We start from the raw sequence: 144,179 nt of genomic DNA on the forward strand, positions 1-144,179 counted from the left end.
TAAGGCCAGTTGCGTAGCTGTTTCGGCGGCTGTTATCCCTACTGACTGGAAAAAACTGTTAAAATCGTTGGCAACCTCTTCCTGGTTTTTGCTGTATATTGGGGTTGTTTTGTCTCTAGACGGAATGCGGCTATGAATTACTTTCCAAAGTGACCCAGGTTTGTCTTTATGTGTATTAACTTCAGTGCGGACGTAGTCTTTCTCTGCGACTTTTAAGGTGGATTTGATTGATTTTTGGACTGTTTTAAAGTTCTTCCAGTCCTCCATTTCTCGTGTCTGTTTGTATCGACGATGTAGCTGGTCTCTGTAGATCATTTGTTTTTTGATGTCAGCAGTAACAAATGGACAGGATCGACGTCGAATCTTGACCTCTTTAATTGGAGCATGGACAGCCAAAGTAGTAGAGAGGACATCATTAAGTTTTCTGAGTTTTGAATTGACATTGGAATCGAAAAAGATAGAAATGAGTTCTTGTGATCTTGTACCAAGATGGGTAATGAACTTTGAACTATCATAGCTTTTATAGCTTCGCGTCAGGATGCTCTGTACTGATGGCTTAGGAAGTTTCATGTTTAACGCGGTGTATACTGGTAGGTGGTCGCTTATGAGTGTGTCCATAACACCACTTTGATGGACAAGGTTGGGTGATGAAGTTATGATTACGTCGATTAGTGATTCACAAGTGTTTGTGATCCTGGTTGGTGAAGTGATCAATTGCTTTAAGTTCATCTCGTACATGAAGTTTTCCAATGCTGTGGTCTCAGCGGTGACCTTCATGGTGTTGCAATTGAGGTCTCCCAAAATAAATATGGGTTTGTCCTGCATGGCGGCTTGCATATAACTTGCTTTTAGGTTGTTTTCTAGGCAGGACGGCGGGCAGTCTGGTGGTCTATATGATACACAGAGCAGGATAGATCTTAACTTTTTAGTCTGAAGTTTGAGCCAAAGCTGCTGGAAGTAATCGGTGGAAACTGATGATATTTCCTTCAGTACGGTGACCTTAATATCACTCCGAATGTACGCAGCTACCCCTCCTCCTCTTTTGTGGAGGCGGTCTTGGCGATAAATTTTATAGCCCTCCAAGTTGATCTCGACATTTGGTATGGTTGTATTTAACCAAGTCTCTGATAATGTTATTGCCTCAATCCTTGTCTTTGAAACAAATTCGGCGAATTGGATCCAATGGGAGGTATTTCGTAGAGACCTTATATTTAAGTGTACCAGACGGAAATGCCTTCCATAGGAACTGGTCAAAATCTTCATTTGCCTGCTGGTGTTTACATTTTAGCTGACAAAGGATATCCCTGCATTTATCCTTTTCTCACGCCCTATAGACAGGTTGGTGGTGATTTGAGGAAACAATTGTTCAACAGAGAGTTTTCAAAATGTCGAATACGCATCGAACATTGCATCAGAAGAGTTAAAGAATACGGAGCCGTACACCATATTTGGCGTCATGAGCGTTGGATGTTTCCAATTGTCAATGAACTTTGTGCTTTTTTGGCCCAAAGACATATTGAACTCTCCCAAAACTTTTAATACCGTTACTGCAATGCATTAGTTTACAGAATAGTTCACAACTGAATTAACGTTAAATAATTTCCTGATTTGACAAATTTAAGTTGTCATTATTGTCATCATACATTTTGCATGTTAAAATGGAGTTATACGTTTGAGTAGTTTATGCAGCACTTTTGAACTGTACTTTTGCTTCAGTTAGTATTAAGGTAACGTAACTATGCTTCACTCAAAATTTATAACCTGGGGCCGGTTGCATCAGGCCCGTTTAGCTTAAATAGTTGTTGAAAATAGAAGAGTCTATCGTTTTATTCAACAAGCAAACTAAATGTTTTTAACCTTAACACAAGGATATTGTTTACAAGTACATATTCAGTGCATAATATTTAAGTGCACTCATTCAGGAGAGAGATTTAAGAGTGTTTTTTAATTTTGAATTATCGACATTTTATAAGCTAAACGGGCTTGATACAACCGGCTCCCGAGTCTATTAAATTGAAACTGTGTGATATGTTATAATCATAGAATAAATAAAACGATAAATAAAATTACATGTTCAACTGTCTCTGATCAGTTCATTCATCAGGTCCATTGTTTGTTGCATCTTTTGAGAAAGAACTGGCAATTCTCTAGTCAGAAACGTGTTAAGCGCCTTAGTATTTTCACGAGCTATGGCGTGGTAAGGACGCCTTTGTCCTCCAGCAACCGGGTAGGGAATACCAATTTGCTGTGCCGGTGGCAGCATTTCGGCCTGCTGTGCTTGATAATTTCGCGGCGCTCGACCTGCAGCTTGCTGTTGGTGACCATGGAGTGCTGCTGGTGCTTGACGTTGGCCTTGACCTGCAGCTTGCTGTTGGTGACCATGGTGTGCTACTGGTGCTTGACGTTGGCCTTGACCTGCAGCTTGCTGTTGGTGACCATGGTGTACTGCTGGTACTTGACGTGAGGCTTGACCTGGAACTTGCTGACCATGGTGTGCTTCTGGTACTTCTCCTTGGGCATGTGCTTCACGTGGAGCTGGCTGAATTGGCGCCTCATCATGATTTTGGATAGGATCGATAGGTTCACCATTCCTTAAATTTATTTCGTACAAGCCATTACCCTGCATTGCATCAAATCCTCCTTCGTGGTTTCGGACATAATTCATCCCTATTTCTTCACCATGCGCTTCGATGCGATTATTTATCGCGGCTTGTGCTGCATCTCGATCAAAGGCATTTTATGGATTAGCATATCTCATCTCATTCATCCGCTCCAAAAGTCCACTTAATAATCATCAGGAAAGTAATTATATGTTAAGACTGAAGTTAAAACCTCAAAAACATGAATTTTTGTGTAACAAATCATAGTATTATTACTTGTTTTGTTCTCGTGCAATAAACTCGCGAACTCTTCGACGTGTGGCGGCTCGTTGTCCAGCATACATTTCTTGCACAGGTGCAGGAATATAGTCGAAGCGTTCATCTCGAACAACATCATTGATTATAATATCCCACAATGGGCCATTTCTGCTATAATGTTAATGGATAACTTCCCTTTCTAGCCCACCAATTCTTTGAATCTGTCGTCGTGGAGGCATTTATTGACAATTTAAAAATACGTTTATTTTACAAACACGTTTACAAACACGTTTATTGACAATTGCATGACAAATCAGCCTGGCATTCAATTATAAATAGTGTTAATGTGTTATACAGCGATAAATACTTCTATAGGGCCAGTTGTAAATAAGCTTCTGTATAGTTAGTAGGGTTAACCATAGATACGTGGTAACGTCAAAAATAGTGGTTTGACAACAAGAAGAACTATGAGGATAGTAATTTGATATGCCAAAGGCATTCAAAGTTAAATAATCTTTAACTCTTATATATAATATATATAATTCTTTACTTGTTTTCAAAAAAAACACGTATTTATAAATTGGCTATACATGTATAATTATACTGATGTCCATGCTTTAACAGCTGTGCTTATTTTGATTTGATCACATAACAAAAGCCAACCTCTGGGGAATGAGGATTTTACAATTCTTTTGTCGCGTTAATGATATTAATGATATTAATGAAGCTATTCGTTCGTAGTCGTGCTACGGTGAAAGTTATCTATTACCCGAAAATGATATTTATTAACAATATTTAAATGTGCATCTCAATCACTATGACCTTCGACATGTCCCCATTCTCTACAAAGCATTTAGCATTTCACTGAGTTGCATTAAATCCCCACGGGCTAAAACTCGTGCACACTGTAGTGTCCAGGACTTTGGGGGAGCTGGGGGAGTTAAGATGGCGTCTGTTGTAACTCGCATAACGTGTATTTACTAAGCCAATAAAAGGCCGTTTGTTGAAGTATTTCACACACGGCATTTAAATTTTAACAATGAGTGATTACAATAGTTTTCGTTTTTTTTGGGACACCCTGTACAGTACATATACAAATTTGCATATGTTTTGCATAGATTAATTAGCTTTTTTGCTGCAGAATTTTTTTGCAGGAAACGGCACGCGTCAGCAAAAGCTCGCAAAATGTCACCGCACACTGCGGGGAGTTGCGTAAGGTAATGTTCACAATGACTTTTAGTACAGCAGATAGCTCTCGTGTGCGGCAGGTTTATTGGATAAAACCTACCCTTTTTCTTTCTTTCCGCCATGAGTAACATACCATCCGGTTCCTGATATCACGATCTTGTACTTGATAGTGCACGACCTTACCATAAGGCTAACTGGCGATTGTTGGAAGCCTACAAAAACTTATTCGCCATAACCTTACTATGTAATATTAATAAAGAAAATTTCCATCTAAAACGAGATTCGAACATCGGACTACCGACACATGAGAGCAACATCTTGACCATTAGACTACAATTTCTTGTGCTCGAAGGCTATGTTTATTTAATTTACTATATCCTTCTCACAAAGTTCATAGTGAGAAATGGTTATGATATGATTCGAACCATCGATTCGCCACGTGGGAGACCATAGTTTTCACCACTAGACTACAAGAACTTGAACAAAAAGGCTATGGGTATTTAATTTTCTTTATCCTCTTCACAAAGTTCATAATGAAAAACGGTCATCGTACTATTCGAACCATCGATTTACCACTTAGGAGGCCATTGTCTCCGCTACTAGACTACAAGATCTTCTGCTGAAAGCCTTTGGGTATTTAATTTACTTTATCTTTCTCACGAAGTTCAAAATGAAAAGACGGTTATGGTAAGATTCGAACCATCGATTTACCAATTGGGAGACCATTGTCTTCACCACTAGATTACGATATCATGTGCTGAACGGCTATGAATAATTTGATTTACTTGAACCTTTTCACGAAGTTCATAAGGAAACACCGTTATGGTAAGATTCGAACCACCGATTTACCACTTGGGAGACCATTGTCTTCACTACTAGACTGCAAGATCTTCTGCTTGAAGGTTTTGGTTATTTAATTTACTTTATCTTATTCACGAAGATCTTATTCACGAAGTTCATAATGAAAAAACGGTTATGGTAAGATTCGAACCATAGATTTACCACTTGGGAGACCATTGTCTTCACCACTAGACTACGAGATCATGTGCTCAACGGCCATGATTACTTGATTTACTTTAACCTTTTCACGAAGTTAATAATGAAAAAACGGTTATGGTAAGATTCGAACGATCAATTTACCATTTGGGAGACCCCATTGTCTCCACCACTAGACTACGAGATCATGTGCTGAACGGCTATGATTAATTGATTTACTTTAACCTTTTCACGAAGTTCATAATGAAAAACGGTTATCGCAAGATTCGAACCATCGATTTCCCACTAGGGGGACCATTGTTTTCACTACTAGACTACAAAATCATGTGCTGAACGGCTATGATTATTTAATTTACTTTATTTTTTCGCGAAAATCATAATGAAATAACGGCTATGGTAACATTCTAACCATCAATTTACCATTTGGGAGACCACTGGCTTCGCCACTAGACTACGAGATCATGTGCTGAACGGCTATGATTATTTAATTTACTTTATTTTTTTCACGAAGTTCATAATGAAAAACGGGTTATGGTAAGATTCGAACCATCGATTTACCACTAGGGAGACCATATTTTCACTACTAGACTACAAGATCATGTGCTGAGCGGTTATGATTGTTTGATTTACTTTATCTTTTTCGCGAAAATCTTATTGAAAAAACGGTTATGGTAACATTCTAACCATCAATTTACCATTTGGGGGACGATTGTCTTCACCACTAGACTACAAGATCATGTGCTGAAGGGCTATGATTGTTTAATTAACTTTAACCTTTTCACGAAGGACATAATGAAAAATGGTTATGGTAAGATTCGGACCATCGATTTACCACTAGGGAGACCATTGTTTTCACCACTAGACTACAAGATCTTGCGCTTGACGGCTATGAATATTTAAGTTACTTTATCTTTTTCACAAAGTTCATAATGAAAAAACGGTTATGGTAAGATTCGAATAATCGATTTACCACTTGGGAGACCATTGTCTTCATCACTAGACGACAAGATCATGTGTTGAACGGGTGTGATTATTTGACTTACTTTAACCTTTTCACAAAGTTCATAATGAAAAAAGCGGTTATGGTAAGATTCGAAACATCAATTTACCACTTGGGAGATCACTGTCTTTACCACTAGACTACGATATCATGTGCTGAACGGCTATGATTATTTAATTTATTTTATTTTTTCACGAAGTTCGTAATGAAAAAACGGTTATGGTAAGATTGAAAACATCGATTTACCATATGGGAGACCATTGTCTTCACCACTAGATTACGAGATCATGTGCTGAACGACTATGATTATTTGATTTACTTTAATCTTTTCAGGAAGTTTATAATGAAAAACCGTTACAGTAAGATTCGAACTAACGATTTACCAATTGGGAGACAATTGACTTCACCACTAGACTACGAGATCATGTGCTGAACGGTTATGATTAATTGATTTACTTTAACCTTTTCACGAAGTTGACCATGAGAAACGGTTATGGTAAGATTCGAACCATCGATTTACCACTAGGGGGACCAATGTCTCCGCCACTAGACTACAAGATTTTCTGCTAAAAGGCTTTGGGTTTTTAATTAACTCTATCTTTTTCACGAAGTTCATAATGAAAGAAACGGTTATGGTAAGATTCGAACCATCGATATACCAATTGGGAGACCATTGTTTTCACTACTAGACTACAAGATCATGTGCTGAACGGTTATGATTGTTTGATTTACTTTATCTTTTTCGCAAAAATCTTATTGAAAAAACGGTTATGGTAACATTCTAACCATCAATTTACCATTTGGGGGACGATTGTCTTCACCACTAGACTACAAGATCATGTGCTGAAGGGCTATGATTGTTTAATTAACTTTAACCTTTTCACGATAATGGTTATAATGAAAAATGGTTATGGTAAGATTCGGACCATCGATTTACCACTAGGGAGACCATTGTTTTCACCACTAGACTACAAGATCTTGTGCTTGACGGCTATGAATATTTAAGTTACTTTATCTTTTTCACAAAGTTCATAATGAAAAAACGGTTATGGTAAGATTCGAACAATCGATTAACCACTTGGGAGACCATTGTCTTCATCACTAGACGACAAGATCATGTGTTGAACGGTTGTGATTATTTGACTTACTTTAACCTTTTCACAAAGTTCATAATGAAAAAAGCGGTTATGGTAAGATTCGAAACATCAATTTACCACTTGGGAGAACACTGTCTTTACCACAAGACTACGATATCATGTGCTGAACGGCCTTGATTATTTAATTTATTTTATTTTTTCACGAAGTTCATAATGAAAAAACGGTTATGGTAAGATTGAAAACATCGATTTACCATATGGGAGACCATTGTCTTCACCACTAGATTACGAGATCATGTGCTGAACGACTATGGTTATTTGATTTACTTTAATCTTTTGAGGAAGTTTATAATGAAAAACCGTTACAGTAAGATTCGAACTAACGATTTACCAATTGGGAGACAATTGTCTTCACCACTAGACTACGAGATCATGTGCTGAACGGTTATGATTAATTGATTTACTTTAACCTTTTCACGAAGTTGACCATGAGAAACGGTTACGGTAAGATTCGCACCATCGATTTACCACTAGGGGGACCATTGTCTCCGCCACTAGACTACAAGATTTTCTGCTAAAAGGCTTTGGGTTTTTAATTAACTTTATCTTTTTCACGAAGTTCATAATGAAAGAAACGGTTATGGTAAGATTCGAACCATCGATATACCAATTGGGAGACCATTGTTTTCACCATTAGACTACGAGATCATGTGCTGAACGGTTGTGATTAATTGATTTACTTTAACCTTTTCACGAAGTTAACCATGAAAAACGGTTATGGTAAGATTCGAACTATCGATTTACCTATTGGGAGAATATTGTCTTCACCACTAGACTACAAGATATTCTGTTGAAAGGCTTCGGTAATTTAATTTTATTTTATCTTATTCACCAAGCTGATAATGAAAAAACGGTTGTGGTAAGATTCGAACCATCGATTTGCCACTTTGGAGCCCATTGTCTTCACCACTAGACTACGAAATGATGTGCTGAACGGCTATGATTTTCTAATTTACTTCATCTTTTTCTTTTATGTAAGCTTCCAACAATCGCCAGTTAGCCTTGTGGTAAAGTCGTGCATCTAGTACAAGATCGTGTTATCAGGAACTGGATGGTACGTTTCTAATGGCGCAAAGAAAGAAAAAGGGTAGGTATGTTGTTCGGGTTTATATTCGGGTAATCTTTGGAAATCAAAGTTAATCTTTAAGGAAATCAGGAGGTGAATGAGGGTATATGAGTAAAAAAAGACTTAGTAATTGGGCTGCCTCGGCTCCCGGGAGCAGGGGAAAGGTATAGGTTAGAAAACAGTATATAAAACGTTTAAGTCTTTTTGTGCTCATTTAAACCTCTTTACCTTTATTTATACTCCTATTTACTCCTATCTATCCCTACACTTTCCTATCCTCAGATATCCCTAGCTATCCCCTTACACAATTAAATGTTTGAAGAAAGCTTGCATTGAAAGTCAGGAAAAACGGGGGAAAGACAACCCCCCTCAGTCTTCTCCTCGCGAAAGGCGAGGGTATATTCGCCATCTCGCTCTACTCCTCTCACACTCACAAATTCTCGCCTTATTACCTTTGTTGTTCTTTTTCGGTTTGTCCAGGGCTTGAACCATCGCCTGTATACTTGGCAGGTCACCGTCTTCACCACTACACCATTATTTTACTTAATCCTTTTTGGAAGGATCTTTCACTGGCGTAGCCAGCATCGATAATTGGGGGGGGGTCCATATTCATATATTCATGTAAACAGACTGTAAAGACAATTGATTTGAAAAGAAATTAATCCTGCGTATCACGAATATATGAATATGGACCCCCCCAATTATCGTTCTGGCTACGCCGCTGGGATCTTTGACGAGACTTGATACCTTTTGGTAGGATCTCAAATGAAATAACATTTAAACTGATGAGTTCACTGTTATGTTCATGATATATTTTCTCAAATCTCAGTATCTCACACACTGTATCTTATTGATAATTTGTAACGTAATATTAACAATTTGTTTGTGGCCAAAATATCACATACAGTTATGCAGTGCCTTAAAGAACTATCTTTCCATAAGTTAGTTATATGCGGCCCAAGTGAAGCTAATGGTTAGGATGCGATTGTTTTGTATTTTTAATTAGTGAAATCAAAGTAAAGTAAAAGAATTGACAATGCATTTCAATATAGGTTTTAAGAGAAAAGTTAATGAACAGATATTGACTATTTAAAAGTTCTTCGAAGAAACGATTAGGTCAAATAAAGAACAATAGCTTATCGACAAACGATGACTATACGAGTTATATAGAATTAGCCGAATTCATATACACGAGAAACTCATCAAAGACGGGAAACTCATCGAAGACGGGAAACTCTTCTGATGTGAACCTCACAGACGGGTTTCTCGTCCGAATTTTCCCGTCTAAATTAATAGACGGGTAAGTTAGACAGGAATCCCGTTTGGAAGAGAGACTCGTCTTAAATTCGCATTTAGACGGATCAGTAAATCAGACGAGTTTCAGAAATATCAGGTGCCCGCTAGGCATTAAACTTGCATTGCTTGAGTCGAGCGAGGGCTATGACAAAAAAGACGCTTACTCAGGCGTGTGTTTGGGCTTGCCATAGGCATAGTTGTTCAGCTATGCAACGGAACGGGCGTTAAAATGAGGAGAGCATTCGATAAATTTAATTGCGCTGTGAAGTTAGTCTTGTTGCACAGTGGAGTTAGTCTTGTTCAGATATTCGTAGCACGTCATGTACACAGTTCATTCACAACGTGGTTGTATTGTTTTCAATTGATAGTACTGTAGTGAGAACTCGTGAGATTGATTTGAGATTGTATTCAGTTTGATCAGAGAATTCATAGCGATATTAAGCAACTTTGGTTCAACATGAAATTGAAAAGCATGAGAGCAACAGAACAGCCCGTTTCGAAAACGTTCGGCATCTTTTAGTGTAGGGCTACTGTGCTCGGCGTGTGCAGTTGTATGTAAGGTGAGCGTTAAGGTAAATATGGCACTTGGAAGCCATATTTAATTTCGAAATATCTTGAATTTTTATCGTCTTTTGTCCACAACAAAACGATGAACGTCATGAACGAATGCACTCAGCAATGCAGCATGCACGTTAGCTTAGCAACCACGCCTGCGTAGCTCGTGGCTTGCAGGTCAGCGCACCTTATCGCACCTTGCGGGTCGCGAAATTCTCGACCATAAAAATATTAAGAACGCTTCCCATTTTAAGAACTCGCTTGCGCATCGCGCAATGCGAGTTAATTATTAATATTATCGTAAAGATTACAAATTACCCGAACCATGCATCACACCTATAAACTCTCCATATCCTAACTCACATTCAGACGGGTTTCTACGGCTATAAATTTTCCAGTCTCAGTAAGATAAGTATTCATCATCATCATCATCTTGTCCTTTTCCCTTTAAGGGAAATTGGGCCTTCCGTTTTTTCTCTCCAAGTGTCCCAGTTTTTGCTTCCGTCCATCCATTGAATCCAAGATCACCTCTTTCCTTCTCAACAGTTCTTCTCCATGTTTCTTTGGGTCTGCCTCTCTTACGTCTTCCTTCAGGCGTCCAGGTTAGAGCTATTCTAGGGTTCTCATTTGCCTTCATTCTTAGTATATGCCCAATCATTTTCCAGCGTCTTCGCTTTATCTGATGAGAGATCTCCTCCATATTTGTCTTTGATCTTATCTCTTCGTTTGATACTTTCATGGGCCAGTAGATTTTTAAAATACGTCGGAGGCTCGTGTGGAGGAAGACATTGAGCTTGTTCTCATCGCTTTTGATCATTCGCCAAGTTTCACAACCATAGAGTAAGACAGCCAGTACATTAGATCTAAAAATCCTCAACTTGGTGTTTATGCTGAGTTGACTGTTCTTCCAGATGTTCTTTAAGTTGCAGTTTGTGCTTTTCCCAGCCTGGCGCTTATATCTTCACCTGCACCACCAGTTGCTGTGACTGTGGCACCAAGATAAACAAATTTCTCAACTTCTTCAATGTCACTTCCTTCCAGATGGATCTTCTTCCCGTTTGTGTTAAGATTTTCAAGCTTCGTTTGCATGTCCACTATCCTGCTTGCAACCAGAGCCACATCATCAGCAAAGTCTAAATCCTCTAACTTGTTCGTGAATTATTGCCATCTTATTCCAGTTTGCCTTCCTTCAAGAGTCCTTCTCATATATAACCCAATCAATCACTAGTAGAAAGAGAAATCCAGACATGTAACAGCCCTGTTTCACCCCTGTCCTTACATCAAACCAGGCATAACTTCCAGAACTATCTACAACAGCACATTTGCTCTGATCATAAATTGCCTTTACCATCGTGATCAATTTTGAAGGAATACCACACTCTCCCATTATTCCCCACAAAATACCTCTGTCAATGCTATCAAACGCTTCCTCAAAATCCACAAAACAAACATACAGGTTGGCATTCCATTCAATTACTTGTTCAATGATGTTTCTCAGAATGAATATCTGTTCAACTGTTCCTCTTCCTCTCCTAAACCCTGCCTGTTCTTGTCTAAGCCTGGTGTCAACAGCGTCCCTAATTCTTGTGATAATCACTTCGCCTAATACTTTTGCGGCCACAGGAAGCAGTGTTATTCCTCTCCAATTTCCACATTCCATAAGATTTCCCTTCTTGGGAAGGCGAATGATCAACCCACATCTCCAGTCATTAGGTACTCTTTCACTTTCCCAGATCTTCGACAACAATTCGTACAACGCAGCTACTGTAGTTTCAATATCTGCCTTCATCAGTTCTGTTGTCACACCATCAACACCACCAGCCTTTCCGTTCTTTAATTGCTGTATAGCTTTCCTAATTTCTGCATGTGTAGCGGGACCTGTTTCAATTTCTAATGTTTCATAAGCAACACTCTCCACTTCCGATCGTGTGGGGGGAGGTCTATTCAGGACTTCAGCAAAATGTTCCTTCCACCTTTTCCTTACCTCTTCCTCTTTTGTTAGTAGGATGCCTTCTTTACTCCTTACTGAGTCTGTTCTTCTGTTTGGTTTGTTGCAAAGTTGTCTTGTAGCATCAAACACCGCCTTCATATTGCCTGTTTTGGCGGCTGCTTTCTCTGCATCACTAGCAATCTGGTCAATCCAATTTCTCTTGTCTCTCCTAAGTTGCTTTTTTACGTCCTTGTCTTTAGCTTGGTATTCTTCTCTGTATGCTGCTTTTAGTCTCTCTGACCTGGTTGAATCCACTTTAGCTTTACAAGATCTTCTTTCATCAATTTTCTTCCAACTTGTAGCGCTTATCCAGGGCTTACTCTGTTTTTTCCTGTATCCTAAGACCTCCTGAGCTGTTTTCTTGTAACTATCCTTTATATTAGTCCATCGAGTCTCTACATCTTGTTCGTTAACTTCTGTGCTTTCATCAGCTAAACAGCTAAATCTGTTCCTCAACTGAATTTGAAACTGCTGTCTTACTTCCGGTATAATCAGTTTGGCTGTGTCATATCTCCTGGAATTCCTTACATTCCTAACTATCCAGCGCAAACAAAGTCGTACAGTTGTGATAACTAGGTTGTCATCGCTTCCACAGTCTGCCCCTCTATAAGATCTCGTATCCCTCACTGATCTCTTGAACTTGCCATTCATTGTCACATGATCGATTTGATTTCTAGTCTTCCCATTAGGAGCAGTCCAAGTGTATTTGTGGATGTTCTTGTGTGGGAACATTGTTGACACAATAGCTAGGTTGTTAGCTGCACAAAAGGAAACAAAACGAACACCATTTTCTGACCGCTCATCTCCAAGCCCATGTCGCCCCACCACACCATCTTCCCCTTCCTGCTTGGCCCCGATCTTAGCGTTCCAGTCGCCCATCATCATAATCATGTCATGCCTTGGAGTCTCGTCAGTGACCTTCTGTAACATATCGTAAAAGCTATCCTTTGTCTCTTCGTCTGCCTCATTTGTTGGTGCATATACTTGAACCACTGTCGTTTTGATGTATCTTGAAGTGAATCGTGCAGTCATAATTCTATCACTAACTGGCATCCAGCTCTCTAAGCAACCAGCCGTTTCTTTTGTCATCACAAGTGCAACGCCACTTTGGTGTATGTTATCATCTCTTCCCGAATACAGAATAGTTTCGCCAGTCTGTGTCTTGAGCCGTCCAGAGCCAGACCATCGGCATTCACTAATGCCCAGGATATCCAAGTTGTACCTTTGCATCTCCTTAACTACTTGGGCTGTTTTTTCCCACGCTGTACATTGTCCTAACATTCCAGTTTCCTATACGGAGAATCTTTTTGGGGTTAGCAAATGACTTGATCAGAGTACAGGCTTCCTTTCGGATTGGGCGTGTATCCGTCATACTACCATCATCCCATTTGATGTATTCATCTTCTGGAGTTTGGCAAGTCGTTGTACTACTCCCGAGATAACACTCATTGAGTAAAAAATTTAAGGTTTCCGTAATCCGGGTTTTTTTACGAGAAAGGGTGATTGGCCCCAAGCTCAACCTACTATACCGGTAGGAACGGTGGGTTACTCTCTGTCTGGGCTCTACCTCTTGACCAATCTGGCAAGGTTGAACCTGCCAGAGACCAAGGTCCCAGCCGGCATAGCTCTAAAGGTCACTGAGCCTCGCAAGCTTCACCACCACGTCAAGGTGATAACCCATGGTGAAGAAGATAAGTATTCGGCTGTTCTTAATTCTTGTACTTTGCTGTGACTTCACTTCATTAAAAATACAAAACAATTGCACCGTAACCATTAGCTTCACTTTGCCCGCAAATAACCAACTTATGTAAAGACAGTGCTTTAAAGCACTTCATATCTGCCTGTGATATGTTACAAGCTACGAGTAAGATGGTAATGTCTGTAAAGATACAGTGTGTGAGATTTAAGAAAATAAATCATGAACGTTACAGTGAACTCATCAGTTTAAATTGTTATTTCATTTGAGATCCTACCAAAAGGTATTAAGTCTCGTCAAAGATTTTTCCAAAAAAAAATTAAGTAAAATAAAAAAGTGTAGGCTTTCACCACAAGAACTGGTGGTGTAGTGGTGAAGACGGTAATCTGCCAAGTATACAGTCGATGGTTCAAGCCCTGGATAAACCAAAAAAGAACAACAAGGTAAAAAGATGAGAATTTGTGAGTGTGAGAGGAGTAGAGCGAGAGGGCGAATATGCCCTCGCCTTTGGCGAGGAGTAGACTGAGGGGGGTTGTCTTTCCCCCGTCTTTCCTGACTTTCAATGCAAGCTTTCTTCAAACATTTCATTGTGTAAGGGGATAGTTAGGGATATCTAAGAATAGGAAAGGGTAGGGATAGATAGGAGTAAATAGGAGTATAAATAGGGGTAAAGAGGTTTAAATGAGTGCAAAAAGACTTAAACGTTTTATATACTGCTTTCTCACCTATACCTTTCCCCCTCCCTGCTCCCGGGAGCCGAGGCAGCCCAATTACTAAGTCTTTTTGTACTCATATACCCCTCATTCACTCTACTTATCCCCTGATTTCCCTAAAGATTAACTTTGATTTCCAAAGATTAACCGAGTATAAACCCGAACAACATACCAACCTGTTCCTGGTACCGCGATCTTGTACTTGATATTGCACGACTTTACCACAAGGCTAGCTGGCGATTGTTGGAAATCTACACAAACTTATTCGCCATAACCTTACCATGTAATATTAATAAAGAAAATTTCCATCTAAAACGAGATTCGAACATTTTGACCATTGGACTACAATTTCTTGTGCTGAAATTATCCTTTTCACGAAGTTCATGATGAGAAATGGTTATGATAGGATTCGAACCATCGATTCACCACTTGGGAGACCATAGTCTTCACCACTAGACTACAAGAACTTGGGCAGGAAGGCTATTGTTATTTAATTTTCTATATCCTTTTCACGAAGTTCATAATGAAAAACGGTCATCGTAGTATTCGAACCATCGATTTACCACTTAGGAAGCCATTGTCTCCGCCACTAGCCTACAAGATCTTCTGCTGAAAGGTTTGGGTATTTAATTTACTTTATCTTTTTCACGAAGTTCATAATGAAAAAACGGTTATGGTAAGATTCGAACCATCGATTTACCAATTGGGAGACGATTGTCTTCACCACTAGACTACGAGATCATGTGCTGAACGGCTATGATTAATTTGATTTACTTTAACCTTTTCACGAAGTTCATAATGAAAAAACGGTTAGGGTAAGATTCGATCCACCGATTTACCACTGGGGAGACCAGTGTGTTCACCACTAGACTACGAGATCATGTGCTGAATGATTATGATTAATTGATTTACTTTAACCTTTTCACGAGGTTCATAATGAAAAACGGTTATGGTAAGACTCGGAACATCGATTTACCAATTGGGAGGCCATTGTCTTCACCACTAGACTACAAGATCATGTGCTTTACTTTAACCTTTTAACGAAGTTCATAATGAAAAAACGGTTATGGTAAGATTCGAACCATTGATTTACCAGTTTTATTTTAGAACGTTTAATCGTTTATGATTTAAAGAATTGCTGCACACTTTAGTATGGTGTAGTTATTGAACACAAAGTTAGTAGCTGTTTGGCGTTGCTGGAAATCCCAATATTAAGGTAGAGAATGTATAAACATTATACTGATCGACACCAGTGAGTCATAAAATTATACTGGAGTAAAAGCAAAGTGTAGTTGCTGCAGGCATTATTTTAATCCAATAAACCTGCCGCACACGAGAGCTATCTGCTGTACTAAAAGTCATTGTGAACATTACCTTACGCAACTCCCCGCAGTGTGCGGTGACATTTTGCGAGCTTTGCGCGTGCCGTTTCCTGCAAGAAAATTCTGCAGCAAAAAAGCTAATTAATCTATGCAAAACATATGCAAATTTGTATATGTACAGGGTGTCCCAAAAAAAACGAAAACTATTTAAATCACTCATTGTTAAAATTTGAATGCCGTGTTCACGAATTTCAGCCCGTGGGGATTTAATGCAACTTATAAAATGCTAGAGAAAGGGGACATGTCGAAGGTCATGGTCCTTGAGATTAACATTTAAAGATGATGTAAAGTCCGTTCTGCGCATATATACCGCGCATAACATTGTTTGTTTACGTTTGTTATGTAATCTTTACTTGACGTACGGGTCGTATTAATTTTCTTAGTTTCTTCTCGTTTTCGCTCAACCAGCTGTGATGAATATGCTTATTTTATATTACATTTTGAAGAAAATATTATTATATTTTGAAGAAGAAATAAACCGTTTTGTAAATAAACCGTTACTTAAAACTTTATATATTTGTAATTGTAGGACAAGCGAGAAAGTAGCGTCTGTAGCGACGATAAATAGCCTCGCCATCTCGGGTCCTCATTCGACAAATAAATTCTTGAAGCATTCCTCTATGCATAATATTGCTTTTTTCTAGCAGCCTTATCTTCATCACTCGCAATTCGAGGCTCTTAGCCTTGCGATATAAAATAAAATAATTGTGCTCCCGAACTGTCCGTTTGTAATACAACGCGCTAATATCGCATATCATTAACATTCGAAAAGTTGCTCCCCCACTGATGGAATGTGTTGCTGCGCGGAATCTATGCGCAGAACGGACTTTACCTCATCTTTAAATAATGTTATCCATATTTGTAAATTTGTAAATATTGTTAATAAATATCATTTTTGCGAACAAGCAAATTTGACTGCATCATATGCATGGCTAAAAATGCTTATTGAAACCCCGATTTTTACACTTGTGGGCCTAACAGAATGCTTAGGCATTCAAACTCTAACAATGGCATTGTTATGAGTGATTTCAATAGTTTTCGGGGTTTTTTTGGGACACCCTGTATACTTATTACCTTGTTTTAGCGAAAATTTGCTCTCATTATGCGCACACGTGGGAGAATTATGCACTGGTGCGCAAAATGATTTAAAATCAACTTGCCTTGCGAAATTGCAATGACAAGATATTGGTTAGGTGAAAATGCGGATGAGGATGCGGAGAGGATCGACGGAACGGAACGGGATTCAAATGCGGAAAGGATATAGGGTTAAAATGTGGAACGGATATGGAGTTAATGCAGGACGGATATGGGGTTAGAATGCGGAACGGATATGGATAATATGCGGGAAGGATATGGAGCTGCGTTTTACATTGAACATATAGACACGATCTTTTTTTATTTTTCTAAAAATGTGACACCAAAAATAAAAGAAAAGTCCTAAAGAGTGAAATGGAAAGCATAACAGCCCTGCTTTGTACCAGACATAGGCCAATTACCACCAGCACTTGCACCACATCTATTGCCTGAGCACATGACATATTTGAAGCAGTTTGGTATGCGGTTTAAACATTATTAGGATTGACTAATTCCCCTGGAATATCAATATTTTTTGTTGTGTTTTGTTTCGAATTTGCCACATGATGAGTAGTGTTTCGTGTATACCAATTTGCATTTCAACTATACATGATGGCATTAATTTTATTGTAAAATACTTGGAGTAAAGTGCAAAAGCGCATAACCTACTTTGCACGTTCGTTATGCTGGTCGAGGCCGTCAAATTGTTCCTCGTTGTTATAGCAGTCGACAGCTGGGACATTCTCAAGCTCAGTGTATGCGGCGGAGGCGCGACCTGTGGGCAAGCTGGGACCCACTGGAATCCATCTGAACAGAATAGCCTTAATTCTAGTGTGTGCGTCTTTGAGCCGTAAATTTTTAGTCATGTGTGCCTGGCTTAATAAGTGTTAGTGCGTGTATCATAGTTTCGTGTGTTTTTTCGCTCCGAACAAGGACTGTTTAACAAGTAGTGACTTATTTCCGTCTCGATTGGCATTGATTAGCTATTTTCAATCTAGTTTGACATGTCGTATTTATTAAAGGAAGATTAATTTATTTTCGTCTGTTCGTATTCTTGTCTTTGATTTGAAGGGATACTGAGAGTCTTTAAAAAGACGGAAATGAAACGCAAACTGAAGTTCTATGCGATATTCTTTGCTTGTTTTTACGATCCCTTTGCAAGTGAGTCATGACAGTTTTGAAATGGGTACCTGAACAAACCCTCCTGGTTTTCCGGACAAGACTGTCATCTCTTCGCTGGCCTTTGGTGGGGAGGTTTCTCGTAGTGGAGTATCTTCTATTTGTTCTTTTGTTTCAGCAAAAAATAAGAATGCGATGAGGCATTTGATGCCATGGTACTTCAAGTAGCTTCGGAACAACGACCACCAATGAAATGGGTGGACTGTATGGGTAACCTCATCAACGTCGGCGAGGGGAGGACAGAAAATGCCCGTTTAGCTCCCGTCATAGATAAAGGTACGCAGGGAAGGACAGTGGGTCAGGTCGAGGATTTGTTTTTTCGGTATCCTGACCCTTTTCGACCAGGCGAGCTACATAGGAATGTTGCGTATACTGGGAGACCATCACGAAAGAGCAGCCTTCGACCATTCATTTGGATGTTTTACATTGGATACGAGACAAGGTACCCGTTTTTGAGTTTAGTCAACTTTATGAAGGGTCTTATAAGGGCATGTCCTACGATTCTGATCGTCCGACACGTAGAATTTTTCGGAATAATCAATCTTGCAAGCTTTTTGTTTCGTTTGTTACGTTATTAGATAGGGTGAGGGCCGGCGCCGTTTCATTGTTGGGGAGAGTTGGAGAAGTAGAGCCCCCACATATTGTTCATCCTCTCACGGTCGAACCAATGAAGCCACGCCTCTGTTATGATGCTCGTTATCTGAATTTATGGATGAAAGAGAAGCCCTTCACGGTGTTTGATGATAAATTTTGCCAATTTCTTCTGTGTTGTTTCGTATTTTCTCTAAAAACAGTCCGTGCCTTAACAGTTCAATTCCCGTCTCTGTAACACAACCGGTTAGCGCGTTCGGCTGGTTGATAGCTCGAATCCATCGGCAGTACGCGGTTTCCGAAATATGCGTCAAATCAATCTCTGGAAAAATATTGTCCATTGTAAACAAATGTTTCTAATTCATCCAGGGACGCGGTTTCCATTTTATGCGTCCTGTAATCGAATGTAAACAAATTTTTCAAAAAACGTATTTTGTATGTATTTTTTTCACGCCGATTGTTAAATACGTAATGGTTAAAACTATTTAAGTCTTTGTGAATTTTACAATTATTCAACAACGTTCTCTTTCAATTTGGAAGGACAATAAGGGCTTGGACAGGAATCGAACACGTGACCTCTCGCACCCCAAAGCGAGAATCATTCCTTTAGACCAGCAAGCCACGCCTGGTCGAAACCGTTCATGAACTTTCAGTGTTTAGAAAAATTCTGCCATAGCGTGAAATGAAAAACCAAGTTTAAAAAACTTCCGTTAACAGGTGGGCCAAAAATAACCATATACGTATTAAAATGAGGTTATAGAGAACAGAGATCCTAAAGAGAGGTCCCTGTATACGTAACAGTGGAGGATTTCGTTCTAGAGCAACCAGCATGTTTGGCTCAGCAGAAGAAATTTTATTGCTTTGAAAGAAATATGAAACTGCTTTGAGAGAAATTGAAAGAAAACGTTGTTAAACGAACAGATGGGGCTTGCTTTCTGTCTCGAAAGAAACAAGCCCCATCCGTTCGTTTAACAACGTTTTATTTCAATTTTGAAGGAAAATCAGGGCTTGCAGAGGAACTGAACCCGTTGTCTCTCGCATCCAAAGCGAGAATGATACCAAAACTGGCAAGCCATGCCTGGGCGAAATAATTCATTAACTTTCAATCAGCATGTTTGTTTTTTATTTCTAGTAACCGAATGAAAATGCCTATAAATTTTGACTACTTCAGGTAAAAAGGGTGCGATGCTAAAAATGCTATTTATTCTATTACTTGAAGTATTGAAAATTTAGATCAGTAATCTATTTCGATTGGCTGTGCCTGAAAAATGCAAAATCACCCGTAAAACCACTCTTCCACGGTAAAGAAAGTCTTTCTGCGAAATGTTGCGGGATAACAAGACTCGTAGTCGGCAGGATTGGAACCTGCGCGGGAATATCCCAACAGATTTCAAGTCTGTCGCCTTAACCACTCGGCCACGACTACATATTGCATAACGAGTTGCTTCCTTCGCGTTACCCTTGATAGCTTGGAAATTACCTATTTATTTTACGTCTTGCGCACAGTAATACAGAGTTACTCTGGGCTTCGTAAGCCTACCTAACTTATTTTTTTTCGCTAACCGAGTTTAGCAAATGTGAAATATTAGGACTAAGAGATAAAAAAAAGGTCTCGTGCAAGTCACGTTGACGATTGGCGGGAAATCCGTTTATCATATTTTAATTGATTATATTGTAGAAATTTGTCAGAACTTTCACAGCGTGTGTAAGCAAGATCAGTCATGGAACATTCTTATATTAGACGCAGATCCAAGATAGCAACGCAACTGTAATAAGTGCATGGCTGCTAATTACTAGGTCCAAGTTTAAGTGAAAATTGTGAAGAGCCCCGTCAGAGATTCGAACGCCAGACCCCCGGTTTACTAGACCAGTGCTCTTACCACTTATAGCTAAGGAGGCAGACGTAAAAAATGCTGGTTCACATTGCTGATATAATTACATTGAAGCAAAATCCTCAAACTATATTTTTATATGGCTGATACTTGCATCAAGTTGCGTGAGAGAGTACAAAAAATGTTCGAACGGGAGCACGTACCACTTATTTTTCAGGAGACACGACCCTTTGAAGTGGAAGGGGACCACGGGGCTTTGACAAGAATCGAACCCGTGACCTCTCGCACCCATAGCAAGAATCATATATGATATATACCTCTAGACCAGCAAGCCACGCCAGGGCAAAATCGTTCATTAATTTTCAGTATTTAATTAAAAGAAATTCAGCCATCGAATTAAATGAAAAACTAAAGTTTAAAAAACTTGTGTTAACTGGCGCGCTAAAAATATCCAATATACCTATTAAAATTGAGGCTATAAAGAACAGAGATCCTAAATAGAGGGGATTTCGCGTTCTCGTCCAATCAACATGTTTTTTTTCCTATTCGGTAACGGAATCAAAATGCGTAAATTTTGACTCATTCATGTAAAAAGGGTAAAATATTAAAAATTCAATACATGGAGTATTAAAAATTTAGATCAATTAGTTTGATTTGCTGTGTTTGCCTGCATGAAAAACGCGAACAAATATGGCTATTAGTTGAAGTTAATGAGTTCACGGCAACCAGGTATATAATCCATCGTAATTATCCTTACTCTGGTTTTAATAAATGAAAGTAACACCACACAAAGAATAACTTTAACGACCCAACGTTTCGACACTCCGGTTTTTTTATAACAAAAATTATGGAAGTAGCTATTATTTACAATATATTTACACATAAAAAAGTTAAGCTATTATGTACAGTTAAAGTTAAGTCAAATCTAAGTTTAAAATCTTATTGCACTACTACAACGATACTCATATTAAAATATTACACATGAAATTATTTACTGTTATTCAATAAAACTACTGTTACTAGTAAAGAAATTTAATATATTACTTAAATGTAATATGGTATTTTATAAAATGTTTAGTACTGTTGATCGAGTGTTAGACGCTGAATTAGAGATTTTTTGTGCAATTAAATACAAATTTGATGAAAAATGTATATGAGCCCCATATAAAACTGTCATTTCACCCTAAAAGAAAACCTTGCATTAAATTACATTACAGAGTGTATTCATTTATATATCTCCTCTTTCATGAGCGGACAAGCCACTCAAAAGAGGTACTGGTAAAAGGCGGAATCCACCTTACACAGCAGCAGAACTGCATCAACATAAATGCATACATGTCTTGAATATTGTCTTTGCAATTCTCATTGATGGGCAACACAAGATGTGCTGCCCAAGTGAGCTGATGGTTAAAGGTAGTCTAAGAAGCTGTAAAACAGCAATGCCAGGGCCAATATTAAAACAATAAACTGCAATGTCACTTAATTCATAATTTGCCAAACACAATTTCTAATCAAATTAACATGGTTACCTTTAAATGTGACAGTAATTTGACTCTAATGTTTCATGCTCTTTTTATATACCTTTATTGTTTATGTTGTCCAATGAAAAGGAAAGACCAAAGCTATTACATATCTAAGAGCATGTGTGCTCAAAAATCAATATATTATACTATATAGCTGTGAGACCTGAGAGGTAATAGGTTCTATGTATGAAGCCAATATATGTAACTAACACTTTATGTGCAACCTGATTACCTGAATGATCTATTGGTCAAAGGTATAAATAATCTTTTGTGAATTGGTGTTTTGAAAACCATAAGTAAATTACTATTAGTGCTCCAAAATATATAATTTTATATTATTAACTGAACACAATTTTTAGTGGCTTCTCAGTTGAAATTGAATTTTTGATATGAATTATTCAATAGTTTTACAAATTCATGCAAGATCAAACAAGGAGACTGCTTACAATCAAAATATCATTTTTTACAGAATATAAACAGTATATAAGCTGCCTAAGTTTCATATAAGCATAAGGGCCATTTATACGAGCGAAAATAAGACAAGGCTCCAGAGTTGTTTGCCCTAAATAAGCCGCACTCGAAATTCTCATATGAACCATTAAACAATGGTGTCCAACATCGACGTTCTGCCGTATCTATATGCAATGTCCCTAAAGGCTAAATCCCGCCAATGTCATGGCGATTCTTCGGGGATTTACAATTAAAAGTAGTGCAGGCAAATGCTATCTTTTATGTAGTGATGAAATTTGAAATATCTACATTTTGTGCAATTGTGCGCGATTGTACTTTGGATTTGAGTAAAATACAGAGTATTTGCGCGCCACATCTCCCGCTAACAACAAGCTCAAAAACATACCTTAAACGTCTGGCAATACTGGCCAAAGTCAACTGCAATAAGCCATGAGTGAACGTCCTCCACTGTGAACATTTTTTCTCAGTTCAGCGGAATTATAGAGCAAAGAAATATTTGAATATACCAAGACACAAAGACAAGCTTTTACCGCACGTTGAAGCTCACGGTGATTTGAAACTGACAATGAAATTGGAGTCATTTGAATCGTTGTGCCAAAGGAAACGCAAAACATGATTGGCTCATTATAATTAATAATACCCGTCCGCTTGTATTAGCATTCATTTCCAAAGGAACGCAAAACATGATTGGCTCGATCATTATATTATATATATATATTTATATATATATATATATATATATATGACATACGACATGTAAAAGGACGAACGACATGGAAAAGGACGAATATATATATACGACATGTAAAAGGACGAAACTCCGCATTGTCAATAACAACTCAAGCAAAATCACAGTCGTTCCCAACTTGGCCTTGTAGCTCAGACGGTAGAGCATCGTTCTAGAAATGCGAAGGTCGCGGGTTCGATTCCCACCGCGGTCAAGTAGAATTTTCTGCTTGCCCGGTTGGTCATACTTGTGTAGAAGAACAAACACATCTTACATATATATATCCACAAGTGAAACATGGCTCAATTAAGAGCAAAAAAGCACAAATATATATATATATCAACATTTGCAGAAGTAACTGCATAACGACATGTAAAAGGACGAAACTCCGCATTGTCAATAACAACTCAAGCAAAATCACAGTCGTTCCCAACTTGGCCTTGTAGCTCAGACGGTAGAGCATCGTTCTAGAAATGCGAAGGTCGCGGGTTCGATTCCCACCGCGGTCAAGTAGAATTTTCTGCTTGCCCGGTTGGTCATACTTGTGTAGAAGAACAAACACATCTTACATATATATATCCACAAGTGAAACATGGCTCAATTAAGAGCAAAAAAGCACAAATATATATATATCAACATTTGCAGAAGTAACTGCATAACGACATGTAAAAGGACGAAACTCCGCATTGTCAATAACAACTCAAGCAAAATCACAGTCGTTCCCAACTTGGCCTTGTAGCTCAGACGGTAGAGCATCGTTCTAGAAATGCGAAGGTCGCGGGTTCGATTCCCACCGCGGTCAAGTAGAATTTTCTGCTTGCCCGGTTGGTCATACTTGTGTAGAAGAACAAACACATCTTACATATATATATCCACAAGTGAAACATGGCTCAATTAAGAGCAAAAAAGCACAAATATATATATATATCAACATTTGCAGAAGTAACTGCATAACGACATGTAAAGGACGGACGAAAACTCCCGCATTGTCAATAACAACTCAAGCAAAATCACAGTCGTTCCAACTTGGCCTTGTAGCTCAGACGGTAGAGCATCGTTCTAGAAATGCGAAAGGTCGCGGGTTCGATTCCCACCGCGGTCAAGTAGAATTTTCTGCTTGCCCGTTGGTCATACTTGTGTAGAAGAACAAACACATCTTACATATATATATCCACAAGTGAAACATGGCTCAATTAAGAGCAAAAAACAAATATATATATATATAATATATATATATAATATATATATTAATATATATATATATACATATAATATATATATATATTAATATAATATAATATATATATATATATATATATTGTATATATTTAATTTGTGGTATGATGTGATATTAATGTATGAACCAATAATGCTCTTGGCCTTGTTGGCTTAATTAGCCTTCAAAACAAGTCCCAAATACTGGAAAGATATATGTCGCCGGCATAGTTTCGTAGTAAGTTTACTCTTTTTTTTGAGTAAAGAATACGTATTTTTTTTAGTAACTGATACACGTGGTATTACTCAAAATTTTGAGTAAATTTTACTCATTGTACATAACTCATGATTTGAGTAAATGCTGCGTTTTTTCAGGAAAAGAGTAACACTTTACATTTACTCAAATTTGTGAGTATTTAAATCTCCTGCGTAAGCTTGAGTAAATTTTACTCATCAATTTACTCATAGTTGAGCAAATAGTGCGCAGAAATTGGAGTAATAGTTAACACTTTACTCAACATTTTGAGTTTTCGTTTACTGGCAAGAGAGAGTAAAGTTTCTCTTTACCGAATGAGGAGTAAAATTTACTCAAATTATTGAGTAATCGGTGCAATTACTCAAAAATTAAGTAATATTTACTCAAATGAGAAAATGTATTTTTTGCAGTACCTGTGAAACCACTCACACAGTTCACTGCAACGAAAGTAATTATAAAAACTGAGTCATTTATACATACAAAAAAATTTCTGAGTTTCATGAAATATTGGGGGAACCCAAAATTCGTAGTCGGCAGGATTTGAACCTGCGCGGGAATATCCCAACAGATTTCTAGTCTGTCGCCTTAACCACTCGGCCACGACTACATACTGCATGATGGGTTGCTTCTTTGGCATTCGTATTGGAACTTAACCAGTTAAATTACGTCTTGGGCACAATAAAATCTGGTGACTCTGGACTTCGTAGTCCTGCCTAGCTTCTCAGTTTATGTGCTAACCGTATTTAGGATTCGTGAAATAGTAAAATTAAGAAATAAATAAAAGTCTCGTGCAAGTCACGCTGATGATTGGCGGAAGATCAGTTTATCATATTTTAGTAGGAAAGGATCAGATTCCCTCATTATCGACGTTAAGTTGTTATTTGAAATATTCTCTCATGAATCGTATATTAATTCTTTTTGTTGCTTTCAAATTAGAATTTATATAAAATGAGCTAGCTGTAGAAGAAAGTTCATCATACACTAGATCCTGGTTTAAGTGAAAATTGTCAAGAGCCTCTTCAGAGATTCGAACTCTGGACACCTGGTTTACTAGACCACTGCTCTTACCACTGAGCTAAGGAGGCAGACGTAAAAATTCAGGTTCATATTGCTGATATAATTACATTGATGCAAAATCCTCAAACTATATTTTTATAAGGATGTTAATTCCATTAATTTGCGTGAGAGAGAACAAAAAATCTTCGACAGCATAATTTTCAGAACTCAAAACTCATTGAACTGGAAGGGCACAACAAGGCTTGCACGGGAATCGAACTCGTGACCTTTCGCACTCGATGCGAAAATCATACCAGCAAGCTACGCTTTCATTCAAGACCAATTAGCATGTTTGCTTAATATTCGGTAACGGGTTGAAAATGCATAAATTTTGACTACTTCAGGTAAAAAGGATATATTACTAAAAATTCTATACATCAAGTATTAAAAATTTAGATCAATTAGTTTCATTTGCTGTGCCTGCATGAAAAATGCAAAAAAATATGTCTATTAGTTTCAAACGAAATTCCACCTCTTTTCCACCTGTGAAACCACTCACACAATTCACTGCAACGAAAGTAATTCTCAAAACTGAGTCATTTACATACAAAATAAATTCTGAGTTTTATGAAATATTGGGGGAACCCAAAATTCGTAGTCGACCGGATTTGAACCTGCGCGGGAATATCCCAACAGATTTCGAGTCTGTCGCCTTAACCACTCGGCCACGACTACATACTGCATGATGGGTTGCTTCTTTGGCATTCCTATTGGAACTTAACCAGTTATATTACGTCTTGGGCATAATAAAATCTAGTGACTCTGGACTTCGTAGTCCTGCCTAGCTTCTCAGTTTATGTGCTAACCGTATTTAGGATTGGTGAAATAGTAAAATTAAGAAATAAATAAAAGTCTCGTGCAAGTCACGATGATGATTGGCGGAAGTTCAATTTATCATATTTTATTAGGAAAGGCTCAGATTCCTTCATTATCGACGTTAAGTTGTTATTTGAAATATATTCTCTAATGTATCGTATGTTAATGCTTTTTGTTGCTTTCAAATTAGAATTTATATAAAATGAGCTAGCTGTAGAAGAAAGTTCATTATACACTAGATCCTGGTTTAAGTGGAAATTGTCAAGAGCCTCTTCAAAGATTCAAACTCTGGACCCCTGGTTTACTAAGCCAGTGCTCTTACCACTGAGCTAAGGAGGCAGACGTAAAGAATGCTGGTTCACATTGCTGATATAATTATATCGATGAAAAATCCTCAAATTATATTTTTATATGGCTGTTAATTCCATTAAGTTAAGTGAGAGAGTACAAAAAATGTTCGACAGCAAAATTTTTAGAACACAAAACCCATTGAAGCGGAAGGGGACAACAAGGCTTGCACGGGAATCGAACCCGTGACCTTATGCACCCGATGCGAAAATCATACCTCCAGACCATCAAGCCACGCCTGGACGAACTAGTTTATCAACTTTCAGTATTTAAAAAAATGAAAAACTAAAATTTGTGCTAACTGGCTCACAAAAAAATATCCCATATATCTAATAAAAGTGAGGTTATAAAGAATAGAATAGAGGTCCCTGTAACAATGGGGGATTTCGTTGAAGACCAATCAGCAGGTTTGTTTAAATACTCGGTAACGGGATCAAAATGCGGAAATTTCGACTACTTCAGGTAAAAGGGGTACATTACTAAAAATTCTATATATGAAGTATTAAGAAGTTAGATCAATTAGTTTGATTTGCTGTGCCTGAATGAAAAACGGAAACAAATATGTTTTATAGTTGCAAACGAAATTCCATATCTTTTCCACCTGTGAAACCACTCAAACAGTTCACTGCAACGAAAGTAATTATCAAAACTGAGTCATTTACATACAAAATAAATTCTGAGTTTTAAGGAATATTGGGGAACCCAAAATTCGCAGTCGGCAAGATTTGAACCTGCGGCGGAATATTGCAACAGATTTCTAGTCTGTCGCCTTAACCACTCGACCACGACTTTGGCATTCGTATTGGAACTTAACGAGTTATATTACGTCTTATGCACAGTAATATATAGTGACTGTGGACTTCGTAGTCCTGCTTAGCTTGACAGTTTATGTGCTAACCGTATTTAGGATTGGTGAAATAGTAAAATTAAGAAATAAATAAAAGTCTCGTGCAAGTCACGGTGATGATTGGCGGAAGTTCAGTTTATCATATTTTATTAGGAAAGGCTCAGATTCTTTCATTATCGACGTTAAGTTGTTATTTGAAATATATTCTCTAATGTATCGTATGTTAATGCTTTTTGTTGCTTTCAAATTAGAATTTATATAAAATGAGCTAGCTGTAGAAGAAAGTTCATTATACACTAGATCCTGGTTTAAGTGGAATTTGTCAAGAGCCTCTTTAGAGATTCGAACTCTGGACGCCTTGTTTACTAGACGAGTGCTCTTACCACTGAGCTAAGGAGGCAGACGTAAAGAATGCTGGTTCACATTGCTGATATAATTATATCGATGAAAAATCCTCAAATTATATTTTTATATGGCTGTTAATTCCATTAAGTTAAGTGAGAGAGTACAAAAAATGTTCGACAGCAAAATTTTTAGAACACAAAACCCATTGAAGCGGAAGGGGACAACAAGGCTTGCACGGGAATCGAACCCGTGACCTTATGCACCCGATGCAAAAATCATACCTCCAGACCAGCAAGCCACGCCTGGACGAACTAGTTTATCAACTTTCAGTATTTAAAAAAATGAAAAACTAAAATTTCTGCTAACTGGCTCACTAAAAAAATATCCCATCTATCTAATAAAAGTGAGGTTATAAAGAATAGAATAGAGGTCCCTGTAACAATTGGGGATTTCGTTGAAGACCAATCAGCAGATTTGTTTAAATACTCAATAACGGGATCAAAATGCGGAAATTTCGACTACTTCAGGTAAAAGGGGTACATTACTAAAAATTCTATACATGAAGTATTAAGAAGTTAGATCAATTAGTTTGATTTGCTGTGCCTGCATGAAAAACGGAAACAAATATGTTTTATACTTGCAAACGAAATTCCATATCTTTTCCACCTGTGAAACCACTCACACAGCTCACTGCAACGAAAGTAATTATCAAAACTGAGTCATTTACATACAAAATAAATTCTGAGTTTTGTGAAATATTGGGGAACCCAAAATTCGCAGTCGGCAGGATTTGAACCTGCGGCGGAATATTGCAACAGATTTCTAGTCTGTCGCCTTAACCACTCGACCACGACTTTGGGATTCGTATTGGAACTTAACGTGTTATATTACGTCTTGGGCACAGTAATATATAGTGACTCTGGACTTCGTAGTCCTGCCTAGCTTCACAGTTTTTGTGCTAACCGTACTTAGGATTGGTGAAATAGTAAAATTAAGAAATAAATAAAAATCTCGTGCAAGTCACGGTGATGATTGGCGGAAGTTCAGTTTATCATATTTTATTAGGAAAGGCTCAGATTCCTTCATTATCGACGTTAAGTTGTTATTTGAAATATATTCTCTAATGTATCGTATGTTAATGCTTTTTGTTGCTTTCAAATTAGAATTTATATAAAATGAGCTAGCTGTAGAAGAAAGTTCATTATACACTAGATCCTGGTTTAAGTGGACTTTGTCAAGAGCCTCTTCACAGATTCGAACCCTGGACCCCTGGTCTACTAGACCAGTGCTCTTACCACTGAGCTAAGGAGGCACACGTAAAGAATGCTTTGAAGCGAAAGGGGACAACAGGGCTTGCACGGGAATCGAACGCGTGACCTCTCCCACCCGAAGCGAGAATCATGCCTCTAGACCAGCAAGCCACGCCTGGACAAAATAGTTCATTTATTTTCAGTATTTAAAAAAAATCCTCCATCGCGTTAAATGAAAAACTAAACTTTAGGAAACTTCTGTTACCTGGTGCACTAAAAATATCCCATATATCTATTAAAAGTGAAGTTTTAAAGAATATTGATTCTAAATAGAGGTCCCTGTAATAATGGGGGATTTCGTTGAAGACCAATCAGCAGGTTTGCTTAATATTCGGTAACGGGTTCAAAATGCGTAAATTTTGACTACTTCAGGTAAAAGGGATATTTTACGAAAACTTCCATACATCATGCAAGTATTAAAAATTTAGATCAATTAGTTTGATTTGCTGTGCCTGCAAAAAAAAAACGGAAACAAATATGTCTATTAGTTTCAAACAAAATTCCACCTCTTTTCCACCTGTGTAACCACTCACACAATTCACTGCAACGAAAGTAATTATCAAAACTGAGTCATTTACATACAAAATAAATTCTGAGTATTATGAAATATTGGGGAAACCCAAAATTCGTAGTCGGCAGGATTTGAACCTGCGCGGGAATATCCCAACAGATTTCTAGTCTGTCGCCTTAACCACTCGGCCACGACTACATACTGCATGATGGGTTGCTTCTTTGGCATTCGTATTGGAACTTAACGAGTTATATTACGTCTTGGGCACAGTAATATATAGTGATTCTGGACTTCGTAGTCCTGCCTAGCTTCTCAGTTTATGTGCTAACCGTATTTAGGATTGGTGAAATAGTAAAATTGAGAAATAAATAAAAGTGTCGTGCAAGTCACGGTGATGATTGGCGGAAGTTCAGTTTATCATATTTTATTAGGAAAGGCTCAGATTCCTTCATTATCGACGTTAAGTTGTTATTTGAAATATATTCTCTAATGTATCGTATGTTAATGCTTTTTGTTGCTTTCAAATTAGAATTTATATAAAATGAGCTAGCTGTAGAAGAAAGTTCATTATACACTAGATCCTGGTTTAAGTGTAAATTTTCAAGAGCCTCTTCAGAGATTCGAACTCTGGACCCCTGGTTTACTAGACCAGTGCTCTTACCACTGAGCTAAGGAGGCAGACGTAAAGAATGCTGGTTCACATTGCTGATATAATTATATCGATGAAAAATCCTCAAATTATATTTTTATATGGCTGTTAATTCCATTAAGTTAAGTGAGAGAGTACAAAAAATGTTCGACAGCAAAATTTTTAGAACACAAAACCCATTGAAGCGGAAGGGGACAACAAGGCTTGCACGGGAATCGAACCCATGACCTTTTGCACCCTATGCGAAAATCGTAACAGCAAGCTACGCTTTCATTCAAGACCAATTAGCAGGTTTGCTTAATATTCGGTAACCGGTTGAAAATGCATAAATTTTGACTACTTCAGGTAAAAAGGATATATTACTAAAAATTCTATGGATGAAGAATTAAAAATTTAGATTAATTAGTTTGATTTGCTGTGCCTGCATGAAAAATGCAAAAAAATATGTCTATTAGTTTCAAACGAAATTTCACCTCTTTTTCACCTGTGAAACCACTCACACAGCTCACTGGAACGAAAGTAGTCATGAAAACTGAGTTCTTTAAATACAAAATAAATGCTGAGTTTTATGAAATATTGGGGGAGCCCAAAATTCGTAGTCGGCAGGATTTGAACCTGCACGGGAATATCCCAACAGATTTCTAGTCTGTCGCCTTAACCACTCGGCCACGACTACATGATGGGTTGCTTCTTTGGCATTCGTATTGGAACTTAACGAGTTATATTACGTCTTGGGCACAGTAATATATAGTGACTCTGGACTTCGTAGTCCTGCCTAGCTTCTCAGTTTATGTGCTAACCGTTTTTAGGATTGGTGAAATAGTAAAATTAGGAAATAAATAAAAGTCTCGTGCAAGTTACGATGATGATTGGCGGAAGTTCAGTTTATCATATTTTATTAGGAAAGGCTCAGATTCCTTCATTATCGACGTTAAGTTGTTATTTGAAATATATTCTCTAATGTATCGTATGTTAATGCTTTTTGTTGCTTTCAAATTAGAATTTATATAAAATGAGCTAGCTGAAGAAGAAAGTTCATTATACACTAGATCCTGGTTTAAGTGGAAATTGTCAAGAGCCTCTTCAGAGATTCGAACTCTGGACCCCTGGTTTGCTAGACCAGTGCTCTTACCATTGAGCTAAGGAGGCAGACGTAAAGAATACAGGTTCACATTGCTGATATAATTATATCGATGAAAAATCCTCAATTTATATTTTTATATGGCTGTTAATTCCATTAAGTTAAGTGAGAGAGTGCAAAAAATGTTCGACAGCAAAATTTTTAGAACACAAAACCCATTGAAGCGGAAGGGGACAACAAGGCTTGCACGGGAATCGAACCAGTGACCTTTTGCACCCTATGCGAAAATCATACCAGCAAGCTACGCTTTCATTCCAGACCAATTAGCAGGTTTGCTTAATATTCGGTAACGGGTTGAAAATGCATAAATTTTGACTACTTCAGGTAAAAAGGATATATTACTAAAAATTCTATGGATGAAGAATTAAAAATTTAGATCAATTAGTTTGATTTTCTGTGCCTGCATGAAAAATGCAAAAAAATATGTCTATTAGTTTCAAACGAAATTTCACCTCTTTTTCACCTGTGAAACCACTCACACAGCTCACTGGAATGAAAGTAATCATCAAAACTGAGTTCTTTACATACAAAATAAATGCTGAGTTTTATGGAATATTGGGGGAGCCCAAAATTCGTAGTCGGCAGGATTTGAACCTGCGCGGGAATATCCCAACAGATTTCTAGTCTGTCGCCTTAACCACTCGGCTACGACTACATGATGGGTTGCTTCTTTGGCATTCGTATTCGAACTTAACGAGTTATATTACGTCTTGGGCACAGTAATATATAGTGACTCTGGACTTCGTAGTCCTGCCTAGCTTCTCAGTTTATGTGCTAACCGTATTTAGGATTGGTGAATTAGTAAAATTAAGAAATAAATAAAAGTCTCGCGCAAGTCACGGTGATGATTGGCGGAAGTTCAGTTTATCATATTTTATTAGGAAAGGCTCAGATTCCTTCATTATCGACGTTAAGTTGTTATTTGAAATATATTCTCTAATGTATCGTATGTTAATGCTTTTTGTTGCTTTGAAATTAGAATTTATATAAAATGAGCTAGCTGTAGAAGAAAGTTCAATATACACTAGGTCCTGCTTTAAGTGGAAATTGTCAAGAGCCTCTTCAGAGATTCGAACTCTGGACCCCTGGTTTACTAGACCAGTGCTCTTACCACTGAGCTAAGGAGGCAGACGTAAAGAATGCTGGTTGACATTGCTGATATAATTATATCGATGAAAAATCCTCAAATTATATTTTTATATGGCTGTTAATTCCATTAAGTTAAGTGAGAGAGTACAAAAAATGTTCGACAGCAATATTTTTAGAACACAAAACCCATTGAAGCGGAAGGGGACAACAAGGCTTGCACGGGAATCGAACCCGTGACCTTTTGCACCCGATGCGAAAATCATACGAGCAAGCTACGCTTTCATTCAAGACCAATTAGCAGGTTTGCTTAATATTCGGTAACGGGTTGAAAATGCATAAATTTTGACTACTTCAGGTAAAAAGGATATATTATTAAAATTCTATGGATGAAGAATTAAAAATTTATATCAATTAGTTTGATTTGCTGTACGTGCCTGCATGAAAAATGGAAAAAAATATGTCTATTAGTTTCAAACGAAATTTCACCTCTTTTTCACCTGTGAAACCACTCACACAGCTCACTGGAACGAAAGTAATCATCAAAACTGAGTTCTTTACATACAAAATAAATGTGAGTTTTATGAATATTGGGGGAGCCCAAAATTCGTAGTCGGCAGGATTGAACCTGCGCGGGAATATCCCAACAGATTTCTAGTCTGTCGCCTTAACCACTCGGCCACACGACTACATGATGGGTTGCTTCTTTGGCATTCGTATTGGAACTTAACGAGTTATATTACGTCTTGGGCACAGTAATATATAGTGACTCTGGACTTCGTAGTCCTGCCTAGCTTCTCAGTTTATGTGCTAACCGTATTTAGGATTGGTGAAATAGTAAAATTAAGAAATAAATAAAAGACTCGTGCAAGTCACGGTGATGATTGGCGGAAGTTCAGTTTATCATATTTTATTAGGAAAGGCTCAGATTCCTTCATTATCGACGTTAAGTTGTTATTTGAAATATATTCTCTAATGTATCGTATGTTAACGCTTTTTGTTGCTTTGAATTGGAAGTTAGAATTTATATAAAGTGAGCTATAGCTGTAGAAGAAAGTTCATTATACACTAGATCCTGGTTTAAGCGGAAATTGTCAAGAGCCTCTTCAGAGATTCGAACTCTGGACCCCTGGTTTACTTGACCAGTGCTCGTACCACTGAGCTAAGGTGGCAGACGTAAAGAATGCTGGTTCACATTGCTGATATAATTATATCGATGAAAAATCCTCAAATTATATTTTTATATGGCTGTTAATTCCATTAAGTTAAGTGAGAGAGTACAAAAAATGTTCGACAGGAAAATTTTTAGAACACAAAACCCATTGAAGCGGAAGGGGACAACAAGGCTTGCACGGGAATCGAACCCATGACCTTTTGCACCCGATGCGAAAATCATACCAGCAAGCTACGCTTTCATTCAAGACCAATTAGCAGGTTTGCTTAATATTCGGTAACTGGTTGAAAATGCATAAAATTTGACTACTTCAGGTAAAAAGGATATATTATTAAAAATTCTATGCATGAAGAATTAAAAATTTAGATCAATTAGTTTGATTTGCTGTGCCTGCATGAAAAATGCAAAAAAAATATGTCTATTAGTTTCAAACGAAATTTCACCTCTTTTTCACCTGTGAAACCACTCACACAGCTCACTGGAACGAAAGTAATCATCAAAACTGAGTTCTTTACATACAAAAAAAATGGTGAGTTTTATGGAATATTGGGGCAGCCCAGAATTCATAGTCGGCAGGATTTGAACCTGCGCGGGAATATCCCAACAGATTTCTAGTCTGTCGCCTTAACCACTCAGCCACGACTACATAATGGGTTGCTTCTTTGGCATTCGTATTGGAACTTAACGAGTTATATTACGTCTTGGGCACAGTAATAGTGACTCTGGACTTCGTAGTCCTGCCTAGCTTCTCAGTTTATGTGCTAACCGTATTTAGGATTGGTGAAATAGTAAAATTAAGAAATAAATTAAAGTCTCGTGCAAGTCACGGTGATGATTGGCGGAAGTTCAGTTTATCATATCTTATTAGGAAAGGCTCAGATTCCTTCATTATCGACGTTAGGTTGTTATTTGAAATATATTCTCTAATGTATCGTATGTTAATGCTTTTTGTTGCTTTCGAATTAGAATTTATATAAAATGAGCTAGCTGTATAAGAAAGTTCATTATACACTAGATCCTGGTTTAAGTGGAAATTGTCAAGAGCCTCTTCAGAGATTCGAACTCTGGACCCCTGGTTTACAAGACCAGTGCTCTTACCACTGAGCTAAGGACGCAGACGTAAAGAATGCTGGTTCACATTGCTGATATAATTATATCGATGAAAAATCCTCAAATTATATTTTTATATGGCTGTTAATTCCATTAAGTTAAGTGAGAGAGTACAAAAAATGTTCGACAGCAAAATTTTTAGAACACAAAACCCATCGAAGCGGAAGGGGACAACAAGGCTTGCACGGGAATCGAACCCGTGACCTTTTGCACCCGATGCGAAAATCATACGAGCAAGCTACGCTTTCATTCAAGACCAATTAGCAGGTTTGCTTAATATTCGGTAACGGGTTGAAAATGCATAAATTTTGACTATTTCAGGTAAAAAGGATATATTATTAAAAATTCTATGGATGAAGAATTAAAAATTTAGATCAATTAGTTTGATTTGCTGTGCCTGCATGAAAAATGCAAAAAATATGTCTATTAGTTTCAAACGAAATTTCACCTCTTTTTCACCTGTGAAACCACTCACACAGCTCACTGGAACAGGGGCGCCGGAATATCGATAATAACGGGGGCAGATATTCATATAGTCGTGTTCGCAGATCGTTAAAACAATCAATTTCAAAAGGAGTTAATAATGCAGAACACGAATATATGAATATCTGCCCCCGTTATTATCGATATTCCGGCGCCCCTGCACTGGAACAAAAGTAATCATCAAAACTGAGTTCTTTACATACAAAATAAATGGTGAGTTTTATGAAATATTGGGGGAGCCCAAAATTCGTAGTCGGCAGGATTTGAACCTGCGCGGGAATATCCCAACAGATTTCTAATCTGTCGCCTTAACCACTCGGCCACGACTACATGATGGGTTGCTTCTTTGGCATTCGTATTGGAACTTAACGAGTTATATTACGTCTTGGGCACAGTAATATATAGTGACTCTGGACTTCGTAGTCCTGCCTAGCTTCTCAGTTTATGTGCTAACCGTATTTAGGATTGGTGAAATAGTAAAATTAAGATATAAATTAAAGTCTCGTGCAAGTCACGGTGATGATTGGCGGAAGTTCAGTTTATCATATTTTATTAGGAAAGGCTCAGATTCCTTCATTATCGACGTTAAGTTGTTATTTGAAATATATTCTCTAATGTATCGTATGTTAATGCTTTTTGTTGCTTTCGAATTAGAATTTATATAAAAATGAGCTAGCTGTAGAAAAAGTTCATTATACACTAGATCCTGGTTTAAGTGGAAATTGTCAAGAGCCTCTTCAGAGATTCGAACTCTGGACCCCTGGTTTACTAGACCAGTGCTCTTACCACTGAGCTAAGGACGCAGACGTAAAGAATGCTGGTTCACATTGCTGATATAATTATATCGATGAAAAATCCTCAAATTATATTTTTATATGGCTGTTAGTTCCATTAAGTTAAGTGAGAGAGTACAAAAAATGTTCGACAGCAAAATTTTTAGAACACAAAACCCATTGAAGCGGAAGGGGACAACAAGGCTTGCACGGGAATCGAACCCGTGACCTTTTGCACCCGATGCGAAAATCATACGAGCAAGCTACGCTTTCATTCAAGACCAATTAGCAGGTTTGCTTAATATTCGGTAACGGGTTGAAAATGCATAAATTTTGACTATTTTAGGTAAAAAGGATATATTATTAAAAATTCTATGGATGAAGAATAAAAAATTTAGATCAATTAGTTTGATTTCTGTGCCTGCATGAAAAATGCAAAAAAATATGTCTATTAGTTTCAAACGAAATTTCACCTCTTTTTCACCTGTGAAACCACTCACACAGCTCACTGGAACGAAAGTAATCATCAAAACTGAGTTCTTTACATAAAAAATAAATGGTGAGTTTTATGAAATATTGGAGGAGCCCAAAATTCGTAGTCGGCAGGATTTGAACCTGCGCGAGAATATCCCAACAGATTTCTAGTCTGTCGCCTTAACCACTCGGCCACGACTACATGATGGGTTGCTTTTTTGGCATTCGTATTGGAACTTAACGAGTTATATTACGTCTTGGGCACAGTAATATATAGTGACTCTGGACTTCGTAGTCCTGCCTAGCTTCTCAGTTTATGTGCTAACCGTATTTAGGATTGGTGAAATAGTAAAATTAAGAAATAAATTAAAGTCTCGTGCAAGTCACGGTGATGACTGGCGGAAGTTCAGTTTATCATATTTTATTAGGAAAGGCTCAGATTTCTTCATTATCGACGTTAAGTTGTTATTTGAAATATATTCTCTAATGTATCGTATGTTAATGCTTTTTGTTGCTTTCGAATTAGAAATATAAAATGAGCTAGCTGTAGAAGAAAGTTCATTATACACTAGATCCTGGTTTAAGTGGAAATTGTCAAGAGCCTCTTCAGAGATTCGAACTCTGGACCCCTGGTTTACTAGACCAGTGCTCTTACCACTGAGCTAAGGAGGCAGACGTAAAGAATGCTGGTTCACATTGCTGATATAATTATATCGATGAAAAATCCTCAAATTATATTTTTATATGGCTGTTAATTCCATTAAGTTAAGTGAGAGAGTACAAAAAATGTTCGACAGCAAAATTTTTAGAACACAAAACCCATTGAAGCGGAAGGGGACAACAAGGCTTGCACGGGAATCGAACCGGTGACCTTTTGCACCCGATGCGAAAATCATACGAGCAAGCTACGCTTTCATTCAAGACCAATTAGCAGGTTTCTTAATATTCGGTAACGGGTTGAAAATGCATAAATTTTGACTACTTCAGGTAAAAAGGATATATTATTAAAAATTATATGGATGAAGAATTAAAAATTTAGATCAATTAGTTTGATTTGCTGTGCCTGCATGAAAAATGCAAAAAAATATGTCTATTAGTTTCAAACGAAATTTCACCTCTTTTTCACCTGTGAAACCACTCACACAGCTCACTGGAACGAAAGTAATCATCAAAACTGAGTTCTTTACATACAATAAAAATGGTGAGTTTTATGGAATATTGGGGCAGCCCAGAATTCGTAGTCGGCAGGATTTGAACCTGCGCGGGAATATCCCAACAGATTTCTAGTCTGTCGCCTTAACCACTCGGCTACGACTACATGATGGGTTGCTTCTTTGGCATTCGTATTCGAACTTAACGAGTTATATTACGTCTTGGGCACAGTAATATATAGTGACTCTGGACTTCGTAGTCCTGCCTAGCTTCTCAGTTTATGTGCTAACCGTATTTAGGATTGGTGAAATAGTAAAATTAAGAAATAAATTAAAGTCTCGTGCAAGTCACGGTGATGATTGGCGGAAGTTCAGTTTATCATATCTTATTAGGAAAGGCTCAGATTCCTTCATTATCGACGTTAGGTTGTTGTTTGAAATATATTCTCTAATGTATCGTATGTTAATGCTTTTTGTTGCTTTCGAATTAGAATTTATATAAAATGAGCTAGCTGTATAAGAAAGTTCATTATACGCTGGGTCCTGGTTTAAGTGGAAATTGTCAAGAGCCTCTTCAGAGATTCGAACTCTGGACCCCTGGTTTACTAGACCAGTGCTCTTACCACTGAGCTAAGGACGCAGACGTAACGAATGCTGGTTCACATTGCTGATATAATTATATCGATGAAAAATCCTCAAATTATATTTTTATATGGCTGTTAATTCCATTAAGTTAAGTGAGAGAGTACAAAAAATGTTCGACAGCAAAATTTTTAGAACACAAAACCCATCGAAGCGGAAGGGGACAACAAGGCTTGCACGGGAATCGAACCCGTGACCTTTTGCACCCGATGCGAAAATCATACGAGCAAGCTACGCTTTCATTCAAGACCAATTAGCAGGTTTGCTTAATATTCGGTAACGGGTTGAAAATGCATAAATTTTGACTATTTCAGGTAAAAAGGATATATTATTAAAAATTCTATGGATGAAGAATTAAAAATTTAGATCAATTAGTTTGATTTGCTGTGCCTGCATGAAAAATGCAAAAAAATATGTCTATTAGTTTCAAACGAAATTTCACCTCTTTTTCACCTGTGAAACCACTCACACAGCTCACTGGAACAAAAGTAATCATCAAAACTGAGTTCTTTACATACAAAATAAATGGTGAGTTTTATGAAATATTGGGGGAGCCCAAAATTCGTAGTCGGCAGGATTTGAACCTGCGCGGGAATATCCCAACAGATTTCTAGTCTGTCGCCTTAACCACTCGGCCACGACTACATGATGGGTTGCTTCTTTGGCATTCGTATTGGAACTTAACGAGTTATATTACGTCTTGGGCACAGTATATAGTGACTCTGGACTTCGTAGTCCTGCCTAGCTTCTCAGTTTATGTGCTAACCGTATTTAGGATTGGTGAAATAGTAAAATTAAGAAATAAATTAAAGTCTCGTGCAAGTCACGGTGATGATTGGCGGAAGTTCAGTTTATCATATTTTATTAGGAAAGGCTCAGATTTCTTCATTATCGACGTTAAGTTGTTATTTGAAATATATTCTCTAATGTATCGTATGTTAATGCTTTTGTTGCTTTCGAATTAGAATTTATATAAAATGAGCTAGCTGTAGAAGAAAGTTCATTATACACTAGATCCTGGTTTAAGTGGAAATTGTCAAGAGCCTCTTCAGAGATTCGAACTCTGGACCCCTGGTTTACTAGACCAGTGCTCTTACCACTGAGCTAAGGAGGCAGACGTAAGAATGCTGGTTCACATTGCTGATAATTATATCGATGAAAAATCCTCAAATTATATTTATATGGCTGTTAATTCCATTAAGTTAAGTGAGAGAGTACAAAAATGTTCGACAGCAAAATTTTTAGAACACAAAACCCATTGAAGCGGAAGGGGACAACAAGGCTTGCACGGAATCGAACCCGTGACCTTTTGCACCCGATGCGAAAATCAACGAGCAAGCACGCTTTATTCAAGACAAATTAGCAGGTTGCTTAATATTCGGTAACGGGTTGAAAATGCATAAATTTTGACTATTTCAGGTAAAAAGGATATATTATTAAAAATTCTATGGATGAAGAATTAAAAATTTAGATCAATTAGTTTGATTTGCTGTGCCTGCATGAAAAATGCAAAAAAATATGTCTATTAGTTTCAAACGAAATTTCACCTCTTTTCACCTGTGAAACCACTCACACAGCTCACTGGAACGAAAGTAATCATCAAAACTGAGTTCTTTACATACAAAATAAATGGTGAGTTTTATGAAATATTGGGGGAGCCCAAAATTCGCAGTCGGCAGGATTGAACCTGCGCGAGAATATCCCAACAGATTTCTAGTCTGTCGCCTTAACCACTCGGCCACGACTACATGATGGGTTGCTTCTTGGCATTCGTATTGGAACTTAACGAGTTATATTACGTCTTGGCACAGTAAATATAGTGACTCTGGACTTCGTAGTCCTTCCTAGCTTCTCAGTTTATGTGCTAACCGTATTTAGGATTGGTGAAATAGTAAAATTAAGAAATAAATTAAAGTCTCGTGCAAGTCACGGTGATGATTGGCGGAAGTTCAGTTTATCATATTTTATTAGGAAAGGCTCAGATTTCTTCATTATCGACGTTAAGTTGTTATTTGAAATATATTCTCTAATGTATCGTATGTTAATGCTTTTTGTTGCTTTCGAATTAGAATTTATATAAAATGAGCTAGCTGTAGAAGAAAGTTCATTATACACTAGATCCTGGTTTAAGTGGAAATTGTCAAGAGCCTCTTCAGAGATTCGAACTCTGGACCCCTGGTTTACTAGACCAGTGCTCTTACCACTGAGCTAAGGAGGCAGACGTAAAGAATGCTGGTTCACATTGCTGATATAATTATATCGATGAAAAATCCTCAAATTATATTTTATATGGCTGTTAATTCCATTAAGTTAAGTGAGAGAGTACAAAAAATGTTCGACAGCAAAATTTTTAGAACACAAAACCCATTGAAGCGGAAGGGGACAACAAGGCTTGCACGGGAATCGAACCCGTGACCTTTTGCACCCGATGCGAAAATCATACGAGCAAGCTACGCTTTCATTCAAGACCAATTAGCAGGTTTGCTTAATATTCGGTAACGGGTTGAAAATGCATAAATTTTGACTACTTCAGGTAAAAAGGATATATTATTAAAAATTATATGGATGAAGAATTAAAAATTTAGATCAATTAGTTTGATTTGCTGTGCCTGCATGAAAAATGCAAAAAATTATGTCTATTAGTTTCAAACGAAATTTCACCTCTTTTTCACCTGTGAAACCACTCACACAGCTCACTGGAACGAAAGTAATCATCAAAACTGAGTTCTTTACATACAAAATAAATGCTGAGTTTTATGGAATATTGGGGCAGCCCAGAATTCGTAGTCGGCAGGATATGAACCTGCGCGGGAATATCCCAACAAATTTCTAGTCTGTCGCCTTAACCACTCGGCCACGACTACATGATGGGTTGCTTCTTTGGCATTCGTATTGGAACTTAACGAGTTATATTACGTCTTGGGCACAGTAATATATATTATTATTATTATTATTATTATTATTATTATACATAAAACATACTCCCAATAGGGCTTTTCAGTATGTACTAACAAGGCTAAAAATAGGTATATTTCTATCTACAATTACGTTATTGACTATGCTATGTTTATAAAATATGTTTACAATTAAGAGAAATCCTAGTTATATAGTTATACTAAGATTTTAATACTTTAACTAAGATAGGTTTCCGTTAACGTTATTTGTTAACATATTTTTCTTTAAGTGCTTCTTAAATGTTTTAAAAGGTAGTTTTTTAAAATCTTTATCTAAAATGTTCCAGATTTTTATTGCTCTATAGCAAAAACTTCTTTGACCTGATGTTGTTTTGCATGGGGGAATGTCAAGGTCGTCTTTATTCCGGGTGTTCTTGTTGTGAACTGCATTTCGTTTTAAAAACTGGTCACATAAGTACGGCGGTGCAAGTTCGTTCATGCATTTATAAGCCATTAGTGTATCTCTGTACTGTAAATGTTCCTTGACTGGGAGCCAACCGATCGCCTGTAGTACTGGTGTTATGTGGTCGTATTTCCTTGTATTTGTTATGATCCTACAAGCAAAATTTTGTACTTTTTCGAGTTTTTTTATGTTTGTTGCCGATGTATTCGACCACACCGTAGAGCAGTAATACAATCTGCTCATCACTAGGGCATTGACAATCGTGTGGAGGGTTTCGCTATCGAAGCTGTCCTTTACTCTATTTATTTGGTACAGTTTTGCCATTGAAGATGATATGACGTGTCGTATATGATGATCATAACTTAAATAACTGTCCATGAATAGCCCTAGGTCTTTGGCGTAAGAGGAAGGTGTGATCTCTTTTCCTAGGAACGAGATAACCAGTCCTTCAGTAAGGTTTCCGATTAACTGTCGAGTGCCTATTAGCATTAATTTTGTCTTTTCAGGGTTAATTAACAGCTTATTTGCGAAACACCATGTTGCAATCCTCTTAAGATCCTCTTCTATGTTACTTTTTGCATCGATTATATTCGTGATTGGAAAGGACATGAATATTTTCGAATCATCCACAAATGATTCTAACTTAGCTGTTTTTGGTGCTGTTGGAAGGTCGTTTATATAGATGCAAAATAACAGAGGTGACAATATTGCCCCTTGTGGGACGCCATGAGTGATTGAAAGAGTTTCTGATACTGAGAGCCAATGCGTACGTATTGCTTTCTGTCTGAAAGGTAGCTTCTAAACCAATTTAGAGCCTTACGAGATACTCCAATATTGCTTAGTTTTTGAAGCAATATTGTGTGGTCGATGCTATCGAAGGCTTTGGACAGATCTAACAGAATAAGGGCAGATAGCTCTTTGTTATCCATTGCGTTCAGGAAAAAATCGTTTACTAATATATTGAGGGTTTCCGTTGAATGGTACTTTCTGTTTCCACTCTGGTGTGCCGTAAGGTGGCCGGTCCGGTTTAAAAAACTCGTGAATTGATTTAAGGCCGCTTTCTCACATACCTTCGAGATTACATTGAGCATTGAGAGGGGACGGTTGTTGGAGGCTATTTCGTGATCCCCTTCTTTTAATATTGGTATGATTTCTGCTATTTTCCAGGCTTCTGGAAACGTATTAGTTGTAAATGAACTGTTGATGATATCCGTCAGGGGGCCTAAGATTACTTGGAGGCAGTCTTTAATAGTTCTCATACTGATTTTGTCGGGACCTGGTGATTTATTTGATGGCATAGATGTTAGTATGCGTTCAATTTCCGCACAGGTAACAGGTATGAAGTGGAATGACTCTTCGATCGGACATTGTAGGTTCTTGATTTCACAGGCAGACATGGAAGATATATTGATGTTATTATCTAAGGCCAGTTGCGTAGCTGTTTCGGCGGCTGTTATCCCTACTGACTGGAAAAAACTGTTAAAATCGTTGGCAACCTCTTCCTGGTTTTTGCTGTATATTGGGGTTGTTTTGTCTCTAGACGGAATGCGGCTATGAATTACTTTCCAAAGTGACCCAGGTTTGTCTTTATGTGTATTAACTTCAGTGCGGACGTAGTCTTTCTCTGCGACTTTTAAGGTGGATTTGATTGATTTTTGGACTGTTTTAAAGTTCTTCCAGTCCTCCATTTCTCGTGTCTGTTTGTATCGACGATGTAGCTGGTCTCTGTAGATCATTTGTTTTTTGATGTCAGCAGTAACAAATGGACAGGATCGACGTCGAATCTTGACCTCTTTAATTGGAGCATGGACAGCCAAAGTAGTAGAGAGGACATCATTAAGTTTTCTGAGTTTTGAATTGACATTGGAATCGAAAAAGATAGAAATGAGTTCTTGTGATCTTGTACCAAGATGGGTAATGAACTTTGAACTATCATAGCTTTTATAGCTTCGCGTCAGGATGCTCTGTACTGATGGCTTAGGAAGTTTCATGTTTAACGCGGTGTATACTGGTAGGTGGTCGCTTATGAGTGTGTCCATAACACCACTTTGATGGACAAGGTTGGGTGATGAAGTTATGATTACGTCGATTAGTGATTCACAAGTGTTTGTGATCCTGGTTGGTGAAGTGATCAATTGCTTTAAGTTCATCTCGTACATGAAGTTTTCCAATGCTGTGGTCTCAGCGGTGACCTTCATGGTGTTGCAATTGAGGTCTCCCAAAATAAATATGGGTTTGTCCTGCATGGCGGCTTGCATATAACTTGCTTTTAGGTTGTTTTCTAGGCAGGACGGCGGGCAGTCTGGTGGTCTATATGATACACAGAGCAGGATAGATCTTAACTTTTTAGTCTGAAGTTTGAGCCAAAGCTGCTGGAAGTAATCGGTGGAAACTGATGATATTTCCTTCAGTACGGTGACCTTAATATCACTCCGAATGTACGCAGCTACCCCTCCTCCTCTTTTGTGGAGGCGGTCTTGGCGATAATTTTATAGCCCTCCAAGTTGATCTCGGCATTTGGTATGGTTGTGTTTAACCAAGTCTCTGATAATGTTATTGCCTCAATCCTTGTCTTTGAAACAAATTCGGCGAATTGGATCCAATGGGAGGTATTTCGTAGAGACCTTATATTTAAGTGTACCAGACGGAAATGGGGGGACTTTGAAATGTTATAATTTTGCGGAGTGTCCCGTTCTATACTAAGGTCTTTCAGGGTCGAGTGTTCATTCCAAGACCTGCCTTCAGTGGTAGGAATGTCGATCATATTGGGATTTCGTAAAAGCTTGTTTTGCTTGGTATTTCGTTTGTTAATTAATTTAACATTGTGATTCGTAATCCTCACAGGTATCGGATAGACTTTATCAGGATTTCGTGAGGGATCGACGTGGCATGCATCGTTATCTAGACCCATGTTCCATTCTGGTCTACAGTACGATTGATGGGTTGGTAGGCTTGGCGGAAGTATTGTTTGTAAATGGGTGATTGGGGACGTTGGCTCAGAGTTGACTGCTGTGGGTGGTGTACATGGAAAGGCGGGAATTGGTTCTGGCCCAATGACTGGTAGGTAAGTGGTTTGTTTAGGCAATGTGATTGGTACGATGGTAACTTCCTTAGGTGTTTTACCTGATATGGTGGTGGGCTGTTTACACGTGTCCGATATTTGGCCGGTGTATGGTTTGTCAATCTCCGGTGAAAAGGAGGCCTGTTTCTGCGATCAGATTTCCGGCGGTTAGCGCTGTTATTAGTGTTGGCTTTTGGTGGGAAAGTCCGCCGGTTGTCCTGTCTACTCGAGCCAAAGGAGGACTTTTGGGATTTTGGGTTTTTTGTAGAAATGTGGGGCCGATTGGTTTGAGTGTAGTTACTGGATACTTTGGTTTCTTTTGGATATGTGTTCTTATGTATATCTCTGTGTTTCGCTTTATATGAACGTAGCTGTTCGTTCAGATGGTAGTGGGTGTATTCTTTGCTTTGTTGTTGTCTATATGACCTGATTTGCATCTTTTGATCTTTAATCGCTCGAGTATTGCCTTTGTTTTTATATGAAAGAGGGGTGGTTCTTTGTGCATATGGTCGTTATCATTAGCCTGTTTGACATTTGGGATTTGTGGGGGCGGTAATTGCCGGATTTTCCTCGGCCTCGTTAGGCTTGCAAGTTGAGGGTATCGTATCTTCGAGTAATATGATGTTAGGAATTTGATCTTTATCCGGATTTAGCTGTCGTTCGCCTGTTCCTTTATTGACCATACGTTTGATTTCAATTAGGTCTCTTTCCATCTGTTTTATTTTTCCTGTTTCCTTTGAGAATTCTTGCATTTGCAATTCAAATTTGTTAATGTTGTGGCCAGGGAATGAACGACCTTCTTGTACGTTTGCTAAAGATTGTAGGGCATCGGTTTTTGATTGTAATATCTCGATATCGAGTCTAATACCGTCGAGATCAGTTGTGATTTGAGTACATGAACACTGATCAGAAAGTTTTTTGGGTGGCTCGCTACTTGCTCCGCTCTCGTCATTCAAGCGTGGTAGGCCAAGGCCAAGCGTTGCTTCGCCCATTAGGATGTTACAAAACTGTTTTTTGATTCTATTGGCTTCTCTGCCACTGAGTTGGAGCTTCTTCTGTTTTCTCCACCACATTATTGTCGTTTGGCCATTGCTGTAGGATTTTCGCTCGTCTCCCGGTGATTTCCAAGTACCGTTAAGATCAATATTCAAATCTACAAATCGTTTGAGAGATTCGAAATCTCCTGACCAGGAGAGTTTCAAGTGGGAGTTTAGTTGACCACAAATGACGTTGTTATCGTTGTTTGATTGTGTAGAATCGATATCTCCATCCGATGGTTGGGAATTACTGTTGGCATTCGAGTTAATCGAAGAGCGCAAAATCTCCTGGCACTCCGCCATGTCGAATGAGAAATAGTGACTCTGGACTTCGTAGTCCTGCCTAGCTTCTCAGTTTATGTGCTAACCGTATTTAGGATTGGTGAAATAGTAAAATTAAGAAATAAATAAAAGTCTCGTGCAAGTCACGGTGATGATTGGCGGAAGTTCAGTTTATCATATTTTATTAGGAAAGGCTCAGATTCCTTCATTATCGACGTTAAGTTGTTATTTGAAATATATTCTCTAATGTATCGTATGTTAATGCTTTTTGTTGCTTTCTAATTAGAATTTATATAAAATGAGCTAGCTGTAGAAGAAAGTTCATTATACACTAGATCCTGGTTTAAGTGGAAATTGTCAAGAGCCTCTTCAGAGATTCGAACTCTGGACCCCTGGTTTACTAGACCAGTGCTCTTACCACTGAGCTAAGGAGGCAGACGTAAAGAATGCTGGTTCACATTGCTGATATAATTATATCGATGAAAAATCCTCAAATTATATTTTTATATAGCTGTTAATTCCATTAAGTTAAGTGAGAGAGTACAAAAAATGTTCGACAGCAAAATTTTTAGAACACAAAACCCATTGAAGCGGAAGGGGACAACAAGGCTTGCACGGGAATCGAACACGTGACCTTTTGCACCCGATGCGAAAATCATACGAGCAAGCTACGCTTTCATTCAAGACCAATTAGCAGGTTTGCTTAATATTCGGTAACGGGTTGAAAATGCATAAATTTTGACTATTTCAGGTAAAAAGGATATATTATTAAGAATTCTATGGATGAAGATTTAAAAATTTAGATCAATTAGTTTGATTTGCTGTGCCTGCATGAAAAATGCAAAAAAATATGTCTATTAGTTTCAAACGAAATTTCACCTCTTTTTCACCTGTGTAACCACTCACACAGCTCACTGGAACGAAAGTAATCATCAAAACTGAGTTCTTTACATACAAAATAAATGGTGAGTTTTATGAAATATTGGGGGAGCCCAAAATTCGTAGTCGGCAGGATTTGAACCTGCGCGGGAATATCCCAACAGATTTCTAGTCTGTCGCCTTAACCACTCAGCCACGACTACATGAAGGGTTGCTTCTTTGGCATTCGTATTGGAACTTAACGAGTTATATTACGTCTTGGGCACAGTAATATATAGTGACTCTGGACTTCGTAGTCCTGCCTAGCTTCTCAGTTTATGTGCTAACCGTATTTAGGATTGGTGAAATAGTAAAATTAAGAAAAATTAAAGTCTCGTGCAAGTCACGGTGATGATTGGCGGAAGTTCAGTTTATCATTTTATTAGGAAAGGCTCAGATTCCTTCATTATCGACGTTAAGTTGTTATTTGAAATATATTCTCTAATGTATCGTATGTTAATGCTTTTTGTTGCTTTCGAATTAGAATTTATATAAAATGAGCTAGCTGTAGAAGAAAGTTCATTATACACTAGATCCTGGTTTAAGTGGAAATTGTCAAGAGCCTCTTCAGAGATTCGAACTCTGGACCCCTGGTTTACTAGACCAGTGCTCTTACCACTGAGCTAAGGAGGCAGACGTAAAGAATGCTCGTTCACATTGCTGATATAATTATATCGATGAAAAATCCTCAAATTATATTTTTATATGGCTGTTAATTCCATTAAGTTAAGTGAGAGAGTACAAAAAATGTTCGACAGCAAAATTTTTAGAACACAAAACTTATTGAAGCGGAAGGGGACGACAAGGCTTGCACGGAAATCGAACCCGTGACCTTTTGCACCCGATGCGAAAATCATACGAGCAAGCTACGCTTTCATTCAAGACCAATTAGCAGGTTTGCTTAATATTCGGTAACGGGTTGAAAATGCATAAATTTTGACTATTTCAGGTAAAAAGGATATATATTAAAAATTCTATGGATGAAGAATTAAAAATTTAGATCAATTAGTTTGATTTGCTGTGCCTGCATGAAAAATGCAAAAATATGTCTATTAGTTTCAAACGAAATTTCACCTCTTTTTCACCTGTGAAACCACTCACACAGCTCACTGGAACGAAAGTAATCCTCAAAACTGAGTTCTTTACATACAAAATAAATGGTGAGTTTTATGAAATATTGGGGGAGCCCAAAATTCGTAGTCGGCAGGATTTGAACCTGCGCGGGAATATCCCAACAGATTTCTAGTCTGTCGCCTTAACCACTCGGCCACGACTACATGATCGGTTGCTTCTTTGGCATTCGTATTGGACTTAACGAGTTATATTACGTCTTGGGCACAGTAATATATAGTGACTCTGGACTTCGTAGTCCTGCCTAGCTTCTCAGTTTATGTGCTAACCGTATTTAGGATTGGTGAAATAGTAAAATTAAGAAATAAATTAAAGTCTCGTGCAAGTCACGGTGATGATTGGCGGAAGTTCAGTTTATCATATTTTATTAGGAAAGGCTCAGATTCCTTCATTATCGACGTTAAGTTGTTATTTGAAATATATTCTCTAATGTATCGTATGTTAATGCTTTTTGTTGCTTTCGAATTAGAATTTATATAAAATGAGCTAGCTGTAGAAGAAAGTTCATTATACACTAGATCCTGGTTTAAGTGGAAATTGTCAAGAGCCTCTTCAGAGATTCGAACTCTGGACCCCTGGTTTACTAGACCAGTGCTCTTACCACTGAGCTAAGGAGGCAGACGTAAAGAATGCTGGTTCACATTGCTGATATAATTATATCGATGAAAATCCTCAAATTATATTTTTATATAGCTGTTAATTCCATTAAGTTAAGTGAGAGAGTACAAAAAATGTTCGACAGCAAATTTTTAGAACACAAAACCCATTGAAGCGGAAGGGGACAACAAGGCTTGCACGGGAATCGAACACGTGACCTTTTGCACCCGATGCGAAAATCATACGAGCAAGCTACGCTTTCATTCAAGACCAATTAGCAGGTTTGCTTAATATTCGGTAACGGGTTGAAAATGCATAAATTTTGACTATTTCAGGTAAAAAGGATATATTATTAAGAATTCTATGGATGAAGATTAAAAATTTAGATCAATTAGTTTGATTTGCTGTGCCTGCATGAAAAATGCAAAAAAATATGTCTATTAGTTTCAAACGAAATTTCACCTCTTTTTCACCTGTGAAACCACTCACACAGCTCACTGGAACGAAAGTAATCATCAAAACTGAGTTCTTTACATACAAAATAAATGGTGAGTTTTATGAAATTTGGGGGAGCCCAAAATTCGTAGTCGGCAGGATTTGAACCTGCGCGGGAATATCCCAACAGATTTCTAGTCTGTCGCCTTAACCACTCAGCCACGACTACATGAAAGGTTGCTTCTTTGGCATTCGTATTGGAACTTAACGAGTTATATTACGTCTTGGGCACAGTAATATATAGTGACTCTGGACTTCGTAGTCCTGCCTAGCTTCTCAGTTTATGTGCTAACCGTATTTAGGATTGGTGAAATAGTAAAATTAAGAAATAAATTAAAGTCTCGTGCAAGTCACGGTGATGATTGGCGGAAGTTCAGTTTATCATATTTTATTAGGAAAGGCTCAGATTCCTTCATTATCGACGTTAAGTTGGTTATTTTGAAATATATTCTCTAATGTATCGTTGTTAATGCTTTTTGTTGCTTTCGAATTAGAATTTATATAAAATGAGCTAGCTGTATAAGAAAGTTCATTATACGCTGGGTCCTGGTTTAAGTGGAAATTGTCAAGAGCCTCTTCAGAGATTCGAACTCTGGACCCCTGGTTACTAGACCAGTGCTCTACCACTGAGCTAAGGACGCAGACGTAACGAATGCTGGTTCACATTGCTGATATAATTATATCGATGAAAAATCCTCAAATTATTTTTATATGGCTGTTAATTCCATTAAGTTAAGTGAGAGAGTACAAAAAATGTTCGACAGCAAAATTTTAGAACAAAACCCATCGAAGCGGAAGGGGACAACAAGGCTTGCACGGGAATCGAACCCGTGACCTTTTGCACCCGATGCGAAAATCATACGAGCAAGCTACGCTTTCATTCAAGACCAATTAGCAGGTTTGCTTAATATTCGGTAACGGGTTGAAAATGCATAAATTTTGACTATTTCAGGTAAAAAGGATATATTATTAAAAATTCTATGGATGAAGAATTAAAAATTTAGATCAATTAGTTTGATTTGCTGTGCCTGCATGAAAAATGCAAAAAAATATGTCTATTAGTTTCAAACGAAATTTCACCTCTTTTTCACCTGTGAAACCACTCACACAGCTCACTGGAACAAAAGTAATCATCAAAACTGAGTTCTTTACATACAAAATAAATGGTGAGTTTTATGAATATTGGGGGAGCCCAAAATTCGTAGTCGGCGAGGATTTGAACCTGCGCGGGAATATCCCAACAGATTTCTAGTCTGTCGCCTTAACCACTCGGCCACGACTACATGATGGGTTGCTTCTTTGGCATTCGTATTGGAACTTAACGAGTTTATTACGTCTTGGGCACAGTAATATATAGTGACTCTGGACTTCGTAGTCCTGCCTAGCTTCTCAGTTTATGTGCTACCGTATTTAGGATTGGTGAAATAGTAAAATTAAGAAAATAAATAAAGTCTCGTGCAAGTCACGGTGGATGATTGGCGGAAGTTCAGTTTATCATATTTTATTAGGAAAGGCTCAGATTCTTCATTATCGACGTTAAGTTGTTATTTGAAATATATTCTCTAATGTATCGTATGTTAATGCTTTTTGTTGCTTTCGAATTAGAATTTATATAAAATGAGCTAGCTGTAGAAGAAAGTTCATTATACACTAGATCCTGGTTTAAGTGGAAATTGTCAAGAGCCTCTTCAGAGATTCGAACTCTGGACCCCTGGTTTACTAGACCAGTGCTCTTACCACTGAGCTAAGGAGGCAGACGTAAAGAATGCTGGTTCACATTGCTGATATAATTATATCGATGAAAAATCCTCAAATTATATTTTTATATGGCTGTTAATTCCATTAAGTTAAGTGAGAGAGTACAAAAAATGTTCGACAGCAAAATTTTTAGAACACAAAACCCATTGAAGCGGAAGGGGACAACAAGGCTTGCACGGGAATCGAACCCGTGACCTTTTGCACCCGATGCGAAAATCATACGAGCAAGCTACGCTTTCATTCAAGACCAATTAGCAGGTTTGCTTAATATTCGGTAACGGGTTGAAAATGCATAAATTTTGACTATTTCAGGTAAAAAGGATATATTATTAAAAATTCTATGGATGAAGAATTAAAAATTTAGATCAATTAGTTTGATTTGCTGTGCCTGCATGAAAAATGCAAAAAAATATGTCTATTAGTTTCAAACGAAATTTCACCTCTTTTTCACCTGTGAAACCACTCACACAGCTCACTGGAACGAAAGTAATCATCAAAACTGAGTTCTTTACATACAAAATAAATGCTGAGTTTTATGAAATATTGGGGAGCCCAAAATTCGTAGTCGGCAGGATTTGAACCTGCGCGGGAATATCCCAACAGATTTCTAGTCTGTCGCCTTAACCACTCGGCCACGACTACATGATGGGTTGCTTCTTTGGCATTCGTATTGGAACTTAACGAGTTATATTACGTCTTGGGCACAGTAATATATAGTGACTCTGGACTTCGTAGTCCTGCCTAGCTTTTCAGTTTATGTGCTAACCGTATTTAGGATTGGTGAAATAGTAAAATTAAGAAATAAATAAAGTCTCGTGCAAGTCACGGTGATGATTGGCGGAAGTTCAGTTTATCATATTTTATTAGGAAAGGCTCAGATTCCTTCATTATCGACGTTAAGTTGTTATTTGAAATATATTCTCTAATGTATCGTATGTTAATGCTTTTTGTTGCTTTCAAATTAGAATTTATATAAAATGAGCTAGCTGTAGAAAAAAGTTCATTATACACTAGATCCTGGTTGAAGTGGAAATTGTCAAGAGCCTCTTCAGAGATTCGAACTCTGGACCCCTGGTTTACTAGACCAGTGCTCTTACCACTGAGCTAAGGAGGTAGACGTAAAGAATGCTGGTTCACATTGCTGATATAATTATATCGATGAAAAATCCTCAAATTATATTTTTATATGGCTGTTAATTCCATTAAGTTAAGTGAGAGAGTACAAAAATGTTCGACAGCAAAATTTTTAGAACACAAAACCCATTGAAGCGGAAGGGGACAACAAGGCTTGCACGGGAATCGAACCCGTGACCTTTTGCACCCGATGCGAAAGTCATACCAGCAAGCTACGCTTTCATTCAAGACCAATTAGCAGGTTTGCTTAATATTCGGTGACTGGTTGAAAATGCATAAATTTTGACTACTTCAGGTAAAAAGGATATATTATTAAAAATTCTATGGATGAAGAATTAAAAATTTAGATCAATTAGTTTGATTTGCTGTGCCTGCATGAAAAATGCAAAAAAATATGTCTATTAGTTTCAAACGAAATTTCACCTCTTTTTCACCTGTGAAACCACTCACACAGCTCACTGGAACGAAAGTAATCATCAAAACTGAGTTCTTTACATACAAAATAAATGGTGAGTTTTATGAAATATTGGGGGAGCCCAAAATTCGTAGTCGGCAGGATTTGAACCTGCGCGGGAATATCCCAACAGATTTCTAGTCTGTCGCCTTAACCACTCGGCCACGACTACATGATGGGTTGCTTCTTTGGCATTCGTATTGGAACTTAACGAGTTATATTACGTCTTGGGCACAGTAATATATAGTGACTCTGGACTTCGTAGTCCTGCCTAGCTTCTCAGTTTATGTGCTAACCGTATTTAGGATTGGTGAAATAGTAAAATTAAGAAATAAATTAAAGTCTCGTGCAAGTCACGGTGATGATTGGCGGAAGTTCAGTTTATCATATTTTATTAGGAAAGGCTCAGATTCCTTCATTATCGACGTTAAGTTGTTATTTGAAATATATTCTCTAATGTATCGTATGTTAATGCTTTTTGTTGCTTTCGAATTAGAATTTATATAAAATGAGCTAGCTGTATAAGAAAGTTCATTATACACTAGATCCTGGTTTAAGTGGAAATTGTCAAGAGCCTCTTCAGAGATTCGAACTCTGGACCCCTGGTTTACTAGACCAGTGCTCTTACCACTGAGCTAAGGAGGCAGACGTAAAGAATGCTGGTTCACATTGCTGATATAATTATATCGATGAAAAATCCTCAAATTATATTTTTATATGGCTGTTAATTCCATTAAGTTAAGTGAGAGAGTACAAAAAATGTTCGACAGCAAAATTTTTAGAACACAAAACCCATTGAAGCGGAAGGGGACAACAAGGCTTGCACGGGAATCGAACCCGTGACCTTTTGCACCCGATGCGAAAATCATACGAGCAAGCTACGCTTTCATTCAAGACCAATTAGCAGGTTTGCTTAATATTCGGTAACGGGTTGAAAATGCATAAATTTTGACTATTTCAGGTAAAAAGGATATATTATTAAAAATTCTATGGATGAAGAATTAAAAATTTAGATCAATTAGTTTGATTTGCTGTGCCTGCATGAAAAATGCAAAAAATATGTCTATTAGTTTCAAACGAAATTTCACCTCTTTTTCACCTGTGAAACAACTCACACAGCTCACTGGAACGAAAGTAATCCTCAAAACTGAGTTCTTTACATACAAAATAAATGGTGAGTTTTATGAAATATTGGGGGAGCCCAAAATTCGTAGTCGGCAGGATTTGAACCTGCGCGGGAATATCCCAACAGATTTCTAGTTTGTCGCCTTAACCACTCGGCCACGACTACATGATGGGTTGCTTCTTTGCATTCGTATTGGAACTTAACGAGTTATATTACGTCTTGGGCACAGTAATATATAGTGACTCTGGACTTCGTAGTCCTGCCTAGCTTCTCAGTTTATGTGCTAACCGTATTTAGGATTGGTGAAATAGTAAAATTAAGAAATAAATTAAAGTCTCGTGCAAGTCACGGTGATGATTGGCGGAAGTTCAGTTTATCATATTTTATTAGGAAAGGCTCAGATTCCTTCATTATCGACGTTAAGTTGTTATTTGAAATAAATTCTCTAATGTATCGTATGTTAATGCTTTTTGTTGCATTCAAATTAGAATTTATATAAAATGAGCTAGCTGTAGAAGAAAGTTCATTATACACTAGATCCTGGTTTAAGTGGAAATTGTCAAGAGCCTCTTCAGAGATTCGAACTCCGGACCCCTGGTTTACTAGACCAGTGCTCTTACCACTGAGCTAAGGAGGCAGACGTAAAGATTGCTGGTTCACATTGCTGATATAATTATATCGATGAAAAATCCTCAAATTATATTTTTATATGGCTGTTAATTCCATTAAGTTAAGTGAGAGAGTACAAAAAATGTTCGACAGCAATATTTTTAGAACACAAAACCCATTGAAGCGGAAGGGGACAACAAGGCTTGCAAGGGAATCGAACCCGTGACCTTTTGCACCCGATGCGAAAATCATACGAGCAAGCTACGCTTTCATTCAAAACCAATTAGCAGGTTTGCTTAATATTCGGTAACGGGTTGAAAATGCATAAATGTTGACTACTTCAGGTAAAAAGGATATATTATTAAAAATTCTATGGATGAGGAATTAAAAATTTAGATCAATTAGTTTGATTTGCTGTGCCTGCATGAAAAATGCAAAAAAATATGTCTATTAGTTTCAAACGAAATTTCACCTCTTTTTCACCTGTGAAACCACTCACACAGCTCACTGGAACGAAAGTAATCATCAAAACTGAGTTGTTTACATACAAAATAAATGCTGAGTTTTATGAAATATTGGGGGAGCCCAAAATTCGTAGTCGGCAGGATTTGAACCTGCGCGGGAATATCCCAACAGATTTCTAGTCTGTCGCCTTAACCACTCGGCCACGACTACATGATGGGTTGCTTCTTTGCATTCGTATTGGAACTTAACGATTTTTATTAAGTCTTAGGCACAGTAATATATAGTGACTCTGGACTTCGTAGTCCGGCCTAGCTCTCAGTTTATGTGCTAACCGTATTTAGGATTGGTGAAATAGTAAAATTAAGAAATAAATAAAAGTCTCGTGCAAGTCACGGTGGTGATTGGCGGAAGTTCAGTTTATCATATTTTATTAGGAAAGGCTCAGATTCATTCATTATCGACGTTAAGTTGTTATTTGAAATATATTCTCTAATGTATCGTATGTTAATGCTTTTTGTTGCTTTCAAATTAGAATTTATATAAAATGAGCTAGCTGTAGAAGAAAGTTCATTATACACTAGATCCTGGTTTAAGTGGAAATTGTCAAGAGCCTCTTCAGAGATTCGAACTCTGGACCCCTGGTTTACTAGACCAGTGCTCTTACCACTGAGCTAAGGAGGCAGACGTAAAGAATGCTGGTTCACATTGCTGATATAATTATATCGATGAAAAATCCTCAAATTATATTTTTATATGGCTGTTAATTCCATTAAGTTAAGTGAGAGAGTACACAAAATGTTCGACAGCAAAATTTTTAGAACACAAAACCCATTGAAGCGGAAGGGGACAACAAGGCTTGCACGGGAATCGAACCCGTGACCTTTTGCACCCGGGGCCGGTTGTTCAAAAGCCGGTTAACGCTAACCCAGGGTTAAATTTGCTTAACCCTGGGTTAAATTTTAACTCTGGGTTACTTTGCGTTGTTCAAAACTAGGTTATCTTTAACCCTAGGTTAAAGGAAGGGTTAACTTTAACCCTCCTCGCTAGATGGGTTAACTTACTTAACCCTAGGTTAACGTATCAAGTTCGCAAATAAAACATGGCAGGCTTTCCTTTTAATTTGTTTCGAATAAATCATCCTCGTCGGGAAAGACGATATCGTCCACGTGGCATAAATATTGACGGCCTTTACGACGATGAGCTAAGGGCAAGGTATAGGTTTGGCAGAAACACAATAAATTACATTACAAACCTTCTGCATGAAGATTTAATTCGCAATACGCAGCGAGGCCATGCACTTGAGCCACAACAACAAGTCCTAATTGCCTTAGATTTTATGCCTCCGGCAGTTTCCTACAAGTTGTTGGAGATAGTTTCGGTGTTGACAAATCAACGGTGTCTCGAACGGTCAGAGATGTATCTTTGGCACTGAATAGAAGACGAAATGATTTCATAAAATGGCCGTCTTCAATAAACGAAATCGAGAAAGTAAAGAACCACTTTTTTGCACAAGCTGGCTTTCCGTCTGTGATTGGTTGTGTTGACTGTACACACATCAGAATTCAGGCGCCACATCATAACGAGAATAATTACGTGAACCGGAAGCGCTATCACTCTATCAACGTACAGGGCATTTGTGATCATGAAGGTACATACTGATACTGTATCATAATTATATATAATCGCACTGCTATTACTTGTACTGGGCGTCCCAAAAGATTAGTCCAGTTTAATTAATAACTTTTTGAATCAGTAAAGCCATTACACCACACGTTTAAATGTACTACATTTTTAATATACTCCTCTGATAGGACGGTTTACAAACATTGTGGCTCGATGGCCTGGCAGCACCCATGATAGCCACATTTTCCACACATCTCAAATATGCCAGCAGCTTGAGAACAACCACAACCACTTGGAGCAAGGAATTTTGCTTGGTGACAGTGGCTATGCACTGAAGCCATACCTTATGACACCATATCATGAGCCAGCCACAGCAAATCAAAGGGGGTTTAACCGAGCCCATAGGAGGACCCGGGTCATAATTGAACAAGTATTTGGTAGATGGAAAAGACGATTCCATCTTCTGCACTCAGAAGTGAGAATGCACCCGGAAAAGGTTTGCCAGCTTATTGGTGCATGCGCAATATTGCATAATATTGCAATTGCATTTAATGAGCCAATGGATGATGATGATGATGAAGATGATGAACTGGAAGTACAGGAATATCAAGGGCATGAAACAGGCCATCTTATCAGAGACCATATAGCAAACACTTTTTTTTAAACAGCTATTAATTGGCATGAATTTGTGTATATTAAACCACAGGCTATTATGGTAAGTTGATTGATGTGTTCAAGCTTGTAAATGACTGAGTGTACACTCTACTTTTTCCACATACCCATTTAATTAATATTAAATATTATCATATCAAATATTATAATTTAATATACAGTGTCAATAAAGTATGAGTTATAAATTATATTGCAAATATGTAATTGTGATTAGTTTATGAATAGTTTATGAATGCTATAAATAAAATAAATATATAACATTAATATAAATACTTTACACACAAAATTATATACAGCTAAATGAAATTTATATTAATAAGTTTTTCCTTTAACGTTGGAGGAATAAAGAATGATAAGTACTTGAGAGTGTGTATTTACAATCATGAACATGAAATTTGTTGCACAAGGCAATCTGCCTGCTTTTAATGTGTAAATGCCTAATACCTTACAACCCCTATTACCACTTGCATGCATAGAATTTGAGGTTCTGAAAGTCCAACCATAATTAAGCTGTATAGAAATAATTAAGTTATCAAAGGAATGAATAGACACAGTACCCTTCAAAGCTTCAGCATACTATTTTGTGCCTCTCTTAAAGCCTGGTTTTTTAGTTTTAGGTTTTCCTTCTTCAATATTAAAACTTCTTTCTGGTGTTGTAGAACTTCAGCTTGCAGCTTTAAAACCTCTTGGTTTGTTATTCTCCTTTTTCGTTCTGTTTTGCTTGGTGGAGGGAGGGCGGGGATAAGGGTGGTGGGCACAGGTAAACAATTAGGAGTAAAGACTTCTTCCTTATTGAAAGATGGTGGTATCGGACGCTGTTTTTCACGATCATAATTATCTTCATCTGAATCATCTGAGTCGAGTTGTCCTACTTCTGTTAATTCTTGAAGGATACCGTCTCTAAGTGCGGGCGTGCTACAACCCTCCAAGGATTGTCTATCCTGTCCGTCTGAAAAATGAAGAGACATAAAATACCCAAATAATAAAACATAATACATATACAATAAACAAAATATATGCTTTAAAAAAAGGCGAAACTGCAAAATGCAAAGTGTTGACACAAGCATTTATGTATAGCAGAGTCTTGGCAAAGTTAGAATTTCAACTAGAAGAGAAAAACTTATCTTAGTTTAGGAAGCCGTTTTCACTAATGGAGTTGAACAAATATTAATAGTTGAAAACTTGGCAATTTCTTTGCAAACATGGCCGCGTTCGTGCAAATATGATGATATGAAATGAATATATGATTACAATTTAATTAAGCGTTGCGCTCTGGAAACTAATTTAGAGACTTGCCCAAACTTGTACCACAGTTCAGCGCAACAAATGCAATCACTTCCCACCGGTACCTGTTTCAAAGCCGCTTAATCCGGTAAAAAGAGGAGTATCTTCAAATATTTTGATTATCCTCTCTTGCGCTGCAGTGGGTTCTTTAGGTGGAGGACCACCTCCAGTTTTTCGCATCTGCCTATTCACATCGGCAAACGTTTTCTTAGCGGAGCTGGTCAGGTTCTTCCACTTCTCTTTAATTTCGCTTGTTGTGCGGTTTGCCACCCCTATCGCGTTTATTTCTTTTGTGATATTCTCCCAAATTTTATTTTTTTTCTGATTCGTTACCGCATTGGTTAGTTTTGACTGGATTAGTCCTAAATTTTCTTGCACTCTGCTGGTCAAAGTGTCTATTTCGGTCACCGTAAAGTTGAGCTTTCTTCTTTTCTTTTGTCTCCCTCCTTCAACGTCCGCCATTTTGCAAGAATTCGCGCGCTTTTTAACCTAAGGTTAACTGCCTTAACCCTGGGTTAGTTAACCGCAACTTTCACACTGCTTTGAACAACGGAATTTTAACCTGGGGTTAGCTAACCTTGGGTTAAGGATTTTAACCCAGGTTTAACGCTAACCCTGGGTTAAATTTAACCCGCTTTTGAACAACCGGCCCCCGATGCGAAAATCATACCAGCAAGCTACGCTTTCATTCAAGACCAATTAGCAGGTTTGCTTAATATTCGGTAACGGGTTGAAAATGCATAAATTTTGACTATTTCAGGTAAAAAGGATATATTATTAAAAATTCTATGGATGAAGAATTAAAAATTTAGATCAATTAGTTTGATTTGCTGTGCCTGCATGAAAAATGCAAAAAAATATGTCTATTAGTTTCAAACGAAATTTCACCTCTTTTTCACCTGTGAAACCACTCACACAGCTCACTGGAACGAAAGTAATCCTCAAAACTGAGTTCTTTACATACAAAATAAATGGTGAGTTTTATGAAATATTGGGGGAGCCCAAAATTCGTAGTCGGCAGGATTTGAACCTGCGCGGGAATATCCCAACAGATTTCTAGTCTGTCGCCTTAACCACTCGGCCACGACTACATGATGGGTTGCTTCCTTGGCATTCGTATTGGAACTTAACGAGTTATATTACGTCTTGGGCACAGTAATATATAGTGACTCTGGACTTCGTAGTCCTGCCTAGCTTCTCAGTTTATGTGCTAACCGTATTTAGGATTGGTGAAATAGTAAAATTAAGAAATAAATTAAAGTCTCGTGCAAGTCACGGTGATGATTGGCGGAAGTTCAGTTTATCATATTTTATTAGGAAAGGCTCAGATTCCTTCATTATCGACGTTAAGTTGTTATTTGAAATAAATTCTCTAATGTATCGTATGTTAATGCTTTTTGTTGCTTTCGAATTAGAATTTATATAAAATGAGCTACAATCAGTGACAAAACTCTCCGGACATTTCACTGAAATTTTCAATATGAACCCCCCTTGTACCCCCCGCCCCCTTTCAATGTTGAATATAAAAATATGGCTTAATATATTACTTACTGTCGCTCCAAAGGCTTTCTACAGAAACAAATTTGCCTTTAGCCAACATTGAAGAGGGGGACGGGGGAGAAGCCACTGTTTTTAATGAGCTGTCCAAAAAATGAACGAAAATATGTAAGTGTCCGGAAAGGTTTTGTCAGTGATTGTCTGGGTATTATTCGTCGCAATTGCCGTGGTTGAATTATTAATAATGTTAACGATTTTTTATGAAAATGCATTTCTATGTATTACATTACTTTTTCTTTCCTCTGCTGTTGTTAAATCATTCTTAATGAGATTGAATAATGCATTACGTCATAATAGGAAAGGTGATAATTTATGCGTCAAGCATGCAACGTACCTATATATATAAATCGCATGCTCTAATATTATTTTGACGCATGATTTCATGTAAACAATATATTATATGGATTCCAGTTCAACTGCTGATGCCGGTCTCAACAACAGAGACGTGCGAAGAGTTTATCTGCTAACATATAGTCAGGCTAACAAAAAGAAGTTTCCCACCAGAGCGTCTTTTGCAGAAGCGGTTATTGCAGCCTTTTCCAATGTTAATAACACGATTTGCAATGGTGCTGTTCACTAGAATATCACCGCATCACCGGCGGAATTCACTATCACATGTGTGTTAAACTAAAGAATTGCCAACGCTGGCTACCAGCAAAGAAATTTCTTGCAGATTCGTATGGCATATCGGTTCATTTCTCAGATCTTCATACCAATTATTATACCGCTTGGCAGTACGTGACAAAAGAAGACCAAAGTGCAGAGCAAAGTGAGGGCCATCCCGACTTGAATTACAGCAACGGGCCGAAAACTATGATGCTCATCTCGCTACAAGAGCATTGCGTAGTAAACGTAACACACAAGAGATGGAGATTTCGACAGGCATGATGATGAAGGTTGTATTTCCGAACACGACATGCCCACGACGACTGATTCGCGCTGCGAAGGCAAACCTGCAAAGGCTAAGAGGCGCAAACGCTTGAGTGCATTCGAGTTCTCGCAAATTATTGTGGAGAAAGGACTTAAAAACCGAACAGATGTTTTGGCCTTTGCTCATATGCAAAAGAACGAAGGAAAGACCGACATTGCGGAGTTTGTCGTGAACCGTGGAGCAAAGGTCGTCAACGACGCTATACAAACAGCATGGGAAATGGAAGGTGCTAAGGCTTCACAGGAACGCATGACTAGGTCACGCATGGAAATTCTGCACGAAGCACGGCGGAGACATGCAAATGTGTACCAACCTCTCAGTGGCACAACTTTGCTTTAGAATTGCTTCAAAACAATGGTATCCCGCACGAGTCGTTTGGAAATGCAGTGGGAGAGCTTTTGCGTAAAGGGCGAGGCAAATATAGGAATGTAATGCTCACAGGACCTGCAAATTGTGGTAAAACTTTCCTATTGAATCCCCTTAACAACATTTACAAAACTTTTACAAATCCTGCTTCTACAAGTTTTGCGTGGGTTGGGGCTGAGCAAGCTGAAGTGCTATTTTTAAACGACTTCAGATGGTCGGCCCAAATTATTGCATGGCATGATTTTCTTTTGCTGCTCGAGGGACAATTAGTACACCTACCAGCGCCAAAGAGTCATTTTGCAAGGGATATTACTTTTGACCGGGACACACCTATCTTTGCCACAAGCAAACATCAACTGGTTTACGTGAAGAATGGAGCAATTGATGAGCGGGAAACAGAGATGATGTCGGTGAGGTGGAAAGTTTTCAACTTTAATCGACAAGTGCCAGAATCAAAACAAAAGGACATTGCACCCTGTCCCGCGTGTTTTGCCCGATTGGTTTGTGCATGTTTCGATTAAACACTAGAAGCGAACAGATAAATGGCGTATTTTGTGCAAATTATCAATTGATGTGATATTAACAGTTTTATTAGAAAAAATGTTATAGATTTATTCAGATTTGTACATGCTGCCACATGCTCCACACGCTACCAGTAGCAGTAAGTAAAGTAAATATATATGCATATATCTTTATGTATTCTTTGTGTGGTAGCATGTGGTGGCATGTGGTAGCGTGTTGTAATTGCGCTGCATATTAAATAGGTTTACGTGTTTCGTTTTTTGGAAGCTAAAATACTATTTATTGTGCATAATTATTATCCAAAGAGAAGAGAAACGTGCACGCACGAAGTTGTAGTTAATAAGTATTTTCATAGAGCGACTGTATTAATATAATCAATCTTTTCGTTATAAAGTCAATAAATTACCAATTTATTTTAATATTTTGTACGATGACCTTTGCCACTCAGAACTAATTTAATCCTTCTTGGCATACTCGCTATGGTTTTGTCAATGTAATCTATTGGCAACGACCAAATATTTCGCTTTACCCTCGCAACAAATTCGTCCCATGTTTCGCGTGTTATGTTCTTCTCTTTCACTTCTCTCTCCAGACGTTTCCGTAAGACGTTGAATACATTTTCTATCGGATTCAGATCAGGTGATCTTGCGGGAATTACTTGCATTTTTGCTTTTATAGACCGCAAAGCTTTTTTTGCTTTCACAGACGTCTGACATGGACAATTGTCCATTAAAAATATTTTTTTACCATTCCCTTCAAAAAAATTACGAAAGTATCTACGTATAAAGGAAGCAAAATAGTCTCCTGTCATCTTTTTGTACTCCTCAGCGCAAATAACTCCTTTCCCGTATGCTATTGCTACTATTAAATGTAATCTTTTTCCCCCGGCCAAATCCTTGCTTCCTTTCGTGGTAAATATCAATCCCTCGTTTCTCTTTCTCCAAACACGGTTTTTGGCTTTTAAAGCATCACTCATCGGATTTCTTTATATATAAACGATACACCATCCAAGTAAAAAGCAACATCCTTCGTCCAGTATTCACAACTTTTCGCTTTCACTTCTCTACCGAATTTTCTTCGTTGCTTGAAATCTTTTGTCGTCATAACACCTTTTTTTCGACTTGGGTAGAACCCATAACCAAGTTTCTTAATACATCTTACAAACGTTCTATAGCTTGCAGATTTTAATGCAACACCACTGTTTTGTACGACTTCTTTTATCGTAAAATTTGGATCTACGGCCCTCAATTTCTTTAATGAAAGCACGAGATTCCGTTTATCACGTGCATTGAGCAGTTCAGGCCGTCCACCTTTTGATTTCTTTTCTTGCTTTTTATAAATTCGATTGTTGCTTAGTTCCTCGTTTTTAACAATATCAAATACAGTTGACTTTGAAAGTTTTGTTTTTAAAGCAATCTTACGGTATGAGAAATGCATTTCGCGTCTCATTAATAAAGCTAAAGCTCGTTCATGTGGCTTCACTTTCCTCTGCGATGGCATTTTCATTAAGTTAATGCAATTAATAATACATCTTTATGACGTCATTTAATTAGCATTGCTCTGGTAATATAGAATAAATGATTTCATTATACCTGCAAAAAAGTTTTGATGATTATTATTGTTGTTTAATCGAGCGCAACTGGAACTTAGGTTGCAATCACTGACAAAACCTTTCCGGACACTTACATATTTTCGTTCATTTTTTGGACAGCTCATTAAAAACAGTGGCTTCTCCCCCGTCCCCCTCTTCAATGTTGGCTAAAGGCAAATTTGTTTCTGTAGAAAGCCTTTGGAGCGACAGTAAGTAATATATTAAGCCATATTTTTTATATTCAACATTGAAAGGGGGCGGGGGGGTACAAGGGGGGTTCATATTGAAAATTTCAGTGAAATGTCCGGAGAGTTTTGTCACTGATTGTCTGTGCAACCTAAGTTCCAGTTGCGCTCGATTAAACAACAATAATAATCATCAAAACTTTTTTGCAGGTATAATGAAATCATTTATTCTATATTACCAGAGCAATGCTAATTAAATGACGTCATAAAGATGTATTATTAATTGCATTAACTTAATGAAAATGCCATCGCAGAGGAAAGTGAAGCCACATGAACGAGCTTTAGCTTTATTAATGAGACGCGAAATGCATTTCTCATACCGTAAGATTGCTTTAAAAACAAAACTTTCAAAGTCAACTGTATTTGATATTGTTAAAAACGAGGAACTAAGCAACAATCGAATTTATAAAAAGCAAGAAAAGAAATCAAAAGGTGGACGGCCTGAACTGCTCAATGCACGTGATAAACGGAATCTCGTGCTTTCATTAAAGAAATTGAGGGCCGTAGATCCAAATTTTACGATAAAAGAAGTCGTACAAAACAGTGGTGTTGCATTAAAATCTGCAAGCTATAGAACGTTTGTAAGATGTATTAAGAAACTTGGTTATGGGTTCTACCCAAGTCGAAAAAAAGGTGTTATGACGACAAAAGATTTCAAGCAACGAAGAAAATTCGGTAGAGAAGTGAAAGCGAAAAGTTGTGAATACTGGACGAAGGATGTTGCTTTTTACTTGGATGGTGTATCGTTTATATATAAAAGAAATCCGATGAGTGATGCTTTAAAAGCCAAAAACCGTGTTTGGAGAAAGAGAAACGAGGGATTGATATTTACCACGAAAGGAAGCAAGGATTTGGCCGGGGGAAAAAGATTACATTTAATAGTAGCAATAGCATACGGGAAAGGAGTTATTTGCGCTGAGGAGTACAAAAAGATGACAGGAGACTATTTTGCTTCCTTTATACGTAGATACTTTCGTAATTTTTTTGAAGGGAATGGTAAAAAAATATTTTTAATGGACAATTGTCCATGTCAGACGTCTGTGAAAGCAAAAAAAGCTTTGCGGTCTATAAAAGCAAAAATGCAAGTAATTCCCGCAAGATCACCTGATCTGAATCCGATAGAAAATGTATTCAACGTCTTACGGAAACGTCTGGAGAGAGAAGTGAAAGAGAAGAACATAACACGCGAAACATGGGACGAATTTGTTGCGAGGGTAAAGCGAAATATTTGGTCGTTGCCAATAGATTACATTGACAAAACCATAGCGAGTATGCCAAGAAGGATTAAATTAGTTCTGAGTGGCAAAGGTCATCGTACAAAATATTAAAATAAACAGTTGGTAATTTATTGACTTTATAACGAAAAGATTGATTATATTAATACAGTCGCTCTATGAAAATACTTATTAACTACAACTTCGTGCGTGCACGTTTCTCTTCTCTTTGGATAATAATTATGCACAATTAAATAGTATTTTAGCTTCCAAAAAACGAAACACGTAAACCTATTTAATATGCAGCGCAATTACAACACGCTACCACATGCCACCACATGCTACCACACAAAGAATACATAAAGATATATGCATATATATTTACTTTACTTACTGCTACTGGTAGCGTGTGGAGCATGTGGCAGCATGTACAAATCTGAATAAATCTATAACATTTTTCTAATAAAACTGTTAATATCACATCAATTGATAATTTGCACAAAATACGCCATTTATCTGTTCGCTTCTAGTGTTTAATCGAAACATGCACAAACCAATCGGGCAAAACACGCGGGACAGGGTGCAATGTCCTTTTGTTTTGATTCTGGCACTTGTCGATTAAAGTTGAAAACTTTCCACCTCACCGACATCATCTCTGTTTCCCGCTCATCAATTGCTCCATTCTTCACGTAAACCAGTTGATGTTTGCTTGTGGCAAAGATAGGTGTGTCCCGGTCAAAAGTAATATCCCTTGCAAAATGACTCTTTGGCGCTGGTAGGTGTACTAATTGTCCCTCGAGCAGCAAAAGAAAATCATGCCATGCAATAATTTGGGCCGACCATCTGAAGTCGTTTAAAAATAGCACTTCAGCTTGCTCAGCCCCAACCCACGCAAAACTTGTAGAAGCAGGATTTGTAAAAGTTTTGTAAATGTTGTTAAGGGGATTCAAAAGGAAAGTTTTACCACAATTTGCAGGTCCTGTGAGCATTACATTCCTATATTTGCCTCGCCCTTTACGCAAAAGCTCTCCCACTGCATTTCCAAACGACTCGTGCGGGATACCATTGTTTTGAAGCAATTCTAAAGCAAAGTTGTGCCACTGAGAGGTTGGTACACATTTGCATGTCTCCTGCCGTGCTTCGTGCAGAATTTCCATGCGTGACCTAGTCATGCGTTCCTGTGAAGCCTTAGCACCTTCCATTTCCCATGCTGTTTGTATAGCGTCGTTGACGACCTTTGCTCCACGGTTCACGACAAACTCCGCAATGTCGGTCTTTCCTTCGTTCTTTTGCATATGAGCAAAGGCCAAAACATCTGTTCGGTTTTTAAGTCCTTTCTCCACAATAATTTGCGAGAACTCGAATGCACTCAAGCGTTTGCGCCTCTTAGCCTTTGCAGGTTTGCCTTCGCAGCGCGAATCAGTCGTCGTGGGCATGTCGTGTTCGGAAATACAACCTTCATCATCATGCCTGTCGAAATCTCCCATCTCTTGTGTGTTACGTTTACTACGCAATGCTCTTGTAGCGAGATGAGCATTCATAGTTTTCGGCCCGTTGCTGTATTCAAGTCGGGATGGCCCTCACTTTGCTCTGCACTTTGGTCTTCTTTTGTCACGTACTGCCAAGCGGTATAATAATTGGTATGAAGATCTGAGAAATGAACCGATATGCCATACGAATCTGCAAGAAATTTCTTTGCTGGTAGCCAGCGTTGGCAATTCTTTAGTTTAACACACATGTGATAGTGAATTCCGCCGGTGATGCGGTGATATTCTAGTGAACAGCACCATTGCAAAATCGTGTTATTAACATTGGAAAAGGCTGCAATAACCGCTTCTGCAAAAGACGCTCTGGTGGGAAACTTCTTTTTGTTAGCCTGACTATATGTTAGCAGAATAAACTCTTCGCACGTCTCTGTTGTTGAGACCGGCATCAGCAGTTGAACTGGAATCCATATAATATATTGTTTACATGAAATCATGCGTCAAAATAATATTAGAGCATGCGATTATTATTATATAGGTACGTTGCATGCTTGACGCATAAATTATCACCTTTCCTATTATGACGTAATGCATTATTCAATCTCATTAAGAATGATTTAACAACAGCAGAGGAAAGAAAAAGTAATGTAATACATAGAAATGCATTTTCATAAAAAATCGTTAACATTATTAATAATTCAACCACGGCAATTGCGACGAATAATACCCAGACAATCACTGACAAAACCTTTCCGGACACTTACATATTTTCGTTCATTTTTTGGACAGCTCATTAAAAACAGTGGCTTCTCCCCCGTCCCCCTCTTCAATGTTGGCTAAAGGCAAATTTGTTTCTGTAGAAAGCCTTTGGAGCGACAGTAAGTAATATATTAAGCCATATTTTTTATATTCAACATTGAAAGGGGGCGGGGGGGTACAAGGGGGGTTCATATTGAAAATTTCAGTGAAATGTCCGGAGAGTTTTGTCACTGATTGTCTGGGTATTATTCGTCGCAATTGCCGTGGTTGAATTATTAATAATGTTAACGATTTTTTATGAAAATGCATTTCTATGTATTACATTACTTTTTCTTTCCTCTGCTGTTGTTAAATCATTCTTAATGAGATTGAATAATGCATTACGTCATAATAGGAAAGGTGATAATTTATGCGTCAAGCATGCAACGTACCTATATAATAATAATCGCATGCTCTAATATTATTTTGACGCATGATTTCATGTAAACAATATATTATATGGATTCCAGTTCAACTGCTGATGCCGGTCTCAACAACAGAGACGTGCGAAGAGTTTATCTGCTAACATATAGTCAGGCTAACAAAAAGAAGTTTCCCACCAGAGCGTCTTTTGCAGAAGCGGTTATTGCAGCCTTTTCCAATGTTAATAACACGATTTTGCAATGGTGCTGTTCACTAGAATATCACCGCATCACCGGCGGAATTCACTATCACATGTGTGTTAAACTAAAGAATTGCCAACGCTGGCTACCAGCAAAGAAATTTCTTGCAGATTCGTATGGCATATCGGTTCATTTCTCAGATCTTCATACCAATTATTATACCGCTTGGCAGTACGTGACAAAAGAAGACCAAAGTGCAGAGCAAAGTGAGGGCCATCCCGACTTGAATTACAGCAACGGGCCGAAAACTATGAATGCTCATCTCGCTACAAGAGCATTGCGTAGTAAACGTAACACACAAGAGATGGGAGATTTCGACAGGCATGATGATGAAGGTTGTATTTCCGAACACGACATGCCCACGACGACTGATTCGCGCTGCGAAGGCAAACCTGCAAAGGCTAAGAGGCGCAAACGCTTGAGTGCATTCGAGTTCTCGCAAATTATTGTGGAGAAAGGACTTAAAAACCGAACAGATGTTTTGGCCTTTGCTCATATGCAAAAGAACGAAGGAAAGACCGACATTGCGGAGTTTGTCGTGAACCGTGGAGCAAAGGTCGTCAACGACGCTATACAAACAGCATGGGAAATGGAAGGTGCTAAGGCTTCACAGGAACGCATGACTAGGTCACGCATGGAAATTCTGCACGAAGCACGGCAGGAGACATGCAAATGTGTACCAACCTCTCAGTGGCACAACTTTGCTTTAGAATTGCTTCAAAACAATGGTATCCCGCACGAGTCGTTTGGAAATGCAGTGGGAGAGCTTTTGCGTAAAGGGCGAGGCAAATATAGGAATGTAATGCTCACAGGACCTGCAAATTGTGGTAAAACTTTCCTATTGAATCCCCTTAACAACATTTACAAAACTTTTACAAATCCTGCTTCTACAAGTTTTGCTTGGGTTGGGGCTGAGCAAGCTGAAGTGCTATTTTTAAACGACTTCAATGGTCGGCCCAAATTATTGCATGGCATGATTTTCTTTTGCTGCTCGAGGGACAATTAGTACACCTACCAGCGCCAAAGAGTCATTTTGCAAGGGATATTACTTTTGACCGGGACACACCTATCTTTGCCACAAGCAAACATCAACTGGTTTACGTGAAGAATGGAGCAATTGATGAGCGGGAAACAGAGATGATGTCGGTGAGGTGGAAAGTTTTCAACTTTAATCGACAAGTGCCAGAATCAAAACAAAAGGACATTGCACCCTGTCCCGCGTGTTTTGCCCGATTGGTTTGTGCATGTTTCGATTAAACACTAGAAGCGAACAGATAAATGGCGTATTTTGTGCAAATTATCAATTGATGTGATATTAACAGTTTTATTAGAAAAAATGTTATAGATTTATTCAGATTTGTACATGCTGCCACATGCTCCACACGCTACCAGTAGCAGTAAGTAAAGTAAATATATATGCATATATCTTTATGTATTCTTTGTGTGGTAGCATGTGGTGGCATGTGGTAGCGTGTTGTAATTGCGCTGCATATTAAATAGGTTTACGTGTTTCGTTTTTTGGAAGCTAAAATACTATTTAATTGTGCATAATTATTATCCAAAGAGAAGAGAAACGTGCACGCACGAAGTTGTAGTTAATAAGTATTTTCATAGAGCGACTGTATTAATATAATCAATCTTTTCGTTATAAAGTCAATAAATTACCAACTGTTTATTTTAATATTTTGTACGATGACCTTTGCCACTCAGAACTAATTTAATCCTTCTTGGCATACTCGCTATGGTTTTGTCAATGTAATCTATTGGCAACGACCAAATATTTCGCTTTACCCTCGCAACAAATTCGTCCCATGTTTCGCGTGTTATGTTCTTCTCTTTCACTTCTCTCTCCAGACGTTTCCGTAAGACGTTGAATACATTTTCTATCGGATTCAGATCAGGTGATCTTGCGGGAATTACTTGCATTTTTGCTTTTATAGACCGCAAAGCTTTTTTTGCTTTCACAGACGTCTGACATGGACAATTGTCCATTAAAAATATTTTTTTACCATTCCCTTCAAAAAAATTACGAAAGTATCTACGTATAAAGGAAGCAAAATAGTCTCCTGTCATCTTTTTGTACTCCTCAGCGCAAATAACTCCTTTCCCGTATGCTATTGCTACTATTAAATGTAATCTTTTTCCCCCGGCCAAATCCTTGCTTCCTTTCGTGGTAAATATCAATCCCTCGTTTCTCTTTCTCCAAACACGGTTTTTGGCTTTTAAAGCATCACTCATCGGATTTCTTTTATATATAAACGATACACCATCCAAGTAAAAAGCAACATCCTTCGTCCAGTATTCACAACTTTTCGCTTTCACTTCTCTACCGAATTTTCTTCGTTGCTTGAAATCTTTTGTCGTCATAACACCTTTTTTTCGACTTGGGTAGAACCCATAACCAAGTTTCTTAATACATCTTACAAACGTTCTATAGCTTGCAGATTTTAATGCAACACCACTGTTTTGTACGACTTCTTTTATCGTAAAATTTGGATCTACGGCCCTCAATTTCTTTAATGAAAGCACGAGATTCCGTTTATCACGTGCATTGAGCAGTTCAGGCCGTCCACCTTTTGATTTCTTTTCTTGCTTTTTATAAATTCGATTGTTGCTTAGTTCCTCGTTTTTAACAATATCAAATACAGTTGACTTTGAAAGTTTTGTTTTTAAAGCAATCTTACGGTATGAGAAATGCATTTCGCGTCTCATCAATAAAGCTAAAGCTCGTTCATGTGGCTTCACTTTCCTCTGCGATGGCATTTTCATTAAGTTAATGCAATTAATAATACATCTTTATGACGTCATTTAATTAGCATTGCTCTGGTAATATAGAATAAATGATTTCATTATACCTGCAAAAAAGTTTTGATGATTATTATTGTTGTTTAATCGAGCGCAACTGGAACTTAGGTTGCACAGACAATCAGTGACAAAACTCTCCGGACATTTCACTGAAATTTTCAATATGAACCCCCCTTGTACCCCCCCGCCCCCTTTCAATGTTGAATATAAAAAATATGGCTTAATATATTACTTACTGTCGCTCCAAAGGCTTTCTACAGAAAAAAATTTGCCTTTAGCCAACATTGAAGAGGGGGACGGGGGAGAAGCCACTGTTTTTAATGAGCTGTCCAAAAAATGAACGAAAATATGTAAGTGTCCGGAAAGGTTTTGTCAGTGATTGTCTGGGTATTATTCGTCGCAATTGCCGTGGTTGAATTATTAATAATGTTAACGATTTTTTATGAAAATGCATTTCTATGTATTACATTACTTTTTCTTTCCTCTGCTGTTGTTAAATCATTCTTAATGAGATTGAATAATGCATTACGTCATAATAGGAAAGGTGATAATTTATGCGTCAAGCATGCAACGTACCTATATAATAATAATCGCATGCTCTAATATTATTTTGACGCATGATTTCATGTAAACAATATATTATATGGATTCCAGTTCAACTGATGATGCCGGTTTCAACAACAGAGACGTGCGAAGAGTTTATCTGCTAACATATAGTCAGGCTAACAAAAAGAAGTTTCCCACCAGAGCGTCTTTTGCAGAAGCGGTTATTGCAGCCTTTTCCAATGTTAATAACACGATTTTGCAATGGTGCTGTTCACTAGAATATCACCGCATCACCGGCGGAATTCACTATCACATGTGTGTTAAACTAAAGAATTGCCAACGCTGGCTACCAGCAAAGAAATTTCTTGCAGATTCGTATGGCATATCGGTTCATTTCTCAGATCTTCATACCAATTATTATACCGCTTGGCAGTACGTGACAAAAGAAGACCAAAGTGCAGAGCAAAGTGAGGGCCATCCCGACTTGAATAACAGCAACGGGCCGAAAACTATGAATGCTCATCTCGCTACAAGAGCATTGCGTAGTAAACGTAACACACAAGAAATGGGAGATTTCGACAGGCATGATGATGAAGGTTGTATTTCCGAACACGACATGCCCACGACGACTGATTCGCGCTGCGAAGGCAAACCTGCAAAGGCTAAGAGGCGCAAACGCTTGAGTGCATTCGAGTTCTCGCAAATTATTGTGGAGAAAGGACTTAAAAACCGAACAGATGTTTTGGCCTTTGCTCATATGCAAAAGAACGAAGGAAAGACCGACATTGCGGAGTTTGTCGTGAACCGTGGAGCAAAGGTCGTCAACGACGCTATACAAACAGCATGGGAAATGGAAGGTGCTAAGGCTTCACAGGAACGCATGACTAGGTCACGCATGGAAATTCTGCACGAAGCACGGCAGGAGACATGCAAATGTGTACCAACCTCTCAGTGGCACAACTTTGCTTTAGAATTGCTTCAAAACAATGGTATCCCGCACGAGTCGTTTGGAAATGCAGTGGGAGAGCTTTTGCGTAAAGGGCGAGGCAAATATAGGAATGTAATGCTCACAGGACCTGCAAATTGTGGTAAAACTTTCCTATTGAATCCCCTTAACAACATTTACAAAACTTTTACAAATCCTGCTTCTACAAGTTTTGCGTGGGTTGGGGCTGAGCAAGCTGAAGTGCTATTTTTAAACGACTTCAGATGGTCGGCCCAAATTATTGCATGGCATGATTTTCTTTTGCTGCTCGAGGGACAATTAGTACACCTACCAGCGCCAAAGAGTCATTTTGCAAGGGATATTACTTTTGACCGGGACACACCTATCTTTGCCACAAGCAAACATCAACTGGTTTACGTGAAGAATGGAGCAATTGATGAGCGGGAAACAGAGATGATGTCGGTGAGGTGGAAAGTTTTCAACTTTAATCGACAAGTGCCAGAATCAAAACAAAAGGACATTGCACCCTGTCCCGCGTGTTTTGCCCGATTGGTTTGTGCATGTTTCGATTAAACACTAGAAGCGAACAGATAAATGGCGTATTTTGTGCAAATTATCAATTGATGTGATATTAACAGTTTTATTAGAAAAAATGTTATAGATTTATTCAGATTTGTACATGCTGCCACATGCTCCACACGCTACCAGTAGCAGTAAGTAAAGTAAATATATATGCATATATCTTTATGTATTCTTTGTGTGGTAGCATGTGGTGGCATGTGGTAGCGTGTTGTAATTGCGCTGCATATTAAATAGGTTTACGTGTTTCGTTTTTTGGAAGCTAAAATACTATTTAATTGTGCATAATTATTATCCAAAGAGAAGAGAAACGTGCACGCACGAAGTTGTAGTTAATAAGTATTTTCATAGAGCGACTGTATTAATATAATCAATCTTTTCGTTATAAAGTCAATAAATTACCAACTGTTTATTTTAATATTTTGTACGATGACCTTTGCCACTCAGAACTAATTTAATCCTTCTTGGCATACTCGCTATGGTTTTGTCAATGTAATCTATTGGCAACGACCAAATATTTCGCTTTACCCTCGCAACAAATTCGTCCCATGTTTCGCGTGTTATGTTCTTCTCTTTCACTTCTCTCTCCAGACGTTTCCGTAAGACGTTGAATACATTTTCTATCGGATTCAGATCAGGTGATCTTGCGGGAATTACTTGCATTTTTGCTTTTATAGACCGCAAAGCTTTTTTTGCTTTCACAGACGTCTGACATGGACAATTGTCCATTAAAATATTTTTTTACCATTCCCTTCAAAAAAATTACGAAAGTATCTACGTATAAAGGAAGCAAAATAGTCTCCTGTCATCTTTTTGTACTCCTCAGCGCAAATAACTCCTTTCCCGTATGCTATTGCTACTATTAAATGTAATCTTTTTCCCCCGGCCAAATCCTTGCTTCCTTTCGTGGTAAATATCAATCCCTCGTTTCTCTTTCTCCAAACACGGTTTTTGGCTTTTAAAGCATCACTCATCGGATTTCTTTTATATATAAACGATACACCATCCAAGTAAAAAGCAACATCCTTCGTCCAGTATTCACAACTTTTCGCTTTCACTTCTCTACCGAATTTTCTTCGTTGCTTGAAATCTTTTGTCGTCATAACACCTTTTTTTCGACTTGGGTAGAACCCATAACCAAGTTTCTTAATACATCTTACAAACGTTCTATAGCTTGCAGATTTTAATGCAACACCACTGTTTTGTACGACTTCTTTTATCGTAAAATTTGGATCTACGGCCCTCAATTTCTTTAATGAAAGCACGAGATTCCGTTTATCACGTGCATTGAGCAGTTCAGGCCGTCCACCTTTTGATTTCTTTTCTTGCTTTTTATAAATTCGATTGTTGCTTAGTTCCTCGTTTTTAACAATATCAAATACAGTTGACTTTGAAAGTTTTGTTTTTAAAGCAATCTTACGGTATGAGAAATGCATTTCGCGTCTCATTAATAAAGCTAAAGCTCGTTCATGTGGCTTCACTTTCCTCTGCGATGGCATTTTCATTAAGTTAATGCAATTAATAATACATCTTTATGACGTCATTTAATTAGCATTGCTCTGGTAATATAGAATAAATGATTTCATTATACCTGCAAAAAAGTTTTGATTGATTATTATTGTTGTTTAATCGAGCGCAACTGGAACTTAGGTTGCCAGACAATCAGCAAAACCTTTCCGGACACTTACATATTTTCGTTCATTTTTTGGACAGCTCATTAAAAACAGTGGCTTCTCCCCCGTCCCCCTCTTCAATGTTGGCTAAAGGCAAATTTGTTTCTGTAGAAAGCCTTTGGAGCGACAGTAAGTAATATATTAAGCCATATTTTTTATATTCAACATTGAAAGGGGGCGGGGGGGTACAAGGGGGGTTCATATTGAAAATTTCAGTGAAATGTCCGGAGAGTTTTGTCACTGATTGTCTGTGCAACCTAAGTTCCAGTTGCGCTCGATTAAACAACAATAATAATCATCAAAACTTTTTTGCAGGTATAATGAAATCATTTATTCTATATTACCAGAGCAATGCTAATTAAATGACGTCATAAAGATGTATTATTAATTGCATTAACTTAATGAAAATGCCATCGCAGAGGAAAGTGAAGCCACATGAACGAGCTTTAGCTTTATTAATGAGACGCGAAATGCATTTCTCATACCGTAAGATTGCTTTAAAAACAAAACTTTCAAAGTCAACTGTATTTGATATTGTTAAAAACGAGGAACTAAGCAACAATCGAATTTTAAAAAGCAAGAAAAGAAATCAAAAGGTGGACGGCCTGAACTGCTCAATGCACGTGATAAACGGAATCTCGTGCTTTCATTAAAGAAATTGAGGGCCGTAGATCCAAATTTTACGATAAAAGAAGTCGTACAAAACAGTGGTGTTGCATTAAAATCTGCAAGCTATAGAACGTTTGTAAGATGTATTAAGAAACTTGGTTATGGGTTCTACCCAAGTCGAAAAAAAGGTGTTATGACGACAAAAGATTTCAAGCAACGAAGAAAATTCGGTAGAGAAGTGAAAGCGAAAAGTTGTGAATACTGGACGAAGGATGTTGCTTTTTACTTGGATGGTGTATCGTTTATATATAAAAGAAATCCGATGAGTGATGCTTTAAAAGCCAAAAACCGTGTTTGGAGAAAGAGAAACGAGGGATTGATATTTACCACGAAAGGAAGCAAGGATTTGGCCGGGGGAAAAAGATTACATTTAATAGTAGCAATAGCATACGGGAAAGGAGTTATTTGCGCTGAGGAGTACAAAAAGATGACAGGAGACTATTTTGCTTCCTTTATACGTAGATACTTTCGTAATTTTTTTGAAGGGAATGGTAAAAAAATATTTTTAATGGACAATTGTCCATGTCAGACGTCTGTGAAAGCAAAAAAAGCTTTGCGGTCTATAAAAGCAAAAATGCAAGTAATTCCCGCAAGATCACCTGATCTGAATCCGATAGAAAATGTATTCAACGTCTTACGGAAACGTCTGGAGAGAGAAGTGAAAGAGAAGAACATAACACGCGAAACATGGGACGAATTTGTTGCGAGGGTAAAGCGAAATATTTGGTCGTTGCCAATAGATTACATTGACAAAACCATAGCGAGTATGCCAAGAAGGATTAAATTAGTTCTGAGTGGCAAAGGTCATCGTAACAAAATATTAAAATAAACATTGGTAATTTATTGACTTTATAACGAAAAGATTGATTATATTAATACAGTCGCTCTATGAAAATACTTATTAACTACAACTTCGTGCGTGCACGTTTCTCTTCTCTTTGGATAATAATTATGCACAATAAATAGTATTTTAGCTTCCAAAAAACGAAACACGTAAACCTATTTAATATGCAGCGCAATTACAACACGCTACCACATGCCACCACATGCTACCACACAAAGAATACATAAAGATATATGCATATATATTTACTTTACTTACTGCTACTGGTAGCGTGTGGAGCATGTGGCAGCATGTACAAATCTGAATAAATCTATAACATTTTTTTCTAATAAAACTGTTAATATCACATCAATTGATAATTTGCACAAAATACGCCATTTATCTGTTCGCTTCTAGTGTTTAATCGAAACATGCACAAACCAATCGGGCAAAACACGCGGGACAGGGTGCAATGTCCTTTTGTTTTGATTCTGGCACTTGTCGATTAAAGTTGAAAACTTTCCACCTCACCGACATCATCTCTGTTTCCCGCTCATCAATTGCTCCATTCTTCACGTAAACCAGTTGATGTTTGCTTGTGGCAAAGATAGGTGTGTCCCGGTCAAAAGTAATATCCCTTGCAAAATGACTCTTTGGCGCTGGTAGGTGTACTAATTGTCCCTCGAGCAGCAAAAGAAAATCATGCCATGCGATAATTTGGGCCGACCATCTGAAGTCGTTTAAAAATAGCACTTCAGCTTGCTCAGCCCCAACCCACGCAAAACTTGTAGAAGCAGGATTTGTAAAAGTTTTGTAAATGTTGTTAAGGGGATTCAAAGGAAAGTTTTACCACAATTTGCAGGTCCTGTGAGCATTACATTCCTATATTTGCCTCGCCCTTTACGCAAAAGCTCTCCCACTGCATTTCCAAACGACTCGTGCGGGATACCATTGTTTTGAAGCAATTCTAAAGCAAAGTTGTGCCACTGAGAGGTTGGTACACATTTGCATGTCTCCTGCCGTGCTTCGTGCAGAATTTCCATGCGTGACCTAGTCATGCGTTCCTGTGAAGCCTTAGCACCTTCCATTTCCCATGCTGTTTGTATAGCGTCGTTGACGACCTTTGCTCCACGGTTCACGACAAACTCCGCAATGTCGGTCTTTCCTTCGTTCTTTTGCATATGAGCAAAGGCCAAAACATCTGTTCGGTTTTTAAGTCCTTTCTCCACAATAATTTGCGAGAACTCGAATGCACTCAAGCGTTTGCGCCTCTTAGCCTTTGCAGGTTTGCCTTCGCAGCGCGAATCAGTCGTCGTGGGCATGTCGTGTTCGGAAATACAACCTTCATCATCATGCCTGTCGAAATCTCCCATCTCTTGTGTGTTACGTTTACTACGCAATGCTCTTGTAGCGAGATGAGCATTCATAGTTTTCGGCCCGTTGCTGTAATTCAAGTCGGGATGGCCCTCACTTTGCTCTGCACTTTGGTCTTCTTTTGTCACGTACTGCCAAGCGGTATAATAATTGGTATGAAGATCTGAGAAATGAACCGATATGCCATACGAATCTGCAAGAAATTTCTTTGCTGGTAGCCAGCGTTGGCAATTCTTTAGTTTAACACACATGTGATAGTGAATTCCGCCGGTGATGCGGTGATATTCTAGTGAACAGCACCATTGCAAAATCGTGTTATTAACATTGGAAAAGGCTGCAATAACCGCTTCTGCAAAAAGACGCTCTGGTGGGAAACTTCTTTTTGTTAGCCTGACTATATGTTAGCAGATAAACTCTTCGCACGTCTCTGTTGTTGAGACCGGCATCAGCAGTTGAACTGGAATCCATATAATATATTGTTTACATGAAATCATGCGTCAAAATAATATTAGAGCATGCGATTATTATTATATAGGTACGTTGCATGCTTGACGCATAAATTATCACCTTTCCTATTATGACGTAATGCATTATTCAATCTCATTAAGAATGATTTAACAACAGCAGAGGAAAGAAAAAGTAATGTAATACATAGAAATGCATTTTCATAAAAAATCGTTAACATTATTAATAATTCAACCACGGCAATTGCGACGAATAATACCCAGACAATCACTGACAAAACCTTTCCGGACACTTACATATTTTCGTTCATTTTTGGACAGCTCATTAAAAACAGTGGCTTCTCCCCCGTCCCCCTCTTCAATGTTGGCTAAAGGCAAATTTGTTTCTGTAGAAAGCCTTTGGAGCGACAGTAAGTAATATATTAAGCCATATTTTTATATTCAACATTGAAAGGGGGCGGGGGGGTACAAGGGGGGTTCATATTGAAAATTTCAGTGAAATGTCCGGAGAGTTTTGTCACTGATTGTCTGGGTATTATTCGTCGCAATTGCCGTGGTTGAATTATTAATAATGTTAACGATTTTTATGAAAATGCATTTCTATGTATTACATTACTTTTTCTTTCCTCTGCTGTTGTTAAATCATTCTTAATGAGATTGAATAATGCATTACGTCATAATAGGAAAGGTGATAATTTATGCGTCAAGCATGCAACGTACCTATATAATAATAATCGCATGCTCTAATATTATTTTGACGCATGATTTCATGTAAACAATATATTATATGGATTCCAGTTCAACTGCTGATGCCGGTCTCAACAACAGAGACGTGCGAAGAGTTTATCTGCTAACATATAGTCAAGGCTAACAAAAAGAAGTTTCCCACCAGAGCGTCTTTTGCAGAAGCGGTTATTGCAGCCTTTTCCAATGTTAATAACACGATTTTGCAATGGTGCTGTTCACTAGAATATCACCGCATCACCGGCGGAATTCACTATCACATGTGTGTTAAACTAAAGAATTGCCAACGCTGGCTACCAGCAAAGAAATTTCTTGCAGATTCGTATGGCATATCGGTTCATTTCTCAGATCTTCATACCAATTATTATACCGCTTGGCAGTACGTGACAAAAGAAGACCAAAGTGCAGAGCAAAGTGAGGGCCATCCCGACTTGAATTACAGCAACGGGCCGAAAACTATGAATGCTCATCTCGCTACAAGAGCATTGCGTAGTAAACGTAACACACAAGAGATGGGAGATTTCGACAGGCATGATGATGAAGGTTGTATTTCCGAACACGACATGCCCACGACGACTGATTCGCGCTGCGAAGGCAAACCTGCAAAGGCTAAGAGGCGCAAACGCTTGAGTGCATTCGAGTTCTCGCAAATTATTGTGGAGAAAGGACTTAAAAACCGAACAGATGTTTTGGCCTTTGCTCATATGCAAAAGAACGAAGGAAAGACCGACATTGCGGAGTTTGTCGTGAACCGTGGAGCAAAGGTCGTCAACGACGCTATACAAACAGCATGGGAAATGGAAGGTGCTAAGGCTTCACAGGAACGCATGACTAGGTCACGCATGGAAATTCTGCACGAAGCACGGCAGAGAGACATGCAAATGTGTACCAACCTCTCAGTGGCACAACTTTGCTTTAGAATTGCTTCAAAACAATGGTATCCCGCACGAGTCGTTTGGAAATGCAGTGGGAGAGCTTTTGCGTAAAGGGCGGAGGCAAATATAGGAATGTATGCTCACAGGACCTGCAAATTGTGGTAAAACTTTCCTATTGAATCCCCTTAACAACATTTACAAACTTTTACAAATCCCTTCTACAAGTTTTGCTTGGGTTGGGGCTGAGCAAGCTGAAGTGCTATTTTTAAACGACTTCAGATGGTCGGCCCAAATTATTGCATGGCATGATTTTCTTTTGCTGCTCGAGGGACAATTAGTACACCTACCAGCGCCAAAGAGTCATTTTGCAAGGGATATTACTTTTGACCGGACACACCTATCTTTGCCACAAGCAAACATCAACTGGTTTACGTGAAGAATGGAGCAATTGATGAGCGGGAAACAGAGATGATGTCGGTGAGGTGGAAAGTTTTCAACTTTAATCGACAAGTGCCAGAATCAAAACAAAAGGACATTGCACCCTGTCCCGCGTGTTTTGCCCGATTGGTTTGCGGCATGTTTCGATTAAACACTAGAAGCGAACAGATAAATGGCGTATTTTGTGCAAATTATCAATTGATGTGATATTAACAGTTTTATTAGAAAAAATGTTATAGATTTATTCAGATTTGTACATGCTGCCACATGCTCCACACGCTACCAGTAGCAGTAAGAAGTAAAGATATATGCATATATCTTATGTATTCTTTGTGTGGTAGCATGTGGTGGCATGTGGTAGCGTGTTGTAATTGCGCTGCATTTAAATAGGTTTACGTGTTTCGTTTTTTGGAAGCTAAATACTATTTAATTGTGCATAATTATTATCCAAAGAGAAGAGAAACGTGCACGCACGAAGTTGTAGTTAATAAGTATTTTCATAGAGCGACTGTATTAATATAATCAATCTTTCGTTATAAAGTCAATAAATTACCAACTGTTTATTTTAATATTTTGTACGATGACCTTTGCCACTCAAACTAATTTAATCCTTCTTGGCATACTCGCTATGGTTTTGCAATGTAATCTATTGGCAACGACCAAATATTTCGCTTTACCCTCGCAACAAATTCGTCCCATGTTTCGCGTGTTATGTTCTTCTCTTTCACTTCTCTCTCCAGACGTTTCCGTAAGACGTTGAATACATTTTCTATCGGATTCAGATCAGGTGATCTTGCGGAATTACTTGCATTTTTGCTTTTATAGACCGCAAAGCTTTTTTTGCTTTCACAGACGTCTGACATGGACAATTGTCCATTAAAAATATTTTTTTACCATTCCCTTCAAAAAAATTACGAAAGTATCTACGTATAAAGGAAGCAAAATAGTCTCCTGTCATCTTTTTGTACTCCTCAGCGCAAATAACTCCTTTCCCGTATGCTATTGCTACTATTAAATGTAATCTTTTTCCCCCGGCCAAATCCTTGCTTCCTTTCGTGGTAAATATCAATCCCTCGTTTCTCTTTCTCCAAACACGGTTTTTGGCTTTTAAAGCATCACTCATCGGATTTCTTTATATATAAACGATACACCATCCAAGTAAAAAGCAACATCCTTCGTCCAGTATTCACAACTTTTCGCTTTCACTTCTCTACCGAATTTTCTTCGTTGCTTGAAATCTTTTGTCGTCATAACACCTTTTTTCGACTTGGGTAGAACCCATAACCAAGTTTCTTAATACATCTTACAAACGTTCTATAGCTGCAGATTTTAATGCAACACCACTGTTTTTGTACGACTTCTTTTATCGTAAAATTTGGATCTACGGCCCTCAATTTCTTTAATGAAAGCACGAGATCCGTTTATCACGTGCATTGAGCAGTTCAGGCCGTCCACCTTTTGATTTCTTTCTTGCTTTTATAAATTCGATTGTTGCTTAGTTCCTCGTTTTAACAATATCAAATACAGTTGACTTTGAAAGTTTGTTTTAAAGCAATCTTACGGTATGAGAAATGCATTTCGCGTCTCATTAATAAAGCTAAAGCTCGTTCATGTGGCTTCACTTTCCTCTGCGATGGCATTTCATTAAGTTAATGCAATAATAATACATCTTTATGACGTCATTTAATTAGCATGCTCTGGTAATATAGAATAAATTTCATTATACCTGCAAAAAAGTTTTGATGATTATTATTGTTGTTTAATCGAGCGCAACTGGAACTTAGGTTGCACAGACAATCAGTGACAAAACTCTCCGGACATTTCACTGAAATTTTCAATATGAACCCCCCTTGTACCCCCCGCCCCCTTCAATGTTGAATATAAAAAATATGGCTTAATATATTACTTACTGTCGCTCCAAAGGCTTTCTACAGAAACAAATTTGCCTTTAGCCAACATTGAAAGGGGGACGGGGAGAAGCCACTGTTTTTAATGAGCTGTCCAAAAATGAACGAAAATAGTAAGTGTCCGGAAAGGTTTGTCAGTGATTGTCTGGGTATATTCGTCGCAATTGCCGTGTTGAATTATAATAATGTTAACGATTTTTTATGAAAAGCATTTCTATGTATTACATACTTTTTCTTTCCTCTGCTGTTGTTAAATCATTCTTAATGAGATTGAATAATGCATTACGTCATAATAGGAAAGGTGATAATTTATGCGTCAAGCATGCAACGTACCTATATAAAATAATCGCATGCTCTAATAATTTTGACGCATGATTTCATGTAACAATATATTATATGGATTCCAGTTCAACTGCTGATGCCGGTCTCAACAACAGAGACGTGCGAAGAGTTTACTGCTAACATATAGTCAGGCTAACAAAAAGAAGTTTCCCACCAGAGCGTCTTTTGCAGAAGCGGTTATTGCAGCCTTTTCCAATGTTAATAACACGATTTTGCAATGGTGCTGTTCACTAGAATATCACCGCATCACCGGCGGAATTCACTATCACATGTGTGTAAACTAAAGAATTGCCAACGCTGGCTACCAGCAAAGAAATTTCTTGCAGATTCGTATGGCATATCGGTTCATTTCTCAGATCTTCATACCAATTATTATACCGCTTGGCAGTACGTGACAAAAGAAGACCAAAGTGCAGAGCAAAGTGAGGGCCATCCCGACTTGAATTACAGCAACGGGCCGAAAACTATGAATGCTCATCTCGCTACAAGAGCATTGCGTAGTAAACGTAACACACAAGAGATGGAGATTTCGACAGGCATGAATGAAGGTGTGTATTTCCGAACACGACATGCCCACGACGACTGATTCGCGCTGCGAAGGCAAACCTGCAAAGGCTAAGAGGCGCAAACGCTTGAGTGCATTCGAGTTCTCGCAATTATGTGGAGAAAGGACTTAAAAACCGAACAGATGTTTTGGCCTTTGCTCATATGCAAAAGAACGAAGGAAAGACCGACATTGCGGAGTTTGTCGTGAACCGTGGAGCAAAGGTCGTCAACGACGCTATACAAACAGCAGGGAAATGGAAGGTGCTAAGGCTTCACAGGAACGCATGACGAGGTCACGCATGGAAATTCTGCACGAAGCACGGCAGGAGACATGCAAATGTGTACCAACCTCTCAGTGCACAACTTGCTTAAGAAGCTTCAAAACAATGATCCCGCACGAGTCGTTTGGAAATGCAGTGGAGAGCTTTTGCGTAAAGGGCGAGGCAATATAGGAATGTAAGCTCACAGGACCTGCAAATTGTGGTAAAACTTCCTATTGAATCCCCTAACAACATTTACAAAACTTTTACAAATCCTGCTTCTACAAGTTTGCGTGGGTTGGGGCTGAGCAAGCTGAAGTGCTATTTTTAAACGACTTCAGATGGTCGGCCCAAATTATTGCATGCATGATTTTCTTTTGCTGCTCGAGGACAATAGTACACCTACCAGCGCCAAAGATCATTTTGCAAGGATATTACTTTACCGGGACACACCTATCTTTGCCACAAGCAAACATCAACTGGTTTACGTGAAGAATGGAGCAATTGATGAGCGGGAAACAGAGATGATGTCGTGAGGTGGAAAGTTTCAACTTAATCGACAAGTGCCAGAATCAAAACAAAAGGACATTGCACCCTGTCCCGCGTGTTTTGCCCGATTGGTTGTGCATGTTCGATTAAACACTAGAAGCGAACAGATAAATGGCGTATTTTGTGCAAATTATCAATTGATGTGATAAACAGTTTTATTAGAAAAAATGTTATAGATTTATTCAGATTGTACATGCTGCCACATGCTCCACACGCTACCAGTAGCAGTAAGTAAAGTAAAAATAATGCATATATCTTTATGATTCTTTGTGTGAGCATGTGGTGGCATGTGTAGCGTGTTGTAATTGCGCTGCATATTAAATAGGTTTACGTGTTTCGTTTTTGGAAGCTAAAAACTATTTAATTGTGCATAATTATTATCCAAAGAGAAGAGAAACGTGCACGCACGAAGTGTAGTTAATAAGTATTTTCATAGAGCGACTGTATTAATATAATCAATCTTTTCGTTATAAAGTCAATAAATTACCAACTGTTTATTAATATTTTGTACGATGACCTTGCCACTCAGAACTAATTTAATCCTTCTTGGCAACTCGCTATGGTTTGTCATGTAATCTATTGGCAACGACCAAATATTTCGCTTACCCTCGCAACAAATTCGTCCCATGTTTCGCGTGTTATGTTCTCTCTTCACTTCTCTCTCCAGACGTTTCCGTAAGACGTTGAATACATTTCTATCGGATTCAGATCAGGTGATCTTGCGGGAATTACTTGCATTTTGCTTTATAGACCGCAAAGCTTTTTTGCTTTCACAGACGTCTGACATGGACAATTGTCCATTAAAAAATTTTTTACCATTCCTTCAAAAAATTACGAAAGTATCTACGTAAAGGAAGCAAAATAGTCTCCTGTCATCTTTTTGTACTCCTCAGCGCAAATAACTCCTTCCCGTATGCTATGCTACTATTAAATGAATCTTTTTCCCCCGGCCAAATCCTTGCTTCCTTTCGGGAAATATCAATCCTCGTTTCTCTTTCTCCAAACACGGTTTTTGGCTTTTAAAGCATCACTCATCGGATTTCTTATATATAAACGATACACCATCCAAGTAAAAAGCAACATCCTTCGTCCAGTATTCACAACTTTTCGCTTTCACTTCTCTACCGAATTTTCTTCGTTGCTTGAAATCTTTGTCGTCATAACACCTTTTTTCGACTTGGGTAGAACCCATAACCAAGTTTCTTAATACATCTTACAAACGTTCTATAGCTTGCAGATTTTAATGCAACACACTGTTTTGTACGACTTCTTTTATCGTAAAATTTGGATCTACGGCCCTCAATTTCTTTAATGAAAGCACGAGATTCCGTTTATCACGTGCATTGAGCAGTTCAGGCCGTCCACCTTTTGATTTCTTTTCTTGCTTTTATAAATTCGATGTTGCTTAGTTCCTCGTTTTAACAATATCAAATACAGTTGACTTTGAAAGTTTTGTTTTTAAGCAATCTTACGGTATGAGAAATGCATTCGCGTCTCATTAATAAAGCTAAAGCTCGTTCATGTGGCTTCACTTTCCTCTGCGATGGCATTTTCATTAAGTTAATGCAATAATAATACATCTTATGACGTCATTTAATTAGCATTGCTCTGGTAATATAGAATAAATATTTCATTATACCTGCAAAAAAGTTTGATGATTATTATGTTGTTTAATCGAGCGCAACTGGAACTTAGGTTGCAATCACTGACAAAACCTTCCGGACACTTACATATTCGTTCATTTTTTGGACAGCTCATTAAACAGTGGCTTCTCCCCCCCCCTCTTCAATGTTGGCTAAAGGCAAATTGTTTCTGTAGAAGCCTTTGGAGCGACAGTAAGTAATAATTAAGCCATATTTTTTATATTCAACATTGAAAGGGGCGGGGGTACAAGGGGGGTTCATATTGAAAATTTCAGTGAAATGTCCGGAGAGTTTTGTCACTGATTGTCTGTGCAACCTAAGTTCCAGTTGCGCTCGATTAAACAACATAATAATCATCAAAACTTTTTTGCAGGTATAATGAAATCATTTATTCTATATTACCAGAGCAATGCTAATTAAATGACGTCATAAAGATGTATTATTAATTGCATTAACTTAATGAAATGCCATCGCAGAGGAAAGTGAAGCCACATGAACGAGCTTTAGCTTTATTATGAGACGCGAAATGCATTTCTCATACCGTAAGATTGCTTTAAAAACAAAACTTTCAAAGTCAACTGTATTTGATATTGTTAAAAACGAGGAACTAAGCAACAATCGAATTTATAAAAAGCAAGAAAAGAAATCAAAAGGTGGACGGCCTGAACTGCTCAATGCACGTGATAAACGGAATCTCGTGCTTTCATTAAAGAAATTGAGGGCCGTAGATCCAAATTTTACGATAAAAGAAGTCGTACAAAACAGTGGTGTTGCATTAAAATCTGCAAGCTATAGAACGTTTGTAAGATGTATTAAGAAACTTGGTTATGGGTTCTACCCAAGTCGAAAAAAGGTGTTATGACGACAAAAGATTTCAAGCAACGAAGAAAATTCGGTAGAGAAGTGAAAGCGAAAAGTTGTGAATACTGGACGAAGGATGTTGCTTTTACTTGGATGGTGTATCGTTTATATATAAAGAAATCCGATGAGTGATGCTTTAAAAGCCAAAAACCGTGTTTGGAGAAAGAGAAACGAGGGATTGATATTTACCACGAAAGGAAGCAAGGATTTGGCCGGGGGAAAAAGATTACATTTAATAGTAGCAATAGCATACGGGAAAGGAGTTATTTGCGCTGAGGAGTACAAAAAGATGACAGGAGACTATTTTGCTTCCTTTATACGTAGATACTTTCGTAATTTTTTGAAGGGAATGGTAAAAAAATTTTTAATGGACAATTGTCCATGTCAGACGTCTGTGAAAGCAAAAAAAGCTTTGCGGTCTATAAAAGCAAAAATGCAAGTAATTCCGCAAGATCACCTGATCTGAATCCGATAGAAAATGTATTCAACGTCTTACGGAAACGTCTGGAGAGAGAAGTGAAAGAGAAGAACATAACACGCGAAACATGGGACGAATTTGTTGCGAGGGTAAAGCGAAATATTTGGTCGTTGCCAATAGATTACATTGACAAAACCATAGCGAGTATGCCAAGAAGGATTAAATTAGTTCTGAGTGGCAAAGGTCATCGTACAAAATAAAAAAACAATTGGTAATTTATTGACTTTATAACGAAAAGATTGATTATATTAATACAGTCGCTCTATGAAAATACTTATTAACTACAACTTCGTGCGTGCACGTTTCTCTTCTCTTTGGATAATAATTATGCACAAATAAATAGTATTTTAGCTTCCAAAAACGAAACACGTAAACCTATTTAATATGCAGCGCAATTACAACACGCTACCACATGCCACCACATGCTACCACACAAAGAATACATAAAGATATATGCATATATATTACTTTACTTACTGCTACTGGTAGCGTGTGGTAGCATGTGGCAGCATGTACAAATCTGAATAAATCTATAACATTTTTTCTAATAAAACTGTTAATATCACATCAATTGATAATTTGCACAAAATACGCCATTTATCTGTTCGCTTCTAGTGTTTAATCGAAACATGCACAAACCAATCGGCAAAACACGCGGGACAGGGTGCAATGTCCTTTGTTTTGATTCTGGCACTTGTCGATTAAAGTTGAAAACTTCCACCTCACCGACATCATCTCTGTTTCCCGCTCATCAATTGCTCCATTCTTCACGTAAACCAGTTGATGTTTGCTTGTGGCAAAGATAGGTGTGTCCCGGTCAAAAGTAATATCCCTTGCAAAATGACTCTTTGGCGCTGGTAGGTGTACTAATTGTCCCTCGAGCAGCAAAGAAAATCATGCCATGCGATAATTTGGGCCGACCATCTGAAGTCGTTTAAAATAGCACTTCAGCTTGCTCAGCCCCAACCCACGCAAAACTTGTAGAAGCAGGATTTGTAAAAGTTTTGTAAATGTTGTTAAGGGGATTCAAAGGAAAGTTTTACCACAATTTGCAGTCCTGTGAGCATTACATTCCTATATTTGCCTCGCCCTTTACGCAAAAGCTCTCCCACTGCATTTCCAAACGACTCGTGCGGGATACCATTGTTTTGAAGCAATTCTAAAGCAAAGTTGTGCCACTGAGAGGTTGGTACACATTTGCATGTCTCCTGCCGTGCTTCGTGCAGAATTTCCATGCGTGACCTAGCCATGCGTTCCTGTGAAGCCTTAGCACCTTCCATTTCCCATGCTGTTTGTATAGCGTCGTTGACGACCTTTGCTCCACGGTTCACGACAAACTCCGCAATGTCGGTCTTTCCTTCGTTCTTTTGCATATGAGCAAAGGCCAAAACATCTGTTCGGTTTTTAAGTCCTTTCTCCACATAATTTGCGAGAACTCGAATGCACTCAAGCGTTTGCGCCTCTTAGCCTTTGCAGGTTTGCCTTCGCAGCGCGAATCAGTCGTCGTGGGCATGTCGTGTTCGGAAATACAACCTTCATCATCATGCCTGTCGAAATCTCCCATCTCTTGTGTGTTACGTTTACTACGCAATGCTCTTGTAGCGAGATGAGCATTCATAGTTTTCGGCCCGTTGCTGTTATTCAAGTCGGGATGGCCCTCACTTTGCTCTGCACTTTGGTCTTCTTTTGTCACGTACTGCCAAGCGGTATAATAATTGGTATGAAGATCTGAGAAATGAACCGATATGCCATACGAATCTGCAAGAAATTTCTTTGCTGGTAGCCAGCGTTGGCAATTCTTTAGTTTAACACACATGTGATAGTGAATTCCGCCGGTGATGCGGTGATATTCTAGTGAACAGCACCATTGCAAAATCGTGTTATTAACATTGGAAAAGGCTGCAATAACCGCTTCTGCAAAAGACGCTCTGGTGGGAAACTTCTTTTTGTTAGCCTGACTATATGTTAGCAGATAAACTCTTCGCACGTCTCTGTTGTTGAGACCGGCATCAGCAGTTGAACTGGAATCCATATAATATATTGTTTACATGAAATCATGCGTCAAAATAATATTAGAGCATGCGATTATTATTATAGGTACGTTGCATGCTTGACGCATAAATTATCACCTTTCCTATTATGACGTAATGCATTATTCAATCTCATTAAGAATGATTTAACAACAGCAGAGGAAAGAAAAAGTAATGTAATACATAGAAATGCATTTTCATAAAAAATCGTTAACTTTATTAATAATTCAACCACGGCAATTGCGACGAATAATACCCAGACAATCACTGACAAAACCTTTCCGGACACTTACATACGTTCATTTTTGGACAGCTCATTAAAAACAGTGGCTTCTCCCCGTCCCCCTCTTCAATGTTGGCTAAAGGCAAATTTGTTTTGTAGAAAGCCTTTGGAGCGACAGTAAGTAATATATTAAGCCATATTTTTTATATTCAACATTGAAAGGGGGCGGGGGGGTACAAGGGGGGTTCATATTGAAAATTTTCAGTGAAATGTCCGGAGAGTTTTGTCACTGATTGTCTGGGTATTATTCGTCGCAATTGCCGTGGTTGAATTATTAATAATGTTAACGATTTTTTATGAAAATGCATTTCTATGTATTACATTACTTTTTCTTTCCTCTGCTGTTGTTAAATCATTCTTAATGAGATTGAATAATGCATTACGTCATAATAGGAAAGGTGATAATTTATGCGTCAAGCATGCAACGTACCTATATAATAATAATCGCATGCTCTAATATTATTTTGACGCATGATTTCATGTAAACAATATATTATATGGATTCCAGTTCAACTGCTGATGCCGGTCTCAACAACAGAGACGTGCGAAGAGTTTATCTGCTAACATATAGTCAGGCTAACAAAAAGAAGTTTCCCACCAGAGCGTCTTTTGCAGAAGCGGTTATTGCAGCCTTTTCCAATGTTAATAACACGATTTTGCAATGGTGCTGTTCACTAGAATATCACCGCATCACCGGCGGAATTCACTATCACATGTGTGTTAAACTAAAGAATTGCCAACGCTGGCTACCAGCAAAGAAATTTCTTGCAGATTCGTATGGCATATCGGTTCATTTCTCAGATCTTCATACCAATTATTATACCGCTTGGCAGTACGTGACAAAAGAAGACCAAAGTGCAGAGCAAAGTGAGGGCCATCCCGACTTGAATTACAGCAACGGGCCGAAAACTATGAATGCTCATCTCGCTACAAGAGCATTGCGTAGTAAACGTAACACACAAGAGATGGGAGATTTCGACAGGCATGATGATGAAGGTTGTATTTCCGAACACGACATGCCCACGACGACTGATTCGCGCTGCGAAGGCAAACCTGCAAAGGCTAAGAGGCGCAAACGCTTGAGTGCATTCGAGTTCTCGCAAATTATTGTGGAGAAAGGACTTAAAAACCGAACAGATGTTTTGGCCTTTGCTCATATGCAAAAGAACGAAGGAAAGACCGACATTGCGGAGTTTGTCGTGAACCGTGGAGCAAAGGTCGTCAACGACGCTATACAAACAGCATGGGAAATGGAAGGTGCTAAGGCTTCACAGGAACGCATGACTAGGTCACGCATGGAAATTCTGCACGAAGCACGGCAGGAGACATGCAAATGTGTACCAACCTCTCAGTGGCACAACTTTGCTTTAGAATTGCTTCAAAACAATGGTATCCCGCACGAGTCGTTTGGAAATGCAGTGGGAGAGCTTTTGCGTAAAGGGCGAGGCAAATATAGGAATGTAATGCTCACAGGACCTGCAAATTGTGGTAAAACTTTCCTATTGAATCCCCTTAACAACATTTACAAAACTTTTACAAATCCTGCTTCTACAAGTTTTGCTTGGGTTGGGGCTGAGCAAGCTGAAGTGCTATTTTTAAACGACTTCAGATGGTCGGCCCAAATTATTGCATGGCATGATTTTCTTTTGCTGCTCGAGGGACAATTAGTACACCTACCAGCGCCAAAGAGTCATTTTGCAAGGGATATTACTTTTGACCGGGACACACCTATCTTTGCCACAAGCAAACATCAACTGGTTTACGTGAAGAATGGAGCAATTGATGAGCGGGAAACAGAGATGATGTCGGTGAGGTGGAAAGTTTTCAACTTTAATCGACAAGTGCCAGAATCAAAACAAAAGGACATTGCACCCTGTCCCGCGTGTTTTGCCCGATTGGTTTGTGCATGTTTCGATTAAACACTAGAAGCGAACAGATAAATGGCGTATTTTGTGCAAATTATCAATTGATGTGATATTAACAGTTTTATTAGAAAAAATGTTATAGATTTATTCAGATTTGTACATGCTGCCACATGCTCCACACGCTACCAGTAGCAGTAAGTAAAGTAAATATATATGCATATATCTTTATGTATTCTTTGTGTGGTAGCATGTGGTGGCATGTGGTAGCGTGTTGTAATTGCGCTGCATATTAAATAGGTTTACGTGTTTCGTTTTTTGGAAGCTAAAATACTATTTAATTGTGCATAATTATTATCCAAAGAGAAGAGAAACGTGCACGCACGAAGTTGTAGTTAATAAGTATTTTCATAGAGCGACTGTATTAATATAATCAATCTTTTCGTTATAAAGTCAATAAATTACCAACTGTTTATTTTAATATTTTGTACGATGACCTTTGCCACTCAGAACTAATTTAATCCTTCTTGGCATACTCGCTATGGTTTTGTCAATGTAATCTATTGGCAACGACCAAATATTTCGCTTTACCCTCGCAACAAATTCGTCCCATGTTTCGCGTGTTATGTTCTTCTCTTTCACTTCTCTCTCCAGACGTTTCCGTAAGACGTTGAATACATTTTCTATCGGATTCAGATCAGGTGATCTTGCGGGAATTACTTGCATTTTTGCTTTTATAGACCGCAAAGCTTTTTTTGCTTTCACAGACGTCTGACATGGACAATTGTCCATTAAAAATATTTTTTTACCATTCCCTTCAAAAAAATTACGAAAGTATCTACGTATAAAGGAAGCAAAATAGTCTCCTGTCATCTTTTTGTACTCCTCAGCGCAAATAACTCCTTTCCCGTATGCTATTGCTACTATTAAATGTAATCTTTTTCCCCCGGCCAAATCCTTGCTTCCTTTCGTGGTAAATATCAATCCCTCGTTTCTCTTTCTCCAAACACGGTTTTTGGCTTTTAAAGCATCACTCATCGGATTTCTTTTATATATAAACGATACACCATCCAAGTAAAAAGCAACATCCTTCGTCCAGTATTCACAACTTTTCGCTTTCACTTCTCTACCGAATTTTCTTCGTTGCTTGAAATCTTTTGTCGTCATAACACCTTTTTTTCGACTTGGGTAGAACCCATAACCAAGTTTCTTAATACATCTTACAAACGTTCTATAGCTTGCAGATTTTAATGCAACACCACTGTTTTGTACGACTTCTTTTATCGTAAAATTTGGATCTACGGCCCTCAATTTCTTTAATGAAAGCACGAGATTCCGTTTATCACGTGCATTGAGCAGTTCAGGCCGTCCACCTTTTGATTTCTTTTCTTGCTTTTTATAAATTCGATTGTTGCTTAGTTCCTCGTTTTTAACAATATCAAATACAGTTGACTTTGAAAGTTTTGTTTTTAAAGCAATCTTACGGTATGAGAAATGCATTTCGCGTCTCATTAATAAAGCTAAAGCTCGTTCATGTGGCTTCACTTTCCTCTGCGATGGCATTTTCATTAAGTTAATGCAATTAATAATACATCTTTATGACGTCATTTAATTAGCATTGCTCTGGTAATATAGAATAAATGATTTCATTATACCTGCAAAAAAGTTTTGATGATTATTATTGTTGTTTAATCGAGCGCAACTGGAACTTAGGTTGCACAGACAATCAGTGACAAAACTCTCCGGATATTTCACTGAAATTTTCAATATGAACCCCCCTTGTACCCCCCCGCCCCCTTTCAATGTTGAATATAAAAAATATGGCTTAATATATTACTTACTGTCGCTCCAAAGGCTTTCTACAGAAACAAATTTGCCTTTAGCCAACATTGAAGAGGGGGACGGGGGAGAAGCCACTGTTTTTAATGAGCTGTCCAAAAAATGAACGAAAATATGTAAGTGTCCGGAAAGGTTTTGTCAGTGATTGTAGCTGTAGAAGAAAGTTCATTATACACTAGATCCTGGTTTAAGTGGAAATTGTCAAGAGCCTCTTCAGAGATTCGAACTCCGGACCCCTGGTTTACTAGACCAGTGCTCTTACCACTGAGCTAAGGAGGCAGACGTAAAGAATGCTGGTTCACATTGCTGATATAATTATATCGATGAAAAATCCTCAAATTATATTTTTATATGGCTGTTAATTCCATTAAGTTAAGTGAGAGAGTACAAAAAATGTTCGACAGCAATATTTTTAGAACACAAAACCCATTGAAGCGGAAGGGGACAACAAGGCTTGCAAGGGAATCGAACCCGTGACCTTTTGCACCCGATGCGAAAATCATTCGAGCAAGCTACGCTTTCATTCAAGACCAATTAGCGGGTTTTCTTAATATTCGGTAACGGGTTGAAAATGCATAAATTTTGACTACTTCAGGTAAAAAGGATATATTACTAAAAATTCTATGGATGAAGAATTAAAAATTTAGATCAATTAGTTTGATTTGCTGTGCCTGCATGAAAAATGCAAAAAAATATGTCTATTAGTTTCAAACGAAATTTCACCTCTTTTTCACCTGTGAAACCACTCACACAGCTCACAGGAACGAAAGTAATCATCAAAACTTAGTTCTTTACATACAAAATAAATGCTGAGTTTTATGGAATATTGGGGGAGCCCAGAATTCGTAGTCGGCAGGATATGAACCTGCGCGGGAATATCCCAACAAATTTCTAGTCTGTCGCCTTAACCACTCGGCCACGACTACATGATGGGTTGCTTCTTTGGCATTCGTATTGGAACTTAACGAGTTATATTACGTCTTGGGCACAGTAATATATAGTGACTCTGGACTTCGTAGTCCTGCCTAGCTTCTCAGTTTGTGCTAACCGTATTTAGGATTGGTGAAATAGTAAAATTAAGAAATAAATAAAAGTCTCGTGCAAGTCACGGTGATGATTGGCGGAAGTTCAGTTTATCATATTTTATTAGGAAAGGCTCAGATTCCTTCATTATCGACGTTAAGCTGTTATTTGAAATATATTCTCTAATGTATCGTATGTTAATGCTTTTTGTTGCATTCAAATTAGAATTTATATAAAATGAGCTAGCTGTACAAAAATGAGCTAGCTGCTTATACAAAAAATGTTCGACAGCAATATTTTTAGAACACAAAACCCATTGAAGCGGAAGGGGACAACAAGGCTTGCACGGGAATCGAACCCGTGACCTTTTGCACCCGATGCGAAAATCATACGAGCAAGCTACGCTTTCATTCAAGACCAATTAGCAGGTTTGCTTAATATTCGGTAACGGGTTGAAAATGCATAAATGTTGACTACTTCAGGTAAAAAGGATATATTATTAAAAATTCTAGAATTTATATAAAATGAGCTAGCTGTAGAAAAAAGTTCATTATACACTAGATCCTGGTTTAAGTGGAAATTGTCAAGAGCCTCTTCAGAGATTCGAACTCTGGACCCCTGGTTTACTAGACCAGTGCTCTTACCACTGAGCTAAGGAGGCAGACGTAAAGAATGCTGGTTCACATTGCTGATATAATTATATCGATGAAAAATCTTCAAATTATATTTTTATATGGCTGTTAATTCCATTAAGTTAAGTGAGAGAGTACAAAAAATGTTCGACAGCAAAATTTTTAGAACACAAAACCCATTGAAGCGGAAGGGGACAACAAGGCTTGCACGGGAATCGAACCCGTGACCTTTTGCACCCGATGCGAAAATCATACGAGCAAGCTACGCTTTCATTCAAAACCAATTAGCAGGTTTGCTTAATATTCGGTAACGGGTTGAAAATGCATAAATGTTGACTACTTCAGGTAAAAAGGATATATTATTAAAAATTCTATGGATGAGGAATTAAAAATTTAGATCAATTAGTTTGATTTGCTGTGCCTGCATGAAAAATGCAAAAAAATATGTCTATTAGTTTCAAACGAAATTTCACCTCTTTTTCACCTGTGAACCACTCACACAGCTCACTGGAACGAAAGTAATCATCAAAACTGAGTTCTTTACATACAAAATAAATGGTGAGTTTTATGAAATATTGGGGGAGCCCAAAATTCGTAGTCGGCAGGATTTGAACCTGCGCGGGAATATCCCAACAGATTTCTAGTCTGTCGCCTTAACCACTCGGCCACGACTACATGATGGGTTGCTTCTTTGCATTCGTATTGGAACTTAACGATTTTTATTAAGTCTTGGGCACAGTAATATATAGTGACTCTGGACTTCGTAGTCCGGCCTAGCTCTCAGTTTATGTGCTAACCGTATTTAGGATTGGTGAAATAGTAAAATTAAGAAATAAATAAAAGTCTCGTGCAAGTCACGGTGATGATTGGCAGAGGTTCAGTTTATCATATTTTATTAGGAAAGGCTCAGATTCCTTCATTATCGACGTTAAGTTGTTATTTGAAATATATTCTCTAATGTATCGTATGTTAATGCTTTTTGTTGCTTTCAAATTAGAATTTATATAAAATGAGCTAGCTGTAGAAGAAAGTTCAGTATACACTAGATCCTGGTTTAAGTGGAAATTGTCAAGAGCCTCTTCAGAGATTCGAACTTTGGACCCCTGGTTTACTAGACCAGTGCTCTTACCACTGAGCTAAGGAGGCAGACGTAAAGAATGCTGGTTCACATTGCTGATATAATTATATCGATGAAAAATCTTCAAATTATATTTTTATATGGCTGTTAATTCCATTAAGTTAAGTGAGAGAGTACAAAAAATGTTCGACAGCAAAGTTTTTAGAACACAAAACCCATTGAAGCGGAAAGGGACAACAAGGCTTGCACGGGAATCGAACCCGTGACCTTTTGCACCCGATGGGAAAATCATACCTCCAGACCAACAAGCCACGCCTGGACGAAATAATTTATCAACTTTCAGAATTCAAAAAAATTAAAAACTAAAATTTCTGGTAACTGATTCACTAATAAATATCCCATATATCTAATAAAAGAGAGGTTATAAAGAATAGAGATCCTGAATAGAGGTTCCTTTAACAATGGGGGATTTCGTTGAAGACCAATCAGCAGGTTTGTTTAAATATTCGGTAACGGGATTAAAATGCGTAAGATTTGACTAGTTCAGGTAAAAGGGATATATTACTAAAAATTCGATACATGAAGTATTAAAAATTTATATCAATTAGTTTGATTTGCTGTGCCTGCAAGAAAAACGCAAACAAATATGTTTATTAGTTTCAAACGAAATTCCACCTCTTTTCCACCTGTGAAACCACTCACAAAGTTCACTGCAACGAAAGTAATTATCAAAACTGAGTCATTTACATACAAAATAAATTCTGAGTTTTATGAAATATTGGGGGAACCCAAAATTCGTAGTCGGCAGGATTTGAATCTGCGCGGGAATATCCCAACAGATTTCTAGTCTGTCGCCTTAACCACTCGGTCGCGACTACATATTTCATGATGTGTTGCTTCTTTGGCATTCGTATTTGAACTTAACCAGTTATGTTACGTCTTGGGCACAGTAATATATAGTGACTCTGGACTTCGTAGTCCTGCCTTGCTTTTCAGTTTATGTGCTAACCGTATTTAGGATTTGTGAAATAGTAAAATTAAGGGATAAATAAAAGTCTCGTGCAAGTCACGGTGATGATTGGCGGAAAATCAGTTTAACATATTTTATTAGGAAAGGCTGAGATTCCTTCATTATCGACGTTAAGTTGTTATTTGAAATTTTCTCTAATGTATCGTATATTAAGTCTTTTTGTTGCTTTCAAATTATTCATTTATTCATGGTTTATTGAACACATTGCAATAGCGTGATACAGTTAAATTATTATGTGTTTACATCGTTAAAAAATTTTATACATTTAATGTCTATCTAAGATTAAAATTACAGTTATTAGTGTATAATAGGGTCCATGCACTAAGAATATTAAAACTATTATAAGTATATATGTATTTATATATAGATCTAAAAATTATTTATGTACAATTATTGCAATACTTTCATTAAACTTGTCAATAGGCATAATACACTACGTTTGTTAGAAACTTTTTTAAAAATTATATACAGTTTATAGATTATATAGATCGAGTTCTTTAAACTATACTTTCGTTATATTGATCAATCGCATAGACCAAAGGACTATTTTTAAAACGATCTGTTCTACAAGTAAAATTATAAATTATGTCATTATTTGCTTTTGTTTGCCTGTTTTTGATACTGGAATGTTTATCAGGAAGCAGTTTGTGTAATTTATGGCTCGGCTGGATCATATTCTTTATGAGATCAATGCATAATTGTTTTCTTCGTTCTTTTTATAGCGACTTCAATTTACTTTCTATTAGTGCTTCGTTATATTCTTTTCCGGGGAAGATGATCCTAAGCGCTCTTTTTTGAATTCTTTCGATATTGCTACTTTGTTCTTGAGTCAGGTTTTCATGCCGCACCTGTGCTCAATACTCAAGAGTGGACCTTATGATAGCACAATAGAAGGATTTTAGATCTTCTTTGCACGCCCCGTATTTCTTGAGGATTTTTAAAAAGTAGAGCCGCTTGGAGGCTTTTTTAATTATAAATTCAGTATTTGTCTCCCATTTCATATCATTATCCAGCCAGATTCCCAGCAACTTATATGATTTTACCCGAGCAATTGGTTGGTCGCCAATTTTTATTGGTGGAATACTTGTTTTTTTCTTTCTGAAGTCGAGGATCATCTCTTTACATTTGTTCCCATTTAGTTCCATTTTTTCAGTCGTAGCAAAGTCAACTACACCATTCACGTTTTCTTGGGTTTTTCCGACTGATGTGCCAGATATATGATTTGATACATCGATCACCTCAGATAAGGACGTATCATCCATGAACATTACTGTCTGCCTCTCGTCTGTATCGTTTTGGTTGGTTGTTTCAATCGTTTCCCATTTTGTGATTGAGGGAAGTTGATTTATTTTAATGATGAACGCGATCGGTCCCAATCTACTTCCCTGGGGTACCCCTCCATTAATTTCCATTCGCTCTGATTCTGTACCTTGATATATGAAGTCGTCTGTGTTCGACCTTGTAAGTACGATGCTACCCATCCAATCAAACCAGGGCGTATACCGATATCACGGAAATTTTCCAAGAGGCGGTTATGATCAATTGGATCAAAGGCTTTACGGAAATCGAGAAATGTAACTCGAATAATTTTGTTGTTATTTTCCATCGCAAGATACCACTTGTGCAATTGAAAAATTAGTGCATATACAGCAGACATTCCTGGTAGTCCTCCAAATTGGGATTCCCAAATTTTGCTATTAGTATCCTTTAGTATCCACTCAACAGCATATGACTCTTGAAGTTTGGAAAGGGTGCTAGTCAGGGCAATTGGCCTTAAATCTTCTACTGATGAAACTGGATTAGATTTAGGAACACTGCATACCTTAGAAATTTTCCATACATCCGGAAACGTTTGGCTTCTAAACGACTGATTAAAGATATCTGCTAGTGGCACAGCAAAGTGTTCAGCAAACGTCTTTATTACCTTCATGTTTGGATCAAAAGGGCCAGGGGCTTTATTAGTTTCTATTTTTGACAGCTTCGTTGCAACACTTTTACTTGTGACTTGTGGCAGGGAACCTTGTTTTCCAAATAACAACCATTCGTTTTTTACTGTTTGGTACTCCTTTGTCAAACTCGTAAAGAACGTATTGATATGATCAGCAGTTTGTTTATCGCTCATTGGTGCATCCGTTAGAGGGTCCGTTAGATCAAAGTTCTGTTTTTTATTCCCAACAATCCGTTTCACATTTTGCCACCATTTCTTTGGGTTTTGGTTATGAAAGGGTTTTATATTTTGTGCATAAAATTTGTGCTTGGCTTTTCGAATCTCTGCTACAATTAAATTCCGTAGTACCTTGGATTGGGAGAATCTTCCAAGTTGGTATGCTTTATCTCGTTTCTGCATTAGTTGTTTAATTCTACCATTTATAAAAGGTTTATCGTCTCCTTGGATTTTAACCGAATTTAAGCTTTAAGACTTTCCTCTAAAAGCTTATCTTTTAACGCATCAAACCTAAACTCAATGTTCTTTTTAAGCTCACTCAATTCTTCTGCAATAGCAGCCGTATTTACATCGCTGCGCTGTTGAAGTGGGGTGGAACAAGCAGTATTTCGTGCACGAGTTATATCGTCAATAGCAGTATGCGACAAAACTTCTGCTTGAAACGATTCATCAATGAAGTCCTGTAGGTCTTCCAGAGTTTGACTATCTCCGTCCTTAACTTCGGTATTGAGTGGTGGTGTTCTAACGGCTTCAGTGTGACTTTTAACGCTGTGTGTATCATACGATTGAGGTCCAACTTGAACGTTGTTGTTAAGTTTGAAAGAGGTATACGTATCCTTCATTGCCGGTCGACAAATTGCAACCATTCTATCGCGTAGAGCATTACTAGATTTGCCGTGCAATATTAATGTATTTTGTTTGCCAGGATACCAAGTGATGGTTGTGTCAGAATCATCGCATATGAACTTTTTAGCGCTGCCACCCGGTGATGTCCACTTGCCTTTTAGCTGAATAACTTGAGCCACGAATATTTTTAATGATTCAAAGTTTGCTGTCCACTAAAGCTTTTTATCATCATAACAAAAATGCTAACCATCACTGTGTTTATGCTTATCGTTTAAAAAAGGTCTAAAATCCGGGTTATTCAACAACTTGTCTGGAGCTATACTAACAATCGACTGTCCGCCATGTTGAAACGTTTGACCATGTAAAATGAGCTTGCTGCAGAAGAAAATTCTTTTTACACTAGATCCTGGTTTAAGTGGAAATTGTCATGAGCCTCTTCAGAGATTCGAACTCTAGACCCCTGGTTTACTAAGCCAGTGCTCTTACCACTGAGCTAAGGAGGCAGACGTAAAAAATGCTGGTTCACATTGCTGATATAATTACATTGAAAAATCCTCAACCTGTATTTTTATATGGCTGTTAATTCCATTAAGTTGCGTGAGAGAGTACAAAAATTGTAGAGAGTACAATAATGTTTACAACACAAAACCCATTTAAGCGGAAGGGGACAACAAGGCTTGCACGGGAATCGAACCCGTGACATTTCGCACCTGATGCGAAAATCATACTTCCAGACCAGCAAGCCACGCCTGGACGAAATAGTTTATCAACTTTCAGTATTTAAAAAAATGAAAAACTAAAAGTTCTGTTAACTGGTTCACTAAAAATATCCCATATATCTAATAAAAGTGAGGTTATAAAGAATAGAGATATTGAATAGAGGTCCCTGTAACAATGGGAGATTTCGTTGAAGACCAATCAGCAGGTTTGTTTAAATATTCGGTAACAGGATCAAAATGCATTAAAAATTCTATGCATAAAGAATTAAAAATTTAGATCAATTAGTTTGATTTGCTGTCCCTGCATGAAACGCAAACAAATATGTTTATTAGTTTCAAACGAAATTTCACCTCTTTTCCACCTGTGAAACCACTCACAAAGTTCACTGCAACGAAAGTAAGTATCAAAACTGAGTCATTTATATAAAAAATAAATTTTGAGTTTTATGAAATATTGGGGAACACAAAATTCGTAGTAGGCAGGATTTGAACCTGCGCGGGAATATCCCAACAGATTTCTAGTCTGTCGCCTTAATCACTCGGCCACGACTATATATTGCATGATGGGTTGCTTCTTTGGCATTCTTATTGGAACTTAACCAGTTATATTACGTCTTTCATCGTATATTAAGTCTTTTTGTTGCTTTCAAATTAGAATTTATATAAAATGAGCTAGCTGCAGAAGAAAGTTCATTATAGACTTGATCTTGGTTTAAGAGGAAATTGTCAAGAGCCTCTTCAGAGATTCGAACGCTGGACCCCTGGATTACTAGACCAGTGGTCTTACCACTGAGCTAAGGAGGCAGACGTAAAGAATGCTGGTTCACATTGCTGATATAATTACATTGATGGAAAAATCCTCAGACTATATTTTTATATGGCTGCTAATTCCATTAAGTGTCGTGAGAGAGTACAAAAAATGTTCGACAGCATAATTTTTAGAACACAAAACCCATTGAAGCGGAAGGGGACAACAAGGCTTGCATGGGAATCGAACCCGTGACCTTTCGCACCCGATGCGAAAATCATACCTCCACACTAGCAAGCCACGCCTGAACGAAATAGCTGATTAACATTCAGTATTTGAAAAATAAAAAACTAAAATTTCTGCTAACTGGTTCACTAAAAACATCCCATGTATCTAATAAAAGTGAAGTTTTAAAGAATGGAGATCCTGAATAGAGGTCCCTGTAACAATGGGGGATTTTGTTGAAGACCAATCAGCAGGTTTGTTTGACGGGATCAAAATGCGGAAATTTTGACTAGTTCACGTAAAAGGGATACATTACTAATATTTCCATACATCAAGTATTAAAAATTTAGATCAATTAGTTTGATTTGCTGTGCCTGCAAGAAAACGGAAAAAAATATGTCTATTAGTTTCAAACAAAATTCCACCTCTTTTCCACCTGTGAAACCACTCACACAATTCACTGCAACGAAAGTAATTATCAAAACTGAGTCATTTACATACAAAAAAAATTCCATCAACTTTCAGTATTTAAAAAATATTCCGGTATCGGGTTAAATGAAAAACTAAAATTTCTGCTAACTGATTCATTAAAAATATCTCATATATCTAATAAAGGTGAGGTTATAAAGAATAGAGATCCTGAATAGAGGTCCCTTGTAATAATTGGGGATTTCGTTCCAGACCAATCAGCAGGTTTGTTTAAATCGGTAACGGGAAGAAAATGCGTAAATTTTGACAAGTTCAGGTAAAAGGGATATATTACTAAAAATTCTATACATGAAGTATTAAGAATTTAGATCAATTAGTTTGATAGACGTAGGCCTGCCTAGGCTCTCAGTTTATGTGCTAACCGTATTTAGGATTTGTGAAATAGTAAAATTATGAAATAAATAAAAGTCTGGTGCAAGTCACGGTGATGATTGGCGGAAGATCAGTTTATCATTATCATTCTCTAATGTATCGTATATTAATGCTTTTTGTTGCTTTCAAATTAGAATTTATATAAAATGAGCTAGCTGCAGAAGAAAGTTCATTATACACTAGATCCTGGTTTAACTTGATAATAGTTTATCAACTTTCAGTATTTAAAAAAATGAAAAACTAAAATTTCTGCTAACTGGTTCACTAAAAATATTCCATATATCTAATAAAAGTGAGGTTATAAAAAATATAGATCCGGAATAGAGGTCCCTGTGACAATGAGGGATTTCGTTCAAGACCAAGAAGCAGGTTTGTTTAAATATATTCGGTAACTGGATCAAATTGCGTCAATTTTGATCACTTTAGGTAATAAGGATACAATATTAAAAATTTTATACATGAAGTAATAAAAATTTAGATCAATTAGTTTAAAAAATTTAGATCAATTAGTTTGATTTGCTGTACCTGCAGGAAAAACGCAAAAAAATATGTCTATTAGTTTTATGTAAACGATATTCCACCTCGTTTCCACCTGTGAAACCACTGACACAGTTCACTGCAAAGAAAATAATTATCAAAACTGAGTAATTTACACACAAAATAACTTCTGAGTGTTATATAACCCGCGAAATATTGCGGGAACATGTTTACACCTGGAACATGTTTGGCTCCGAATAAAATATTGAATTTTAAACAAGATAGTGCCAAACAGCGAACAAATATCATCACGCTGGGATCCCGAGAGGTGATCTTCTTGATAATCTTGACCAATAGCGCGTTTTCAGTTTAAAATAGCATGCGTTGGTTTTGCATAAAGTGACGCCATAAAAGTACACTTAGGACGATTGGATAAAATTCTAAAATAACAATGTTTACTTTTTCCAATCCTCGGGCCAAGCACCGAAACACCAGTGATTTCGAAAAGATGGTCCCAGCCGCTGCGTTATACACAATGGTATACCCCCCAAAGTTTTAGTCCTGGGACACTCATTTGTTCGTCGCCTACAGTGCGATCTGAAACGTAAACAGGATATTCGCATGCGCCCAACCTTTAAACTCAAGGGAACAGCAAGGATTTCTCTACACGGAATAGGGGGTAGGACGGTGGAGAAGATCAGCAAATTTGATTTAGGCGTAGTTTCCCGGTGTGCCCCAGATATTGTTATTCTGGAGATAGGCACAAACGATTTGTCCGCCTTTCGGCCCGAAATAGTCTGTTCACGCACTGAGGACTTGGTTGCTCTATTGCTTGATCAATACGGCGTAAAATTGGTATGCGTATGCATGATTTCCCCGCAAAAGAACAACTGACTCTCTTTTTGAAAAGCAGCGTTTAATGCTGAATAATTATCTACAGGTAGATTTAGAGAAGGTCGCGAGAGTGTTTTTATGGACACACGTCGCACACCATGGCTTTATACGACCTTCCGTGACGCCATTTCTACCTGACGGAGTCCTTTTCAATCGAATCGGGCAATATAAATTACACGGAGGTTATCGGGGGGCCATTCTTCAAGCAATTAAAATGTTATTAAATTCTATATATAAAAAGCTGTCCTACGTTACATTTACTTTTCTAACCATGACAATTGACAAACTTTACTCGTGATTACTTCTTATGTAGCGCTTTAGCGCCTTTATCTATTCTATCTTTATCTTTTATCTATATGAGAGTTCTCACACAATTTTTGTGAGTTTTTTGTTTGCCATAGGGTGGTGAATGTTACGGCAATCTTCGGATCTGCCATGTTCATCCTGCTGACGTTTGATTTTGTCTTTATCTCTCATCTATATGAGAGTTCTCACACTCCTTGTGAGTTTTTTGTTGACCATAGGATGAATGGTGCGGCGATCTTCGGATATGCAATGTTCATCCTGCTAACGTTTGATTTTATAATCATTATTTCACTAGTTCCAATTGTCAATTATGACAAATAACGAATGAATCCTCACTATTAAATGTTCACCTTCGGTGGATAGTTTTATTTATCGCACAACGAAAAAATTTGAGTGCGGTTGCTTTACTCCCTTTAAACTCATCACACCATTAGCATCTATTTCTGCTTTAAAAGTTTTATTTTTTAGAATGCCACCCGTGCGTCGTTCTAAGCGTGTCGCCTCTTCATCAGCAGTTTTGCGAGAGTCTGTTCAGAACAAACCAACAACATCTCGCCGAACTCGAAGTTCGCCCAATGCTCTATGTCGATGCCGCCCCGTCAACGTCAACTGTCACAGGTGACTTTTCCCTCTCTTTAGAGTGACCTTATCTCGACGCTGGTGTCTTCGGTTACTGAGGCAGTCACGCAAAAGCTAGCTGGCTTCATACCAACCTCTGCGTCTTCCACATCCACAATGGCCTCTGCCCCAACAGATTCTACCTCTGGAATCGAAACCTCCGCCCCAATGCAGATTCTCTGGTCAACGACGCGCTCATGTCCATACCTAAGAAAACCTTACAGGTCAGACCACTCCTTTTTCTCTTCCATGTTCAAGCGCTCCGTGTCCACGGGAATCATTCCACTCTGCTGCTTTGCCTCTTGATTCCTGATTCCTGATAAATAAAGTTTAAAATATGGAATGAGGAGTTTGTCGATATAAGTACTTTGTCAGGTGGCCTAGACGCGGCCGCTAAATACGAGATTAGTGTGCGTACCTCTGATAACGGTCAACGTGCTTCTCTTAAGCTTATTCTTCTTGAGCCGACTGCAAAATCCAAAAGGGTTAAAACTATTAGCGATTGGCTTCACTCGTTTCACATTTTTGTTTCCATTTATACAAAATGATACCCCTACGAGTCCCCCGCGCTCATGAAGATTTGTCAAACCATCCAGGATTTGGCCAATGGGGGTCACAATTGGTTTTACTACGATGAGAATTTTCGATTTCGAAACATGTGTACGTTACGCTACCGTTGACGACGCTATTCCACTTATTAAAAAAGCGGGTCGGGGTTGTTTCCTGGCAAAAACGGATATAAAAAATGCTTTTCGAATCATTCCTATCAGCCCAGCGGATTATCACCTCTTATAAAATGCATAAAATGACGGAGTTTGTATTATTACGACCCAGCAATGCCAATGGGTGGTCCAGTTCGTGTTGCTCTTTTGAGATATTTAGTACGGCTATCGAATGGACCGCTAGGGAAAGGCTTAACATCGGCAAACTCCTTCATTTGCTCGACGACTTCCTGTTTGTTGCACCAGATTATTCTGCTTGTAAAACAAACTTACAATTATTCATTACTCTTTGTGATTTCATTGGCGTGCCTATAGCACCGGAAAAATCCATGAGTCCCTCAACAACATTAACGTTCGCTGGGATTGAACTAGGTTCAATACAATTCCACGCCCGATTGCCGATTAATAAAATCGAGAAATGTGTTCAATCTACAGGGTGTATAAAAAAAAACGCAACCACTTAATATTCATGAATATCCTCTTTGTTCTACAACACAAAAGACGTTTGGCCCCTGGAATGCGAGAAAGCTTGTAATCATATTCTAGCGGCACAATCGTCGGTAAACAAAGTCGGGTGCGTAAACCAACGAGTTGAATTGAAAGTATTTAACGAGTAAAATTTTATTTACAATTTATTTTACAAGGTCGACAATAAAAACTCGTTGTTCGGTTGTTAGCTGCACCATTATTAGTTTAGCTGATTTGACCATTAGCAGTTGAACTGTACGATTAGAAGCCATTTTAAAATCCCAGGGGCATAAAATCTATTGAGCTTATGAACAATATGAATTTTAGAATATTAAGTGGTTGCGTTTTTTTTTATACACCCTGTACAGGGTGTCTCAAAAAACCCCGAAAACTATTGAAATCACCCATAATAATGTAGTTGTTAGAGTTCGAATGTCTAAGCACTCTGTTGGGACCCACAAGTGTATAAATGTTTGGCATAAGCATTTTTATGCATGAAGCAGTAAAATTTGTTTGTACAGGGTGGTAAAACCTGTAAAAAATTTTTTTTGAAATTCAAATTAATTCAAATTCAAATCCAGCTTTGAAATTCAAATTAGCCGCGAACTTATTGCTGGAATTCCTACTTTGTACAATGAACAAGACGTTAATTAATGCGAAAGTGTTTAAACCAATTGAACTAATTCAACGTTCTTTTTTATTACAGAGCTTAGAATGCATTTTAACTCCCAAAGGGAACAAACTTTATGTTCTAGGTTAATTAATGGATTCACTTATTTGATATGCTTCTTATACCCATGAGATATTTTAGGCAACTTTTGTCACATTACAGCCGATTACGGACACATCGCAGCTAATTTGAATTTCAAAGGTGTCAGTTTTTTTACTCACCCTGTACAGGGTGTCCCAAAAAAACGCAACCACTTAAATATGCAAGAATATTAATATTGTTCGGGTTTGCACCATAGTTCAGCTAAAATGACTTTTAGCATTGTGAATGAAGGATTAAGAGCCATTTTCAATTCCCAGAGGTGCTTATCTATTGCGCTTTAGAGCTGTATTAATGTTCTGCATATCTAAGTTGTTGCTTTTTTTTGGTACACCCTGTATATACGCAAAAATATTTATCAACAATATTTACAATTTGTCCTTTGTCGACCTTTGTCGAAAAGCGTTTCGATCGCACTTCCGTTGAACTTTGCCTTTGGTACGCCTATAATTTATCACAATAAACACTCGTTATTCCGCGGTGGGTTGTAGAAAATTCTTTCGAAGCAATAAAAAGGCTAATTAAAATTTTTAAATCATATTCACAATTTCAAAATTTTCGTATTTAGCATATTATAAATCCCCACGGCATTCAAATTTTAACAATGAGTGATTTCAATAGTTTTTTTTTTGAGATACCCTGTACAGTATTGCACGCTTTTTAATTCCTAAATAGGTCACACTCAAAGAACTCCAGTCCTTAAGGATTACTTAATTTCGCATGCTCCGTCATTATGCCAGATCGCGCATGCCTGCGACGCTTAATTGATCTAACGCGCGGCATTTCACACCCTCATTTCTTTATTCGCTTAACGTAAAGTGTGAAACGTGATCTTCGTGTCTGACAGACGTTTCTGCCGACTTTCAACGGAAAATCTTTCTTTTTGCACAACCATTGGCGTAATAACGCCTATTCAAATTTATATACTGACGCTCGGGTAGCATTGGTTTTGGGGACCTGTTTGGTTGCGACTGGTGCTATTGCGCATGGCCAACTGATTGGCGGAGTTACAACATTGCCGTTCTAGAACTATATCCAATTGTTCTCAGCCTGTGCCGAGTGTTGAAATAAAAAATGCGCAATCATTGTATTTTGTTTCTCACGGATAATGATGTATTGGTGTCTGTTATTAATAAGCAAACATCAAAGGATTCTCATAATTATAATGACACTTGTCCGCCGGATGGTTTTAGTTTGCTTGGAAAAAAATATTTTATTCAAAGCAAAGCATATACCGGGTAAATAAAATGTCCTAGCTGATTGTTTGTCTCGTTCACAGCTCCAAAAATTTTCACAATTGACGCCGGCCGACTAGCATCGAGCTTCAACGCCTATTCCCTCTCCCTGCTGCCGGAAAATTAGCGACTATAGTTTCTCAATTAGCTCAAAGTAGCTTGCAATCTTCTTCAGTCCCGACTTATAAAAGGGAATGGGCACTTTTTACGCAATTTCACGTAGCAATTTTTAATGAGAGATCGTTCACTTTGCCTTTCTCGTCCTCAGTCCTTGCGTTATTCATAGCGTACTTATTTGACCTCAAGTACGCCTCTTCAACAGTTAACACTTATGTATCTGCACTTGGTTATTACTCATTGCATGTCCGATCCACCGGATCCAACGAGAGTTTCTACGTAATGCAAATCTTAAAGGGGTATGATAAGAAAGGCTACCGCTTAGATAGTAGGTTGCAATCAATCGTCTTATCGAGGCTGGGCCTCCTATTGCTGGGTAACCGTACCAAATAAATTATGTCAATACCGAGCAATGTGCTCTTTAGCATTTTTTGCGTTCCTGAGAATTGGAGAAGAAAAAAGAAGTCAAAGAAGTCAAATAACCAACCCCTTCAATTGCGACAACACTCCAAAATATCTTCTGATAATAGCCAGGTTGCAGGCATAAGTTTGACTTTCGAGGAATTCATGCACAATTATAACAGTAGATCTTTTAGTTTGGAAATTAATGGGCAAACGGCATGCTGTCCTGTTCGCTTATTAGAGGAGTTCATGATTTTACGAGTTACCCAGCCCGAAGTTATTTTTCTATCAAAACTGGGTATTCCAGTCTCGTGTCTGACCTAGGGGTATTCCCATGATTCTTTGTGTGATCAATTTTCATCGCTTTGTTAAGGACTGTGGAAGAGTCAGGTCTCGTGTGACGAGTTCGCCAATCTTCTTAGAAAGGCTTTCCGATTCCTTGGACTCGATAATTCTAAATATAAGTCTCATTCATTTTGAATAGGCGCCACTTCCAGCGCAAAACACGGGCACTCTGATGCCGAAATTCAAACTATGGGGCGTTGGAAATCGAACGCATTCCTGAAATATATACGTTTTTCTTCCCTATCAACATAGCTTGGATGAATTTTCGATCGTAAAACGTGCGGGGAGTTTTCTGCTCAAAATGTGCGGCAATTCTATTTTTTCCTAAGCTTGCAAATGATCAACAAGGGCGATCGTTCGTTTGCATTCCTGGGGAGGGAATAAAGTGCTTATAACAGAGTGATGGCAAGTAGGAGCTTCTTCTTGGCGCGGTAGTAGTGTGACTCTACTTATCTAATATAAGTTAAGTGTAGATTATCGGCACGGGTGATAATCTATATATCTTTCAACGGACTTTGTAATTGCCTTTTTGCCCATTTTCGTTTATACGGTCGCGCAAACTGCTGATCCTGTATTAATGTATTACGAAACTTTCTGCATGCATACCCTTTTCTTGGGGTGGGTTACGATTCTTGAAACTCTTATATGAAGGGCTTGGCGCCCTATCTAAAAACCGATAGGTAATGGAGTGCACACAATATGGGAAAGGTGGTCAATAACAGCAGCAAATCGAAAACTAACAAAGACCGAATACCCAAACTACAAACGGTCAGTTTAAGAGTGACATCGCAGAAGACAGAGCTCGATAAGTTGGTTTACTGTTGCGTCTATCTAAAAGCGCAGGTTTTCTAAAGAAATTTATACAATTTCGAAAATGTTGTAGAGCTACCACAGAAAAGTTTTACACGGTTAACCCCGCTTGTGCCGTCATCAAAACCATATGTTAATAAGATTTATCCAAGATGGCGATTTATTTATATAAAATTTAAGAGGATTCAGATGGGTGCTGGAGGCAGAAAGGAAAGACGAGAAGAAAACCAAGAGGAAAGGAAAGAAAAAGAAAAAAGCAACAAAAGAAATAAAAAAAAAGTGACAGAAAAATACGACACAGATGAACCTTTTGTTGATGTTTAAAAATTTAAAATCATTCCCTCGCAATGACAAATCGCAGCAAAAAAAAGCGAGTTTAAGATGCACCAAATCTACGACGCGGATAAGACATGAAAACCGCTGCTACTCTTAGGAAATCACTATTAATTTGTCATACATACGGCTCTAACTTTATTTTATCCCTAATTTCCATCCCTGTTGGAAAACTGTGGAAATTAGAGCACTGATTACTTCAAGTCCGCGTCGTAGAAAGGGCCCTCTTTGGGACCCAAGGACCCAAATTTGGAGTATATGATTATTAATTATTTTATACATGTAAATCAATTTGATATTATTACGTCTCATATCTAGAGACTCCCAACCTAGCAAATTCAGCATATCATCAGATCGAATTTCAAAATTAGTCTCAAATAATAGTACATTGGCTTGCAAAAATGAAGAAGTAACCATACAATACTGTCCAGAAATAACCTAACAAAAACCGCGGTTAATTAAGGGTTATATACTGTTGCGAGTGTTTTGTTCACAAATAAATGCACGCGCTGACCATACAATGAACCAGAAATTTCAATATTGCACGAGGCCGAATAAAAAACTATAAAATTTTTCATATATAATCTGAGTTCATGCATTGATCGCTGCATTGAAGATCCCAGCTGTTACAGCCGTCACTTCCGGCTGACGTACTTCCGGGTTATGAGCTTTTTAAGGCCCGTTTGTGAAGCACGCGGTAAGGATTGACATTTTCGAAGGCCTGTTGTCATAGTTAGTTTATCTATAACGTTTTTTTCGCCAGACACCAGAGAGCCATCACAGATATTTGTAAGTAGCTGTTAATGTTTTTATGTCTTTATCTTGTATTATGTAACTCGAGGAATATCGTGTAACTCCTGTGTATTCTTGTATTTGTATATAGCACCGTTATATTAATAAAGTATAAAATGAGAGCGAACGTGTTGAAACTCGAAGCCCCATAACCAGTTGACAGCCTTGGGGCTGGCATACCAGCTATCCTGCAGGTTGACATTTTTGAGTAAACCAGGAATTTCATGGATTATTGCAAATAAACTATGATTTCCATGATCTGTCGCCAGGCAAGAAGAAATCACGTGATTGATTTTGAAAATCGCGTGAATAGATTTAGGCAAATGCACAAAGATTTTTTAGGCAAATGCACGAAGGTCAAACCTCAGACTGATCGCCGTTGAACCGAGATTAGACCGAAGTCTCACGGCTGCGAGACCGATCTTGACCCTCGGTCGACATTTCTTATAAGATGTTTTCGATTTGATTATTGTGTTGTCGTTCTTAGCCGTTCATAATGTTCCGTTCGGAGGCAAACGGCAATAGTGATCGTATTTTTTCCATTACGCCTTACGGTCGTCTGCGCGGTTTCTATCGGTCGAACGCAACCTATAACCGCGACCGAACCGGAACCGCAGTGTTAGGTTATTTCTGGACAGTACTGCACTTCACTTAGACTAATTTTGAAGTTGAAGATGAATGAATGAAATAGCAGATGTACCCTGCCCGAAATGGTCTGGGGTTGGTTGTATATAAGACTAGCTAAGTTTTAACTGTAATTAAGGACAGAATTGGAGAATGATACAATGCCGTTGCCAACTATTTCGGTCGTATGCCTGCCATGCTATGGCAGCGGAATTACAGAGAATTTCAGTTATGTCTACTATACGCGCGCATTTAAGAGATAGATCGCTTATTCTGACTTTGCCTCGACAATAGAAGTTAGTTCAGTCCGTATAATCTGACCCTTGGAGACCCAAAATACTGGAACACTGTAAATATCGAGATACAGCTTACGAAAATGCAAAGGATTTCCTGCCCTTCACTTCTCAAGCTTTCTTCAGGAAGTTGGCAAACTGCCAAAACCCAAATGGGGAAATTTGTTAATGCTAATTTTCTAATCACTAATAAATCTGTTATTGATGTAGCATATCTAATCTAATAACCTTACACCACATCTAATCTAATAACCTCTAATCTAATAATCTAATAACCTTGCATGTCCCATAAAAACTAATGGTAGTACTGTACATTCTCGAGATTAGGCCCCCTTAAACATGTCCATAGAGGGACCCTGGATTCGCCCAGTCTGAAGCTTAAGCCTTGATATAGTTACGCCACTGTTATCTTTTAATCGGAGTAACCCATTACTCGTTTACATTAGCATCAGTTAGAGATAACTTAGAAGAATTAAAGTAACACAAGAAATTTGGCATTTTTAAACTTTTACTGGGTGGAAATTCAATGGCAAATGCCAGTTATGACAGTACTATAGATACTAATTACATGAATGATTATAATATAACAAGAACAAGAATAAAATAAGCGCTAATGACGCGTCTTTCAATTGTCAGCCATGATCATTTACACAAATTAGTTCTCATAAGCTTTAGCACAAAGTTCCTTCAACTTTAAAGTAAAGTAGGAATAGACTGACTGGCAACATGCTCTTAACCTCAAGAAACACGTCTAAAAACTATAATCTAGTTATTCATTCATTCAAATACTGTTGCATACAATAAACTACAAATTCTATAAATTCTAACCTAAATCAAATATATAGGGCGACTGAGCGAGTTGCACCATGATACGGGATATGCCTTTTCAAGCCACAAAAGGTAATGTTGCACATGTTGGTATGTCATGCATGTTGTATGCCAAAAGTCAATATTTATTAACTTTTTCAGGAAAATACGAGTTTTGTCAGGATAATAAGTAATTATTCCCTCTTTTGTCAAAACAGAGTATTGTCATCCATTGCTATGACTTTTGTCATGAACGACAATTCTCTTCGACGTAAGGGGATTATAAAATTTAAATTCGTTCACCAGGAAAAACATTTTCAACAAAATCCATGATGAATGTCAGTCCGCTAATTATCCGGACGCTGAAATTTTAATGATATGTATATAGTCATTATTTTTATCTTCTGAAAAATCGCGTGATTTTGGAAACGATTATTACGTAAAACAGAAAAATGTTTACTTTTCAAAAGAGTTTTTAGTATGTTCATGTTCATTGCGCAACGGCTTTTTTACTCAACTTTGTAATAAAGCAATCATCTGGAATTGCCAGTTACATTTGGCTTAGCCTCCCTAATCATGATGATAACATCTTACTGTAGAATTAGAATACTTAGTGCGAAGCATTAAACAGATGAAAGGGACCGCGGAGAAAATATTGCATTAGGGGTCTATAGACCTGAGATTCACAGAGGGAACTCTAATGAGAGAATTTTTCAACTTGCACAACCTCAAAAAATATAAAATTCAGCTGTTGCACTTGAATATATTTTCCAGTCAATGAAGCTCCACACCCCTCTTTCCCACCGTGCTCCACTCTCCCTGAATTTAATATATGGTCTGGAAACTCGACTAAAGCTATTTCATACACTTTTTACGTTTAGCATGATAAAAAAATCTTTGAATAAGATTACTATTTAGAAACCGTTAAAATCGTGATAAACATGATTAGAAGATTTGTGCGCGTGAAGAATTTTTTTGCCATGCCAATTATATCATCAAATTTAGAATATGATCGAATCACTTCAATAGGAACCGCTTCCGCAAAATACAAAGGCAACGTCTTAGAAATTGTTTTGCGCATTTTGTGAAAATTATCATCACCAAGTTCAAAAATCCCGTGGGCAATTTGATCAAACGTGGTGCTTTTATCGTGTGTATAACAGGAATCGTGGCAATAAATGTATTATATATACACTAGTCGTCATAAACAACGGCTTAGACCGAAATTCATAAAAAGATAAGCAAATACAGCGAGGGCTTTATAAGCATTTTGGGTAGTTCTCTCATTCCAAGCCCTTACATTTGTGAGATGCCTGCTATACCTGTATATTGCAATAACGTAATGAAATCTGCAACACCACCAAAATTGTCAAGTAACGGATTCAGGATGGTGTGACAGAAATGGATTGGCCTGCACAGTCAAAAGGTGGGATAATGCCAAGGGAATAGTGCAAGAGATCAATTAATCCAGAGAGCGTCCATGGTTTATGGGTTGCTATAAAACTGTCCAGGGGATGAATTTCCTTTACCTAAGTTTACCTCCTTAACAGAAAGTATGCCAAGACGGTGTACGGCCGTCATCAAGGCCAAAGGAGAATCAACAAAATATTAATATTTCAGATAGCTTAGCATATAATCTAGTCCATATTTACTCGTATATGCTGTTACACGGACAGTTCATTTGGGAGCATTTTAACTTGTTTTAAGCAGTTCTGTTGACCGCCAGTGTATATCTCTTTTACAGCGGACGAAACTCACGGGCGATTAAATTTTCTTTGTGATTAAACCAATGAAGAGATGGACTGTTTATATGTATATCTATTCAATATAGTCAATATGTAATGTCTTTAGTATGAAATGCCTTAATTTTAATGAGGTTTTAGTAAAATATTAATTTTATGCTTAGACCGGTCATTGGTGTCTTAGGATGTGTTAACGCAGTATCGATATTTTATCCTAGACGTCGCCGTTGTTTTGTGCAGTTGCGTCCCAACTCCTTTTTATCTTATCAAAGCAATTGAAGCTCGGCTGTTTAGTCAAATTACAGACCACATATTATTGACTATGTAAGCAGCAAAAAAAGAAAATCGATAGTCTATCATCTAACCCAGTGTCCTTGAATGATTTTGATCTCAGTAGCAATCCGCACTGACACCAGCAGGAACTTTGCAGATCACGGGAGTATTATTCCATCCATTATGACTGCAATCCCAGATGAATGATTCATCACCAGAGCATTGAACATAAGAGAGCAATACAAGACTGCTTGCTTTGATATGCTGAAAAAAATATTCCTTCTTCTTTGCTCCAGAGAAACCCAGCTGACGACAGATAACGTTACCTTCAACAATCTCCACTAATGAATTTTCGCTGCGCAGAGGACACACTATGCCCCAACCAAGTGTTGGATGATAGACTTCCACTATTCCACTCGTATTGTTACTTGAACCATTCAATCTGATTTTCAGTTCAGAGTTGGCTACAACATAGACAATTACACATGTAAGGAAATATATATATATATATATATATATATATATATATATATATATATATTAATATATATATATAATGGATCTAGGAAAGGTTGTCCGAAAATATATACATATATGCAAATAGTTGTGACATGTGACCACATATTTCCATCACATGTCATATCTAATTACGCATGCAAACGCTGCAAAATTGCTTCAAGGCTATTGCTTAGTTGGGATATTTTTGTTGTAAAATGCCTAAGCCGTATTCAGACGATATAAGATGGAGGATTGTGTGGCAGAAATTATTTTATAACAGGTCTTTAACCAGAGTTGCTGTCGATTCGTTTGTTTCGCCAAGGACAGTAGATCGCGTTTTCAACTTGTTTTATTAATACTGGTAACGTTACGTCGGCCCATAAGTTTGGCAGGCCTCTTTGTAGCACAACACTTTATCAGCATGAGGAACTGGCAATATGTGAAATAATTCTCAAACATCCAGAGCTATACCTTAGGGAAATCGCCGATCAATTAGAAAACGCTGACATTCGGTGATAAACGGGCTCTCAGATAAAATAAATGAAGGTATATTTTACTGATAGCCTGTTGTCACATTGTGTACGCTTTGCCACCATGGATTTAACGAAGCGTTCGCAGCGTTTGCATGCGTAATTAAGTGCGACACGTGATGGAAATATGTGGTCACATGTCACAACTATTTGTATATATGTATATATTTTCGGACAACCTTTCCTAGATCCACTATAATATATTATTATATATATATTATATATATATATATATATATATATATATTATTATATATAATATTATATATATATGACAATACTATTACAAAAGAGACTTCAACTTCTGCGGACATAAAATTTTTTTTTTATATTAAAATAATTAAAAACGTTTCGCTATTTACAGCTTCATCAGTTTATTAAAAGTTCAAGCCATACACCGTTCTCTTTTATAGTGCAGTCCATCTAATTACAAATGCTATATATCAATAAATCTGCCAATACAACCATTCATTAAACTATGTTTACTATTTTTTTTTTTTTTTTTTTTAATTTCAAAAGCTTCTAAAATTTTGCGTTCATTATAATATTGGATGTTGTAATGTAGTATTCCCCAGGTGATGGGCGAACCCTCCCTGGAATCATTACTATGTGTTTGTAAATGCGTATATACCGTTTGCTTTTTCATGGTTAGATGTTCCTTAATCCTGGTCCCTATGGTTCTGCCAGTTTCTCCTATGTATACAGCGTCACAATATAAACAAGAGATCTTATATATGACGCTTTTGGCCGAACAACAATCTGGTTTGGTCGCCATCTTACAAGTTTCGCAATCCTTTTTACAATGCAATTTGTCTCTACGTGGGGCTAAGACTTTCGACAATGAAGGGCCATTAATAAAACATGTTCAAATGTCTTTTATTCCCGACTGTCTAATCACTGCTAATGCTCTCCGTTTTAATTCCTCATCGATGTATGGTAGTTTTAAATAAGTCATGTTGGGATTCACTTCCTGTTTTTGAGATGTAGTACTGACGGTACGCCTAATGATTGCTCTAACAAATCTCCTGGGATAACCGTTGCTGGTAAACGTTTTGGTTATCTTTTTTAACGATCGATTTCTCGATGGACGATCCATGGAACAACGTAACGCTCTCTTGGTTTCACCGATGATTAACGCCCGCTTAAAAGAAATAGGCCCATGGCTATCCCAAGACGTAATAGAACCGCTATGAATGGGTTTAACATACAATTCACTTCTAAATTGTTTCGTGTTTTGGTCGAAGCTGACTAGAGTGTCCAGAAACACTGTGTATCCCATCTATAAACACTGTGAAACACATGTATTTATAGATGGGATACATAGATGGGAAGGAAGTACAGGGCATCTGTAGCTTGGATGTTAAGAACTTGTATGGGTCTATTCCTTTAGAAGATGTGAATGACAATACACTAGGGGTATTTACAGTTGTGAAGAATTTTTTTGACGAACATAAGAATGATACATGTCTATCGAATTTAGATGTAAGAGATTTCGAAAAACTTTTGCGTTTATCCATCACTACCGATACTGTACTCATTCATGAGAAAGGATATCATCAGAAAAGTGGCCTAGCCATGGGAAACAACCTTGCACCTATGTTAGCTATTATTTACATGCACTCTTTAGACACACTTATAATTGAGAAGTCGGGAGGTTCTGTCTCACTGAAACGATACATTGATGATATATTTGCAGTACTACATTCCGACAGGATTAATGCTGACAAATTTTTAGAGATATCCAATGATCTTAATGAAGCCATTAAATTTACATTGGAAAAGCCGAACAGCTCAAATGAATTACCGTTTCTGGACACTCTATTTATATATATATATATATATATATATATATATATATATATATATATTGTATATATATATATATATATATATATATATATATATATATATATATATATATATATATATATATATATATATATATATATATATATATATATATATATATATATATATATATATATATATATATATATATATATATATATATATAAATAGAGTGTCCAGAAACGGTAATTCATTTGAGCTGTTCGGCTTTTCCAATTCCGTTCGACAAATTATTAGAGATATCCAATGATCTTAATGAAGCCATTAAATTTACATTGGAAAAGCCGAACAGCTCAAATGAATTACCGTTTCTGGACACTCTATTTATATATATATATATATGTATATATATATATATATATATAAATATATATATATATATATATATATATAGATATATAGATATATGTATATATATATATATATATATATATATATATATATATATATATATATTTATATATATTTATATATATATATATATATATATATATATATATATATATATATATAGTGAAAAGTTTATAGTATTTGAATTATTACCGAAGGCATGATAGACATAACTCGATTTATCAGGATTCAACATAAAGGCCAAATGGATGTGAGGGCGGACGTATATTGAAATTGAGTGCACCTTGCATGCATTTCTCCTTTTGTAATTGTTACTTTTGTAATTGTTTTTACTTGTAATTGTTTGCTTTTGTCAGTGTTTATGCAAAGTTGTTAGCCTACTGCAGTGATCAAATATACAGGGTGAATAAAAAAACACAATCCTTAATAATTCCGAGGGGCCTGCGATCTTTTGTTATTGAATTTAACTTTTTTTATACACTGTATAAATACAACATACCAACGCATTTAGTTCCATTTAGATAAAATCCCACAAAACATTCACACTTGCAAGAGCCTTCGGTATTGACGCATATTTTATTTTTAGAACGTTGACAATTACAGTACGAAGATGACTGACATTCATTGATATCTAGGAAAAACAATAAAAAACGTAACCACTCTGTTCAAATGAATTTAAGCACACATAGCGATTAATGAGTATTTAATCGGTCAAACCTTGTAATCTTCCGGTTATCAACGCTTTCGGATGTATTAAAATTGATTGTGCGTTTTTATTTAACAAAATAGTATCGGAAAGAAAGTATATCCGTTTGCAAGTCGAGAGTGTTTCCCTGAAATCTCACTTGCTGCTGATGTGATTCGGGTAGAAAGACGCCTTTATGTTTAACTGAATACAAAGTTCTCAAAAAAGACGAATGTCAGAAAATAAATAAGGCAAACGAGAAATTGATTCTAGAACACAACCCACAAGATCACAACAACAGAGAAATAGGACATTTTGGTCTTGCGCAAACAGCTCTTGCACTTATTGGCTGTAACCATTTCATTAACTAACACGAAGATACGAAGTAACGACAATTTTCAAAACCGTTTATAAAGTTTGTTAAAATAGTTACGAGGCAGGTAAAATTAACACAACGTGCTAAAGTCATTGGCTTTTGAAATTTACCAGGCAATGAAATCCTGCAGTCGTCATTTAAACAGAAAAATGGTATCAGGTGACCTGTACCACGCATAGTCACACCGAAAAATTCAACAATTAATAAAAAACTTTGCCAATTTTTCATTATTTTCAGATGTATTTTAAAGAAAAAAGTGAGCGGATAAGTAAAATTATCAGAGCTTACTTTTATCGTATTTATTTCATATTTTATTGTGTGTTTTATCGTGCAAACACGACTACAGTCGGAGACTAAGTAATACTCATTACACAAGCAGGAAATACACAAACGAGAAACTATTTTAAAAGTATTTTATTGCAGAGAAATTTATTTAAACATCACTACACAATCTTGAGCGACCTAGGACTCCAGATATATGTGGAGATCACTGTCACAGACACAGTGGAACTCAACTTCTTGACTTGTGTGCTGCTGTTTTTTTTGTAAAGGATAAAAGCTGAAGACGGGCGGTGTCTAGCCTGCAACGCAGACTATATATTGGGGTATATATAGTCTGCTAATCAGCGGCACAAAGCTTGTATAGTCACGTGGGTTTCCCGAGAAATTGTGGGACTCATTTTGATTGGTTAGCTTAGAATTATGCAAAATAATCAAAATTTCAGAATATTTATTATTTTCACAAACAACATGGCGTCCTTCATCGAACCATCTTTGCTTGAAGAAGAGCACTTTTCGGAAGCTATTCGGATTGTATGCTGTTTTTTTCAAGTGGTAAGTCTTCATCGAGAGCAAGTCGAGGCACTCAAAGCCTTCTTACTCGGTAAGAATATCTTCTTTAGTGCTGGCACAGGCTACGGGAAGTCTCTAGTCTTCCAAGCGGTTCCTCTCCTTGCTGACCTTCTCGAAGAACAAGTCGTTGGAACCAGCATTGCCATCGTAATATGTCGGCTGCAATGTCGAGAGAACACTTTCCTTTTACAAGATTTATATCTGACTTCTTTTCCGGCACAGAGAAACACAGCACGCACAACAGCGCGGCCATGTTGTCGCAAATAATTATACAATTTGCGCGCAAATCATATACATAATCATAATTATAATACCGGAAATAATTCGAACATTCACGTGACCATACAAGCTTTGTGCCGCTGATTAGCAAACTATATATACCCCAATATATAGTCTGCGTTGCAGGCTAGGCGGTGTCCTATTACCGTTCCATTGCAACATAGAACGATGTAACATCGAACAATGTAAAAGTTACTGATTTTTTGCTTAGATCTTTATTGGAGCATTACCGTTATCAATTTTCAACAACATTTGCATTAAATTTCGCCTATCTTTAAAACCAGGAACGAGAAATCGAAGAAGCCTTCTTCGATTTCTTGTTCCTTGTTTTAAAGATTCCTGCTTTTCTCATTTCTTGTTTTATCGTTCCCCGTTCCCTTCCCCGTTACCTTCTTCAAGAAGGTAAGGGGGAAGGGAACGGGGAACGATAAAACAAAAAATGAGAAAAGGCGGAATCTTTAAAACAACTTAGCACTTCTGGTTGCTCAGGAAGCGGTGTTTCTTTGACTGTTGGTAATATATCATCTGCAACCTCGGTTGTACGTTCTTCTGTTACCGTAGTTCGTATTCGAATATGGTCGAAATTACGGCGAATGGTCTGTCCATCCTCTAACCTTATCTCTTCAGACACTGGACCAGTTATATGAACAATCGTTCCACACAACCATGCCTTCAGTTTCCGAAAATCTTTCACGAACAACTGATCGTCCGCGTTGAATTTTTTTTCTTTCGCATGCAGGTCATGGACCAACTTTTGCTGGAATTGCTTACCAATCACATGCTCCTCCACTTTCGGTTATACCAGATCCAAGTGTACGAAGGCGTCTTCTCATCAACATCTGTGCAGGCGCAACTCCCGTTGTTATGTGGTACTTGAAAAGGAACCTTGGTAACCTTGTTCTGATGGTCCCATTTTTCATTTTCTCCATACTCTCCTTAAAAACCCGAAATGCTCGTTCAGCCTCCCCGTTGGATGCTGGGTGGTAGGGTGACACGCGGATGTCCTTCATCCCGTTACGTTTCATGAATTCTTTGAATTAGCAGCTTGTAAAATTGGTGCCATTATTGCTAACAACAGTTGCTGGTAAGAATTTCTTTTAATTCCTTGAGAGTAGTTATCCATGTGGTGGATCATGTTTAGGCATCTATGAGTGATCTATCAGGATCAAAAACATTTCACCACGGTAGGCGCCTGCATAACCAATGTATACTCTACTCCAGGGTTGGCCCGGCCATTCTCAAGGGTGGAGGGATGCAGCTGCTGGAGAAGATTGGTGGAGCTAACACTGGTTACATCTCTTCACCTGCTGCACAATGTCGGTGTCTAGGCTGGACCCCACACATAACTCCGAGCCAGGGCTTTCATTCGCGATACTCCAGAGTGAGCCTAGTTCATGTAGCCCTGCCAATATCATTGATCTGCCTAGGGGTGGGGTAACTACCCGTGTGCCCCATAGGACACAACCATCTTCATCGCTCAATCATTTGTCGAAAAGTTACGTTCAACCGATTTTTAGGATCGTGAAATATAGCGAATGTGTATTTCAATTCCATCTGATAGCCGATGGGACAAACCAGCTCCCAATCCATAATCTGATGCGTCGGTCGCTAAAATAAGTGGTTTAAATATGTGGTCAAATGCCCTTCTCTGTTCATGTTCCCACTTCCAGGGAGTTCCTTTGCGTTGCACTTTATGCAGTGGATCTAGCGTTGTGGCAATGTGAGGTAGAACACTTCAGATTATTTATCCCTCAGTTGATAATTATGACGAGATAATGACTCGTGTGTCATATGGCACTGCTCGAGTTTTTAAAAATATGGGTTGGACTCCCTCAGTCAAATGGATTTTAGCTTTTATACCTTGCAAGGTGCCAAGTTCATCATTAAAAACATCCTTAAGAGCATCAAGAACTTGCTTCAATGCACTCATTCACACAAAAATAAATATTGTATCCCAATTCAATTTCATAACTTCCTACAGTTGCGCCCAAATAGATGAGAGCTCTGATTTTTCGCAGCTAAAAGTGCCAACTATTTTGTTGTCCTTCATTTCCAACTGGCACAATCACTGACCAAGAACTGTAATGTTCTCGCCAATATAAGTAATGAGGGCCGTAGATGTTGCGTTCAGAGGTGATAGAGTGCTAATTAGCTTCAACTATCTGTATCAATGATCATTCTGGCCAAATGACTGAATTTTTAGTATTGTGACATTTTCGAATATTTATACCCAGTAAAACACGCAATTGCAAATTAACTCTCTTTATAGCCGTTCTCTCTAAATTTTTGATCGTTAAAACTAGTAAAACTAGTTTAAAAATAAGCAATAAATTTTTTAGGCTAATGTTTCTGCAAAACGCGATGCAGTACTCGGTAACGTTCTTGTGGTTTATCAACGAAACCCCAAATTCAGTTCAGCACGCTTCAGTATTGAGAGAAATCGCGCTTATTGCTATTATTTTCAAGATAGACATTTAACCTAGTTCCCTTGGAACTAAACCTATTATAAAAACAAGAAATTGCAAAGCATGCTGCAACGAAGAACGACCATGAAAATCGGGTCTCAGAACTGTCAATTTGCACCGAACGGTCAGTTGCTGTGCAAAGATCGCCACTTTGCCGAATTTTCCTCCAGTTGATCATAGTGCAATTAGGTCAAGTATTATAAATACTTCAACATAAAAGAATAAAAAAATTGGTGATAAAGGCTAGAATTTGAATAAAATACGAATATGTTGTCTACACAATCCTGAAGTCATAATTTCAAGCACTCGATACATACGCTAAACAATATCGGCGCAAATATTCAAGATAGAAAAAAAATCCACACATTTAAAGATATGGAAATGCAGCTGGCATTAAAAAGAAATGTTAACTTATCTAATTATATTTAACACGGCGACTAAACTCAGGCGAAGCTCTTTCAAGCACGCTTATCACACTAAAACTGTGGTCATTGGTTGTATCGAACTCGTCAAAGCATCGAAAACAATTCGTAGCAAATTTTAGACACCAAAGTGTACAAATCCTGTGACTGATGCCAAAAACAACGTACAACAAAATCTACCACTTCCTACGGCAATTCCAAGGATTTTCTTGAAATCCAAAATCCGATCATATCATGTTCGTTAAAAATCGCCAGCCGTCTTCCTCGCGTCGAAAATGTGTGTTTTTACCCGAGTATTACGCGGCTTGGAAGCACTCTTAATAATAATAATAATAAAAGTATTTCTATAGCGCACAACCAAATTGTGTTCTGTTCTAGGCGCTTTACAGTAAAATCTAATATTAAAACTATTAAAATATCTAAATCATTAACAAACCTACTAATATAAATGTTAAGACCAACGTCATACATTATTCAAAAATAAGTTAAAAAGATATGTTTTAAGATTTTTTTTAAAAACAGTAATTGATTTGCACATTCGAAGATTAATGGGTAATTCGTTCCACAATCGTGGTCCCGCGACACAAAATGATCTATCCCCAAATGTCTTCAGTCTAGAACAGGGAATCTGGAGCAATTCACAGTTATTTGATCGAAGTGAACGCTGCGAAGTATGATAATGCAAGAGTTCCTTCAAATACAGTGGAGCAAGGTCGTTCATAGCCTTATACACATGAAGGATAATTTTGAATTGGACACGATATTGGACTGGTAGCCAATGCAATTCAATAAGTACTGGTGTAATATGTTCCAATTTCCTAGTACCAGTTAATGGACGTGCTGCAGTATTTTGGACTCTCTGTAGCCTCTGGAGTAAATATTTTGATACACCATATAGCAGTGAGTCACAGTAATCCAATCTTGAAGTTATAAAAGCATGAATGATTATTTCAAGACCGTCCCGAGACAAATACTTCCTTATTCTTGAAATGTTTCTGATATTATAAAAGATGACTTGCAGATACCATTAATATGTTCCTCCAATTTAAAGAACTCATCAAAAATAACCCCCAAATTTCTAGCTGAACCAGTTGGTACAATTCTGTCATCACCCACCATGATATAATTCAAGGGAGGCATAGGGCGATAGCGTGAATGGACTAATATAAGTTCTGTTTGTTCACTATTTAGTTTCAATTTATTCAGCATCAACCAGTTTCTAATTTCAAATATACATTTTTCCATACGAATCTTAGATGAAATCAATTCACCAGGATCATTTGTTTTGAATGCAATGTAAAGTTGTCCATCATCAGCAAAAAAGTGAAAACGGAGATCATGACGCCTAGCACATCTGCAAGCGGGGCAGTGTACAATGAATATAACAGCGGACCTAATACCGATCCCTGCGGTACACCACATTCAAGATCACGCCATAGCGAATCTGTTCCCTCAACACGAACAAATTGTTTCCTAGATATAAGATATGAAGTAAACCAATCCAAAACACGACCCTTTATACCAAATCGCTTCCATAATCGTGTCAATAAGATCGAATGATCTACGGTGTCAAACGCTGCTGACAGATCCAGTAGAACGAGAATGACAGAGTTTCCATTGTCGAGGTCTTGGAGAATATCGCTTTGAACCCTTAATAATGCTGTTTCTGTACTATGACGACTTATAGGCAGACTGGAACTTCTCATGTAGTTATTCTCGTCAAGATAATTCATTAATTGTACAGCAACTGCTTTCTCAATAGATTTCGAAACAAATTTCAAATTAGATATTGGACGAAAGCTGCAGAATTCTTCATAGGAAGACCACACTTTTTTAATAACGGTTTAAGAACAGCAATCTTTAGAGAGTCAGGCATTAAACCATTTTCCAAAGATAAATTAATTATTCTCGTTATAATGGGCACGATGTCTTTTAGGCAATGTTCCAGCATAACCGCTGGAATAGGATCTAGAACACATGATTTCATTGCAATCTGTCGAATTAAATCGAACATCTCATTGTTACCAACTTCCTTAAAAACACGAAGTTCATGGGGACATGAATCACCATCGGGAAATGGGTTTTCTATATCATTAATTAAGAGGGTGTCATTGATTTCACCTCGTATTTTAACAATTTTCTGCGTGAAAAAATCACAAAATGAGTTTGCAGTGACATTGGGTCAGGAGATGATGGATATCGGGTAGTCGTATTTTTGTGCAGCAAATTACTTACGGTCTTAAAGAGAGTTCTTTGATCAGATGACCCATCCTTGATTAAGTCAGTATAGTAAGCCGATTTTGAGGAGTAAATCAGTTTATTCACAACATAACATTGTTGTTTATACAGATTCCTATCAGCATTCATCTTTGTTTTACGCCATTTTCTCTCAAGTTGTCTCCGTTTTCGTTTTTGAACATTGATTTCATCAGTATACCAAGGTGCCTTTGGGCGCAATGTAATTTCCCGGAATTTAGCCGGTGCATGTTTATTTAAGATAGTATGGAGACAGTTATCATATTCACGTACCAATGTTTCCAGATCCATAGTCAAATCTTTAAGGGAAGAATTTAGAACATCTGCTTTAAATTTACGCATATCAATCGCCCGCAGATTACGAGAAAGCAAACGTTTCTTCGCAAATTTTGGTTTCCTAAACAAGAGATGTAGATGCACAGCAAAATGATCAGAGATCGAAGGATCAACGATGTTACATGGTTAACAATATTTTCTTCTGATCGCGTTATTACCAAATCCAGGGTATGACCACCAGAGTGCGTCGCTCCAGAAACGTGCTGCTTCAAGTCAAATGAAGCTAAAAGATCTAGGAACTGCTTAGCAAGAGGGTCATTTGAATTATCCAAATGAAAATTGAAATCTCCAACGATCAAAAGTTGTCTGGGTGATGCAATAATTCCTTCCATGAAAGATGAAAACTCTTCAAAGAATAAAGTGGATGTCAGCGAGTTAGCCGATGAAGGTGGCGGTCGATATACAACTATAACTCTAATGGGTACAATGTCCAAAAAGGAACAGTCAAGATATTCAAATGATCTAAATTCCTCCTGTACATTACAATTGATATTGAGGCTCTCTTTGAATAAGAGACCAACACCACCACCAATTGATCCATGCCTTGGTGTATGCAAAAATTTGTAGCCTGTTGGACATAAGTCTCCGATAGTTAGTTCATTCCCATTTGGAGCGAGCCATGTTTCCGTTAAAGCAAAAACGTCAATATTATTATCCACAGCAAAATCCTTAATCATCATGGTCTTGTTTCTGACAGATCTGGCATTAAGAAGGAAAAAATCAAGCAAATTAGTTTCATCGCATTTAAAATTTATAGGTTCTATAGGCACTGTAATTAAGTTAGAGTGAAAACTGTTCATGTCCAAGTTCTCCTGCGGACCAATTCCAGGTGCCTGAGCCAGTCGGTCTGATACCGATGCCAAAAAAACTGATGCGCACGTCTCTGCTTATTTACTCGATTTGAGTTAACTGGCATTCGACGATGTGTAATACGTACTGGAATGCTATGAGTACGTTGATCTTGATCCCGTGAATAATTAGAGATTCATTTTCAACAGGAGCACTATAATGACAATTTTGTCTTTCCCTAATTTTCAATTTTGCTTTACTTGACTTGCTTGTTACACCGTTAGAAGTATACATTGCACGATGAGTAATTCGTACTGGAATTATTTAACTTCGTTGAACTTTAACTTGCAACTCATTAGAGTCAGCCTTATTGTTAGAGGCATTAAAATAGCATTCATGTTCCGCACTGATTTCACATTGTGGTTTGATTGAACTTCCTACATTAGAGCAGGGTAAAGTATGAGCATCCACGCCATCAGACATATTTGGGAAAGCGCTAATAGTTTTTGATAGTATGCCAGTATTGGCCCCTGGGATGTCATCAGGGGTCTCAATTTGAATTGGATTTAAACAACTTGCAATTTGTTGTGTATTCAAGGTCATTGTTGATACCGAAGATGTTTGATCAGGCATGACATTTTCTTTGTTTTCCAATAAGCCCGTCCTCAGCTTATTTTCACGCTCTAAGGAGAAAAGCTTCTCATAGAGTGAACCTAAATCCGATTCAAGTTGAATTTTTTTATCTTTTTCTTCAGTCAATTCTCGACTTAAACGACATATCTCTTGCTGGTATTCATTAAACGAAAGACAGACTTTCTGTGTGCTTTCCAAACTTTGTAGAGCATCAGTCCTTGATTGTAAAATCTCCATTTGTAGCCTGATATCTCTGAGTTCATCTAAAGCGAGTTCCCACGAACAACCACCACAACAAGGATTATTCGTGGGACGAATAGGTGTCGCTTGCTCAGACGACTCCAATGTCGAACAACCCCCAAACAATTAAGGAAGGTTTAGGTACATTTATAACTTCAGAAATACGGCTTTTAATGGCGTCAGCTGCTTTCCCTTCGAAGGAATCGTTTGACTTTTACTGTACCATGTTAATAATAAATTACCGTTTAAAAAGCATGTCCAACTACCGCCGCCAGGTGACTTCCATACAATATCCTTTGCATTGACGTCTTTAAATTCACTCGCAATTAACGTCTTTAGTTGCGTAAGGGTTCCTCCCTAAATTAGTTTGTTCTTCTTTGTAGCAAATAAATCATATTCGACAGAATTGCTAGATTCTTTATCGATTATATTATGAATTGACATTATTGAGTCTTTCTACAGCCACTTGAGAACAAATTTAGAGTACAAATCTTTCTATCACTTTAAAAAAATCACGGAGCTCTGAAATCACGTCTGCACTCTGTAGTAACGCTGGATCAATGATCACTCTTGATGAGGTTCTTGATGAGTTACTCGACAACTTCCAGCAAAGAAAATCTCGAGACTTTCGAAAACCAGTGAATAACAATGCTAAAAACTTCAAAATCCGTAAAAATTGCAAGCAAAATATCGAAAAGGAGAATTTTCGTAGAAAATGCCGCGAGCCTGCGAAAATTTTTATGCAGCGTCGACAAAAGTCCCCCCTGTTCAGCGCGATATCTCCGGTTCCGGTTCGAACTCCGGTTCAGTCAGCAATCTTCGTTGAATTGAATTCCGTTAAGGTAGAGAGGATACACGGCAGTGCATCTTTGATAACTTTCATCGGCACCTTGTCGGCTCACGGAACGAGAATTCCCCTGAGTAAAAGGTGACCGAATTTGTTGGTGCAGTTAAGGAGATACCATTTTTGGCTGCTAGAGACTTTACAGATTCACATATTCGTGCTTCTACAGTCGTAAAAAATTCGTTAAATTCATTCGCTAATAAGTTTACATCTCTGGTGTAAGCAGGTTGACTGTTCTCTTTACGAGGTATACAGTTTCTAATTGCTTTCCACATTGAATTGCTCTTTTTATTATTCTGTATCTCTTTTTGCAGGTATTCTCTCTCAGCCATTCGCAATTTAACTTTAACATCGTTCCGAGACACCCGGTATATGTGTATATGTAGGCAATATAATGAATCACCATTAGAGACTTGGTCGTTTGATAACTTTGAAATACCGACACCAAATAAAACCAGATGTGATGTAAACATTACCGTACATATCACAGACCGTTCTAGAATGCCTTCCTATCGTAATAGCAAGCGCAGACCAAAACAAAGAGGGAGTAACAGAAATAATTTAATATCAGTATCGCTAAAATCTGATGCTGATGTTGTGACGCATATTAACAATAATAATAGGACAATTAATATTAACAACAACCTACTGTCCAAGTCTTTCCAAAAGTCGAAAATTAAGATTGCCCACTTAAATATATGATCGTTAAAGAAACGGGTCCATCTGCTACAATTACGTTGTTTAGTCAAAGAAAATGACTATGATGTTTTTGCAGTATCGGAAAGTTGGTTAAACTCCACGGTGTCAAATGCTGAAGTAGAAATCGAAGGGTATAAATTATCAAGGTTGGATAGAACAATGAGATCAGGAGGAGGCGTTTGCATTTATACTCGAACTTCTTTGAAAGTTAAAATCCTTAAGGAGCTCACTGGGATATCACCGTCTGGCTTTCACCAATTGTGGGTACAGCCAGCACAAGAATCTAAAGTTAGTCCTATTCTGTATCGTTTATCGTCCTCCCGACTGCTCTGTGGCATGTTTTGCGGATGAATTTTTAGAGAAACACACCCTAGCCCTTACTCATTGGAAAGAAGTGTTTATAATTGGCGATCTCAATCAGAGAATCAAGAGTAGCCAGTACTTATGAATTTGTGCTCTAGTTTAAATTTAACACAACTAATTACTAGTGCAACCAGAGTTACGTCACAATCATCAACTTTAATTGATGTAATTATGACAACTAATACGACTATTGTTGCCGAAAGTGGAGTTATGGAGAATCATTCAAGCGACCATTACTTGACCTACATTGTGTTAAAATTGAAACTATCAAAACCTCAACCAACTCTTGTTAATGCCAGAAGTTATAAACATTACGATCGAAGCAGATTTTTGGAGGATGTAGCTAAAGAGCAATGGGAGAATATTTCGCTGATTGATGATGTGGATGGACAATTGTATTATTTTAACAGTAATATTCTCAGAGTGTTAGATGGACACGCTCCCGTTAAGACAATGAAGGTTAGACATCGCCAATCTCCGTTTGTGAATGACAAAATAAAAGAATCGATAAAAAAAGGGATAGGTTGCATGGAATAGCACGTCAGACCAAACTGGAACAGCTTTCGCGCTGCTCGTAACGAAGCAAAGGAAATATTGCGAGAGGCCAAAAAAAGATATGTTTAAAATGAGATCTTTAAAAATAAAGAACCGAATGCGATATCAGAAGTTGCATTCCTCGTAAAGAGCTATCCCATCCTGTATATACCAGAGATATGAAAGAGTTGGCTGATGAATTTAATATATTCTATACATCATACATACGTTGGTTTGAAAGCCCGGCGCAGAGGAGTTGAAGAAGATAGCCATTGCAAACGATCTTCCGTTAGTGCAACCTAACGTTGGACATGTATTGAACAACACTAGCGAGTTCTATTTCTGCCCTGAGTCATTTTGCGAAATACGTAAGATCGTTTATTCATTCCCATCAAATAAGGCACCGGGTATGGACAAAGTGTCGGTGTCTGTTATCAAGGACGCTTTGCCTGTAATCCTTCCTGCCTTAACCGAGATTGTTAAGCGATCATTATTAACCGCCGTGTTCCGAAAATATCGGAGGTCATTCCAATTTTAAAGGAGGGAGATTACGAAATACCAAATGATAACCGTCCCGTTTCCCTGCTTTCTGTGGCCTCTAAGATCTGCGATCAGGTGGCACTCATTGATAGAATATATGTCTCAGAAAGGGTGTCTCACCGAACATCAGAGCGGAAATAAGAAGCTGCATTCAACAGAGACACTTAATATACTTGTTTCGGATGTGATTCTTGAGGCTATGGACAGGAAAGAATTATCTGCTGTTGTAATATTAGACTTGTCCAATACCTTTGATAGTATTGAACATACATTGCTACTTAAGAAACTGCATGCGATGAGCGTGTCTAGGAAAGCTGTCGATTCGTTTAAAAGTTACCTCTCAGACAGATCTCATTCTGTGTTGGGAACAAACCCAACTGAATGTCTTATTAAATCCTTTATCATTCACCAATCATCATACTTCGTTTTATACTCTCGTTATATTTACTCTCGTTGTAACATCGTTACATTTCAAATGTCAATATCGTTATATCGAGGTTAACAAAGGTTTGCTGTGAAGAATTACATCGTGGAACCGTTAAAGTTAAAACATAAATCTAAGTTACCCTTAGTAGAAACAAATTTAAAATATACTTACATCTATGGCGAATTTAAGTCATTTTATCTAGGTACATGTGTCACAATCAAAATATCAACAGTTCGCGAAGCTTAATTCGTTATCGCGCAAGAGCCAAATAAATTATGTTAAACTAGAAGAATCGGCGCGAAATAATTAACATAATTTTTGCGTCTCTGTCTGGTCGTAACATTCCGGCCCCCCAATGAGCAAACCACGGGAGAGCTCATTCAGCATCTGTTCTGGCCTCACATTTGGTGGCAACATCTTTCAAAACGTCTTATTCACAATACCTTTGTCAATTTGTACATAACTATTCCGCTGCTTCTAGAAGGCAGAGCTTCTGGATCGGACGCTTAAGAACATTGGTTTTCGTCTTCACTTCGACTACTCTTACCAAGCCATCATTTCCCGGAAACACCTTCGTTACTCTTCCGAGAAGCCAATGCCCCCGTGGAATGTTGTCGTCAACTAACATTACGAGATCTCCTACCTTTATTTTTCGTTGAGGTTTAAACCATTTTTGTCTTTTTTGAAGAATTGGGACATACTCACTTAACCATCGCTTCCAAAAATGATCACTTATTGCCTCCAACTCTATGCAAATCAGCATCATCAAACGTTTCAGGTGGCAGATTCGTCGAGGGTCTTTGAAGCAACAGGTGATTTGGAGCTAATGCCTCCATATCACGAAGATCGTCTGAGTCCGAGGCATAGGGGCCTTGAATTGGCTATGCCTTGTGCTTCCAATAACACTGTTCTTAAGATCTCTTCTTTAACCAGACCTTTTCCAAGAATGGCCTTTAACGAACACTTAACGCCACGAATTAATCTCTCCCACACCCCTGACACATGGGATGCGTAGGGCGGGTGAAAAATCCATTCTACTCCTGATTGTCTTAAATGGTCTTCGATCCGACTTTGATTCCACTTCTCCAAGGCTTCGCGCAACTAACGGTCTGCGCCTACGAAGTTTGATCCGTTATCTGAACGCAGTTGTTAAACGCTTTCTCTGATACTTAGGAATCGTCGTAAAACCATAATAAAATCGTCAGTTTCCAGCGACTGAGCTAGTTCCAGATGTATGGCCCTTGACGCCATACATGCAAATATACATCCGTATCGCTTGGCTGTACCCCGTCCGAATTTTACTGTTAGTGCCCGAAATAATCGATGCCTGTGTTCGTGAAGAGAGGTTCAAAAAGGAGTCAGGCGAACCTTTGGTAGCTCAGCCATCTCTTGTGACATTCTCACAGCGTATCTCTTTCTACAAAGAACGCATTTGCTGATAACGCGTTTGATAGTTGCTCTGCCCTTAACGATCCAAAATTCCTCTCGAATTCGTGAAAGTAATTGTTCTTGTCCACAATGGCCAAGTAGCTGATCATGAAAACGAATTATTAGATTTGTAACATGGTGACTTTGCGGTAAGATTATCTGATGCTTACTATCAAACGTTCCGGGTGCTTCCGATATTCTAGCATGGGCTTCAGCTTCACGATCGAACTTGATTTCTTAACACATCGATCTGTTGTCTTAAGATCTTGTAGCTCTTCCAGGAATGACTGCTGCTGAACGAGCGAAACGATCGTTCGCTTAGCTGACGGTATATCTTCTGCGGTCAATCTGTTGCATTTCACGCGTTTGCCGTTCTTGATCCAAACCTGGAATTTACACAGCCAAGCCACGGCTTTAAGCAATTTGGACCAATCGGAATATCTATCGAGAAGTTCGGAGATTCGCGGGCTTACAGATGTGTTTAGGCGAGTAGCGCAGGCAGTTTTTTCTTTCTTGATCTCCAGTTGCTCGTCGGATATTTCATGTATTGATTCGTCTGGCCACGCATCCTTGTGGGCCCAAAGGAAAATCCGGACCTCGTAGCCAACGGTGATTCTCTATGTATTACTGAGGGTCTAAACCACGGGAGCAATCGTCTGCGGGGTTAAGACTTCCTGGACAATGCCTCCACTGGGCTGGATCAGACGATTCTCGAATTTCATTCACTCGGTTTGCGACGTAGGTCTGAAATCGTTTCGTGGTATTTCGAATATAAGATAACACTATCATACTGTCCGTCCAAAATACTGTTTCGCACGCGGCTATGTCATGCTCACTCTGAATCATCTTACTCGTACGCACGGCCAACAAAGCACTTTGTAACTCGAGTCTTGGGATAGTTGGCGACCGAATAGGGACATTTCTTGACTTTCACAAAACAAACGAACAGTTAATGGTATCGTCGTTGTAGACTTCACGCAAGTAGGACACGGTCTTATATCCTGCCTCTGAGGCGTCGCAGAAGTGGTGCAGCTCGACACTGGCGTCGTCGTGGTCTGGACGTTGGAAAAAACAGCGCGGTAAACTTATCTTAGTCATCAGTGGTAACAGGGATTTCCAATGAATCCAGGATTTCAGTAGATCGCTCTCCAAGAAGTCGTCCCACTTCATCTTTCTCCGCCAGCACGCTTGGATAATTTGTTTAGCAGGTAAAAGAACTGGCGCAGCGAATCCCATTGGGTCATAAAAGGATGAGACACAGGAAAGTACGCCTCTCATTGAATTCGGTTTGTCGCAGGGCTTCACCTTGAAACAAAACACGTCATCTTCTTCATTCCAGTGGACGCCTAGCGTGCGTTTGATAGGCAATTGATCAAGACTAAGATCAAGATCGGGCATAGCTCTCTTCTCAACAGGCACCGCCTCGAGAACTCTACGGCTGTTAGACATGAACTTGGTCAATTTGAAACCTCCGCGTGCAAGCAAGGACATGGAACCCTCTGCTACTCCAATGGCAATTTCTTCATTCTTTACGGCTATCAGCATGTCATCAACATAAAAATGTCTCAGGACAGCGTCAATAACAAGCGGGTCGAAATCGTTCCTATTGTCTTCGGCTGTTCGTTTGAGACAATAATTTGCGCAGCAAGGCGAATCGGTCGCGCCGAAAACGTGTACTGTCATGACGTATTCATCGGGGGGGTTGTCGAGACTTCCGCTCCTCCACAGAAATCGAAGTGCATTTTGTTCCCCGGGGGATTCCTTGCTTGATTAAACATACCTTCGATGTCTGCCACTAACGCGACGTTATCCTGCCGAAACCTAATCAGAACGCCGACGAGAGTGTTCGTGTAGTCAGGGCCTTGCAATAGCTTGTGATTTAGAGACGTATCTTCGAATTTCGTCGCTGCGTCGAATACGACTCTGACCTTTTCAGGTTTATTCCTATTGACAACGTGGTGATGAGGAAGGTAATTGGTCTTGCTCGTCGTTGCATCAGACTCTGCCTTTGATAGGTTTCTGGCGTATCCCATGTATTTTTGCATGGTTTTTCGATACTTATTTTCTAATTCGGGGTCGTTAATAAACCTTTTCTTTAAAGATTTCAACCGTCTTTCCGCCACTATTCTATTGTTTGGCAATCGGGGTGAGTCGTCCTTCCACAATAACCCAGTCTCGTAGTGTCCGTCTACAAGTCTCGCGCTTCTTTGAAGAATACCCGCGGCTCGTCGATCCTCAACCGAAGCAGCCTTCGTTATATCGCTCGTCGTCAGTCCTGACGTTTCCATTTCCCAAAATTTCTCAACTTGGTGCGTAAGTATCCGATTGTTTTAGTATCAAGGAAGTTAATCGAAAGGTCGTTCTGGTGTGGGTCAGTTATCGGTAAGCCACCAGCAACAGTCCACCCTAATGATGTTCTGGTTGCGTACAACTCGCATTCGGGGGTTTCCGACACTCTGACTTCGTGCGCAATGTGCGCTCCTTTTACAACATCTTCTCCGATGATTATTGAAACACGTTTAAGATCGACTGCGGGCATAGTTATGTCAGCCAGATGCTCATATTTTCGGCAATCGATCTCGCTTGAAAGAATCTCTCGTTCATATCAAGTTTCTTTACTAGTCCCTCTTTCACTTCTAGAATCGGATCGGAATCTGAGGAATCTGCAGCTTGAAGGAGTAGGGGAACTGATTCAAATTCACAATCTTGAGTTCCAAGTACTATGGTAACGCTAATTAGTTGTTTAGTTCCCTTCACGTTCAGCTTCTTTACAGGTACTACATGCAACAGCACATGAGTTTTCATTTGCTGCATCATTGTTGCGCAGGATGTCATTGGCTGCTTGTTACCATCTTCTGCAGGTTTGGAGTTGAGTCCCTTTTTTAGATTTTCGCTATCTTTCCCCGGTTTATTCTGGCCGGTACTGATGGACTCACTGCCGTGGGACTGGCTATCGGTATTATCCTTTGGTGCCGAAATTCTTCGATACACTGGGCTTTCATGTGCCCTGAGGATAGACACAGATGACAAAGCCTGTGTTTCTTCACAATTTCCGATCGATCTTCCGTAGACCTTTTACCGAACGATTCACAGTTTATCAGCAAATGTTTACCATTGCAACAGGGGCACGGCTTGGAGTTTCGAAGACCCGTTGCCATCGTCGACAACTGATTCGACTGGCTGAAATTCTTGTCATGTAATCGCGTGAGCGATTCTGTTAGGATTTTATAACAACCCCGGGCTGAAGTTTCAGCCCGGTTAGCTGGGCTGAAACTCAGCCCGGGCTGAAAACACTCCATGTAATCAGCCCCTTAATTTCCAAGCCAACACGTACCTTCGGAGAAATAGTAAAAAAACCTTGGAACTACACAGCAAAGAACACAAAAAAATACATAGAGGTAAACTAAGATACCTTTACTAAACTAATAGCCACTTTTTTGTCGAAAAGGACACTGAAAGTGTCGAAAAATCTGCATAATTTTTACATATTTGTTGAATTTTTCGCTGTGACTATGCGGGATGCAAGTTGCCTGATACCGGCTTTCGGTTTGAATCACGAATGCATCATTTCATTGGCTTTTAAAATTTACGAACTTTTATGAAAATATAAATAGATTACTTAACTTAGTTATCTTCATTCTTTATGCAGATATTTCTTAAAAGCCATTATGGAGAAATGTATCATTATAATAATATAATGATATATATAGACGGTAAATCAATTATGATTTTAGACACTTCAATCGATGTTGGTAAATTCTACAGGTTGAAACGGTCTTAAGACCTAATAAGAGTTAATAAGACGATATAAAATACAATCAAATTGGTTTAATTCATATGATTTTATTCACAACAAATTTGTTTCGTATAACAAGCAGTGCTTAAAATCATCTGATGAGTGTGGCAAGCACTATATATATATATATATATATATATATATATATATATATATATATATATATATATATATATATATATATATATATATTATAATATATATATATAATATATATAATTATATATTTCAGTTTGTTCAATTTAATGATTATCGCTCATCCCCCGAGAGGTTTATTGTGGGGTGCCTCAGGGTTCTTTTCTTGGTCTTTTGCTCTTTTTTAATTATATTAATGATATCTGTTATGTGTCTCAGTTAGTTGAAACAATTTTATTTTCAGATGATACAAACATTTTTTCTCACATAAAGACCCACCATAACTTATCGATTCTTTGAATAATGGATTAAAAAAATCTGTCTGATTGTTTTCAAGCAAATAAAATGTCGCTTAATGTGGAAAAAACAAAATTTATGGTATTTAAACCAAAACAAAAAAATGCTGCCAGGATATACAACTATTTATCAATAATAAGTGTATTGAGCAAGTTAAGGAAACTGTGTTTTTGGGAGTTATTCTGGATGAAAATTTGAGTTGAAAACCTCATTTAATAAAATATAGAAATCAATTCGTGTAATTTTTAAAGTTAGTTACTGTCTACCACTAGAGTCGCTGCATACATTGTACTCTTCGATTTACACCTATCTGCAATATTGTGTTATTGTTTGGGGTTTAACGTATCCTACTAATATTCGTCGCATTGAATTACTTCAGAAACGCGTAATTAGAATTCTGAACAAAAGCCTATTTGATTCACATACTAGCCCCATATTTTAGAAGCTTAATTGGCATATTGAAATTGAATGATATTTGTAAGCTACAACTTGGACAATTCATGTTTCATCATAAAATTAATTTTCTCTTTTGCCGGCAAAACGGTTTGACGACATGTTTCTAAAAAATAATCAAATTCACTCTCTTAACACAAGAAATTTCTCCAAGTATTATGTATACCTTCTTGTAGAACAAATATCAGACAATTTTCGGTATGCACGTTGGTCATATTCGGCAAATTTTCTCCCGGTAAAGAGGGCTCAGTTTTTCAGCGGTCTTCGCATAAAAAATTAAAAGCTTTTCGTTTTACGCCTTGCTCTCAATTTTATGTAAGTTGTCCGCTGACAATATGAGCCTGCACGAGTGGGAGAAACTTAGCTAAGTTGGACCAGCGTGATGCTTTCAAGTTCCAAAATTTTTTAACTCTCTTCCTCACGACCTAGTTGACATTGTCTCGTCTATTTTATTTAAGAAAAAATTAAAACAATATTTGTGTTTGTGTCGCTTAATTGGTAGACTATAGCTTTTGTTATAGGCATTCACCTTGCAGGGGACAGAAATCTTTCGCCCGGCAGTTCTTCTTCAGTTAATTCTTTGTCGGTATTACTGTTAGCTTCATTACGTATAGGATAGATTTGTTGTGTGACGAAATGATGTTCTGGACGCTTGGCATACAACTGTAAATTAGCTTCAATGTTCCGGTTGAATATTTTGCGTAGTGGGTGGTCACGGGGAAAGGAATCGTCTACGGCTTTTAGAAATCTATGGCCGATGTTATTTTTTACATTTGAGCTGTACGAGGGATTATACTAAGTTATATTACGGGATCTGTGGCGGTTTTGTTGAGTGGGTTGAGGATCATAGTGTAAGTTATAGTTGAAGCCGCTCTCTTTCAATGCTTCATGGTATGGCTGTTTACTGGAATCGAATGCTTGCTCGTCTGAGGAGATTTTTGAAAGGTGTTGGTTGATGATGTCTGGGATTCTGCATAGGATAGATACTCTGGACGTGCACGTACTGCCGGAAGTTCATTGGCTTCGTGTACGGTCGATATGTGCCGGACATAAGGTCTAAAGTAATCTCCAGGAAGTTAACGCATCTTTTATTGGCCTCAATCGTTAGCCTTAGTTTGTTTTCTCCTTACTCTTTCAATTTCTCTGGGTCGGAATTTGAATGTGCTGAGGCCATCGTCTCGGTAAAGTCCAATGTCCTTTCGGTATGTGATTGGAAGTTGGGACAACAGGTACGCTCCCACCAATTCGCATGTTTCCGTGCCGTCAAAACTGGTCATTGTCAAATCAAAATTCGAACTTGAGCCCTTCTTGCACCAAGCTTAACTTTCGCTAAAGAGCAATGAGTTCTTACCTCTTGAATTATAATATGTCTTTCAGTCTTTCTTTTTCTGTGATGTTATCATACTTTGACACGAATGTAATAGCTTAAAACTCGAGAACGTCAAAGTCTCCGCCGAAATATCATACTCCAACATTCTAAAAGACCCGTGCTCGATTTGCTCCCCAACGAAATATATATATATATATATATATATATATATATATATATATATATATATATATATATATATATATATATATATATATTGGACTGGACATAATGGCCTGATGATCCATCATTAAAGATCGTGAAACTCTGAGTGGCGAACAATCATTGTAATTTTAGGATTTTAAATAGTGAATATATTGCTCTGCTTTTCAATTTAGTATTATATTTATCGATATTTAGGTATTTATATATATTTATTTAGGTATTTATCGATATTTAGGTATTTATATTCGAGTATGACGGTTTATTGAAGAAAAGTATTGAGAGGAGGAAAGTATTGAGAGGAAAAAGGCCCCTCAGAATGCAGAAAAATCCATCAATGCTAAAGCTAAACAAATCGCATGCAAGTTGGACATAGCTGATAGAGTCGAAGTGCTCCCCCGTAGGAACGCATTCATTACTCTAAAAGACCATACGGATAATTTCCTAAACAACCTATCTTGTCGTTTGATAAATCCCACAAAGTCAGAGCTGGGAAGAGTTAGTAAACACATATTGGACAGGATAAACCGTGCGGTGATTGAACAAACTGGAGTACAGCAGTGGAAGAGCACTAAAGCAACTTTGAACTGGTTTAACGCTATCGCAAACAAAAGCCAGTATTCTTTCATCTCGTTTGATATCGTGAATTTTTATCCATCCATCACTTGTGAACTCCTTCACATGCAAAGCCCTTGATTTTACTGCATCGTTTACCAACATAACACCTGACGAGAAAGGCATTATTATGCACACTAAGCAATCACTATTGTTTAATAATGAAGATGCTTGGTCTAAAAAAAGGTTCCGCGGACTCATTTGACGTGACAATGGGATCCTACGATGGCGCAGAGGTTTGCGAGTTAGTTGGGACGTATTGGGCCGCGTTCCGCACAACAGCGAGAAAGATAGAGGAAATTAAGAAAAGAATTTGTAAAGTATTTGCAAATAACCAACTCCAGATCACAATTGAAGCAAATAAAAAAGAACGTTAATTTCCTTGACGTGACGTTGAACCTCGCCAACGGACCATACACGCCATACGTGAAGCCAAACAACATACCGCTTTATGTCCATCGCGAAAGCAACCACCCACCTGCAATCCTAAAGAATATCCCGATAGCAATCAACCAACGCCTTAATGAGACGTCGTCATGCCAAAAGTCTTTCGACGCAGTTGCACCCACTTACCAACAGGCCTTGCATAAAAGCGGATATGATTATACCCTCAAGTATGATAAACATCTGGGAGAAGGAATGCCAAAAACAAAGAATCGAGCTCGTAATGTAACATGGTATAACCCACCTTTTAGCAAGCACGTAGCAACTAATGTGGGACAAAAGTTTTTATCGATTGTCAGAGGAACATTCGCAAATGGTCATCCAATCAAGCAAATTTTTAATAAGAATATATTCATGCATGCCCAACTTACAAGCTAAGATCAGTAATCATAACAAGGCGTTATTACGATGACCAATGGGAAAAAGGAAGAAAATCAACCTTGTAATTGCACGGATAGGTCATCGTGTCTCCTGGACGGAGAATGCTTAACAACAAATGTAATTTACCAAGCAACGGTGGAGACGGACACAGGAAAAGAAACATACATTGAATTGACGCAGAACAAGTTTAAAACCAGACACGCCAACCACTTAGCATCGCTTAGGGACAAAAACAAAATAAATGCGACGCAACTGAGCAAAAACATTTAGGAACAAAAGGACAAAGGCGTCAGCTATAAGTTGTCATGGAAAATTAGCGACCTTTAGAAATCAAGACGGTGTTTGCCGAGACGGCTTTTATCGCGCAGAGTGGACTGGGTAATGAGTTGTGCGCATGCGCAGCCAGCATTCCTTCACCGTCCTGGTTTGTTGACAACGTGGATTGTTCGGTTTTGCCGTTATCTGCACAACGTGATGTCTTTTGAGCAAGAAAACGCGGATATTAACGTTAAGACGAAAGGGAAACGAGCGTAAGTGCTTCTGGAATGTGTAAAACTTATTCTTCCGGTACGTTTTTCACAATATTTGCTTTATATGTACTTTAATAAACTGTTTGTGTTCAGGTCGCCATTTCACTGGACAGACGAACACGATATTTTACTCTGCTGTGAACTCCGAAATATAGAACCTTACCAATACAAACCTGGTACTCGAGAAAGTGGCAGTGCATGGGATCAAATTGCCAACAACTTAAATTCGTTAGCCAGACCAAAGTTCAGCGTTAGTAAAAGGTCAGTTCGCGATAGATACAATTTGCTTAGAGGAAACTTTGTGAGAAAAATGTCAGCAGAAGAGAAAAGCTCTGGTATAGACGTTGAAGAAAACGAACTTGATCAGTTGCTTGATGAGATTTGTGCCTGTGCAAAGGAATATGAACAGCGCATGAATGCAGAAAGTGAAGCAGATTTTGCTCGTAAAAAAGAAGATCAAGTTACGGCTGAAGAAATGAGACGTCAATCGATGGAAACTTACAGTGAGAGTGCCAAAAGAAAAACTGACGACGAAGGGAAACCGAAAAAGAAGTCTCGACAAGGAGGAAATCAAACTGTCACTTATCTTCGAGAAAAGCTAGACAGGGAAACTGAAATACGAAATAAGGAATTGGAACTGAGACATGCTGAACTGGACGAAGAGAAATGTAAGCGAGAAGCAGTAGAACAACAACAAATCAGGATGGCTGAACAGCAAACAGACGTTTTAAAAGCATTTCATGTTCAAATGGAAAGACAAGTGCAGCAACAGGAAAGCCAGCAACAATTTGCTCAGGTGATCATTCAGTCACAACAGCAGCAAACAGCTGCATTGATGGCTTTAATTGAGAAAATTAGCAAAAACTAACAAGCAAATACCTTGCTTAGTTTATATGTTTACAGTATACATTACCACTAATAGTTGAGTTAACTGTGTTTACTGTGCATATTAACACTAATAGTTGAGTTTACATATGTTTACAGTGTACATTGACACTAAAAGCATATATTAACACTAAGAGTTGATGTATATTCTTATTTTTTATAAAGCATGCTGTATGATATGAATAAGATTTGGCAGATTGCTTATATTTATGTACTTGCCATTGGAAGCACTTACTTCCAGCCAATTAGCTGGTGTGGGAATCACTATAATGCAAAAAAGACTACCTGTGAGGAAAAAAAAATGTGTGAAGCCCCTTACTAAAAAATGGTGTACATTTAGGTATGTTAGAAAATGAATTAAGCCCTATATATAATGCATTAAATAATTAATCTACTTCCTTTTCTGAAATACCTCCCAAGGTTGAAATGAGATTTTTGATGACAAGTACACATGCAAGTAGTTTGCATATTTTGATGCATCTATGTAATATAAACTTATAATGTAAACCAGAACATCCTTTCTTTTACATTCTTTGAAAATATTGTTCAAGTGTTGGTGGTTGAATATTAAAATATTTTGATACATTGTTTTCATATAAGCAAGTATGTGAATTTTGAATGAGTGCACAGGTAATGTACATTTTTCCAACAGCACTAAGACCGACTTTAAGATTTTTTTTAAAGTCAAGGAACTTAAAATAGTTTATAATGTCACCAAAGACCCACTCTACAACAATCCGAACTTGACTCATGGACTTGTTGAACTGTTTTTCATGTGGAGTTAATCCAGCCCCCTTAAATGGTCCTTGCAGATGTACTCGAAGGGGGTAGGCAGGATCACCATAAATACATAGTGGGTTACCATTAGGATTAAAAGAATGTAGTTGTAGTTTTTGTAGGAGGCCAGATAATGCAAGCATCCCACTGTCATGTCTTTTCCCTTCAACTGGTCCAAATAAATTTGCTATCATCCCATTAGGTGTCACAACACTCTGAAACTTTATGGAGGTTACCCGTTTGTGGCCATTATAGAGTGATCTTTGATTTAGGCGAGGTCTACATACTGGGCGAACTGTGCCATCAACAAAACCCCAACAATTTGACAGTGCTGCCCCTTTTGAATGAATTACAGCAGCAAAGTTTTGTAAAGATCCCCTCGATAGCCAAGGTTGATCTAAATCTTCCAGCAAAGTATGATGTTCATTGTATATGTGATTCATGATAAGATTTGATATAAGGCATATTTGAGGTATATCACGAGCAAATCTTGGAACGAGGTCAGAATAACGACATGGGTAAGCAAAACGTTTGAGGTAAACGCAAAGCGCTTCAATTCCGGAGACTTTTAATCCGTTCGGGCAAATTACTTCAGCTGGTATCGCAAGTACATTCGCAAGTCGGTAAATATCGTTTTTGAAAAATCTAAATTCAGTCTTACATTCATCGTCTGTCATTTCCTCTAAATCAAACGGTGGGTATGACCAGTACGGAATTTCTGGGTTTTTTGATTTGTTCAAGTCGAAAAGCAGCAATAATTCTTCATCGTCAATAATGTTTTCTTCATGCGAAAGCAATAGTAAATTTCTTGTTTCTCTATAGGAGGCCATTTCTGATGAACTTTTGAGTTTTCATATTCCCGCTAAATGCATGTTGCACGAAAGCCGTCGTGTCAAAGTCGTGTATTTCTAAAGTATGCAATTAAAGCGGACGAACGGCGATCTCGTCCCAGTCTATCGCGCGGTAAACGCCGTCGTACGCGAGAGCCGTCGTGATTTCTAAAGGTCGCTATTATCGCCAGAGCACAACCGCATACAAATGTAAGCAATTAAGCGATGTAATTTATGCGTCACTGAGAAATTTTTTATCATTTGCAAATCCCATGTGGGTACATTAAACTGTAGAAATGAACTTGCTAACAAATGCCGTCACGGAGGAAAGCTTTTATTAAACAACGTGTAGCGAACGAGTATATAGACCGAAGTTATAGCTGGCACACTTTAGACCTGACGAGAGAGCACTCACATTGGAGTGTTTTCGAAACAAATTTGTAGTTTTTATGTATAAATAGCCTTCTTAAACGTTGTATATAGCTCCTTTTGTTGAGCACTTTTATGACAAAAGGAAGCCACCTACCAATAATATATATATTATATAATATATATATATATATATATATATATATATATATATCTATATATACAAGGTGTATCAAAAAAAATGTCCCAAATGTAAAAATTCCGTTTTTCAGGATATTTTGCAGAATTTGGCAATTTTTTGTGTTCCTAGAGATAGTTAAGACTTATCTGGTATACCTAGGCCAAGTTTTGTTTTTCATTAACAAAATTATGTTACCGGGGGGGTGGTTCCTTTCCACTGATATTGAGAGGGCTTGCGCGCGAAAATGTAAAGCTGAAATTGAGATATTATTTAGCTGTCTAAAAGTACGAAAGCTTTTTAATAAACTGTCAAAGTTTCAGGAAAAATAATGCATACTGGAAGCAATGCGCGACCCCTAAAGGTGACAAATATTTCATTGCGCGCAGTGGATTAAATGCATCGTTGATTTTAGCGTGACCGATCTCATACAAGGTGGGCAAATGAATAAATTAAAGCGAGAAACTGAACACAAGAACAAAGCGATTTATTCGTGATGTTAATCCTCAGCATGTCCACCATTTCATTCTAAGCAAACTGCGGCTTGTCTGAGCATACTAAACACGGAACAGCGAACCATTTGTGTGTCCATTCGCCTAGATTTGCCGGTGGTAGCGTAGGCGATTTGCAAGAAAGAATCTCGAACGAAATGGATAATTTGAGGCAGGACAGACAAATGTGGTTCGCCGTTCAGTGTTTATGCTCAGACGAGCCGCAGTTTGCTTAGAAAGAAATGGTAGAAATGTTGAGGATTAACATCAAGAATAAAAATCTTGTTATTAAATCGCTTCGTCCTCTTGTTCAGTTTCTCGCTTTATTTTTATTCATTTGCTTAGCCTTGCATAAGATCGGTCACGCTAAAATCAACCATGCATTTAATCCACTGCGCGCAATGAAATATTTGTCACATTTAGGGGTCGCGCGTTGCTCCCAGTTTGCATTATTTTTCCTGAAACTTTGACAGTTTATTAAAAAGCTTTCCTACTTTTAGACAGCTAAATAATATCTCAATTTCAGCTTCACATTTTCGCGCGCAGGCCCTCTCAATATCAGTGGAAAGGAACCAACCCCCCCCCCCCAGTAACATAATTTTGTTAATGAAAAACAAAACTTGGCCTAGGTATACCAGATAAGTCTTAACTATCTCTAGGGACACAAAAAATTGCCAAATTCTGCAAAATATCCTGAAAAACGGAAATTTTACATTTGGGACATTTTTTTTGATACACCCTGTATATATATATATATATATATATATATATATATATATATATATATATATACAGTTGTAAGAACCTGGTGTGTTGTTGCACGAGATAGAAAATTCTGGATTACACGGGAACGACAAACATTCGTCATTGTCTAAATAAAACAGTCAAAGGAAAATACTATCATAACCATCTGTAGCCTTTTTTAGTGCTAAGTTTCACAGACACTTTGCCGTATTGGAGTGAGTGGCAAAAATTGAAATCAGTCAGCAAGTCGGACATCGAGTCAGTCAGTCATAGTGATAACGTTCCGGGGGGTGAACTTGGTATGTGTTTATGGCGATTTTTTGTGAATGGTCGGAAGATTAAGGTTTTGTAATCATTTTTTTTTTTATTTTTTAACAATTCTTTGGCACTTTTGTCTCGTTTCTATGAATTTTACGACATTGCTTACGGTTTTGTTTAAAGGAATTTATCCCCGGAAAACCGTAAATGCACCGTCGCAAATGCGCATGTGCTATCGGGCCTTGATCAAAATATTCACAAATCACAAGAGAAAATACTAGGAGCGACACAGTGTTCCTTCTAACATTTGTGACGCAAAAATGGAGTAAATTCTCGAGATTCTACGCAATTTATAGTTCTGTGTTATAAATCACGAGCATTTAGT

General features: G+C 37.9%; 2 protein-coding genes, 40 non-coding genes and 2 pseudogenes across 42 annotated transcripts; 5 read left to right on the top strand and 39 right to left on the bottom strand.

Annotated features, from left to right (window-relative positions):
* Positions 1–20,085: 20,085 nt before the first annotated feature.
* Trnas-uga lies at positions 20,086–20,167 on the bottom strand. The gene has a single exon. It is a non-coding gene; the product is annotated as a tRNA-Ser (tRNA).
* A 3,268-nt stretch (positions 20,168–23,435) lies between these two features.
* On the top strand, positions 23,436–23,508 carry Trnas-aga. Its single transcript has one exon. It is a non-coding gene; the product is annotated as a tRNA-Ser (tRNA).
* Positions 23,509–23,730: 222 nt separating this feature from the next.
* Positions 23,731–23,803, top strand: Trnas-aga. Its single transcript has one exon. It is a non-coding gene; the product is annotated as a tRNA-Ser (tRNA).
* A 220-nt stretch (positions 23,804–24,023) lies between these two features.
* Trnas-aga lies at positions 24,024–24,096 on the top strand. Its single transcript has one exon. It is a non-coding gene; the product is annotated as a tRNA-Ser (tRNA).
* Positions 24,097–25,290: 1,194 nt separating this feature from the next.
* On the bottom strand, positions 25,291–25,372 carry Trnas-aga. The gene has a single exon. It is a non-coding gene; the product is annotated as a tRNA-Ser (tRNA).
* A 1,042-nt stretch (positions 25,373–26,414) lies between these two features.
* On the bottom strand, positions 26,415–26,496 carry Trnas-cga. Its single transcript has one exon. It is a non-coding gene; the product is annotated as a tRNA-Ser (tRNA).
* Positions 26,497–30,114: 3,618 nt separating this feature from the next.
* Trnas-aga lies at positions 30,115–30,196 on the bottom strand. Its single transcript has one exon. It is a non-coding gene; the product is annotated as a tRNA-Ser (tRNA).
* A 407-nt stretch (positions 30,197–30,603) lies between these two features.
* On the bottom strand, positions 30,604–30,676 carry Trnat-agu. The gene has a single exon. It is a non-coding gene; the product is annotated as a tRNA-Thr (tRNA).
* Positions 30,677–31,241: 565 nt separating this feature from the next.
* Trnas-aga lies at positions 31,242–31,323 on the bottom strand. The gene has a single exon. It is a non-coding gene; the product is annotated as a tRNA-Ser (tRNA).
* A 400-nt stretch (positions 31,324–31,723) lies between these two features.
* On the bottom strand, positions 31,724–31,796 carry Trnaa-agc. Its single transcript has one exon. It is a non-coding gene; the product is annotated as a tRNA-Ala (tRNA).
* A 565-nt stretch (positions 31,797–32,361) lies between these two features.
* On the bottom strand, positions 32,362–32,443 carry Trnas-aga. Its single transcript has one exon. It is a non-coding gene; the product is annotated as a tRNA-Ser (tRNA).
* Positions 32,444–32,843: 400 nt separating this feature from the next.
* On the bottom strand, positions 32,844–32,916 carry Trnat-agu. Its single transcript has one exon. It is a non-coding gene; the product is annotated as a tRNA-Thr (tRNA).
* Positions 32,917–34,612: 1,696 nt separating this feature from the next.
* On the bottom strand, positions 34,613–34,694 carry Trnas-aga. The gene has a single exon. It is a non-coding gene; the product is annotated as a tRNA-Ser (tRNA).
* Positions 34,695–35,090: 396 nt separating this feature from the next.
* Trnat-ugu lies at positions 35,091–35,163 on the bottom strand. Its single transcript has one exon. It is a non-coding gene; the product is annotated as a tRNA-Thr (tRNA).
* A 726-nt stretch (positions 35,164–35,889) lies between these two features.
* On the bottom strand, positions 35,890–35,971 carry Trnas-aga. The gene has a single exon. It is a non-coding gene; the product is annotated as a tRNA-Ser (tRNA).
* Positions 35,972–37,008: 1,037 nt separating this feature from the next.
* Trnas-aga lies at positions 37,009–37,090 on the bottom strand. The gene has a single exon. It is a non-coding gene; the product is annotated as a tRNA-Ser (tRNA).
* A 397-nt stretch (positions 37,091–37,487) lies between these two features.
* Trnat-agu lies at positions 37,488–37,560 on the bottom strand. The gene has a single exon. It is a non-coding gene; the product is annotated as a tRNA-Thr (tRNA).
* Positions 37,561–38,124: 564 nt separating this feature from the next.
* Positions 38,125–38,206, bottom strand: Trnas-aga. Its single transcript has one exon. It is a non-coding gene; the product is annotated as a tRNA-Ser (tRNA).
* Positions 38,207–39,244: 1,038 nt separating this feature from the next.
* Trnas-aga lies at positions 39,245–39,326 on the bottom strand. Its single transcript has one exon. It is a non-coding gene; the product is annotated as a tRNA-Ser (tRNA).
* Positions 39,327–39,722: 396 nt separating this feature from the next.
* Trnat-agu lies at positions 39,723–39,795 on the bottom strand. Its single transcript has one exon. It is a non-coding gene; the product is annotated as a tRNA-Thr (tRNA).
* A 1,031-nt stretch (positions 39,796–40,826) lies between these two features.
* On the bottom strand, positions 40,827–40,899 carry Trnat-agu. The gene has a single exon. It is a non-coding gene; the product is annotated as a tRNA-Thr (tRNA).
* A 564-nt stretch (positions 40,900–41,463) lies between these two features.
* Trnas-aga lies at positions 41,464–41,545 on the bottom strand. Its single transcript has one exon. It is a non-coding gene; the product is annotated as a tRNA-Ser (tRNA).
* A 5,235-nt stretch (positions 41,546–46,780) lies between these two features.
* Positions 46,781–46,853, bottom strand: Trnat-agu. Its single transcript has one exon. It is a non-coding gene; the product is annotated as a tRNA-Thr (tRNA).
* Positions 46,854–47,418: 565 nt separating this feature from the next.
* Positions 47,419–47,500, bottom strand: Trnas-aga. Its single transcript has one exon. It is a non-coding gene; the product is annotated as a tRNA-Ser (tRNA).
* A 396-nt stretch (positions 47,501–47,896) lies between these two features.
* Positions 47,897–47,969, bottom strand: Trnat-agu. The gene has a single exon. It is a non-coding gene; the product is annotated as a tRNA-Thr (tRNA).
* Positions 47,970–48,531: 562 nt separating this feature from the next.
* On the bottom strand, positions 48,532–48,613 carry Trnas-aga. The gene has a single exon. It is a non-coding gene; the product is annotated as a tRNA-Ser (tRNA).
* A 399-nt stretch (positions 48,614–49,012) lies between these two features.
* Trnat-agu lies at positions 49,013–49,085 on the bottom strand. Its single transcript has one exon. It is a non-coding gene; the product is annotated as a tRNA-Thr (tRNA).
* Positions 49,086–49,646: 561 nt separating this feature from the next.
* Trnas-aga lies at positions 49,647–49,728 on the bottom strand. The gene has a single exon. It is a non-coding gene; the product is annotated as a tRNA-Ser (tRNA).
* Positions 49,729–50,759: 1,031 nt separating this feature from the next.
* Trnas-aga lies at positions 50,760–50,842 on the bottom strand. The gene has a single exon. It is a non-coding gene; the product is annotated as a tRNA-Ser (tRNA).
* A 398-nt stretch (positions 50,843–51,240) lies between these two features.
* Trnat-agu lies at positions 51,241–51,313 on the bottom strand. Its single transcript has one exon. It is a non-coding gene; the product is annotated as a tRNA-Thr (tRNA).
* Positions 51,314–51,877: 564 nt separating this feature from the next.
* Trnas-aga lies at positions 51,878–51,959 on the bottom strand. Its single transcript has one exon. It is a non-coding gene; the product is annotated as a tRNA-Ser (tRNA).
* A 1,036-nt stretch (positions 51,960–52,995) lies between these two features.
* Positions 52,996–53,077, bottom strand: Trnas-aga. Its single transcript has one exon. It is a non-coding gene; the product is annotated as a tRNA-Ser (tRNA).
* A 400-nt stretch (positions 53,078–53,477) lies between these two features.
* Trnat-agu lies at positions 53,478–53,550 on the bottom strand. The gene has a single exon. It is a non-coding gene; the product is annotated as a tRNA-Thr (tRNA).
* A 564-nt stretch (positions 53,551–54,114) lies between these two features.
* On the bottom strand, positions 54,115–54,196 carry Trnas-aga. The gene has a single exon. It is a non-coding gene; the product is annotated as a tRNA-Ser (tRNA).
* A 1,037-nt stretch (positions 54,197–55,233) lies between these two features.
* On the bottom strand, positions 55,234–55,315 carry Trnas-aga. Its single transcript has one exon. It is a non-coding gene; the product is annotated as a tRNA-Ser (tRNA).
* A 398-nt stretch (positions 55,316–55,713) lies between these two features.
* Trnat-agu lies at positions 55,714–55,786 on the bottom strand. Its single transcript has one exon. It is a non-coding gene; the product is annotated as a tRNA-Thr (tRNA).
* Positions 55,787–56,006: 220 nt separating this feature from the next.
* LOC114539198 lies at positions 56,007–57,554 on the top strand (annotated as a pseudogene).
* A 406-nt stretch (positions 57,555–57,960) lies between these two features.
* On the bottom strand, positions 57,961–59,146 carry LOC114539214 (myb/SANT-like DNA-binding domain-containing protein 4). The gene is made up of 2 exons (XM_028559883.1): positions 58,750–59,146; positions 57,961–58,349 (listed from the first exon to the last, which is right to left on the bottom strand). Exons 1-2 carry the CDS (start codon positions 59,144–59,146, stop codon positions 57,961–57,963), a joined length of 786 nt encoding a protein of 261 aa, XP_028415684.1.
* A 547-nt stretch (positions 59,147–59,693) lies between these two features.
* Trnas-aga lies at positions 59,694–59,775 on the bottom strand. The gene has a single exon. It is a non-coding gene; the product is annotated as a tRNA-Ser (tRNA).
* A 3,257-nt stretch (positions 59,776–63,032) lies between these two features.
* On the bottom strand, positions 63,033–63,560 carry LOC114539215. Its single transcript, XM_028559884.1, has one exon. The coding sequence runs from the start codon at positions 63,558–63,560 to the stop codon at positions 63,033–63,035; it is 528 nt and encodes a 175-aa protein (XP_028415685.1).
* A 15,121-nt stretch (positions 63,561–78,681) lies between these two features.
* LOC114539216 lies at positions 78,682–80,158 on the top strand (annotated as a pseudogene).
* A 13,237-nt stretch (positions 80,159–93,395) lies between these two features.
* Trnas-aga lies at positions 93,396–93,477 on the bottom strand. Its single transcript has one exon. It is a non-coding gene; the product is annotated as a tRNA-Ser (tRNA).
* Positions 93,478–94,162: 685 nt separating this feature from the next.
* On the bottom strand, positions 94,163–94,235 carry Trnat-agu. Its single transcript has one exon. It is a non-coding gene; the product is annotated as a tRNA-Thr (tRNA).
* A 564-nt stretch (positions 94,236–94,799) lies between these two features.
* Positions 94,800–94,881, bottom strand: Trnas-aga. The gene has a single exon. It is a non-coding gene; the product is annotated as a tRNA-Ser (tRNA).
* Between the last annotated feature and the right edge of the window lie 49,298 nt (positions 94,882–144,179).

This window comes from Dendronephthya gigantea, unplaced genomic scaffold (assembly GCF_004324835.1).
Source record: "Dendronephthya gigantea isolate DGI-Jeju-01 unplaced genomic scaffold, DenGig_1.0 000196F, whole genome shotgun sequence".
Taxonomy (NCBI): domain Eukaryota; kingdom Metazoa; phylum Cnidaria; class Anthozoa; order Malacalcyonacea; family Nephtheidae; genus Dendronephthya; species Dendronephthya gigantea.

What these genes read in the sequence shown, in the direction of transcription:
- LOC114539215 (XM_028559884.1), bottom strand. Translation starts at nt 63,560, where the DNA reads ATGCCATCGCAGAGGAAAGTGAAGCCACATGAACGAGCTTTAGCTTTA.
- LOC114539214 (XM_028559883.1), bottom strand. Translation starts at nt 59,146, where the DNA reads ATGGCGGACGTTGAAGGAGGGAGACAAAAGAAAAGAAGAAAGCTCAAC. An exon ending in ATTAAGCGGCTTTGAAACAG is followed by an intron (nt 58,350 to 58,749) that starts GTACCGGTGGGA and finishes TTCATTTTTCAG; the next exon opens with ACGGACAGGATAGACAATCC.